Source organism: Pinus tabuliformis, chromosome 1_1 (assembly GCF_031772625.1).
Source record: "Pinus tabuliformis cultivar Carrire ecotype Pingquan chromosome 1_1, CPIR1, whole genome shotgun sequence".
Taxonomy (NCBI): Eukaryota; Viridiplantae; Streptophyta; class Pinopsida; order Pinales; family Pinaceae; genus Pinus; species Pinus tabuliformis.
In genome coordinates this window covers 600,805,152-600,949,330 of record NC_142297.1, presented here as the reverse complement: position 1 = coordinate 600,949,330, position 144,179 = coordinate 600,805,152, and the positions used below count along the sequence as shown (strand labels likewise).

The 144,179-nt window shown below is 38.7% G+C and overlaps 1 protein-coding gene across 1 annotated transcript; it reads right to left on the bottom strand.

The window, feature by feature from the left end:
• Positions 1–125,420: 125,420 nt before the first annotated feature.
• LOC149214711 (disease resistance protein RPV1-like) lies at positions 125,421–128,635 on the bottom strand. The gene is made up of 4 exons (XM_089389484.1): positions 128,151–128,635; positions 126,937–128,026; positions 126,548–126,829; positions 125,421–126,403 (listed from the first exon to the last, which is right to left on the bottom strand). The coding sequence occupies exons 1-4, from the start codon at positions 128,633–128,635 to the stop codon at positions 125,519–125,521; spliced, it is 2,742 nt and encodes a 913-aa protein (XP_089245610.1). The 3' UTR covers positions 125,421–125,518.
• Positions 128,636–144,179: the final 15,544 nt, after the last annotated feature.

Below are 144,179 nucleotides of genomic sequence, written 5' to 3'. Positions count from 1 at the left end.
AAATCAAAGTCACTTTGAATTTCCTTTCCTGCGAGGGATCACATCCACAAGTGATTAGTAAAATATAATCTACAATATATATTATGTTCAAGAAACTGACTGCAATCTACAGTGGAAACAAGACCTCAATTCTTATTCTAAATTTGAATATCTCAAGACAACATAAGAGATAAAAATGCATATGGCCTTAGCAGCTAGAAAACAATCACTCCATCATCACAAGACCACCTAGATTTCGGCACTTAATCTAAATAATGACACTAGTTGTAATGCTTAGTTGCATTAACACCGTGGAAAAGCAACAACAATGTTTCAAAGCACACTTACTAGAAAAGTTGTAACATTCTGAGAATATTTAATGATAGCATATGAACCTCATAGCTATGGTGGGGAAACCAGGGAACCCAAATATTGGAAGATATCTCATACCAAATCTGAGAAAAAATAAAAAAGGGAAAAAATCAAAATCTATAAATCAAGCAATGAATTGTTTACAAATCAAATACAATTCCTTTAACTAACAGTTAAATTGTGGTGATATATTTAAATATTTAGTAAGAGGGTAACTTCAAACCATGGAATATTACCTTTGTCATTATCGTCATCCCTCAATGACTGAGATTATAAATCAATACTTATGAAAAGATTGTAAGAAATTCTGTGAAATAGTAAAGTGTAACCTCTATTTTCAAGCAACAAAATCAAGACATTGTTACATCAAGAGCCATAATTGATACATAATCAATGAATCAAGTCCTTGTATGGCACAAGCTTGTTTCACAACCTCTATTTTCTCAATAAAAAATCAAGACATTGTATGTGGTTATTGCCAAAAGGAAACTGCGTTCTAATTTGGAAGAGGATCTTATCAAAAGACATGGATTTATTCAAAGCTACAAAGCCTAATGGGTTACTGAAAAATAAGTTGGAATATGGGATCATGATACTTAAATTGAAAAAATATGCTTTCTTTTTAGAAACATTACAGTTATACAATGTTTTTTGAAAGCATTAGAATTTGAAATTGGGCCTTTCTATCAAGACAAATTTTCATTAACATAATGTACTTTCCTACTTGAAACGTTGTAGATATCCAAGAAAAACTTGAAAAGCATAAGAGAACTTAGCATAATGTACTTTCTTTCCTTAACATTCTTAAAGAGTTGAAGTTCCCCAAGTCATCAGGTAACTTACAGAGGAAAGGACAGTTAGAAATAGTCCAATTCAGAACTGAAGATGTGTCATAAATACGAGGGGGCATCTCCTCCAAATCACAAAAGTGCTCTGGGTTAAAATCTAGGATTATTGGAAGCTTAATGCTCGACTGGTTGTTATTGAACCCAGACATTTTTCCATTCTTCACTAAAAGCTTAAAGATAGCTTCTCTAAGTTCTACATGACTTTACTATGCTCTTGAAGTGGGGGCACATGCAGGCTATCTAAGTGAATAGTCTTAAACTAAGTGAAGATAAGGCCGATAGATCATTCAGTGTGGATCTCTTTAACCCATAATTGAATACTATGTCTCTCTTGAACCCATAATTGAATACTATTAGGACTTTCAAATTTTTCATGGAACTCAAAAATGTTGGAAGAAAGTATTTGCTTCCAAAAAGAGTAAAACTAAAGCCTCTGCTTGAGGACAATTGATGTCACACCACTAATACTTCTCCATGGAATCTGTATAGGTAAACCACAAATGCAGAATTCCATTAGAATATTGTGTTTATTGAATACACAAATGAAATCATTGCATTTCTTTAAAATATCTTTTGAAATCAAAATTACCAAAATTACATATATAACCTAGTGGGTGTATGATAAAATTCACCCATGTCATTCACAGAAAACATGAGAAAAAACCTAATACTATATATAAAACCAAGAAAAATTCAAATTCATCACTTCTAGGGACCTCGTAACCACCCTGCCAATACACAAGTATGTTCCTATTTGCAGTTAGAAAAACTACCCAAATTACAATCTGTTTACTCCAGCATATGTTGGAAAGTATAGAAGGATAACCAGTGCAATCAATCCATTCCTTTTAGCCTTGGATTTGTTTCAGTTTAAAACATAAGTATACAAATATACTTGTCCAATGTCTATGCTTTAACCATTCACCTTGAGATGTTTTTACAATATAATTTCCTAAGTCTATTTAATATGTTCATTATCATAAAAACCAACCTATATCCATCTTAACTCCACATCTACCACTCTTAGGGGATGAAATCTATTTATGCCTCTGAGCACTTGGTAGACCCATAATTAAGATGGATCTAAGATGATAGAATTTCCCCTTTAAAGAGTCTACGCTCACATGAATACCATGGTATTACCATGGGTCAATACCATGGTTATCATAAACCTGGAGCTTAAAAATTACTATTAGTAATTTATAAAAATTAATAAAATTAATATTGCATTTTTATTTTATTTTTTATTTTAACCAAGCTAAAATGTTTAACATACATTAAATTACAACATCCATTTTTACTCTTGATCCACCAAGCCCCTAGAGGGATCAAAATTCTATGCTAGTTTGCATATCAGGATATTTGATATCTCTCGGGTGTTAGTAATCTAGAGTAAAGATGGATCTATGCTGGTTTAAATCCCCATTTAAATAGACTACATTCCAGGTGAATACCATGGGTCAATACCATGTGCCATTTTGGGTGAATACCATGGGTCAATACCATGTGCCAATTTTTATTTTTATTAATAATGTTTATTTGCATGGTATTAATAAAATCTATCCATGGTATTTGTCCCATAGTATTTTCCCATAGGTTTCAATAGAATGAGGTTATGGACTAAATATAAAAAAAGGTTTTTATTACCATACGTCTTTTTTATTTATATTTTTATTTATTTACCATACCTTTTGAGTAAGTATAAAAAAAAAAGACTTTTATTTATTTACCATACCATACCTCACTTTAACTTATATTTTTATATTGTTAACACCCTTGCATGTATATAAGGTGACTTAATGGAGTAAATATAAAAAATGTTTTATTATTTACCATACCTCTCATTTATTTATATTTTTATTAATTTACCATACCTCTTTTATAAATATGGTATTTGGCCCATAGGATTCACTTAAATAAAACCTATTCTTGAAAATGGGCGAATGGAAGTTGTAACTCCTAATTTCAAGGGCTAAATTATACCTTTTTTACCCTCTCCCTTAAAAATAAGGTGCTATTTGAGGTGATTTGTAAAATGTACTATGATACAAAATATTCGCCCACTAAAAATTTAAAACCCCTTAATTGGGTTTTAAGTTAAGATTATGGTAACTAGTAATATGATGTGTTTTAAGGGTTTTAGGCCAAGATTATGATAGAATGGATGAGTATTAACAAGTAATATGATGAGTTTTCAGGGTTTTAGGCCAAGATTATGGTAGAATAGATGAATATTAACAAGTAATATGATAAGTTCTAAGGGTTTTAGGCAAAGTTTATGGGTACAGGAGAATGGATGAGTGTAAAAAATTTAGTTTGAATTATAATAAATATTTTTTTCAATTTAATATTATTTTAGATATTAATATAAATGAATTATTTTATTTATGAATATTAAAAAATTTAATTTATAGAAATTTAGCAATTGCTTTTGTGCTTTCAAGACTCCCGAGGCTTTGAACGTTGCATTGTTGTTTAATTGTGAGGATTGACAACCGTCACCAAGCCCTCGTCACCGCATCATTAGTCATTCATGATAATGACAGTCATCACCCGCTACCCATCATCATTATCAAGAGGATGACAATTTTTTCTCACGTTGGGATTTATATTTCATCGAGAGGCATCTGGCTCATCAACAGGCATATGGGAGTTGGCATCAGAGAAGGGAACTCGTCCCTTGGAATAGGAATCTTGTGGACATGAAATAATTTCTGATATTAGTTTCAATTTCAGGTTTGGAAAAATGTACGGCCAACTGGAAATTAAAGGAATGTTACAACTAAATGACACAATTGTGAGCTAATCACTCATAGATCTTATTTTTAAAGCTTAGTTGCACCTAGCGGTGTCGGGGTGTCTATATTAATCTAAAGGGTATAAAAAAAGGAGATATTATGATTAAACAAAAATGAACCCAAAGTACAACATAGTGCCTAAGAAAAAGGAATTGAAATTAATAAATATTAATATTAACTTAAAAGTGAATGGTTAAAAAGGCAAATAATGAAAAACTAGAATGATTTATTTTATTTGATGTAAATATAATTTAATATTTATATTTATATAATATAATTTTAGAATATAAATATTAATTTAGATTTATTTTAATTTTAGATTTACCAAGTTTTTAGAGGAATCAAATCTCTTTTTAGTTTAAAAGTGATTTGTATCTCAAGAAATTTAATCTCTCGACACCTGATAGATCTAGAATTAAGATAAATCTAGCCTGATTTAATTATAAATTAATAATACAATTATAATTTTATGTTATTTTATTTTATTTTTATTTTTATGTAATTTGACCAAGTCAAAATGTTAAACAGTACATTACATTACAAAATCTCTACCATACTAGGTTGGAGAGCATTGACACAATTTAAAAAAAAAAAGATTAGATTAAGGGGTAGTTCAATTGGTGATCATAGTGTTATATGAAGTGTTATGTAAATTATGAGATTTAAGGTTTAAATCCTTCCTATTGGCCTATGTCTACCAAAGAGAGCATATGTAGGCACATAGAGGTGATCATAGTGTTATATGAAGTGTTATGTAAATTATGAGATTTAAAGTTTAAATCTTTTTATTGGCCTATGTCTAGGGAAGGGCCATATGTAGGCACATAAAAGTTATAGCACTGGTGGCCACCTAGAGGTTATAGTGGTAGGAATCAAAATTTTCCATATGTAAGCACATAAAAATTATAACAGTAGTGACCATTTAAAAATTATAATAATAACAATCAAAATCGACTCTATGTCACACTAATACAATTAACCTATGTCAACAAAAATAAATGTATGTGGACACCTAATTTTGTGGTGGCATCTGCAATTTCTTTGTATAAGTAGAAAATGGGGTTTTCAAGGAGGGAGTCCCTAACACCGACGAGCGAATTGGCAGTGCAGTGGAGAAGAGGTTGGCACCACCGATGACATTCGTACTTGTGCTGAGGCCCTTTATTTGTGATGATCTTAGGGGCTTCTGCTCTTCCACCATGTGGAGTTTGAGCTTGCACATGCTTTATGATTTCCCATAATACATAAAATTCAAATGCAGAGGCTTTTCAAATCACCATGAATGATTTTCTTGTTAGCTCCCCGTTAATGGCGGTGTAGAAGGTCAACGCTCCCCGTGTGTTTCATGGCATGTGCTTAAATCTAGCGATGTGTCTGTTTACTAATACCTGCGGGTTTTGGTGTAACGCAATTGTGTCTCCAACAAGTGGTATCAGAGCCAGATATTGGCTTCAAAGGGATTCTTTGATGCCAGGGGTTTATAGTGCCTGATGAGATCAATGCAACCTTTTTACAGATCTGGGTCTGGAAAATAATGGTGGAACAATCGTACGCGGAAGAACCTCGAGGAGAATGTGCGGAAGATAGTGCCGTAACTGCCAGGGATCGCAGTGCATTTGCAATATTTACCGGTTTGGAACATGCTGACGAATTGTTCGGGATTCATGCGGCTATTTAAAGAAGCTTGAGAGATACCTTTTGGTAATATTAAAATTCAAGGCTCATTTTGTTCGTAGCTTTTTTCGTAGGGAATCGATAAGGAATATTTCCTGTGTGTTCTATGCCGTGTTGAAAGATGGAGTAGGCGGGCGCTGCATGCAGGTCAGCAGAAGAAAATTGTTCATGCGGCTTCTAAAATTGTTCGTTTTCTGTTACGTGAGGCCACCGGTGCTGGAATCTACGAGGTTCTTGGGCTCGCAGTTGGAGCGGTTTGATAGAAGTTTTGAGAAAATCAAATTGAGAGAGGATGGATCAGAATTGCAACAGCAATAAACAAAAAAAAAATAAAAATTAATGAAGTCAAAATTATTGCATGTAAATGGGCATACTACTATAAGACCTGGTAAGGCATATGTACCCCTCGATGATCACCGGTAAAGTCTGGGTTAGACCTAGGTGATAGGGGGATGTCGGGTTAACAATACCCCAGGTAAAAACTCTGAGGGGGGTAAGAGCTAGAGTGAGCGGGATTGTCTCACTTAGCAGGTTTGGCTAGAGTTAGTCAAGGAACCCCAAGTCAAGTTTAAGGGGGGAATGTTAAGAAATTTACTGCATAACATAAATAATTACTGAGAGGAATATATATAAGAAAATAACCAGCAACAACCATAAACACATAAACACAAATGTTTATCTGGGAAAACCCCAAATCCGGGAAAAACCCAACCTAATAAGATCTCATTAGCATTGGCCAAAACCCTGGCCAATCCGACCAAGTGAGCCTTCACCACTCACCTCTAGGTCTTGCATTACAATGAAGTCCTTCCAGCCTTTTATAAGCTCCATTACATATAATACCACGGGCAGAATACTATGGGTGCACAATACCATGTGCCCCAAAACCATCATTGTTTAACCTGGTCAACTTTGACTTTATCCTGAGTCAAGTTTACCTAACATTTCTCTGCCAGAAAAACTTCAATATGCAAAACACGAATGATATTTAAAGCGAGAGGGTTCACAAGAGAAAGGGTTGTGCACACAACACCGCAAACAATCCACCGTGTATGAACAAAATACTCACTAAATAATTATCCGTCTAAGAAAGTCAAGATATGGCTACTTCCGTGAGCTTTGATGGTGAGAAATTATTCAAACTTTTTAATCTCATGGCATGTACTCATTGCCTCGACGAGATTTCCTTTTTCTAGTCATTCCAATCAATGGTTGGGCCACATTTAAGTAGAATGTTCAACAAAGTGATGTGGTTTGAGGTAGGATCTCGACCAAACGAAACCAACCAACCAAAAAAGGACCAATTTGCTAATAGAGAATAAAGGTGGATGGGTTGAAATGGACAAGGTTGAAAATATCATAAAATTATGTGCATATTTTATATTTTTAATTATCCATACGTGTAAATATTTCTTTTTAATTATTTTATAAAATTTATATGAAATATAAATCAAAATGATGTGTCATGGCTTATTTATGGATTAAATAAATCTTATTGTCATCACCAATCTATAACCAAATCTCTTTTTAATTATTTTATAAAATTTATATGAAATGTAAATCAAAATGATGTGTCATGGCTTATTTATGGGATTAAATAAATCTTATTGTCATCACCAATCTATAACCAAATCTCCAAGCCAGGTCAGGTGTAGTGTGCCTCTACCAACATAATGTTTCTTTTATCAAATAGATAAAAGAACACTTTGTTTTACACGGAGAGTCGATAAGTCAAATGTGGAAGCCTACACATAAGGAGATACGGGAAATTCACTAAAATAAAAATTAACAGGTTACTTTTTTATTTTCAATGTTGTTATAAAATATAGATTTTTGGCAAGTCAATAAGTCAAGTGTGGAAGTCTACACATAAGGAGATTAATTAATTTATTGTTATAAAAAGTAATATCCTCTCAATAAAATGTTAAATTTTTTTTGCATAAAAGTCAGCACTCAATGTTTCTCTATGGGATTTTTTTTTTCTTGAAAAGTCACTTTTTGTGATGGAATAATGGATACAAAATATGTGCAGTAGTAGCATTTCTAGGCATGTGATGACATACGACAACCTGTGTTTTGAGTGATTGGAAACTTTCATAGTGAATTATATTGTTAGAGATTTCCAGACTAACACTGTGTAGTGAGTGTGATCAATCCATTACACTCATTACATAGTGTTAGTCCGAAAATCTCTAACAACCTGTGTTTTAATTATTGGATGGATATACATGCCACCTATGATATGGCATGTGACAAAATATGACAACCTACATTTTAGTTATTGGATGGAAGTACATGGCACTGAATTTTTGGGGAAAGGGATGAATATTCGAAAAAGTTAAAGCGAAATATGTAACTTACTGCACACGAGTAAAGTGTTTAGGTAGAGTTATCCAAACTATACATTCACTAGACAAAATCCCTCCTTGCGTGGCATAAATTCCACAAGTATTTGCCCCTTTCTATTTCATTTCGTAGACATATATGGATTTTTTTTTTTTATTTTTTTTGACAATTTTTTTGATAGTTTTTTCTCTATTAACAATTATTATGGTTTATTAGGGGTTGCGAGCAAGTGTAGTGAGGATCGATTTAGTAATGGGCTCTATTCTTGGTTAGAGGGTCTTGTAAATCTTCTATTCATTCGGTGTATCTTTGCACCTTTATGTGCAATTGCTAATTTTAAATTTACCAGTCTAGATCCATCTTAACTCTGGATCTACCAAGCTCCGAGAGGGATCAAATCCCTTGAGATGCAAACATCTTTTAGAATGAAAATATATCTTGGTAGATCTAGAGTTAAGATTAATCTAGACTAGTTTAATTCCCTAATTTAAATAGGCTATATTCCACATGAATACTATGGGTCAATACCATGGGTTCTCATACCATGATTCAATACCATGAAGTTATCTTTATTTAAATCCTATTTTTTTATTAATTTTATTTTATGTTAATCGAGCAAAAATGTTTTCACGTAGTGTGGATGGTAAATTCACTATTGTACTTTAATTTAATTTTAATTTATAATTTTTTTTTTATATAATTTGATTAACAATGTTAAACAAAACAAGACATGGCATTACAACATCTCTATCATACTAAGCTAAAGTGCACATCTGGCAATAAAAAAATAAATTTTATAAAAAATATTTATCTAATCCTTTCTCATTTTCATACTTTGATTAAGAAAAAAAATAATTACTCGCACTTGGATGCCAACTAAACAATAGTGGATTTAGTTGATCTTTGAATTGAATTAATTGTTGCATTGGAAATGTGTGATTGTCCATGAATAAAGTTTCATTTTTCCTATTATTTTTGTATGTTGATAAAGAACACATGTATTGTGTACAAAGTATAAAAATTAGTCCATGGACAAGCATTCGCAAGGTCGCTGGTTGTCAGAAAATTAAGTTATGATAGGATTGCATAGAATATCCATACACTTTGTAGAGCCAAAGGCACAACCTTATCAAAATGCAGTTATTTTTAAATTCTCATTGATAAGGAAAAACTAAAATTGTAGCTAATCATAAATGACCAATGTATTGCATGTTGCTATTTGTTGTAGCTTTGTATAGAAAATATGATGGTATCCTTTTCACTTTTGACACTTTGTAGAGCCAAAGGCACAACATTATCAAAATGCAGTTATTTTTAAATTCTCATTGATAAGGAAAAACTGAAATTGTAGCTAATCATAAATGACCAATGTATTTCATGTTGCTATTTGTTGTAGCTTTGTATAGAAAATATGATGGTATCATTTTCACTTTTGGTGTGACAAAATGGAGGCTCAAACTCAATATGTGTGATTATGATTTCCCAATCATGTTCTCTTTGGCTCATATTGACATTCTGATTTTTATTAGTTATCAGGATATTTATTGATGCAAAATTATAACCCTTCAAGAATGTCCTGATGATGGATCCCTGTTGGGATTTGAAACGTTGATGAAAATGGTTATTACTGTGGGTTCTCCAGTTACTAAATTAAAAAATATATTGTTGTCATTTACTGCACTTCCTTTTTCCTTCTTATGTTCCTCTGGTATTTATGATTCACCATGGAATGATTTTATGGGCTCGTCGGACTGTGAAATGAAAAGTGAAATCGGTGGAATAACAATTGCTACTTTCTCTGAATGAATAAGTTGATCAGTTGTCCCAATCTCTTCGTCCTAGGTCGATGATTTCATCCTACATCGATTAATTTCATTGATATGTTCATCCTGATCGAGTATGATAATATCTATAGATTGGAGCACCCATACGAGGAAATACTTTGAAGGTTCGTAGGGTTCCCAACCCTATTTGGGAGCAATTACAGACTGGGGCACCAAATCAAGTCATGACGTTGGAGGACCGCCAAGTCCGCAACTGAGTCCAGGAGTGTCTATAGAGTGGAGCACATTTGCAAGTCAAGAAGTTGGAGGGCCACCGGGTTCGCAACTAAGTCTGGAAGAGTATGTAAAGTGGAGTACCTGCCCAAGTCAAGATGTTCCAAGTCCGTTAGATTCCCAACCAAGTCTGGAAGCATATGCATAGTGGAGCACCCACCCAAGTCGAGATACTGAAGGCCCACCAGGTTCCTGACCAAGTCTAAGAGTGTTTGCAAAATGGAGATCCCACCCAATTCAAGACGTTAGATGCTTGCAAGGTTCTCGACCAAGACTACAAGCATTTGCAAAGTGAAACACCTACCCAAGTCAAGATGTTGGATGTCTGCCAGGTTCCCTACCAAATCTAGGACCATTTGCATAAAAGATAACATGTCCAAGTCAAGACTTTGGGGGTCTTGGTAGGTTCCCCACCAAGTATGGGAGCATCTACTGTAACACCCTCCTCCCACATCTACGCAAGTAACTAGCCAACCAGGGTAAACATGAGACAAGAGGCTACTATGATTGGATTCAACCTCCTATGTGACCTTAACGAAGTGGAATCAATGGAAACATCACACACAAACATCCATCATCAGCTTCAAAATCCTCAGGATACAAGTCAGTCACTCAGACAGCTTGTCCTTGGGTCCCACTAATGTTCTGGACATCTTAGGCCTCAGTCGCTCCCATGATATGGGTAATAAAGTGTCCAGAAACCTAAATTTGCTTGCATAGGCTTTCTTTCCAGTTGCCAAAGACTAAAATTGCCAGTTATATGCCAACGACCCTGGGATTTAAGCTACCTTTTCAGGCCGAGAGCCCAGGTCACTGCCCAGAATGGAGTGATAGCTTAAAATTGGTAAAATTACAGGGAAATAATGATTCCAAAGCAATAAGTTGAACAATACCTTAACCAAACCCCTACTAGCCATGACAGACATTTCGTCAAACATATCCTCAACATGTAACCTACAGGTGTAAACAATAGAATTAAGTGTAGGGATCTCATACTTATCTGAGAATCACTATGAACCATTGTTCCCTCGTGTCATTTGTTGCATTATCATCTGTTAGGCCATAAATAAATTATCCATTCATTTACAAGTGAAAACATGTTGAGAGCCATACATAGATGTTGTCATAAAACATACATTTAACCAGCATAATAGGGATAGAAATATCATAAACATATCAGCCATAGAATCCACATATACATCAATACATTTACACATGAAAATCAAGTGAATGAAATTTTCATTAATGAATGCAATAAACCAACTCAAGATGGGACTACCCCATTCCACCCGACCATAGAATGGTTGAGCCAAATCTCTCTTCACCCATTCACCCTCGTGCCATATTCCAAACATGAATATGGGACTCAAACCAAAAGAACCAATAAGGGCATACCAAGGCTAAACCACCTCACCCTCATCAATAGAAACTAGGCTTTACCATAATCCATCATAGATCACTAGGCCAACACAATGAACAGATCATAACAAGATTTACCATGATCTCCACCCAATCATTAGGCCAAACAAGGATGGATGTTGTTAGGGTCCTATAATAATAGGATTCATAATTTTGAATTGGCTTTGGTTAGTCTTGTAATATTGTACATACTTTTGCTTTCTGCAAAATGTTTTCCATATTAAAAATTAAAAAATGAAAAGAGGGTATGTCCTAAAAGAATAATCAAAGGACAAAAAGAAAGAAAAAGTGAAAAAAGTGAAAAATATGAACCCCAAAAAGAAATAAAACAGATCATGAAAGTGTGCAAATTCAAATGCCACTACTTTTTACTTTACTTTGTAAAATAAGGTTGTGTGCAGCTTGTCAGAAATGCTACAATCCATGATGGCCAAATAGCTTAATCTTGACTTATTCATGCTTTAAATTTTATGTTGATAGATAGAGAATCAGCATCTAGCCAAACTGTTTAACCTTGGCAGATCAGTAGTTAGGTAGAGACTAAAAGTGAGCTCATTAGTTTAATCTGAGCCATTGGAAGTTATAAGGTTAGAATTAGATAGTTTGCTTGTCAAAAGAAAAGGAAATAAAGGGTCAGCAAGCTCAAATGCACCCAATAAAATGAAGAAAAAATGTTAGGATAAATAAAGGGTAGGTAGAAGAAAGGTTACAAATGCACAAGTTGCTAAGTCAAAGAGCACCTTTATCATGCTTAATCCTATGTTTCATGTGCAGGAGGATTCATGAGAAAGAAAGGATATTCACAAGCTGGTTTAACTAACTTCCCCTCATTTCACCCCCTATGCTTATTTGCTAATTTCCCCATTACCCCTTCATCACTTATAAATCCCTTTTTCCCCTCATTTTGACCCTTACCCCTTGGTTTCACACATTTCCCTAGTAATTACCTTTCAAAAATCATCCCCCTACCCAAAACCCCTTTTCCCTAGTGTGAAACCCATTCCCCATTGCAAATATTACCTTCCCCCTTTTTAATTTCCCTATTTCCCTTCAAAACCCACAAAAACCCCTTTATCCTAAGTTTTTCTCCCCCCGCTTTATCTAATTAAACCCCCATTTCATATTTCCCCGACAAACCTCTTTTAACCCACCAACCCTTGGTGCGGTTAAAAAACCCCGCCACATAACCCCTAGTCCCACTTTATTAATCCGTTGCTTATCCTGACCTTATTAGTTAATTAATTACATTTCTATGTAATTAAACCCCAGGCCCTGCAAATCCCTTTCCCAATTCCCTCCATGCATCTTAATCACGTGACAGTCATCCGATCTCCTACCCCAGATCCGACGGTGCGCATCCATATCGCATGGGTTCATTATTCTATCGATAATAGCCCAAGAGCATGCGAGATTCACGGTTTTGCCTGAGCCCTGTTCTGCTACGTGGTGGAACCAGTTGAGATCGCGTGCTCGCAAAAAATACCACCCACCCTCCAAAAGCAGTGCAATGGCTGAGAAAACCACCTCCCCTCCAAAGCTGAAAACTGCCCATTTTTCATTCTTAATTTCCGCGCCAAAATGTGACCGTTACCCGTTAAAAGGCCGGAAAAGCCCCAATTCACTCTTTTCGCTCATTTTTCACTGCAACTACTGCTTAGCCATTGCGACACCCTGAGACCTCTGTGAGCAAATTGACCACTGTCTGCCGCCTGAAGAAGCTCCAGACACCTAATTGAAGCAACCAATTCACAGTTGAAGCCACCGTACCCTCTACAATCGCCACTGAACCCAGTTTGCAAGCCAGACCATCGATTTCCAGGTATTCTTGGGAAAACCAAAACGGCCCTTCAATTTGAAAGCATACAGTCTAATTGGAAGCTTAATTAATCGAATTAATTAAAGAAAATTCCCTGAATTGAAAAGAAACCTATTTATGCCCCAAAACCCTTCTTTTGTGGGCTATAATTACCCTCTCACTGTACTAGAACTGCTAAACTCACTCCTAAAACCCCTCAAAGCCTAATTCATATATGTACACCCAATTATGGCTTCCCAAACCTCTTTGGACGTGATACCTCTACAAACCCCTCACTTGGACATTGACCACCTTGCATTAGCAGACAAAGATTTCCAAATAGAGGACACAGCCTCCCCTGCCTACCTTCTAAAGCTCCACTGCTTGAGTAAGGACAGATTCTTAAACCAGAACGATGACATCCAAATATTTGTTTCCAAAAGTACATCCATTCCCAAACATTATCCACTTTTGTCATGCTTGCTACATTCCTAGCCAAAGGGCCATTGTCACCCCTAACCAATAAGTATTGTTTACCATCATTGTAGAATCCATTAACCAAATGTTGCAGGTCCAACCAAGCCCTAATGAGACCCCATTGTCTATTTGAGAATTGTTGGACCTTTATACCAAGTTAGACCTACCCATAATAGCACAAATTTTCCAAACTTTCACCATTGAGGAATGTCATACTCCCATAGATAGTCCCCCTTATGCTGCCACTATTTTTTCTGAGAGATGCAGACAAATTATTACTATGCTCTCTTGCATCTTAGGATACACCACAGATGAGCACGTGGATGAGGTTGTCCTGGAATTCCTTTCCATCTTTAGCCCAGGCAAGCCTCTTGCTATTATTTACAACTATGCTCAGTTCATTGCAAGCAAGATGCAGGAACAGTTCACTAGATTACCTACTGAAAGAGTCTTCAAGTACTCTTCTGTATTATTTCATATGTTCTTGTATTATCAATCAGATAAATTCCCTATTAACATTCAGAAGTTGGATACCAAGGGAAATCAAAGATCAATTATTTATTGGACACCCTTGATCAAAAAGTACTCCACTACATTCACTTATAAGGACTTCATTGATTCATTTGTCCATCCAGTCATGAATATGCTAACCAGTAGCCCTCAGCCTAGAATCAACCAAGAGATCAAAAGGGTGTTATAGTTGGCCAAGAATAGTAAGGTGGGAGATTGGTATCTGTACCAGAACCACATAGAGATAAGAATTTATGGATGCCAACTTACCCCTTACAAACTACCCAAATACCTCCCCATGAGGATATTTGCACTAGAATATTTTAGGCAGATTATCAATTCTGATGAAGTCAACTTCCTAGCAACTAGGAAGAAAACTCAATTCAAAATGAAAAACCAATTGGGCCCCTTCATTTGTAGCACCAAGGAAGCTGGACCAGAGGCAGATAAGATTTTGCAACAAATGAAGTTCAAAAACAGTTTTATGTGGCAATATGACCCTCATGGAATCATAAATAAACTGAGGATCAAGGTCAAATTGGGACGTTTCATCCATCATCCTAGACCAGACATTGAGAGGTTTGCCAACCAATCAGAATGGTTGGAAAACACTCTAATTGACATGGATAGCATTGTAGTGGATGTAGAGAATACATTGATTAATGTAGAGAGACAGATTGATGAAAGTTCCTTCCTGCAGGTTCCAGAACTAGGAGAACCAATGAACATTCCTCCTGTTTTACAGACTCCTGCAAATGAGGAGAGAAACCCAAAGAGAAACAGGGAGGAGGGTTCCAGTTCTTCTATGGAAACCACTGATGAGCAGTTCGAGATCAGTTACAGGAAGAGGCCCAAGCTGAATCCTGTAACTGAATAGGAGGACACCATTGAATTAGTGGAAATAACTGACACTGATACAATGGTGGAAAGAAGCAAAGGTACAACAGCTTCAGGAGAAACACAACAGCCCTCAACATCTAACACTCAACTGATTGAGAGACAACTCAGTGTTGAGGTTTCTTCTTTCACCAGACCAGTAGATAAAGAAAAGGATATCAAGGATAGATACAAGGAGATCAAGTTGAGAAATGAGAAGTTGAAGGCTGAAACATATGCTCAATACTTCAAGCACACACCAGCAAATCAAAGCAGGTTGATGTCAGCTTTTGACATCAAAGCAGGAAAAATGCAGGTGTCCTTCATGCAGCCAACTGTCCAGCAGCCAAAGACATCAGCTGACTACAGAAAAATAGACTTTGAGGTGTTGGCCAGGGATTCTTTTGAAATCCCTGATGATGTGAACCACCTGACTTATGTCTTACATATTGGCCTCCCCTTCGAGGAGGTTTCCCATGGAATGATAGATTTGGGGTTTTATCCCCCACTTTGTTCCCCAATCATTCTTCCTCGACTATAATTTCTTGTTGCACTACCTCAAGCAACGTAGTAGGCCTCAAAATGTGCACCTTTTCCTTTATAATAGGATTCAATCCATACAAAAACTTGTTTACCTTGAGGGCTTCAGTATTTAGATGGGTAGCATATCCAAGCAACTCCATGAATCGTGCTTCATATTCAAGGATTGTCTTAGTTCCTTGCTTAAGATCATGGAACTCATTCAATTTCCTCTCCAAGTATTCAGTAGAAAGGTACTTTGCTCGAAATTCCTCTTCAAATTGTTCCCATGTCAAGGTAGACATGGAGTATCCCAATTGGGATTTTAAGTTCCTCCACCATAATATTGCACTCTCCTTAAGTTGGTATATAACCAACTATGCGTTTTGGTTGCTATAATAATTCCGCAACTCAAAACATAGGTGCATGTTTTCCAACCAAGCTTCTGCTACCTCCCCTTTTGTGGTACCCTTAAAGATAGGAAGCTTAACTTTTTCCAACTCTCTATGTACATCTCCATCAGATGGTATTTCTTGCCTCTCTAATTGAGATGAAGAACTAGGCACTGAAGGATTTCCCCAAACCCTACTAATCAATACTTCAATCATCTTTTGGAAAGATAACATCATATCCCTTACTTCCCTGATGGATATTTGCTCAGATTCTTTATCTTGCAGAGGTGGAGATGAGACTTCATTCCTCCTCCTTGATGTTCTCTCCATGATTACTTAACCTGACCAAGGAAAAATTTAGGTAAGTAAATAAATATTAGCAGGCAAGCCCTAGGCCCTAGAGTTTTAACCTGCTTTGATACCATATGTAAGGTCCCACCTTACCAACCATCAGTATTATACTAAGGTTGACTCAAAATGCTATTTAAGTTTAAGTTTTTAAGACGTAAAAGTTAATGCAAGGTTATATATCTATATTTTTAGTTTTAGATGGTATTATTTACACTACATACTAATTTCTACTAACTAACTAACCCATGGTAATATTAAACTTCTCATTAAGGCTACAGGGTCATGGTTCCTCAAGATCCAAAACTTACAACCATAAGTCTTAAAATCACATTTAAATGATAGAGTCTTTAGTGGGATAAACAATATCAATATTTACAAACCACAATTTCTAATAAGCTAATTGCTCATTCTATTGCAATTAAGAGTGTTTAAAAGTGACTAATTTGATTTTGTTCTAGATAATATACCTATGAATTCTTTGGTAAAACAAAGGGAAGAAAAACAAGATAATTCAACTTCTAAAGGAGTGGTTTCCAATTATTATGAATTCATATGTGAGCTAACAATTACAACATTTCACCTAACCAGTTTGCCTTCCATGGATTTTTACTTCAATGGAACCATCATGTTTATTCTTTAAGATATCTCCAAAAACACCTTGGTTGCAAATCCTAAATTTACTTAGTAATTTTTATAGACAATTCATAGATGTAATTAGCTACAACCATTAAAGCATTATGTCAAACAGTTTGCAAGCATGAAATGTACAGCCATTGAGGCATTTTGTGAAACACTTACAACCATAACCCTGAAGGCGATTTCACCAAAATTAACTAACATGAATCTAAGATTACATAATTTATTTTTCTTTGTTAGTAATGCCAAGAAGTGAACCTAATACATAAGTAGAACTATCATCCATCTTGATGGCTGCATATACAAAAATCTAGGCACATAATGACTATAAATATTTAAAAAATTTTACAAATAGCTCGCAGCGATGTAGTTACAACCATTGGGAATTTTGAACAACAGTTAACAGTCACAAAACAAGCTGCTAACTATTAAACTATCAAACAAGCAGTCACAAGTTTATTAAACTATCAATGTATTAACCATTGATACTTTAAAATAATAATTCCAAGTTTATATGACAGACTGATTTCATAAAAAGAGATTACCAGGTAAATCACAGCTACAAAAAAAGCAGCAAGACAAACCACCAGGCAACAACAACAAATCTGTAAAATATAGAAGATTACAGAACCGGATTCTGAAACTCTGTTTTTTGAAATCAAAGTTGGGGCGACATGGCCAAAAGGCACTGATACCCCATGAAGTTAAAATAAATCGAAACAGAAACGCCCAGAAATGCGATTATTTAAAACCACAACCAAAAACAAATTTATACTATCTCATTTATCCCTTTTGTGAAACATATACTCTGAAAACTTATCTACAGCTGTAAAAAGAGAAGAAAAACCCAAATTTATGCTATTAACATGTTTTCATAAAACTCATGGCAACCTGAATGCTTCAGCCATTAAGACATGATGTAAATCAACTTGCAATGAAACTGTACAAAAAAGACTTACATAAAATACACTACAATTATTGCAAAATTCCTTCAACATTTATTGTGCAGCATTTGATATACATCTAAGTTTCAGTCAACAACCAGATAAGCAAAACCATGTAATGAACTACAAAAAAAAACACAATATAATGTTGTCAACATACCTAGCAGTGAATTTATACAACTCAAAAAATGGGAGTATGCTCCATCTCCAATGAGAGTATGCTCCAGCTCCAATATCCTTACCAACTCATTGTGAACCACCCGGTTTTCCTCCCAACCATATCCAGGAAGAACTCCTCCCCTTGGAACCCCCGAGCTGCAAAAGCTCACAAGCAGTACCAAAAGACAACAGTAGAGAGATTTGCAAGGCAAACTAAGGAAGCAAATTTTCACTTCCTCTCAATACCACTCATGGCCAACCTCAATAGCTAGAGGTCTTAGGATTTTAACAATAACTTCATATTTATTATGGAAGCAATTGGCTACTCTCCATATCTCTCCCTCTCACTATTTTCCTCAAGTCTTTTCCACTCTTGACCTCCTAATCCCTAAGTGACAATACATGAGACTCATATATAGGAGGAGCAACCAGTTCTTGTCATAAAGGAGGAGTAATGTGCATGCATTGGATTCCATTTAGAGGAGTGTAACTTATGCCATTAAGAAGAGGTATGCATGCCTTAGTTAAGGAGAGTGTAACATATGCACTAAAGAGACCATAAGAGGAATATTTTATGACATATTTTTAATGAGTGAAAAGGAATATGACATTCTTTGATGAGTGCATAAAATAGAGTATAATGAATTATTTAAAAGAGAGAGAGAGAGAGAGAGTTACATAGAGCCATGAGAGTCATGAAGGAGATGTGTGAATTGATTGAGGAGATAAAATTGACTTGTAATTCCATTTTAATAATAATATCATAGTCTCGTAAAAGATATTAATAATACTGAGTATTCAATCAAGATTGAACTATTAGGATTGATTAATGATAAGTTAATTTGTTTTTCTTCAACTCTGCTTGGTTACCAATTTATGTAAAGTGATTTACTATTTTTGGAAAGTCGTGCTTGAGATGTTGGGCATGACTTTTTATTTTTAGAAAGTCATTCTAGAATTGTGAGGATGCAATTTTATTTAAGGAAATTCATCCATGAGTGGTATTTTTATTCTGGAGAATAGGGATTCCGCACCCCTATTTCATGCATCTCCGTGCCTTAATAGATTGAGGACTCCCGCTTTGATCTACTTCAAAGATCCAAGCTTCCACAACTTGATCTTTTTTAAATATTTAGGACTCCACGCCCTAAATATACAAGACTCCACGTATTTATCTTTCTTGGATTTAGGACTCCACGCCCTAATTTCCATGCCCTGTCATCTACTGTGCTTTGAAACTTTGTGTTTCTCCTTATGGTACTGATTGTGAGCTTTTACCCATCTGATGGTTCACCGATAAGGCCTTGTTCAAAGACTTGCACACATTACAATCTCATAGATCAAAGGAATCAAATGAATTTCATAATGAAATTTACTTAATCACATTTTACCTAGAATCGTGCATGGCTTCCATAGTCATTTTGGTTTTGAAGAAATGACTTCCACAGTCATTCATAATTGCACATCCTTGTTGGAAAATGACTAGGTACCCTACCACATCCTGCTTAGTACAATATTAGACATATATAATCACACAAATCATGTATCATCCATAAATCATAATTAACCATCTATTCCGCATAACCGTGATAATCCATGGGTATATGTGTCTCAATCTTGGATCACCATCCATGTCATACACCTGCTTCATAAATCAGATACAAACAGAAAAAACATATGTATAACATTTTACTTAACCAAAACCATCTAATACAGATAAACAATGATGCCACATATAAGAGGAAATATAACTATATAAAACATTGTTCCCCAATCCAGTGATCAATCTATCATACATAAACATAAAAGGAAATATAACTATGTATGTAAAAAATTATTCCTCAATCAAGTGATCAACCTATCATATATATATAACCCTTGATAAGAGTGACAAAACTATACTAAAAAAATAGGACAATACATACTCCCCCTCTTGGAGTCAACTTGGCCCGAAGTTTAACTAAACAAAAAAGGAAACTCAAGACGCATAGAAGATGCATCTTCCCAAGTGGCGGAACTAGGACTGTACGGGTCCCATTGGACCTTTACTTGGTCCACCATGCCATGTCTGAGCTATCGAGTGTGATGGTCCAAAATGGAAACTGACTCTGCCTTAAGAGTTCCTTCGTCCATTACATGTAATTGATGCCAATCTAAAATGTGAGAAGGATCATGAACATACTTACGTAGTACCGAAATATGAAATACATCATGCATACGATGAAAGACTGGTGGTAAAGCAAGACGATATGCCACATGTCCAACCCTTTAGATGATCTCAAAAATCCCAACAAATCGAGGAGAGAGCTTAGATCCTTTCCCAAACCTAATAGAACTTTTCTGAGGTTTTACTCGAAGAAAAACAAGTTCCCCTTCTTTAAAACTACGATCCACTCTATTCATATCAGTATAGCTCTTATGTCTATCCTGTGCCCACTTTAATCTTTGTCTTATATGACACACTTGTTCTTCCATTTCTTGAAGAATTTCAGGACCTACTGAGATTCTGTCCTCTAATCTATCCCAACTTAAAAGTGTTCTGCATGGTCTTCCATACAATAACTCATAAGGTGCCATATCAAGGGAGCATGATAACTGTTATTGTAAGCAAACTCTACTAGAGGAAGATAATCTTCCCACTTAGATTGTTGATCCATTACGTACATTCTAAGCATGTCCTCTGACACTTGATTTACTCTTTCAGTTTGGCCATCAGTCTCTGAATGATAAGCTGTACTGAAATTTAATTGTGTCTAAAGGGCTCCCTGGAAACTAGCCCAAAGTCTTCCTGTAAATATAGAGGCCCTATCTAATATGATTTTCTTAGGAAAACCATGAAGTCTAACCACCTCCTTGATAAATACTTGTGCTATTTCAGATGCTTTGTAAGTATCTCTAACAGATATAAAATGGGCACTCTTAGTAAGTTTATCTACCACCACCAAAATGGAGTTATGCCTTTTGGTTGTTTTAGGTAATTCAACAATAAAGTCCATAGATATTGCTTCCCATTTAGACTCAGGAATGTTATGCGGCTGCAACAATCCTACTGGATGACCATGTTATGCTTTAACTAGCTGACATTCCAAACATTTTCCACAAAATTTGCTACATCCTTCTTCATGCTTGCCCAAAAGAAAATTTGCTTTAAATCAGCATACATCTTTTGGACTCCCAGGTGAGCCATATATGTTGCACGGTGAGCTTCTTTCAAAATGAACTCACGAAGCCCATCTTGATCTGGAACTACAATCTTTTTCATGAATCTCACCATACCATCGTCATCATAAGAATACCCTTCTACCTTGTTTTTCTTAGCCCCCTCCCTAGAAAGAGAAACTTTAACTTCCTTGCACCATTCATCTACATCTTGTGCCCTCATGATGCACTCCCGTAAATCAATCTTCAATGGAATTACTGAAAATATTCGTGGTCTTCGACTGAGTGCATCGGCTACTTTGTTCAATGTACCCTTGATGTAAGTTATGTCAAAATCATATTCACTTAGGAGTTCTGACCACCTTCTTTGCCTAGCATTTAGACCACTTTGAGTAAATATATTTTCAATTCAAATTTTTTTCCCACCAGATAATGTCGCCAAAGTCGTAAGGCATGAACTATAGCTGCTAGTTCTAGATCATGGGTTGCATAGTTTTCCTCATGCGTCCTTAACTTCCTAGAGGCATATGCAATCACCCTACCATCTTGTGATAATACCGCACCCAATCCATCTTTTGACGCATCGGTACATACTATGAATGGTCTATCCATATCTGGAACCTCAAGTATCGGAGCTATAGTCAAACATTGTTTGAGCTTGGAAAATGCTTTCTCACACTCATTTGTCCAATTAAATAGTATTTCCTTCCTAAGCAATGAAGTGATAGGGATGGCTATTTTTAAAAACCCCCCCACAAATCTCCGATAATATCCTGCCATACTCATGAAGCTACGCACTTCATGCACATTAGAGGGTGTTGGCCATTCTGAAATTGCATCGATCTTTGCTGAGTCAACAACAATGCCTTCACTGGAGATAATGTGTCCAAGGTAATGGATTTTTGATTGGAAAAAAGAACATTTGGACATTTTTGCATAAAGTTTATTTTCTCTTAAGCATTGTAACACCAATCTCAGGTGTTGCTCATGCTCTTCCGGGGACTTTGAATAGATTAGGATGTCATCGAGGAACACTTGTACAAATTTGTCCAAGTAATTCCTAAATACACCATTCATCAGACTCATAAACACTCCTGGGGTATTAGATAACCCAAAAGGAACAACCACGAACTCATAATGACCAAAACGAGTTAGAAAAGCAGTTTTGGAAATATCCTCTTCTTTAACTCTAAGTTGATGATATCCAGATCAAAGATCGATCTTGGAGAATACGATGGCTCCCTTCATTTGATCAAATAGATCATCAATGCGAGGCAAAGGATATTGATTTCTAATAGTTACTCAATTCAATTGCATGTAGTCAACATAGAGCTGAAGGGATCCATCCTTTTTCCTTACAAATATCACTGGAGCTCCCCAAGGTGAAACACTAGGTCTAATCATACCCCTGTCCAATAACTCTTCAAGTTGTACTTACAACTCACGAAGTTCAACAATAGACATTCGATAGGGAGCTTTTGATATAGGTTCGGTACCAGCCTTTAGCTCTATGGAGAAGTCAATCTCCCGCTTTAGAGGTAAACCAGGAAACTCCTCTGGAAAGACATCGGAGAATTCTGAAAGGAAAGGATATTGTTCAAAGGATGAAAGCTCTCCCTCATTTAAAGTCATTACAGCATACATTTGACATCTTTTCCTAAGACTTCTCTTCATCTGCAAGAATAAGATAAGTCTTAAAGAAACAGGTCTCCTTTCCCCATGGATAACCATAGATTAGCCCTCATCACTCAAAAAATGAAGGGTTTTTCTTTGACAACTAAGCACAGCCCAGTGGGCTTCAAGCCAGTCCATCCCAATTACCACATCATAATGACCAAGTGGCGTCACATAAAGATTCACATTTGTGACACACACTCCCAAGTCTAAAGGGCACTCTTGCACTAAGCATTCAATCTTTTGAGATCACCCTAAGGCCATTGTAACCTGATCAAAATCATTTTGCTCTATCGTCACTAATTTACATTTCAATAAAGCATTAAGAGAAATAAAACTTTCAGTTGCACCAGGATCAATCAAAATACTAACAACCATACCATTTATATTACCTGATGCTTCAAGCACTGTAGACTGATGCTCGACCTAGAGATTTTGCACAACTACATGAATCCTATGGGCTCTACCCATATCTCTAACAGTGGCTTGTTCCTGCTCTGATTGTGCTTCATTCTTCTTTTCAGGGCAATCTCGCTCATAATGAGGTCCTCCACAAGTCCAACATCGATTAGTGGGAGTAGTTTTCATAAATTTGACCCTTTTATTAGGTGATTCTTGAGTGCAAGCATTACTTTGTTGAAGATGTTTCCTTGGGTTATTTCTTTGGTTCTTAAAAGTATAATTCCTTTGAAATCCCTGATGATGTGAACCACCTGACTTATGTCTTACATAGTAGCCTCCCCTTCGAGGAGGTTTCCCATGGAATGATAGATTTGGGGTTTTATCCCCCCCTTTGTTCCCTAATAATTCTTCCTCGGCTATTATTGCTTGTTGCACTACTTCATGCAACATAGTAGGCCTCAAAATGTGCACCTTTTCCTTTATAATAGGATTCAATCCATACAAAAACTTGTTTACCTTGAGGGCTTCAGTATTTAGATGGGTAGCATATCTAAGAAACTCCATGGATCGTGTTTTATATTCAAGGATTGTCTTAGTTCCTTGCTTAATATCATGGAACTCATTCAATTTCCTCTCCAAGTATTCAACAGAAAGGTACTTTTCTCGAAATTCCTCTTCAAATCGTTCCCATGTCAAGGTAGACATGGAGTATCCCAATTGGGATTCTAAGTTCCTCCACCTTAATAGTGCACTCTCCTTAAGTTGGTATATAGCCAACTTTGCCTTTTGGTTGCTAGAATAATTCCACAACTCAAAACATAGGTGCATGTTTTCCAACCAAGATTTTGCTACCTCCCCTTTGGTGGTACCCTTAAAGATAGGAAGCTTAACTTTTTCCAACTCTCTATGTACATCTCCATCAGATGGTATTTCTTGCCTCTCTAATTGAGATGAAGAACCAGGCACTGAAGGATTTCCCCCAACCCTAATAATCAAGACTTCAGTCATCTTTTGGAAAGATAACATCATATCCCTTACTTCCCTGATGGATATTTGCTCAGATTCTTTATCTTGCGGAGGTGGAGATGAGACTTCCTTCCTCCTCCTTGATGTTCTCTCCATGATTACTTAACCTGACCAAGGAAAAATTTAGGTAAGTAAATAAATATCAGCAGGCAAGCCCTAGGTCCTAGAGTTTTAACCTGCTCTGATACCATATGTTAGGTCCCACCTTAACAACCATCAGTATTATATTAAGGCTGAGTCAAAATGCTATTTAAGTTTAAGTTTTTAAGACGTAAAAGTTAATGCAAGGTTATATATCTATATTTTTAGTTTTAGATGGTATTATTTACACTACATACTAATTTCTACTAACTAACTAACCCATGGTAATATTAAACTTCTCATTAAGGCCACAGGGTCATGGTTCCTCAAGATCCAAAACTTACAACCATAAGTCTTAAAATCACATTTAAATGATAGAGTCTTTAGTGGAACAAATAATATCAATATTTACAAACCACAATTTCCAATAAGCTAATTGTTCATTCTATTGCAATTAAGAGTGTTTAAGAGTGACTAATTTGATTTTGTTCTAGATAATATGCCTATGAATTCTTTGGTAAAACAAAGGGAAGAAAAACAAGATAATTCAACTTCTAAAGGAGTGGTTTCCAATTATTATGAATTCATATGTGAGCTAACAATTACAACATTTCACCTAACCAATTTGCCTTCCATGGATTTTTACTTCAATGGAACCATCCTGCTTATTCTTTGAGATATCTCCAAAACACCTTGGTTGCAAATCCTAAATTTACTTAGTCATTTTTTAGACAATTCGTAGATGTAATTAGCTACAACCATTGAAGCATTATGTCAAACAGTTTGCAAGCATGAAATGTATAGCCCTTGAGGCATTTTTTCAAACACTTACAACCATAACCCTTAAGGCGATTTCACCAAAATTAACTAACATGAATCTAAGATTACATAATTTCTTTTTCTTTGTCAGTAATGCCAAGAAGTGAACCTAATACATAAGTAGAACTGTCGTGCATCTTGATGGCTGCATATACAAAAATTTAGGCACATAATGGCTATAAATATTTAAGAATTTTTACAAATAGCTCGCAGCGATGTAGCTACAGCCATTGGGAATTTTGAACAACGGTTAACAGTCACAAAACAAGCTGCTAACTATTAAACTATCAAACAAGTAGTCACAAGTTTATTAAACTATCAATGTATTAACCATTAATACTTTAAAATAATAATTCCAAGTTTATATAACAGACTGATTTCATAAAAAGAGATTACCAGGTAAATCACAGCTACAAAAAGAAGCAGCAAGACAAACCACCAGGCAACAGCAGCAAATCTGTAAAATATAGAAGATTACAAAACCGGATTCTGAAACTCTGTTTTTTGAAATCAACGTTGGGGCGACATGGCCATAAGGTACCGATACTCCCTGAAGTTAAAATAAATTGAGACAAAAATTCCCAGAAATGCGGTTATTTAAAACCACAACCAAAAACAAATTTATACTATCTCATTTATCCCTTTTGTCAAACATATATTCTGAAAACTTATCTACAGCTGTAAAAAGAGAAGGAAACCCCAAATTTGTGCTATTAACATGTTTTCATAAAACTCATGGCAGCCTGAATGCTTCAGCCATTAAGACATGATGTAAATCAACTTGCAATGAAACTATACAAAAAAATCTTACATAAAATACACTACAGTTATTGCAAAATTCCTTTAGCATTTATTGTGCAGCATTTGATATACATCTAAGTTTCAGTCAACAATCAGATAAGAAAAACCATGTAATGAACTACAAAAAGAAACACAATATAATGTTGCCAACATACCTAGCAGTGAATTTATACAACTCAAAAAATGGGAGTATGCTCCAGCTTCAATGAGAGTATGCTCCAGCTCCAATATCCTTGCCAACTCATTGTGAACCACCCAGTTTTCCTCCCAACCATATCCAGGAAGAACTCCTCCCCCTAGAACCCCCGAGCTGCAAAAGCTCACAAGCAGTACCAAAAGACAACAGTAGAGAGATTTGCAAGGCAAACTAAGGAAGCAAATTTTCACTTCCTCTCAATACCACTCATGGCCAACCTCAATAGCTAGAGGTCTTAGGATTTTAACAATAATTTCAGATTTATTATGGAAGCAATTGGCTACTCTCCATATCTCTCCCTCTCACTATTTTCCTCAAGTCTCTTCCACTCTTGGCCTCCTAATACCCAAGTGAGAATACATGAGACTCATATATAGGAGGAGCAACCAATTCTTGTCATAAAGGAGGAGTAATGTGCATGCATTGGATTCCATTTAGAGGAGTGTAACTTATGCCATTAAGGAGAGGTATGCTTGCCTTAGTTAAGGAGAGTGTAACATATGCATTAAGGAGATCGTAAGAGGAATATTTTATGACATATTTTTAATGAGTGAAAAGGAATATGCCATTCTTTGATGAGTGCATAAAATAGAGTATAATGAATTATTTAAGAGAGAGAGAGTCATGAAGGAGATGTGTGAATTGATTGAGGAGATAAAATTGACTTGTAATTCCTTTTTAATAATAATATCAGTCTCGTAAAAGATATTAATAATATTGAGTATTCAATCAGGATTGAACTATTAGGATTGATTAATGATAAGTTAATTCGTTTTTCTTCAACTCTGCTTGATTACCAATTTATGTAAAGTTATTTACTATTTTTGGAAAGTCGTGCTTGAGATGTTGGACATGACTTTCTATTTTTAGAAAGTCATTCCAGAATTGTAAGGATGAAATTTTATTTAAGGAAATTCATCCACGAGTGGTATTTTTATTCTGGAGAATAGGGATTCTGCACCCCTATTTCATGCATCTCTGTGCCTTAGTAGATTGAGGACTCCGCACCCTGATCTACTCCAAAGATCCAAGCTTCCACAACTTGATCTTTTTTAAATATTCAAGACTCCACACCCTAAATATACAAGACTCCACGTCTTTATCTTTCTTGGATTTAGGACTCCACACCCTAATTTCCATGCCCTCTCATCTACTATGCTTTGAAACTTTGTGTTTCTCCTTATGGTACCGATTGTGAGCTTTTCCCCATCTGATGGTTCGCTGGTAAGGCCTTGTTCAAAGACCTGCACACATTACAATCTCATAGATCAAAGGAATCAAATGAATTTCATAATGAAATTTACTTAATCACATTTTACCCAGAATGGTGCATGGCTTCCACAGTCATTTTGGTTTTGAAGAAATGACTTCCATAGTCATTCATAATTGAACATCCTTGTTGGAAAATGACCAGGTACCCTACCACATCCTGATTGGTACAATATAAGACATATATAATCACACAAATCATGTATCATCCATAAATCATAATTAACAATCTATTCCGCATAACTGTGAGAATCCATGGGTATATGTGTCTCAATCTTGGATCACCATCCATGTCATACACCTGCTTCATAAATTAGATACAAACAAAAAAAACATATGTATAACATTTTACTTAACCAAAACCATCTAATACAGATAATCAATGATGCCACATATAAGAGGAAATATAACTATATAAAACATTTTTCCCAATCCAGTGATCAATCTATCATACATAAACATAAAAGGAAATATAACTATGTATGTAAAACGTTATTCCTTAATCAAGTGATCAACCTATCATACATATATAACCCTTGATAGGAGTAACAAAACTATACTAAAAAAATAGGACACTAAATCTAAAGTTGAATGAATTAACTGGAAATTTATCTCAGAATTTGTTTAAGTACACTCTGTTTTGAACAGTTGATTATTTCCATGTTTTCTTCTGATATCCGGATCTGAGAATCCTTAATTGCTCTCCCATCCTAGTTGACCTCTTTCACTTTCTTCATAATCTGGCCTAAGGAACCCTTAATTTCTCCTTAGATCCGATTGAAAACCACTTCACCATCTAGCCTTGAGATCTGAAGTAACTCTGCTATCTTGCCTTGTAGACAATGTTTTTAGAACTTGATCCAGTCCTGTTTGCTTGACATTTGACCCCATAGCCCAATGGTAAAAGACACCTCTCTTTTCATCTAAGTAAGTGATCCCACCACCAAATCCAAATCAAAACCCAAGTACAATCATAACTAGCCTAAAATCAAATAACTAAACAAAGTTAAAACATAAAGAGAGAGCCCTCTTTGAGCATTAGGAAGGCTAGATCCTAATCTCCAAAGTAGCTTTGTGGTTACCTCCAATCATTTCTTTCTAATCAAATCCAGAGAAATATTGGAGTGATAACATATGCCACTGGATTTTACCACCTACACCATGAGGAATTTTCCTGTCTCCTAGTCCCTCAGGATTTACCGCAATCCAACCTGGAACACAATGCCCTAAACTGAAACCCACTCTCCAATATTTACCGCATATCCCAAGCCCGGGATTACTAGGCCCAACAGAGAGAAAACCACCTCTTGGCTTTAACGTATATCTTTCCATTCACCAACAAGGATTCCTAGGTCCACGAAGGCAACACAATCCTGGATTACCACAACCCACGGTCTGGCTCAGGGGTCACTAGGCCAGTGACTTTACCATGATCCACAGTCTGGTTCAGGGACCACTAGGCCATGTGCTCTATCATTCGGAGATCCACCCCACTCAACTTCGAATCCATCCGGAAATCCAACTCAACCAAAACATGAGAACCCCATCACACCATGGCTATTCAGAAATGGCAAGGCTATGATGAAAAACATTGTTACACCTGACAAAACTCATGCCATGATAAAAAAGAACCACATGCAATGCCATGCATGCCAAATATAACAAGGAAAATACACATGAAATTCGATACCTGCAATGAAGCCAGTTGTAGTTGCTTGATCCTACCTTTCCCTGCTTGATCTTTGCTTCCTCTTGCCTTCTTTTCCTTTCTTGCTCCAATGCCACAATTGCTCCAAGAAAACTCTAGGAGTCCAAGAGTGAGAGAGAGAGAAAGAATAATGAGAGAGCTCCAAAACACAACTGAAAAAAGGTTACCAACTGATCCTTAGAAGCCTTTTTATGAATGAGGCATCTATTTTCTTCATTTTCTATCATTTTCCTTCAATTTTATCCTCACATGAACTAGTACAAAATAGCTAATTAATTACTGAAAAACAACTAAAATTGTATATAAATGACCATTTTCAGTCGCTGACCAGTAGTGGATAATTTACAGTGTCTTATAACACAACCAATTTTTAGTCGTTTTTATCTATGTCATTAATTGGTTGTCTCGATTTTATCGTCTAGTAGTATATTTAGTCATTAATTGTCACAATTAATGACCAAATATACAAAAAAATATATTACTATATGATAATCCGAGAAAACCAATTAATGACCAAAATGTTGGTCATGTTATAAGATACTATAAATTAGCTACTAATAGTCATATATATGCAAATTTTAGTCATTGTTTCAAACCAATTAATGACCAAAGAAATATGACTACATTTTGGTCGTGTTATAAGATACTGTAAATTAGCTACTAATAGTCATATATATGCAAAATTTAGTCATCATTTGTAATCACAAATTTATCATTTGCAGTAGTCGATTATTTTTTTTTGGTAGTTCCATATTCATTATATTCATTAATTTAGTAGTTTATATTTATTTCATTTACTTTAATTAATAATCATTATGAATGACTAATTTAGTCATATATTCGTTTTATTTGTGTTCATCATTAATCAATATAAACTACTAATTTAGTAGTTTCAGATTGATTTTATGTGTTCATTATTAATCAACTTAAATTAATTAGTATGATTTAAAAAATGTCTTACAATGTGCATGTTCATCTAATATGAAAACGCAAAGTTGCATATGCCAATTACAATACTAAATAATATCAAGGACAACTATAAATGATTTCAACCACATAAATTATATTATATGAAATGTTAAAGTATTACAATATAAGTTTCCAACTTAACATTGGTTGGACTATAATTTACCCATGAAATTATATATCATCATTTCAAAACATTATCATTGTGTTGTCAAAGCATTGCAGGTGAATTCAACAACTCTGAAGACTTGACCATCAGTCTCTATGTGTGTTTCTTATTCGGGATATTGGCTCTAAGGGTATCACTAGACTAGTTCTCTTCTCTCTCTCTCTTTCCATTTGTCGCTCCAGTGCTATTATCTCCTCTTTCTTCAATTCCTGCTTCTTACCATCAATATTAAGTTCTTTTTTTTTGAAAATAAAGAAGATACAATACAAAGTGTAAGACATGAGAGACAATGAACACTAAATTATAAACTAAAGTAGGCTATAAACAGTTTATACGACATATTCCTGGACATCAGCAATGTTAAAGCCATTTTCCCCCATACAAGTAAGAAACTCGAATAAGTTTTTTTCAGTTGGGCAATAGTGGCCACTATAATGTGGTCAAATGCCCTGTATATAAAAAAAAACAAATAAAATGTCAGCATAAAAAAGAACACCCTAGTAACTTGGTATTAAACCTTCAAGGAAATCTTCAGCACAATCATGTCAACTAAGTTACATGCTAAAAATCTCAAGTTGTAGATAACTTGTGAAAACAAATAATCTGAGGTGTGATTTTTAATCCTTGTCATTTTATTCGCAACAAAATTTCATTTTATAATGCATGAATTTGGTCAAATATATAAACAACATGTGTTCAAATAACAACATGAAAGTAAAACTTTTCTAGTAGCCATGAAAGTCTTTTAACACAAACTAGCTACAAGGATTCCAATCAATATTGTGTAATACTAATTTCATCTTCAAGCTTTGGTTGTTGTTTAAATGGACACGATACCACGTATTTTCAATCTCATAGTTAAAAGACAAAACAAAATCAAAAGAAACGTCCAAAATACAATCAAACAATAAAAAGAGGATATCACGGAATGGACACTATAATTATAAAAATATGTTTACTTTTCCACTGATGTCGTGTTTGGCATTCCTAAAACATTTGTTTGCCCAAAATAATCATGAGGTGAAATAATCACAACATTAAAAACCATAAGAATCCCTACTAGAAACATTTCTAAAGTCAGTGGCTCGGGTGCCTAAAGCATCTCTAACAACAAATGAATCATATCCAATACATGCTCTGCATTGTCTCCCCATCCTTTTTCCAATCACATTTCCTATAACCTACCCACAACAAAGTCAAGTAACAATCAAACGAAGGCATTGACATTTTTTTTAATCTTTTATATCTATAAAATTTGAATCTGATTTGTTTTAGGAACATATTAATTCATATTTAAAGCGTTCTTGACATATGTGAATGTGTCAATCAAGTAGGACATCAAAAAAATCGACATCAATGAGGTCCTCAAACAATTTCTACAATATCAATATTTTTCTTATTGTGATATCTTGGGTAGAAAAAAAACATATCAGCAAAAGAAAAATCCATATATTACTTATGTTCAAAGTTTGTATATGGTGTATTCTTAGGCAACTTTTTAAGATGTTCCTCCACCTTTACCAAAGTGAACTATAGCTTGGTTAAAATTTGTATCCTTTCATTCAGCATCAATTTCTGCAAGATAAATGTCATACATTATTCTTTCCCGTTTCTCAACATGCTACACATGATAAATTGAAAGTCACATAAAACCAAGAGCAAACCATTTTCTAACCAAAAAGAACAAACAAACAGTGCCTCTAATAAAACTTCATTTTAATATCAGCAGATGAAAAGGGAGTGGACCATTTTTGCTGCTTGACTTTATCTTTTTTTGTTATGAAAGTGCTCGAGCTTCAAGAACCAACAAATGTGAGGGAAGTTATAAATGTGAAAAAAAAAATTATGTTGACCTTTGTAAACTTCTTCAAAATGATGTGAATGATGCCATATTTGGATGTGGTAAATCTCATAATAGGAAATGGCCACATTGGATGCAGAGATTAAATATAAAAACTTGTGGACGTGGCATGTATTCTAATAAATTACATTGTAATGACTACCATGGGTCTTCACGAGTTATATGTCCTCAGTATGTTAGTATGAAGGTGAAAAAGAGATGGCAACAATAAGTATGGGTGGTCCTAGTTTGTATGGTGGATATCTTCAAACCAAGGTCATCATCTTAATGAACTTAGGTTCTGACATGGTAAACCTGGATCTGGTCCTCACCCAATTTCATTCCATCATACTTTGTCAAGACTCAAGAGGACATAATGGTCCTTCAGCTTATAATAGGGTTTCTTTTGAGGTTATATATAAATCTTATAAAAAGAAAATGGATTTTTGGGCTCCAAGAGATATGGATAATTTAAATGATCACAATCATATGTTTTTTCCCAAGATTCAAATGTAGGGATACATTTTGTGGATTTTACTAATAGATAGAATGAAATAAGTAATCCATGAGGAGGATTTACTGGTCATTGTGATTAGGGAAATACTCAAAGATAATAAGACTCATGAATTATGATGTGATTTTCATTGAAGACTCTTCTCATAAACCTGTTATGGATCACAGAAGCCTTAATTCAACAAGACTATTTAGGTTCAAATAAAAGATGATGTTGATTCTTGTAGCTCCTCAATTGTTGGTAGTTTTTAAGGTATGAATTTCGGTTCTTCAAGGGTATGTTCCTTCAACTTAATTGCATCTACCTTGGTCCTATCACCCAAAAGCAAAACATAATCAACAAACAATAAATATGTTAGGTTTAGGGCTCTTCCTATTTGCATAGTTGTCAAGCTTATATTTCTTTTTTACTATGTTATAGCTTTGTTGAGACCACCTACTCTACAGTAAAAAATAGCAGAGGATCCATTAGTCATACCTACCCATGGTCTCTTGTAGGCATGATAGAAGAATAGGTTGAGCCATTAATTAGAATTGCAAATATATTGAGGAAAGACAATTCATTATCTAGTTAACCAAGTGCACATTGAACCCTATATGGATGAGTAGCCCTAAATAAAGCTAGATTTTTATATCATGTGCCTTGGAAATATAAACTCACTAACATTGTTTGTAATTTCTTGGTTTGAAGTTATAAATTTATTCTTGGGCTACTTATATTTCGTAATGGATTTGTTTCCCAAGAAGGATGCCAAATTGTTCTAAGGACATGGAATCAGCTTAGTGACTTTTGAACCTACATGTAATAATTTTTGCAATGATTTTGTAGATGCAATTACATAGTGATATGGGTCAGAAATCATCAAAAGTTTCATTCTTGCCTAATTTTGTGGATTAATGTAGAATATTAAACAAAATTAACACACATGAAAAAATACCAGAGACATAGAAATGGTGAAAAAGGCCTCAGCCTTATTTTATTCCTCTCATAATGCAATGTACAAATAATGATAATAGTACAAATAAATACATGAGGAAGTTTGTCTCAAGATAGTAGGTCTATCTTAGACACTATAGTTGAGCAAATATCTCAACCAAACACTAATCTAGGAGCCTAACTAGTCTCAACCAACTAGGCCTAAACTGACTCCTAACCATGAGGAACAAACTCAATCTAGAAAGGTAGAATTAAATCCAACTTTCTTGATTTTAATTAATTTAATTGTTTTGGACTTATAATTGTTTTCATCACATGAGAGTGAGGCTAACATTCCCCCCTCAATGATAAGTCCAAAATAAGAACTAGGAACCATCTTCCAAGTTCTCATGCTGAAACCGTTGATCCTCAAAAATGCTGCCTGAAAAACTGGAAAAGATGGATGCCGAAAAACTCCAATCTAAAGAGAAATTGAATCAGCTGCAAGTCTGATACATCTCTTGAAAACTCCATCAGGTGCTAAGCTGCAAAAGGATCCATATGTCCTTTTCTTTAAATCAACATCCTTTTTCCACTGACAAAATTTTGATGATGCCCACTAGCAAATTTGCTTGTCCACTAACAAAATATTGAGAACGCCCACTAGCGAATTTGTTGATGTTGAAACTACTCACTGTTGTTTGTTGAAAACTACTCACTGGTTGCTTTGAGGAAGATGATGACTTCCCACTGGCTACTTGATGTTACTACTTCTTGTTGATTTTGTCGAAAATTTTAGTATGACAACCTTCAATTCCATTATTATCATTTCCCCCCATTTGTAAGCTGAAAGGAGAGACAATCAACATTTGATTTTGGAACTGCCCCCCCTTGAGGTGTAGGAGATTTCACCATCTTCATTTTACTGTATAATTTGTCTTCATGTGAAACTAAATCCTTCGATAACACATAGACAACTATTTGACTGTAGATGACCACTTCCAAGGATCAATCCATGAGTAATTGATCTTCACTCTAGGTGGTTGATTTCTCTTGTAGCATCTTTCGGATGAATGATTTTTCTTGCCACAATGGTGACAAGGATGGAGGTCAAAGGATTTACTCTCCATATGGCCATTTCGTTTACAATGGTTACACTTAACCATATTCTAATCATTGTCGAGAAAACCAACACTTACAAACTGAACTGGCCTTGAAAAATTTGGAACAAGCAAAGTGTTTTATTTGTTGTATCCTAGGCCATGACAGTCTTTGTTGAAGGATATTTCTTCCCAAGGTCTGATCACTTTATTGGAAAGACTATCCTGTTGTTGTTCTTCATACTTGTTGCTTCTGCTAACATTCTCTCCTTGATTTATTAAACCTTCTATGTCACGCTCGACATCAATCACTAACAGTTCATGGATTTGACATGTTGCATCAAACTGATCAATTTTATCTTTGGTACTACTTGTTGCATCATTAAGTAGTACAACTGGTTGGTTGAGATCACTCATGTCACAACTTATATCAACCTGATTGATTAGTTCATTTGTGCACAACTTATATCAACTTGCTTGATTAGATCATCTGTGTTGTAACCTTCATTAATATGTTGAATAAGATCACTTGTATCACAACTTTCATTTGTTGTTGTGATGAGGTCTTTTGTGTCACAACTTGCATCTATCTTCTCTACACATTGTGCATCAAGTAAATCTTTCTTTTCACTTAACTTAATTTGAAGTGCATGAATGAGTTTTTCTTTCACTTTGAGCTCAATTTGAAAGTCTTTCATTGCTTCTAATGTACTGGTCATTTCATTGAATAAGGTTTGACTTTGCTTCAACTTCCATTCCAGTATTTCAATTTTGTTCTATAACTCATGATTGCAATCTTGCAAATCTTTAATCTCCAGTTCTGCACTTTGAAGACGTTTTCCTCCTTTACCCATTATGGGTTTTGACACGCTCGCTTGTACTCGCTCACTTGCTTGCTTGATTTTGCTTGATGGTTGCTTGTAACACTTGCGGGATTTGAAGATCTCGCTCACTTGAATTCTTGAACTTGTGTGCCTAATTTAGTTTATCAATGGAATGGTTGAACTCATGCTCGCTTGAACTTTGTGAATGTTTCAATCGGCTTGACGCTTACTTGAAATTTCTGTTAACAAATGAACACACACTCATTTGAATTTTGTACTAGGATGAGTGTGTCAAATACCATCGAAAATGCACCCAATGTTTACAATGACAAGTTCAAATGATATTGACTCACTTGAAGAGAATTGACTCACTTAATTGACTCAGTTGAGGAGAATTGACTTACTGTACCTCCTATAAATTCACAAGTTGGGTGTCGGTTTTGACCGGAAATGCACCTTTACAATTCAACTCAATTTCATTTGAATTTGTTTACAAGTTAACTTACAAATTATGATTTTTCAAGTTACACAATGACCAATTGTCGTTGAATGTTGATGTAGTCTTTTGAAATGCATGAGTTTGTAGTTGCATTAACTTGATTGCCTTGCATGAATTTGCTTGTTGATGTAGAATGTTGATGTTGCCAACTTTGATTATGTGTTGTAGTTGCGCAAATGCATGTGATTGTTTGTGCTTGATTGAATGCTCATTGCAGCTTCTTAATTTCAAGTGCTTTGATTAATGTGCTTGTTTCTTTCACTTTCTTTAGACTCCTTGTGTGTGTTAGCTAAGATAATTGTACTGTTAAAACTAGATACAAAACATGCATTTTCAATCACTACACAAGGTGTACCTAAGATCTCCTTATTCAATTTCAGGCGGATCTAGGACACATCAACACCACAAAAAATATTTTTTTATTAAATATTGAAATACATCAACCTTATATCTTTGAAACTTCTCAAAATTCCAAAACTCCTTGAAAATTTTCAAAACTGCTTGGAAGCAAATTGTCTTCAAAACTAACTCACCCACTTTCTTCAACAAAATATTAAAATGACCTCCTTAACAAATACACCTTATCACTCCATTAAAGGAAATAAGCCCTTACTTTATAAAAATCCCACTTGTCACTCCACACTAAAAAAATGCACACTTATCTCTCCACTTTTAAAATTGCACCTTCCTTTTACTTTAGAAACATAAACTAAATATGGGTCTCAAACCTTCCTTTCACTTTAGACACGTTTATTACAATGCTATACACTTTCTCACTCTATTTATAAACTTAAAAAAAATAATAATAATAATCTTTTAAATTCCCATTTAAAAGAATTTTAATGAGTCGCTTTAATAAAGTGAGTTAAAAATTGAATTCAGATTTATGGAGTTATTTGAAAAAATAACATGCATTCACAAAATTTGATCGAAAGCTACTGCCGCACATGAAATTCTTCACTGAAAGTGCTGCCTCTTTGACTGTTTACTGGAAATTCTTCGAAAGGATCAGGCACGTCCTCCATTACAACCAACATCGTCTTCATCATTTTCTGCGATTTTTAAATTCTTGCATATCAATGTAACTGTCTCCCTTGGGATTTGCTTCTTGCATATCGCTACAAGGTCTGTGCGCTACAAGCATCTTCAAACTTGACCGGTGTACCTCAGATCTTCAAGAATAGGTCCAAGTATCCGTTTATTGAATTGGATGCTGGAAGGTCAGGATAATTCCCATATTAAGAAACACAACCGCGAAATTCACACACCATTTCCTATGCAATCATTAAATTGTTCTTTTTATTTCCTCTAGCATTTTTCCACTAGTAATTGCACACGACTCCAAGCTCCATGCACAATGTGTCCATGCAACAACGTATTGAACTGGCCACATCATGCTACAATATCCTCACTCACATGCTATTTTGTTCATACACAGAGTTGCATACACCTCCGTGCTCTAGCATTCCTCCCACACGCAAAAGGAATTCACACAATAGGTTGCATGCTCCGTAGATCTTTTTAGCTCTAATACCACATGTAGAATATTAAACAAAATTAACAGACATGAAAAAATACCAGAGAAATAGAAATTGTGGAAAAGGCCTCAGCCTTACTGTATTCCTCTCATAATGCAATGTACAAATAATGATAATAGTACAAATAAATACATGAGGAAGTTCGTCTCAAGATAGTACGTCTATCTTGGACACTATGGTTGAGCAAATATCTCAACCAAACACTAATCTAGGAGCCTAACTAGTTGGAGAGAATCTCTCAACCAACTAGGCCTAAACTAACTCCTAACCATGAGGAACAAACTCAATCTAGAAATGTAGGATTAAATCCAACTTTCATGATTTTAATTAAATGAATTGTTTTGGACTTATAATTGTTTTCATCACATGGAGTGAGGCTAACAATTAAATCCTGAAGTGTTGAATTGAAAGCTCCCAAATCATGCCTATGTATTTTAATTTGTCAACATTTCTTATTTGGTATGTCTGAAGGAAGTCATAGAACCCCTAAAAGAATTATATTGTCCTGTTAAGTGGCTAAAGGTTCTTATCCTTTTGGAAACAATGCATAATTGTTTGTAATTATTCCTTTGATATTGGATCTATCAGTGCCTTATTACCCACCTCACCTACAAAACTGGGAAAATATGAAGTCATATTTAACTCTCTCTAAAATTTATTCTATTATCTTCTTTATAAATTCCCTAAAAATGGCCTGTTGATGAGAAAATTTCTCCTCGAGATGAGACACCTTCTCATGAGGAAAATTTTGTTGATAAACAACATATTGAGGCAATTGTTAATTATAATTATGAGATGTTCTAAGAGAAAAAAGCTCTGCTATTTAGTAAAGGCTATGCACGAATGTTAGTGATTTGGTACGAGGAAAGACATGGGCAGTGAGGGAATTGTGGAGATTCCCTACAACTCTTTTCTCAAATGTGACATGTGAGGATGTATGCTTATTAAACAACTATATTTGAGAACAAGCACCACTTTGAAGGCAAGATTGTTTTGGATATAGGCGTAGGAAGTGGTAATTTGGTAATCTAGTATGCACAAGCTTGTGCAAGGAAAGTTTATGTTGTTGAAGCAACCAAAATGTTAGAACATGTATGTCCACATGTAATAAAAAATGGTGCTAGCCACATTGTTGATGTAAATGAAGGATCTATGGAGGATGTCATGTTTCTTGAAAAGTTGATGTCAATTCCAAAGAAAAATAAATCCTAACTCGAATCCTCCATGTTAATGATGACTCTTACCAATAACATCATATGTTGTTAGACATGTTATGGAACGTCAAGTACATTTTAAGGCATAATATACAGAAAGAAAGCAGAAATGCATTTGTAAAAACCAAAATAGTTCATGAAAGACAAGATTCCAAACCAGAAATCTTCATTCCCATAAACATATGTTGACACCTAATCCTCAGCGATTGGGTGTACCCAGAATGTGAACAGTCATCAAGAAGATGAACTGATCAGTCACATTCATGTATATAAACAATAGTTACCTAATGAAATATATCAATCAGTTTTTTCTTCCAAGTCTGGAGTTACCCTGGCCTGACATGGTATCATAGCACAGGTCCCAGGTTCTAAAAATAGTCGTAACTCCCTCTGTCCTGAGCACTGCCACTGTCTCTGTCCATAACTGCGCTCTGTCCATAACGCTTGTCTCAGACCTGCTCCACTTGCGATTTAGCATTATTCATTGCCAGACCTGCTCCATCTATGATTTTCCATATAATACGCTGCTCAATTTTCCATATAATAAGTTGCGCTACTGATGGTGTCAGCTGCCTGAAGCTGACTCCAAAACCATTCTGTTGGGTGAATATTGTTGGTCCAGGCGCATTCTGGCCTGACACATACACATGCTGTTTGGTCACACTCCTGCCACAGGGACATAATCTCCAGTCTCTGCATACCAATGTATATCTTCCTGTGGGCCGTAATATTGTTCAACTGGTTTTTATCTTAGTTTCTTTTCACGGTCAAATGCCATTTCTCATGTTCAATTATTTTCCAGTGAAGCAAGTGGATTGAGAATGCAAAGAGTTATAGGATTCGTTCCATTATCGTTAACGTTCCCTGTTGGTGCTCAACGCATGCTTCTGTTAGCTCTGGCTCTCCATTCACCTTTTATACTTTCTTATTTGCTAACCTTTTGCTCTAGAATTCTCTCTATTTTTTGGGTCTTAAGGGCCATTTTGCTGAAGGCTGACAGTAACTGTAATACGGTTTTGTTCAAGTGAGATTCCATTCTGAAATTATTGCATTGTTTAAAATATAAATTTTGATGTCCAAACGTATATTTTCTCTCGCTTCTGCGCTCGTGCAAAAGTTGGATCAGGGATCAATGACAATGGAGGATTGATTGGTCTGCGAAGATGCCTGAAAACTTCTTTTACCTTTGAATGACCGAAGCTGGGACTCCACTGCGTGGGAATGTGAAAAGATTGATGCGTTGTTTTTGCTGATGAGCGGTGCTCCTCTTTGCTAAGATAATGGTGCTTGATTGATGCGTTGTTTTTATGATGCGTTGAAACATGGCTATCGTGCGATGTTTTTTTATTTGAGATAGAGTGTTGAATTAATGCATGTTGTTGTGGCTATATTAAAGCAGTGATTTATATGTGCGCTAAAGCTATGTGCTATATTGATCAGTATATATCTATATATATATATATATATATATATATATATGTGCGCTGTGGTTATATTAACCAGTATATATATATATATATTATGGTTTTCATTTGAATGAGTTATGAACTGAGTTTGTAGATATGGAATATAGTGGATACATTATCCTCGGAGGGATTTGAAGAAACAGTACTTAAAAGTATTTGAAATCTATTGCCTTTTTGAATACTACTTCACTGTATATCAGCAGAAGTTTTTTTTTATCAACAGAAGTTTTTTATCAGCAGAGACATTTTTTTACAGAATGCATTCAATCATCTCTATGGTAGGGATAGTTCTCACTGGCAAGGAGAACTATCCTGAATGGTCCCGGATGGTAAAACACACCCTCATCTACAATGATTTGTGGAAGGGAGTGTGTGTCGGAGAAGGAGACAATGACCCAGTACAGCCTACATCAGACAAAGAGCTCATCATTTGGGAAAACAAGAACAACAAAGCCTATGCATTAATCGCAGCATCTGTAAATGAAGAAGTAAGTCGCCATATTTCATCATATTCAACTACCTTTGAAGCTTTACAAAATCTTAAAGAACTTTATGACTCACATTCTGCACTTGAAGTTGTTCAGCTCATGATTAAACTCTTCACTCTTGAACTAAAAAATAATGATCCTCTTGCTCTTGCATCTGAAGTAAAATCCATAATGCATGATATCAAATCCACTAAGGTTGAGCTGGATATCCCTCTTATTGCTTTTCTCAAGGCACTCTATCCTACTTACTCCAATTATCTTGAGTCTTTACAAGCAAATGGAAATATTAAAGATATAACCTTTGACTCTCTTGTGAAAAAGTTTGCTGAAAGAGAGAAAGCCTTTGGAAAGAAGACAGTCCCTGAATCTTCTGAAGAGACTGTTTGCCTTGCTCATAAAGAAAAGCATCCTGCTCAAGATTCAACAAGAGGAAGAGGTGGATGAAGAGGAAGAGGAAGATACTTCAGAGGCAGGGGGGGCAGACATTCTCAAGAAGAAAAAGAAGATTTGCATTGGATTCGCTACAAACGAAATGGATCACATGATGCTTCTACATGCAAGCTACCATGGGACAAAATTGAGCAGAAAAGAAACCAGCAGAAAGGTAAAACTGATGATACAGACAAAGGTAAAGCACCTGAATCCGCTCACTATATTGAGGCACAATGTAACATTGGAGTAAATGAAGATTTGTTTAATGCTTCACTTGCTTCTTCGAAAAATGATTGGTTGCTTGATTCAGGAGCAACCTGTCATATGACTCATAGGAAAGATTTTTTTGAAGATTTCACTGACAATGTTGATGGAGCAGTATACTTTGCAGATCAGTCAAAAATCAAGCCATCAAGGCTTGGCACAATCAGGCTTAAACTGCCTGGTCTTCCAGACTTTCTTCTGGATCATGTTCTATATCTCCCACAACTCAAGAGAAACTTGTTGTCCTTGGTCCACATCCGCCAGCAAGGTCACTCCATTCATATGTTTGATGGCAAGCTTGAGGTAAGAAAAGCATCTAACCACTCACTTGTCATGAGGGGAATAGAAGAAGAAAGGCTTCTCAAACTGCAAGGAACCTCTGCTCATGCACAACATTTCTCATATATTTCTCATCATGAATAAGGTACACTTCCATCAAGTTTATTATGGCATGCTAGATTTGGACATTTAAACTATGACAGTCTCCGCTTATTGAAGAAAAATGGTGTTGCTGGTTTGCCTACAATTCCTAGAAAACATAAGCAATGTGATGCTTGCATTCTAGGAAAGCATAGCAAACAGCCTTTTCATGATTCACATTCAAGAACACATAGGAAGCTTGAACTCATTCATTCAGATTTATGTGTTCCAATGCCTGTTCCTTCTGCAAATGGAAATAAATATATCATGACATTTATTGATGATTACACCAGAATGTGTTGGGTTTATTTATTGAAGAACAAATCTGATGCTTTTCAAACATTCAAGAATTTTCATAAATGGATTGAAAATGATGCACAATCTCATATTGGGTCTATTCACACTGATAATGGAAAAGAATATACATCAAATGAATTTGACAACTATCTTCGCCAACATGGAATCAAACATCAAACAACTGTACCTTATAATCCCCAACAGAATGGTGTAGCAGAAAGAATGAATAGAACAATCTTGAATATGGTACGATCCATGCTTTTCTTCAAAAATGTAAAGATAATGTTTTGGGCTAATGTTGTTCTATGCGCTGCATATATAAAGAATAGATGTCCATCTAGTGCTATAAGAAACAAGACTCCTTATGAATTGTGGTATGGACATGTTCCTTCGGTAAAACATCTCAAGATCTTTGGTTCCACCTGTTATGCTTTAATACCGAAGGTACATAGAAACAAACTTGGTGCTAGAAGTCGTAAGTGTATCTTCCTGGGGTATTCAAACACCTCTAAAGCATACCGTCTCTATGATGAAGCAAATAAAAAGTTTGTTGTATCTAGAGATGTCATTTTTCTTGAATCATCCAAATCTGACAGTGTTGTTGAGTGGCAACTTGATCGCTTGGATAGATTCACAAAAACGAAATCATTTCAAGAGTTTGATAATCAGATTCCACATCTTGAAGGGGGGATTCCTATACTAGATCAACATGTGGAATCTTCTTCTGAAGAACAATCTCCCCTGCATGAAAATCCAACACCGGATGATCCTTTAAGTGATGTAATTGATAGAATTGGGAGACTCAATCTTGATTCAGTCCCAACTCAATCAACAGAGCAGCCTGGACCATCTCAGAAAGGTCCCCCAAAGTGGCTGACAAAGACACTTGAAAGTGTTCATCCTAATGAAATTGGAAAAACAGGAACCAGAAATTCAAACCGACAAAATGGAGGTGATGTAGATGACTCTAATTCACATGTTGATATGGATGTTACTTATGATTGTGAATTGAACTTGTCTACAGATTTTGAACCAACTTCCTTCAAAGAAGCTGCTTCTCATGATGAATGGAAAGAAGCGATGAAAAAGGAGTATGATGCCCTCATAAAGAATGGCACTTGGAAGCTGGTTGACCCTCCATTTGGAACCAAACCAATTGGCTGCAAGTGGGTCTACAAGAACAAGTACAAAGCTGATGGCTCACTTGACAAGCACAAAGCTAGGCTTGTGGCAAAAGGTTTTGCACAGAAGGAAGGGGTCGGTTATGAGGAAACTTTTGCCCCCACAGCAAAATGGGCCACCATCTGAACACTCTTTGCACTAGCTGCTCAGAATGGTTGGAAAGTCCATCAAATGGATGTAAAAACTGCATTCTTGAATGGAAATCTAAAAGAGAATGTTTTTATGTCCCAACCTGAAGGATTTGTTGTGAAAGGACATGAACATAAAGTATGCAAACTTGTGAAGTCCTTGTATGGCCTCAAACAAGCACCACGAGCCTGGTATGAAAAACTAACAGAGCATCTTCTGAAACTCAACTTCAATCATTTTGATCTTGATGATGCAACTTTATTTGTCAAGAAAGTTGGCAAAACAGTTGTATATCTTGTGGTATATGTAGATGATCTTTTAATGACAGGGAACAATGAAAGCTATATTGCATCCATAAAGAAAGAATTAGGAAAAAGTTTTGAAATGACTGATTTGGGCTATGTTCATTATTATCTTGGCATTGAAGTAACCCAACATCCAAAATCCATATTTCTTTCTCAAAATAAATACATTGGAGATTTGTTAAACAGATTTGGCATGACAGAGTGCAATCCTCTTTCTACTCCAATGGAACAAAACTTAAAGCTCACATCTATTGAAGGAAAGGAATTTGAGGATGCAACAAAGTATAGACAACTTGTAGGAAGTCTCATCTACCACAATACTACCAGACCAGACATTTCATTTGTTGTTGGAATCCTCTCCAGGTTTATGCAAAAGCCGTGTGAGGGACATTGGTCTGCTGCAAAAGGAGTTCTAAGGTACTTGAAGGGAACTCAAGACCTTGGAATCAAGTATACACAGGTGGACGACTTCAGCTTGATTCGATACTTTGATTCAGACTTCGATGGAGACAAAGAAACTGGGGTATCTACTTTAGGATATGCTATGAGTCTTGGATCAAGAACTGTCTCCTGGAGATCACGCAAACAATCAGTTCCAGCAGATTCCACAACATAAGCAGAATACGTGGCAACAGCTGAAGCAACGAAAGAAATTGTGTGGCTCAGGAAAATTGTTGAAGATTTGCAGGTAAAACAAGTACAATCAACTCCACTCATGATTGATAACACCTCTGCAATAAAGTTGGCCAAGAACCCAAAGTTCCATGATCGTACTAAGCACATCAATACTAAATATCATCTGATCCGACATCATGTTGAGGCCAAAACAATCCATCTCCGTCATTGTTCCACAAATGAGCAAATTGCAGACATCTTCACCAAAGCGCTTGGAAGAGAAAAGCTTGAAAGATTCAGAACGATGCTTGGACTCACCAACATCCCTTCAGATTAAGGGGGGGAATTGTTGACACCTAATCCTCAGCGGTTGGGTGTACCCGGAATGTGAACAATCATCAAGAAGAAGAACTGATCAGTCACATTCATGTATATAAACAATAGTTACCTAATGAAATATATCAATTAGTTTTTTCTACCAAGTCTAGAGTTACCCTGGCCTGACAACATATTCATTCCCATGGACAACCAGTTTCTTCATGATCTAAGCACACTTTAGAAGAAAATGAGAAAAAGAAAATCATATATATGGTATTGCTAGACTTTGTCAAAATTTATAAGAAAAATATCATCACTATCAAAACTATCAATTTTGAATACACTAAACTAGCAGAAAATAGTTTGAGGGATCTAGACTAAACTCAAAATTTAAGATGGAGAGAGTGTGTGATTCTTCTTAGCATGATAACTATTTGTGAGGTGTTTTCAATTTTATTCTTATTCCAATATTCACTTATTATTATTAGAGTGTATCTTCTTTAGTTCATCTAATAGCTATCAAAACAAAGAAACAAGAACACAATATGTTGGCATTATGCCAGGGCCAAAACCTCTCCCTCTTGGAGAGGAAAACCAGCAAAAAATTCTTCTTATTGAGATTCCAATTGACAAATACCAAGAAGATAGCCCTTGACCTACTAGGCCACTCCAAGACCAATACACCAATCCTATTCCTTGTCACTGATGAGATCATCATCATCATTACTATACCATGACTGCTCCTTTATCTAGATCACTGATGCACCATGACTGCTTCTTCATTTAGACCTTCATCATTATTGTGTCAATGCTACACCTTCATTGAGAACTTGATGTGCCACTACTTTTCCTTCACCAAGAATATTATAACATCAATGAGATCTCCACTTAGAGGTATATATATAGCTATACCAAAACCTTCATCTTTGTTAGGATCATGATTGTTATCATGCTCACAGAAATGTTGAGGACATGCTGTGTCTAGGATATATATAATACACTGAGATCCTTTCTCTATCAGTGATGTCGAGATTATGATTACATCTTTTTCTGTACTATGATTTTCACTGAGATTTTAGCCATGTTCTCCTTGCACCGAGGTCAACTGCAACTATACCAAAATTGTATTACAATGACCTGGTAACTAGGCCAAGATTGCAGTCAGATCACTGTACTTATCACCGAGATTCTATACCTTCTTGTAACCACATGATATTGTAGACCTGTCTAAGATTCTTGACTGTAATCATCATCGAGATTGTTCCTTCCTGCACCTCCGAAGTTATAGAGGAATCTAAAATTATGTCTTCTCTTTTTTTGTGCAGACCCTAACTGGGTATATATGGTGGTTTTCCCTTGTATTTGAGCTAACAAGTCCACCAAAGAGATGTGTCTCCATATGTGAGTTGACTTCATGATAATATTCATTTTGAGGCCGACTTAATTGTTCTCTTCATCGTTTTGCTTGTAGTCTTCTTCACCGGAGGACAGTGCTTGTCTTGGAGGGCTACTTGACACTAGGTTGACCCATATTCATGCTCAAGAAGAGATATTTAACATGACTTTGATCCTTTGAATTTCCTAGACATATGAATGAGGAAGAAACTCGTTCGAATAATATACAAAAATAATCTTTCTTTTTCTTGTCAAGTACAAAGATCAAAATTACATTTACAAATATGGAACCTAGTTACGCTTTTGTTCAACACCAAGCTCCCCAAGATGAAAAAATTACTTTTTATTAATCAGAATTACAAAGAAAAAGAATCCTTTTGACAAACCGAAATGCTCTTCTTCTCCCAATGAGATTTACATTAAGAGGTATCTTTACAAAAGTCTCCTCAAGAATCAAATAGGTCCACCTATGATTACAGTTTGAAAAACACTTCAAAAGAGTAGATCAGATCCTCCTTAACTCACACTCTCCAAATAGAGATGATTTGAAAACTAAGCTTGCTCACTGTTTAGGAGACAAGAGCCTTTGAAAATCTGAAATCCCAGCTCAAGAATGAGTAATGAATCTCTACAAGAGTGATGGCTTGAAACCAGTGAAGAACTTCCTACAATAACCAAAGATTAGTAGCTAAATAAATTCACACTGGATAATAAAGATTCCCTCAAAGAAAATTGTGTTTAGGTCAGCAGGTATATTGTATCCTCTTTAATATAGCTCAGAATTTCTCCAAGGATGTGACCTCAACTGCTTTTTATCTTTCAACAAAGTGATGACATTCATAGCAGAGATCATTCTAGTGAAACTTTCTTTTGTTAAATATGTTGAATATCAGCCTTACAAGATGCTCAAAATGTCAATGATTATTATTCCTACAAAACAGATATTAGAGCTTTATAAAATATTTTATATCAGTTATCTAGAGACTCTCACAGCCAGGGATGAAACAAGCTAGAGACACCCAGGAGAGAACCTGCTACCAACTCCAGAGATGAACTCAGACTTGAGTTAAGTTTTAATTAAATGTTAAGTTTTCAAGGCTTGAAATACTTTAGAATATTTTTGCAAATAATCAAGTGTTGGGTCCCTATAATACTAGTGATTACCCCATTACTATTGTAGTTATATCCCTTATTAATATTGTTGTGCCCCTATTACCCCCATATTGTTATTACTGTGCCCCATAGAATCCCTCTATTGTTATTTTTGTGGCTTTATATTATTATTGTTAGGTCAGCTGGATTATATTGTGACTCCTTAGACTCCTATATATAGAAAGGAGGTTTTGTCATTTGAATCATCCAAGAATTGTTCATTTATGCAATGTAAAGGAGGTTGCACCCTCGAAGAGGCTGAATTCTAAAGCGTTGATCTATCTTTTCTATCTTTTCTTGAGCTGGTTTCATAACATTTGGTATCAGAGCTTTGGATTCTAGGGTTTCGCTGCTCCAAACAGGTCATCGTGGAATTTTCGCTATAACTTTTTGTCTGTGTCGTTTCAGAAGTCTAAAAAAAAACCCATTTGATAATAAATCGCGCTGAACCTTGACTCCGAATTTTAGAGATTTTTGCGCTATATTTGCGGAGATATGATCTGAGGAAGTTGGTCTTTTTGCAGACTCCTGAATTACATTCCAAACAGGTGACCTGGGGAAAATCGTCATAACTTTCTCTTTGGGGATCAGATTGAAATTTCATAAGAAGGTACAAAAAGAGGACAGACTGTAGTTTCTTGTATGCATTTTTCAGGTCCAAAGGTCGAAAAAGTGACTCGTGGCACGTCGTACAAGTTCGCTCTACTGAACTAGTCTATAATCAAGGCACTGTGGGAGATTTCACATAACTCTTCCTTGGAAAATCCAATTTGGGTCAGACTTGTGGCATTGGAAATAGGACACAGAGGGATACTACAGGTCACAAATTCAGAACTAGATGATTGGAAGGTACAGAAATACATCAGAGGCAATATCAATCTCCTACAAAGTGAAAAAAGGTGTGTAGATTTTCTTAAATTTTTTCTTAAGCTTGGTTTGAAAATTTATTTTGAAGGAATTCAAAGGGCATAGTAGAGCATTATTATCAGTAACTGATGCCCCGAGGAAAGAAAATGCAAACACCTATTAAGGAACCTGAAAGCTCTAGCATGACTCATGAAGAAGAGGAAGAAATGCAACATGATATATCAAAATTACAAGACCAAGTGCAACAACTGTCCCTTACACAAAAAGGAACAGAATCTAAGATGGATGGTTTAAAGAAAGGTGTAGAAGCTAAGATGGACTATTTAAAGAAACGCGTAGAAGCTAAGATGATTGACGTGGAAGCTAATATGGATGATTTGAAGATAGATTTGAAGACAGACATGGACGAATTGAAGATAAATGTGAATAAGTTGCTACAAGAAATGGTCACTAAGGGTGAAAGGTTACTAAAGGAAACTCATGATGAGAATAAAAGAAATGTTAATCATGATTCCATAGATTCTAATGTTGGATTGAATACTCACCATATTCCAAAAATCGATATGAGGAAGTTTGATGGCAAGGATCCTGCCACATGGATATTACAGATGGAGCAATTCTTCGATCTCAATAATGTGAAAAACACACAAAAGGTACGTATGGCAACTTTATATTTGGAACCAAATCAGTTTGTATGGTATCAATGGCTTTGCTCTCGTAAACAATTTATCACTTGGGCAATTTTTACGGAAGAATTGATAGCACATTATGAGGATACAAAAAGCAACACTTTTTTTAGCCAATTGATAAGTCTCAAACAAAAGGGTTCAATAATGGAGCACATTGAGGAGTTCCAAAAATTGAACATAAGGGTAAAAGATATTCTAGAGAAGCATAGGATTGATGTGTTCATAGGGTCTTTAAAGGATAATATCCAACATGATGTTCGCCTTTGGGAACCTGATTCATTAGAGAAGGCATTCAGGTTAGCAAGAAAAATGGAAAGCAAAATTATGGCAACCAGGAAGCATACCACTCACAACTATAAAGACGGAAGTGTTGTTGCCCCTAGTCTTCCACAACCTATAAGGTTGACACCACAACAATTGGAAGAAAAAAGAGCAAAAGGGCTTTGTTACAGTTGTGATAGCAAATACACTAAAGGTCATAAGTGTGCTGAGAAGAAATTATTCTACATAGATTGTGAAGAGGAAGAAGAAAAGGAGCAAGAAAGGTCAAAAGAAGAGGATATACTCCAGGAACAAAGCCTAGATGAAGAAAAAATAAATCCGACCATATCTTGTAATGCATTGGTGGGAATTACCACTCCTCAAACCATCAAGATAGAAGGACAAATCAAGAAGAAAAAGGTAATAGTGTTGATTGATTCAGGAAGCACCCACAATTTTATTCATTGTAAGGTAGCAAAAGAATTGAATTGCTTCCTATATCCAGCACCAGAGTGTCAAGTGATGATTGCAAATGGAGGAACAATAAATTGCTCTGGAAAGTGCCATAATATCAAGCTATCCATGGGAGAATATGTATTGACTAGCCCAATGCTTTCCATTCCAATGGGAGGTGCTGATGTTGTACTAGGAGTCCAATGGCTACAATCCTTGGGTACAATAGCTTTTAATTTTCAAGAACTTTTCATGAAATTTTCTACAGAAGGAAAGGAAGTTGAATTAAGGGGTATTGCAGGGAAACCAGGAAAGATAATCAGCTCTAATGGTATGACAAAGCTTCTGAAAAAGGAGCAAAGAGGTGTAATTGCACAATTATGCTCGCTAGATGTTTCCACATCGGAATCATCTATTTCTCCAGATCTCCAAAAAGTCTTGGACAATCATTCCAAGGTATTTGAGACTCCCAAAGGTCTCCCACCTATGCGTGATCATGATCATGCTATTCATCTGATTCCAGGAAGTGTTCCTCCAAACATCAGGCCGTACAGATATCCCTATGTCCAAAAGAGTGAAATTGAACATATGGTTGCAGAAATGCTAGAGGCTGGTATAATTCAACCGAGTCAAAGTTCTTTCTCTGCTCCAGTAGTATTGGTGCACAAGAAGGATGGATCATGGTGCATGTGTCCGGATTATAGGGAGCTCAACAAGCTCACTATTAAAGATAAGTTCCCCATTCCTGTCATTGATGAATTACTGGATGAATTGCATGGATCAATTTACTTCACCAAGTTGGATCTTCGTTCAAGATATCATCAAATCAGAATGAAGAATGAAGACATTCCGAAAACAGCATTTAGAACTCATGAGGGTCATTATGAATTTTTGGTCATGCCTTTTGGCCTTACCAATGCACCTTCAACATTTCAAGGTTTGATGAATTCAATTTTCAAACCATTCCTTAGAAAATTTGTGTTAGTATTTTTTGATGATATACTAATCTACAGAAAGTCTTGGAAGGATCATGTTGACAGGGTGCTACAACTATTGAAGGAGAAACAATTATATGCAAAAAGATCCAAATGTTTCTTTGGAGTCCAGGAGGTGGAATATTTGGGTCATATTGTATCTCATGAAGGAGTTAAGGTAGACCCTAGCAAAATTAAAGCCATTAAGGAATGGAAAATCCCCACATCCATAAAGCATCTGCGAGGATTTCTCAGGTTGACAGGGTATTATCGCAAGTTTGTTAAGAATTATGGGAGAATAGCAGCACCTCTAACAACATTATTGAAGAAAGATGCATTTTCATGGACTCCGGAAGCAACAAAGGCCTTTGAACATATTAAAGAGGCAATGTGCCAAGCACCGATTTTAGCTACACCGGACTTCACAAAAACCTTTATTGTGGAATGTGATGCTTCAGGAAATGGAATTGGTGTTGTTCTAATGCAAGATGAAAGACCCATTGCTTTTGAAAGTCGTCCAATCAAAGGAAATTTTTTAAGCAAAGCTATTTATGAGAAGGAAATGTTGGCAATACTCCATGCACTTAAGAAATGGCGACCCTACCTAATGGGAAGACACTTCAAGGTAAAAACGGATCATGATAGCCTTAAATACTTTTTAGAACAAAGATTATCCTCTAAAGAGCAACAAAAGTGGGTCACAAAGATGTTGGGTTATGACTTTGAAATCATCTACAAAAAAGGGAAGCAAAATGTGGTGGCAGATGCACTCTCAAGAAAGGATGAGGATTTGGAAGCATTGTTGTGCGCCATTTCTATTATCCAACCAGATTGGATAAACGAAGCAAGGGAGGAATGGAAGAATGACGAAGAAGTGTGGGCACTTATTCGAAAGTTACAACAAGATTCCAGTACGTCTGATACATTTAGCTGGAAAAATGATTCGTTATGGTACAAAGATCGCTTATACCTTTGTAAGAATTCCCAGCTAAAACAAAAAATTCTTATGGAATTGCACACTTCTCCCTTAGGAGGGCACTCAGGATTTTTAAAAACTTACCACAGGGTGAAGAAAGAATTTTTTTGGGATGGCCTTAAATCAGATATTCAAAAGTTTGTGGCGGAATGTTTGGTTTACCAACAAAATAAAGTTGAAACAATTAAGACACCAGGTCTATTACAACCTTTATCCATTCCAAGCCAACGTTGGGAGGATTTTTCAATGGATTTTATCACAGGTTTACCCAAGTCTGAGGGAAAGAGTGTCATCATGGTGGTAGTTGATAGACTTACCAAGTATGCACACTTTTGTGCATTATCACATCCATTTAAAGCTAGTACAATTTCTACTACATTTATGGAAACAATTCAAAGCTACATGGAAACCCAAAGATTATTGTAAGTGACAGAGATCCCATTTTCACTGGAAATTTTTGGACAGAATTATTTTCTTGTCTTGGTACTCAGTTAGCTCATAGCTCATCTTATCATTCTCAATCTGATGGGCAAACTAAGATAGTAAATAAATGTTTGGAAGGATATCTTCATTTCTTTGTATCTGATAAACAGACACAATGGGTCAAATGGTTGCCTCTGGCTGAATGGTGGTATAACACTTCCTTCAATACAGCAACAAAAATGACCCCATTTATGGCATTTTATGGGTATCAACCACCATCCATCACATCATATTTAAGAGAAAATTCTAAGGTTTAGGCAGTGGAACATCACATCGAACATCAACAACAAGTCCTCCAACTCTTAAAGGATAACCTCGTGTTGGCACAGAATAGAATGAAACAACAGGCAGATCAACATCGCAGTGAAAGAAGTTTTGATGTAGGTGATTGGGTATTCCTACGGCTACAACCATATAAGAAAATGTCCCTCAAGCAAGCTAAGAATGATAATAAATTATCACCAAAGTATTATGGTCCGTACAAGGTGTTGCAAAAGATTGGTACTATGGCATACAAATTGGAGCTTCCTGCAGCTTCTCAATTGCACCTAGTTTTCCATGTTTCATGTTTAAAGAAAGTTATAGGTTACAAGCTCCCAGTTCAAACAATATTGCCAGAACTTGACGAGGAAAGAAAAATTATATTGGAACCAGAAGCAGTCACAGAAACAAGAACTCGACAACTACGAAATCATTCAATTTGAGAGTATCTTATCAAGTGGAAGAACTTATCCGTTGAAGATTCCACATGGGAGGATGAGAATTTTATGCAGAAGTATCCAGAACTACTCAAGCATTGAGGACAACACTTTTTTGAAGGAGAGGGGCATGTTGAGTCCCTATAATACTGGTGATTACACCATTATTATTGTAGTTATACCCCTTATTAATATTGTTGTGCCCCTATTACCCCCATATTGTTATTACTGTGCCCCATAGAATCCCTCTATTGTTATTTTTGTGGCTTTATATTATTATTGTTAGGTTGGCTGGATTATATTGTGACTCCTTAGACCCCTATATATAAAAAGAAGGTTTTGTCATTTGAATCATCCAAGAATTGCTCATTTATGTAATGTAAAGGAGGTTGCCCCCTCGAAGAGGCTGAATTCTAAGGTGTTGATCTATCTTTTCTATCTTTTCTTGAGCTGGTTTCATAACATCAAGTGACCTCAGACCTTAGAGGCCTCTCACAATAGGTAAAATAATGGTCTTTAGGCTCACAGTAAGGGTAAAAAAATAGTGTAGTTTCCTCTAAGAAATTACAATGTAAACCCAACTTCAAAACCTGACAATTGTTTGCCTTAAAATTACGATAGAAAGCCTTCTAAAAGTTTGGCCAATTTCTGCCAATAAAACAGGGTTGGTATATCAGATCCAATGCCAAAATCATATGTATAAATCCTCAAAAATATTGTTGAAAAACACCTGCAATGATCAAAGTTGGAAAGCAATGAAATATGGAAATGAAATGATGTCCTAGAGGCTGAAAAAGGTCTCAAAAAATATTCAAAGTGAGAAGACTGATGTTCAAACCCCTATGGATGTTAAAACAAATCCTCTGAGGTAAGTGACTATGACAGAAAAACCTTCAGACTATCAAAACTATCAATTTTGAATACATTAAACTCCTAACACATCATACTCAAAACATAGGACAGAAAGTACAAAGTTGAACTCTCAAACATGCAACCTACCATTCATTAAATCTAGAAAACCAATACACTACTAAAGCTCAAAAATACCTTGCTATTCACTAGCACATAATTCAATCTCACACTCGCAAAATTTACAAAAATATTCACCTCCACTCCCCCTTCTTTAAAGATAAGGAAGGCTAGATGAGGAGACACAAGTAGCCCATCCCTGTGGGCTCAAAAAGTAAAACCCCAACCTAATTCTATCTAGGGAAGTGTGCCCTCCTTTAACTAGCAGTTTCTCTAGCTCATACGCTTGAGCTAACTTTTAAAAAAAGCTCATTGAAAGGCCTATTTCTAAATCTGGAAGTCAAACTCCAAAAGAATAAAAGCATCTCTTATAAAATTGGAATGCTAAGTTTGGAACAGTAATTATAAAACTAGAAGTGGATGAGACTAATGCATGCATGCCGGAGGCATGCATGTGCCCTCTCAATCTTTCTCCTACATATCTACAGCGCATTATGCCAGAAAACTTAGTGAATTGCACCCTCATTCTCCTCATTTACACCCTCATCATGATTGTACAACAACATTGAATAGGAATCCATACTATGACACGGAATTTGTGCACTTATAAAAAGGATTTTGACCGCTTATGAACAATCCAATCTTAGAAGGAAACTGCCTAGTTTGGTGGCCCATGACACTTTCAAAATTTGGGCCAGTATTTCAACTAGTTGAACCCCAAGAAGTGTGCTTCTTGGGGTATTTCTAACCTAGGATATAGGCATGTTCTTCTAGTGAAATTTCAGGTTCAAAGTATTATTTATAATCTAGGGGAATATTCTTCTACTGAAATTTCAAGCTCAATGTATTTCTAAGTCAGTCATGATCTTTCCTTCTTTCAAAAATCTATGCATCTATGGTAGATAAAGGGAGAGTCAAAAGACTCATCTCCCATATCAGGAAAGGTCTCATACACCCTCACTTCTCCTAAAACCTTAAGTTTTACTTCCTCTTCACATCGAAGTAATATGGTCCTAAAAAGGTCTTCACTGCTTGAGCTACTGCTGCAAAGGGTTCAACCCAATAATATCGGGTTAGGATCTTCAAATCCATCTGAAATAAACAACCAAACCCCTAGTAAGACGAAGTTATGACCTTACCACCTGCTTGAAAGGATCAACTCAACTCAATAAGACTGGCACAACCAAGGCCTTAACTGACTCAAAGATTGACACTCCATTAGAAAGGGTAATCATGACCTTATTGGATTGACTTCCCTGAGAATATTTCAGGGGTTAATATTCACCATTTGGCTAGCTTTTACAAATTCATCCCAAAAATTTTTCCAATTCAAAACAAATATTGGCCCAAATGTCTATAATATCAAATTATTTTGCCAACATTTTTCTATAAAATAGATAGAATCTTTAAAATATTAATGAAAATTACAAAATCCTTGCCAAATATCAATACTTCACACTTTTAGAAACATAAAGATAAGCTAAAATTTATACACTTACGAGAAAATTATGATTCATTAAGAAATTGGCATGTGGTGATAGGAGACAGAGAAGCAAGTCTTTGTGATTGTTTCCTTTGTGAGAATGAAACATTGTTCGATGATGGTGTCACAGGTGACAGGAATTCAAAGCTCAGGGTATCAGAGCCAAGGGAAGATCCAAAATTTGCCCAATATTTTGGTACCATTCCTAATGGAATTTTTATACCTGCTGACTTAGAGATTTTCTAATACCATGAAAAACAAAATTTAGAGAATGGGAGGGACATTTTTCACTTTGAAAAACATAACAGCTAAAGCAGAAAATTTTCAGACCATCTAAACTATCAATTTTGAATACACTAAACTCCTAACACATCATACTAAAAATATAAGACCAACCTGCAACCTACCTTTCATTAAATCTAGAAAACCAGTACACTAATAAAGCTCAAAAAATACCCTGCTAGTCACTAGCACATAACTCAATCTCACACTCACAAAATTTGCAAAAATATTCACCTCCACCCCGCCTTCTTTATATAGGAGGAAGGCTAAATGAGGAGACAAAAGTAGCCCATTCCTTTCGGCACCAAAATTAAAACCCCAACCTAATTCTATCTAGGGAAGTGTGCCCTCCTTTAACTGGAAGTTTCTCTAGCTCATGTGCTTGAGCTAACCTTCAAAAAAAAAATCTCATTGAAAAACATATTTCTAAATCTGGAAGTAAAACTCCAAAAGAAGAAAAACATTTATTATAAAATTGGAATGCTAAATCTGGCACAGTAATTATAAAACTAGAAGTGGATGAGACTGATGCATGCATGCTCGAGGCATGCATGTGCCCTCTCAATCTTTCTCCTACATAACTGCAGTGCAATATGCCATACAACTTAATGAATTGCACCCTCATTCTCCTTAGATACACCCTCATCATGACTATTCAACAACCCTGCACAGGAATCCATACTACAACATGGAATTTGTGCACTTATAAAAAGGATTTTGACCACTTATGAGCAATGAACCAATCTTAGAAGGAAACTGCCTAGATTGGTGAGCCATGACACTTTCAAAACTTGGGCCAGTATTTCAACTAGTTGAACCCCAAGAAGTGTGCTTCCTGGGGTATTTCTAACCTAGGATATGGGCATGTTCTTCTACTAAAATTTCAGGCTCAAAGTATTTCTAAGTTAGCCATGATCTTTCATTCTTTCAAAAACCTATGCATCTATGGTAGATAAAGGGAGAGTCAAAAGACTCATCTCCCAAATCAGGAAAGGTCAAGAAAGTAACTATAGAAGATACACCCTCACTTCTCCTAAAACCTTAAGTTTTACTTCCTCTTCACATTGAACTAATAAGGTCCTAAAAAGGTATTCACTGCTTGAGATACTGCGGCAAAGGGTTCAACCTAGTAACATCGGGTTAGGATCTTCAAAGCCATCTAAAATAAAAAACCAAACCCCTAGTAAGATGGAGTTAAGACCTTACCACCTGCTTGAAAGGACCAACTCAACTCAATAAAACTAACACAACCAGGTCCTTAACTGACTTAAAGATTGACCCTCCATTGGAAAGGGTTAATCATGACCTTATTGGATTGACTTCCTTGTGAAAATTTTAGGGGTTAATATTCACCATTTGGCTAGGTTTTACAAATTCATCCCAAAAAATTAGCCATTTCAAAACAAATATTGGCCCAAATTTCTATAGTATCAAATTATTTTGCCTGCACTTTTCTATAAAAAAGACAGAATCTTTAAAATATTAATGAAAACTACAAAATCCTTGTAGAATATCAATACTTCACACTTTGAGAAACAGAAAGATAAGCTAAACTTTTACAATTTCAAGAAAATTATGATTCATTAAAAAAAATTCCCTCCTGCGCAAGGCCTTACCAAAGCTATGATCATGCAATCTGGTTTTGATTCCTTAGTCTGCCAAGATTTCAACATATTTCGTCCTGAAGTAGGAATGGGGAAATAGGACCAGCATTATCCATACCCAATGGAAGCTAAACTACTTCCTGATTAATTTGAAAAACTCTAGTTTCTGACAACAAAGAATGGTTATCGATTCAATGCAGATCGAACTTGAATTGTTGTCCCCAGGAACAAAAACTTGAAGTATTCTCAACCTTGATTGTGAAGTTGGGCTATTATTTTGATGTGACTAGTGAGGAGGCTGACCCATTACAGGTCTATTTTCTAATGGATCTTGACTACTTTGCAGCAAAGATGATGTCTCAGTGGAAGTATCTCTGATATTTCAAGACAAAATCCCTAATTACAGAAGAGAAGATGGATGGTTCTCTTTAGACTCCTACATTAAGAAAAATATCATTATCATAAATCCTTTATCTTTACATGTTAAGGAAAACACTAAAAAAGCAACAATGAAAAAAGAAAATGGGTAACAATTTGTCATCAAACTAATTAGATCAAAAAAGAGAGCAGGGAGAAAGGAAGCATACCCTTCTAGGAGGTTGTCTCTCCTTCTCACTCATAATATGTCTATCCACATGAGACAACGGTTCATGCATACGCCAATCACTGTTAGGAGTCTCTCTCTCTAAGCTTGACCACTTCTTTGGGTCACCAAGAAAAAAATCATCTTTCCTTGAGTTATCACTTCCTCTTCCATGATTTTCCAATCTTGGGCTCATATATTCCCATAAGTATTCTTCTTCCTCATAATTTCGCCAGCTTCTAGACACCATTCTATTTCCTATTATATCAATTTCCTGAGGTGGTTGTACAAGTGAAAGTAGTCCACACAGAGATCTCTCACCCCTGTAATTTCCATAAATGTCAAGGTCAAAGCACGAATTGTTAAAATAAATATCAAGCTTCACAATAGAGCACTTCATCATAAGAAATAGAGTAAGAAAAAAAACATTCAAATAATGCGGGAATGAAATTAGAATTCTTTCCTTAACTAATGTTAAATGGCATTGACAACCAATATTTTTTCCTGATGCAATTTAAATTAAACAAATTTCAGATAACAAAAATTGCAAGTGGCATCCAACAACAAGCCTTGTTAAGCATGACGTAAATGATCCCTATGTTACACCAAGTTCTGATGATGGGGAGCTGGGTTGACAACTTTTGGATGCATCTAGTAGTTACCCCTGGTTTCCAAGGGCGAAGAGGGCTCTCTCTCTCTCTCTCTCTCTCTCTCTCTCTCTCTCTCTCTCTCTCTCTCTCTCTCTCTCTCTCTCTCTCTCTCTCTCTCTCTCTCTCTCTCTCTCTCTCTCTCTCTCTCTCTCTCTCTCTCTCTCTCTCTCTCTCTCTCTCTCTCTCTCTCTCTCTCTCTCTCTCTCTCTCTCTCTCTCTCTCTCTCTCTCTCTCTCTCTCTCTCTCTCTCTCTCTCTCTCTCTCTCTCTCTCTCTCTCTCTCTCTCTCTCTCTCTCTCTCTCTCTCTCTCTCTCTCTCTCTCTCTCTCTCTCTCTCTCTCTCTCTCTCTCTCTCTCTCTCTCTCTCTCTCTCTCTCTCTCTCTCTCTCTCTCTCTCTCTCTCTCTCTCTCACATATTACTAATTGTCAATTGAGTCTAGCCCAAGTTGTTGCGATGGAAAATTATCATTCCCCCCACTTTTTATTCCCGTAAGTGACCTGTTGAGTTCATAATATGTATTGTTGTAACAACTTTGAGCCTTGTTGTTGACCTGGCTTTGGTCTCTAAGAAACATAGGGATTACCCTGCGGACCATGTTAGGAATGACGGTAAGTGCCCCAAGGTTTTGCCTAGGATATATTACCAAGAATATATATGTGTGTGTGTGTGTGTGTGTGTGTGTGTGTGTGTGTGTGTGTGTGTGTGTGTGTGTGTACGTATGTATGTATGTATATCCTTGGAATGAGGGAAGGTTTTACCTAGGATGTATTACCTGGAAAATAAATAAATAAAAATTACGCACGCGAGGAATTAAAGATGTAAAATTCTACATAAAAATGTTAAATACTAAAATTAGATCAAAGAAAATTTGTTGATATTCACAAGAGATAGAAAAATAATAGAACAGAACCAACACAAAATCCAAATTCCATAATAAAGAGGAACATACACTAGCACTTGGGCAGCACAACTCTTGAAGAAAAATTGCCAAGATGGATGCATCCTTAAAGAGAGAGTGAGCCCAAGAACAACAAAGATAGACAGAAATAAACACAAGTACAAGAGAGTGAAACACTTGACAGGTGCCATCAGGTAAAATACTTTATTAAGAATGAAAGGTAATGACATAAGGATTAATCCCAAATGAGGGTTGTGTATTTACAATTTCATGTTGCCCCAAAACACATGATTTACTACCACTTAGACTGCCCAGAAAATTGCTTGTTCATATAATGCATGTACATTTATGTTAATGAGTAGAAGATACACCTTCCTCCCCACGTGAACTAGAAATTTAACTGAAAACACATGCATGGCTCTAGAAAAATGAGTTGTAATGCAACATCATCTCGCAACATATTGCATAAGTCATCCTCAATATAGTGTTTTCATTGCTTGTTAAGTTTCATGATTACTTCATCAAATGTTACTGATTAGTTATGGGTTATTCCTCTTTCCAAACAAGGTAACCACATCCCGCTATTTATAGTTGAATGTTGTGTTTGGGTACATGTATATCCCTACATATATCCTGCCCTACACCTCCTAAGTACTAAAAAACCAACTCCACACCTAACTACGCATTTATTTTTATTTCATTAAATGCATGATCCACCCTTTGCTAGAAATATCACACCATGCATGGGTTAATTCACTGGAGATAAGACAAAACTATTCTAGGCACTGCAACCAACCTGTTAGCAATCTACAATAGGAACACATTGTACTCATTCAAAGAATAATACCTATGGCAGCTTCCACCAGTATATATAAATATGTATTATTCTAAGTATGCATAGGTCAACCCCACATAATGACCAAAGAAGTTGGCTGTAGAATAATGACAAAAAGGTCAGCTCCAAAATAATAACAAACAGGTCTAGCCCATCACACCATGGAAATTCAAGACCACCCTTTGATAAAGATACTTCAAGGTTTTCTTCGATTGACATAAATTTGACAAAGTAAATATTTTTGTTTGTGAGCCTTCAACCATCTTTCATTTGGGCAATTTTCCTCATTAAATCTAGACTACACATTTCTTTGTTTTTAGCCTTGTAAAAGTCTCTGTTGAAGGTAGTCTTCATAACTAAGTTTTAACACAGTAGAGATGCAATCCATTTTCAATAGGCATTTTTCAATAATCAAGAGCGCGTACTCCATTCAGTGCCTTAACAAGCATTTCAATTAGACATTTGATTGCCATGTGTGCTAGAAAGGTGCTTTTGTCTGCATTTTCTATAGTTGGTTGTGTGCCTACATCTATCAAACACATCTCTGAATATAGAACAATAATGCTTTTGGTTAAAATCAAGTAAAATGTTTCAAGCCGTAAATTTGAAATTGGTTGAACATAAACATCCAGGGGAATATTTTCCCACCCGGATTAGAACTCTTCCCATAGGTGTGGTATCAAAAAAGGCCATGGGCACCCTGAACAGTGAATATTGAATTGACCATTCCAGGGAAAAGGGCCTTTGAAGCTCGCAAGCTAAAAAAAACAACAAACTGAGCCCTTGCATAGATAAAAGCTCCACTACATAATGAAACATTTGCATATGTTCCTGTCAAAAAGAGCACCATCAATATTTGGATTTAGGATTGCTGATGCAAGCCAATAGTTTGATGATATTTGGACAATAGTAAAAGTTCATTTTGATAGTACAATGTAGAGGAAGAGTAATGCCCTTCCTACTACACGAATGCAATCACAATATGGTTGTCATATTACACCTCCCATTTCCTTCTCTTATTCTGCAATTAACTGTCCCATGTTTCAAGAAATATCTTCTACACTTTCTTCTCTAATCAGTGCATTTGCACTCTACATCCTCAGAAATTCTAATGGGCTCATAAGAGTTTGTTGAGATCAAAATGAAGCAGGATAACTTGTTAGGTAATCAGAAAATTGGTTAAGAAATATGGATATTCAATCTAAGGGAAAGGACTCCTAGAATCAGAAACTAACTACCAAACAAGCAGAGAGGACTAGAAAAGGAAGCTCCATATTGCTATAGGTGATATTATGACAGTTATATTCAAAGGTGAGGTGGAACCAACAATAAATGAGTACATTCAAATAATTCAAGTACAAAAATGTAAATATCTTCAATGCTCAGATCCATGTGTCCTGAAGGTATAAAGATCACTTTCAAGACACGACGTTGGGTAGAGTGATCCTTTGAATTTTGAAACTCCAGCCAATAGGGCTCCAGATTGAAAAAATATTATAAGCGGGACACGGATGAGGTACAAGAGACAATAGGCAGCAATAATATTATGAATCAACACTTCATATAGCAAAGGACCACACTATCTACAACTCTTTATGATGACATTAGCATATATATCCTTAAGGCAAGTTTGGGTGCCAAGTTTGAGTTCCAGATGGATCCCTAGGATCTTACTGAACCTCACTTGAAAAGAGAACATTTTGCGCCAACCATTTCACTGAGAAGGAAATCATGGAAAATTCATTCCCCCATTACAACAACAACACAAGTCTTAGATTTGGTTTATCTCTCATGCTGAAGGCTCACTGCAAATGCCCATCTAATCACATCACCCAAACTCCTTCAGATTAGAAAAGAATACTGGAGAGCCATTTTAAAACAATCATGAAAGGACAAAGAAATAGATTATCCAGACATCCTTTCATTGTCTTTGCCTACATGGTTTAGAAAAACCCTAATTATCGAAATGGTGCACCTGAGGCCTCCCAAGGCCATAACAAGAACCCTCCAAGTCCTCAACATAATAGCTCTAGCATTGAGTCATACATTGAGATGTCCCAACAGCTCTAGCTCTAAGTCAAAAGCTGAGATGTCCCAACTGGACAAAATTGAGAAACCATTGCATGAGATCCATAGACAATTGATGATTCAATGAGGCAAGTTCTATGCCACTTGAACAACGTTAGACAAATACCATCTCAAAGTCAAGATAAAACTATCACCAAATGGGGTGCCATCTAGACTACCCCAGGACAGATGAAGCATGACCACAATCCCTTAATAAATGGCATTAAGTGGTCAGGACAGATGGCATTGAGCAGGTTCAAGTTTGGGCATGCATTACATAGATTGATAATGATAATTTGTACCAAAGTCAAGGTAACAGTGCTCAAATAGATCAGAGGGAGATAAACATACATAGGAGGCCAAAGTAGATATTTTTATAGGATGATAAGGTCATTGGCACTGTATTCCATATATATGAACTAGCAGAGGCAATGTTTAACATATACATGTAAGCAGTTGACATACACTGACAAATAAAAATAATGATGTGTAAGGTCGTAGTTGAAAGGATCAAACTGCAACAAGAGATTTTGATGTCTATAGATTCCATACAACTACAGGTGTAGAATTTTGACAACAAGGTCACTCAACTCAAAAAATAAGTAGCTAATCGAGGCTTAAAAAGTCTCGAGAAGAGGATAAACTAATGAATGCTAGTGATGTCACAATATATGATTAGGCATGCACAGTATTTTATTTTTTTGATATACTTCTATTTCATAGTATAAATGATATCTAAACTAGTATAGTTATAATGGATAGAACAAACTCTGGTTATGAGAACAATTTGGAAGCTATTTATTTTAGTTTAGCATCTAAATTAAATAGATCAAAGTTCAGCTATAACAAAATTTCGGAAGCTATGTTCTCTTGGACCAAAAGACTTGTTTAGTTTCCCTAGTACAAGAGTAGTAGACACACATGTATTTTTTATCACCATTGGATTAATATACAATATCAAAAAGGAACTTGCACCCTTAAAAAATACAATAAATAAAAAATAGTCAAGATAAAATTCTATAAAATATACTCTTATACTGTGGATCAAGGGACCAATAGAAGAATAGAAGGCAGAGAAATAAGACCATCTCAAGAAGTAAGAAAATATGGCAAACTTGTCCACTTTTTTGCACATTTTGGTATGGATCATAGGCTCTCAAGTTATAAGCGCATATTCTTTAGCTTCCCATCATACCAGAACCCACATAGAGGATCACGCATTTTTTAGGGTACTACCTTCAGACAAGGGCACAACGAGAACGCTTGATACCATTTCATATCCAAATTCACCCCACCACATGAGATCTCAACAGAAAAATCGTCTCAGACCAGTCCCTGGGAGATGGACTAGGTCCTCCAAACCTCAGTAGTGTGCGAACTTCCCCAAACAACAATTTAGTGGACAGTCTGCACCTCCCACTGGCCCTTCATCAGGTCAACAAACTTTGTGGAGCTTTTTTCAGTGTTCTTCAGTCAACCTTGGATGTTAGGAGAGATGGGTCTGATCCTCAGACCCATTAGCCTCTGGATCTTCTCCGTCAGGGCATTCCATACATTATATCTTTTATGTTCCTGCATTGTACATTTTAAATTCATGCATTGTATTTTTTATAGGAGACTGTTTGGTTCTCCCACATTGTATGGACATCATTGTACTCAACAATCCCTTTGACCTACTTTGTGGTCATTAGTTGGACATAAATATAAATATCTTATCTTATCTTATTTTCCTGCAGTATCCCATTTTACTAGTGTTCCACTTTATCCTGTAAGTATCTAGCAATTGAAAATTAAGCACTTTAGTATTTTGGAAGGTTTTAAGGAGTGGACTAAGCCCTTCCTATTGCATTTTGCCTTCGAATACTCATCGATAGTACTATATATGCTTTCCTACAAGTTGACTCCAAAATTCTAACTGTCATGCTCTAATTGGGAAATAGATCCATTTAGCTCTGACCAAACAATTTTTTATCGAATTGATTAGTTTCTAACTTGCTATACATGTACCTCGAATGGATATTTATAGAGTTTTTCTAATGGTGTTATGTATAATACTATAATGTTATTTACTTGCATGGCTGGTTCTTTAATTGTTGACTATAATGTTAATATAATCCACGTTACAAAATCTATTGAAAGCACAGGTTGTAAGGTGAATAATTTGGTTTTGTTTCCAATAAAAAAGAAAATTAGATAAGTGACTTGGACATGTATAAGAGATATAATGGATCATGAGAACACAACTGGGATTTTCTGCAAGTAAAATTCATGAGTTGTGAACACAATTGTCTTTGAATCATTTGGAAACAATTACTGCACAACCATTCCAGATTGTTGTTCCTAATTCAAATTACAACTCAACTTCCCTGTTAATTCTCATACACATCCCTCCATTTTATTAAATTTGAATATATAATACACAAGTTTTTAATTCTATGAACCAAACTATAGAGCTACAAATCTGAAAACCATCTATACAGTTCTCAAAATAGTAGATTGTATAAACTCAAGATTCTGATTTGTATATTCAAAGGTATAGACACCACATAATACGAAAAATTAGAATACAGTAGAGAACTAAATCTGTAAAATATTGTTCTGGGAATAATGGACAACAAACAAAATGTGCAGGAACTCAATCACATAATTTTCCATTACTTGCAAAAAATAATTTTAAAGAAATTTTTCATAACCCTCACTGTTTCACTACTCTAGTGAAACACCCTGTCATTCTTTTATAGATAAATAAGGCTCTGGTTTACAAGGAAATTCCATCATTGTTGTGGTGCGCCTTCTCTACAAGATGCAAAAACACTAACTCTAGATACCTGGAAAGAGTGCACCCAACTTGCAAGAGAAGATTACCCATAATAGAGTGCTTCCTTACCTAGTAAAGTGTGCCCTAATCTAAATCTAACTACATTCTCTTCCATGCACTTTTCCTAGAGATGGAAACAGTGCCCAAAAGGCTGAAAAAGAACTGAAACGACACTTCTAACAATGGAATTCCAGTGCCTAACTAAACTCAAAGACATTCTAAATATGACTATGTCAAAGTTTGCAACAACACCTCACTCAAGATAGAATGGAACTGAGCATGTATGTATGCATTAGCCATAAGATTCCTACAAAAGTAATGTGCCTACTCTAGTGTGCATAATTAATTCACTTCAACCATCCATAGAAAACAATACAGCACAGTAACCAAGTGAACATAACCTATTGGATATGATGCATTGGATCCTAAAGTAGAATGCCTTCTGATCTATAGGCAAACCAACACATTGCTAAAGTCAAGGACCCTTCAAAGCTCAACCACCTTACTTTCTTTGCCTCCTTACCTGCCTTCGAAAAATGCAATAGCTAAAAAATTTCATCCGGGTTCTTCTATAGTTGATGACCAGTTTCAGACCTTGTTAGGCTTGCTACTGCATGTTACCGTGGACCCATGATAATGTGGAGCAAGTGGAATGGGCAGGTGCAAGTCCTATGTGAGCCACAACTACTTATTAGCCCAAATAGTTCTCAGAATTTGATAGTGTGCTATCAATAGTGTTCTCCCTATTTATGGATGCGAAAGAAAATAAAATCTGAGTCCAACCACCTATTCCTACTCATTAATACAGAGATATACACTTATTGGCCCAAAATTTATGTTGATTTCTTTTCTTTGTCCATGGTCTTGTTTGTCAATTTGATTCAACTTTGTTGAAAAGATCAGATGCAACTATTACTATAAAACATATCCATTATGCCAACTTCGTTGTAATACTTTGCCCAAAATTTGACAGGAGGTTATGGTGCCCTACTACTTTACAGTCCACTAAAAATGAGAAAGCAAAAAGGGGCATTCCTATACAGGTTTACTTGCCAATGGGATGTTGATTTAGTAGTGAGAAATCAATAGTTGGTTATGCCATAAGCCATACACCAAGTCTCCTATCGAGGGAAAGTCCTCCCATCACCATCTATGTAATTAGGATTGGATGAAAGTGCCACATGACTTTGATGGAATAACTCCCTCTATTTTTTTTGAGATCTTAGATAAATATAAGTTTGACCCTTTCCCAAAGGTTGTTGATTTCAAGGCAGCTTTCATAAGAACTTTAAAATCTAAAGCTCAGTTGACACAATAGAAACTTTAAAATACACAGTTTACTAGAAGTTTTCAATGACAATAGAAACTATAACCTAACGTACTACTCTAGTGGATAAATAGCCCAAATCTCCACTCAAGTACACCAATATTAAGATCTATGAAAATGGTACCCTGAAATCTAGACTTTTCTACAGAGTTGAAGCATAAACTTAAGAAAAATGGAGCAAAACCTTTATTGCGCATTATGCAACAAAGGAAAACAATATTTAGTGGTGCATGTATATCCTCACACACAACATTCTACCGAACGGATGGATGATGAGTCAGTCAAACGGGATGAGATCACCTAGATTAACTTTGTCATACATAACCATAATGGATACAGAACAACTGCAAGATCTACACTCCTTCAACTTTGTTGTTTACAAGGTTTACATAAGTTAGTGGAGTGATGGATTGTTGAATAGTAACTATGGGTCATTCATCTGCTCTTTCTTGTAGCTTTGCAAGCCAAGAGGAGATTTTCCCTAACATATGTAGGTTGGTCTAAGATTACTTCCCTAGATTTTGAAGAATGAAATAATACACATAATAACTGAGAAACCTATTCCCCAACAAAGTGATAATATTTCAAAGGAAAATGGAGTTTTCCAAAGCTTAGAAACTTTTATCAAAGCTATATCTCTCAAGCTATTGTTATAAATATACACAGATCCAAAAATTTATTCACATTCCTGTGCACTATGATCTTCTACATACAAAACCCTATAGAGGCTAAGATAACATAACACCAATGAAATGTAATCATACTCAATTTTTCAAAAGAGCCCATTAGGTCCGAGCATTGAACCTAGGAGCTCTGATACCACTTGTAACACACCATCACCCTTTGGCTTTTTTTAGGGGGGTCTTCCATAAGTGTTCAAGATGTTTCCTCACCTCTAATGTAGTGTCTTCTCTCACATGAGTTAAAATAACAATGCTTTCTGATCCTTTAGGGTTTGTCACAATCACAAGTTTTCTTACATCCTTTAGATCAAATATTATCCCTAGTATAATTGTGCACTACTTTAAGACCTAGTACTCCAGGACATGGAGATAAGGTGATGAAGAGTGTCAAGAGAAGGAGCAGGTCCAATGTGCTACCCATCTCTAAGATAATATGGTCAAAACAATGTATAAGAGGTCTCTCTCCTTCCCCTGTTTATATAAGAGGACAAGAAATCCAACGATGTAGGGTAAGGCTAAGCCTCTGCAAGCAACCCAATCTTGTACAAAATCGTATGCCCTCAATAAAAAAAAAAGGGTTGTATATTTCTAGGATAAATAAGGATAATATTAAATTACTAAGCATCAACAGACCCATCTCTGAGTAGCCATGACTCATGATAACCACTTTTCCTCACTCTAGATTCATTCTGTAATAGTCTTTTGTAGACAGTCTCTGAATTTCTTGCACATATTCCAGGGGAAACCATTATTTGTGATTGTTAAATATGTTTGATTAGCTCTTCCCGAAGAAGTGAATGGAAATTTGTAAAGAGACTCATTGCAATAGGAAAAGGTCCATTCTGAGTATTTTTCTTGGCAGCAAAAAGCCTGGAGGTGAAGCTATTTGTTAAGATATTCCCTTTTTGTATTCATTAGTATTGGACCATACCTTGAGTATGAGGCACCCATGTCTCTTTAAGGGAACTCATTTGTTTTCATGTTAAAAGAATGATGATTGGGGGCTCTTTGGAAAAGGGACCTAGAGTCATTACTACTCCAAGCATTTGGTTGGATTGTTATGGAACACAAGCACTTGATTTTCAACATCGTACAATTGGTGTCCTTGGCTAGGGATCAACTGTATGCATTTTGGAAGCCACTGAGGTAGCTTTAAGAAAACAAGTTTTGCATGTAGAGCACTTTTATCTCTCTGACTGTCAAGAATAAATTAGGCATTGTTTGCAACCCTCCCCTCAACATTAGGCAACCATTTTCCCTTAGAATTTGAGCATTCAGAATCCCCATCTATGGTTGGCCTCTCAAAGCTTATATCATTACTACTACATGAGCTAGATTTGGGATCATCATCATGAAAATTACTATTGTTACAACTCCAATCAATGTAGTATATTTCACCTAATATCTATAGCAGGAAACATGTTTATTAACCAAACATATATTATTCTGTTCAATTTTTCTTTACAATCTAGGTAAGAGAGGGAACAATGATTTGTTTTCTGTATCTTCACATTAGAATTAAGTTATCAGTGCCTTTCACATAGCACATGTTCCAGTGGTGCTATAATCTTGGTAATGCAATCTAGTGTTAATATGATGCAAACAATCAACAAAGAGAAAAATTGCTACCCCTAACTTTATCAGCCCCGCCGCAATTCATCAACTATTGAGAAGTCAATTCTACGATTGATAAAAACCTCTAAACTAACTGGGAAACCAAGCTTGAAATGAATGCTCGTTTGTTCATTTATGTAATTCTTCTAGTTACGATGCAATTTCTGGCACTAGTTCCTCGTGTTTGAAATTGAACGCATAAAACTTCCAACCCAGCTAACCCCAACAGAGTCCAAAATATAAAACAACATACTGAGAAAACTTAATCCCATTGGAGCCTGGTTGGGTAGTAAACTAGAGTCTCAATTTAAAGCTAAAGTGGGGTGTTTCATATCTACAAAATGCGGTCTACAGAAAATTGATTTCGATCTTTTGATAGTTGTTGGCCCTTAGTCCTGAAAGTGGACTGGAGGAGAGCCAATGGAAACTTGAAAAAGGGATCGATACATTAAACGCCAATGCTATTGGCAAGGAGGTATATGTGCCCATATTTGTTAATCTCAGTCCACACTGTGTCAGCTACACTCTAGTCTGAGTGTTCATCACCATCCAACAAGTGCACAACAAGATGCTTTTCAATGCCAAGGATCGAGTCGTGGCTACAATTCAGCATTTCTTCTAAGCAACCCAAGGGCCAACATGTAGTTAATACCTCCAATTGTGCATCTTGTGACTATCATCACATTGGGTTGCTCTTCCATGGAGAGAAAAGATTCAGGTCTGGTTTTTTAGTGCTATGTAGATTTGAATCGCAATCCAGGGAGGAGTTTGTTATCCCCTTACTACTCTTCATTGATGCCCTCAAATGGTGTTACTGATAGCTGGATCTGGTGTATAAAAATTCCTAATAGAGTTAACAAGGCCTTGATTCACTATTGAGATTGACAGAGTGTTCAATTATTTACCAGAATTCCATTCTTGTTGTGCTTTGCCTTGTTCAAATGGCATGCTCAAAAGAGATGCAACCAGATTGAAACCCTGCATGCAAATTGTGGAATACATATTCCTCACATCTGGAATATAAATCAATGGAAGTATGTGTTATTTAGTGCAGTGCCTCATGGTGTGTTTTGGGAAGAACCTCTAAGAGAAAAATAAGCCAAAAAACATGAATCCTAACAAGGTTCCCTACCCATTAATAATTAGAGATTTGATCCTAGAAATAACATTAAATGAAAGAGTGCAAGAGGAAGAATTCACTAAAAAAATATTCTTGTTAAACCATAAAAAACGGCTATTTGTCTAACTCAACATTCATTGTTTATTGTAAAGTTGGTCTTTATAATCAATCTATTTTCAATATTCAAAGAAGACATTGAACGATGATAGAAGATTGAAACAAAAGTTGTTTCTACTTACCATGTTAGAGTTTAAAGTGGTGCCCTTGCATATAATCAGTGACTGAAGAATTTCCATTGCGCCATTCCCAACATTTGTGTTCATGATTACTATTGTTCCTCTCCCCAACCATTCAAACTCTGTTCCCAGGAATTCATGATAATTGGTTAGAAAGTGACACTAAACTTGTATTATAAACTTGTAAATGCAACTCGAAGTAGATATTATAAATCATAACAAAGGAGAACTATCAAATCTTCTGGGTTCCTTCAATCCAAAGACCATAAAGGAACGAGATGACCACCAAGACTATTGAACCTTAAAGAATCATTTTGCGTTGAAGCAAAAAACCAAATAACATTGGATGTGGAGGTGAAATCCTTAGGATAAATGTGCAAGTCACTCTCCTTTATAAGATTAGACTAGGCAAAGAATTGAACAATGTACAGTTTATGGCACTTGTATAGTACCTAAAACTCTGTTTAGACAAATAAATTTAAAAAGTGTAGGTCTATAGAATTCAATATTTGGAAAGAAAAATTATTATAAGTGAAATGTTTGCTTGTTGAGGCAAAAACATTCAAATGTATTTTTTATTTGTTGTGATGTTGGGTTGTTCCATCTTTGAGGAAGAACGACTTTTCACTATGATCTTGCAAGTTCGACTTTTAAACTGTCAGGATCTCTAGAAATATTATTCTGGCCATGTGCTTTTCCAATGTCCTCCATTTCCCCCTTTTGTCACCTCACAAAGGAAGTGCACCCATGAGGTCAGTCTATACCCCTACTTCACATCCAAATAATTCTTTACCATTTTCAATTTATAAAACAAATGACGACAAAACTGCTGCAGTAAATTCATTTACAAGGATGATCATGACACCGAGTCTCGAACATAGAAACCTTTTCCTATATCATTAATTTTTAGTGCAAGAAAACAAACGAAGGAGAAATGGTTTGATTCTTCACAGTACCTGAACAAGACCTAACTACGAACAAAGTGTGTTCAAGAGCTAATCTGCCATTTCTCCACCTGTGCCATCACCTCTCTCAATGTGTGGACTGGATTTAAATGCGATGCATTCCTCCTAAAAATTTTGTCGAATTATACCTATAGCTCATCAATTATCCTTGACCATTTTCCGTACCAAATTTATTCAAACCAGATCAAATACAGATCATGTCAAGCACAAGAAAACCAAAACAGCAGTTTCCCCAACACTGAATCCGGTCAAAGCATTTTCATTAGTTTCACCAAACACCCTGAAACAACAACAGAAAGAAGCAAAAACCCTAGGCACATCTCATTAAATTCACTGCATCTTCATTTTCCCCTTGCTCCAAAGATTAATAAACATTTTAGAGCTAGCACGCTTATGCTTTCTCTATGCATTGACTCAATTTCATATTTCAACTACATGGTGCCTAAATATGAAAAAGTTTTATTTTGTAAAAAATCATTTTAAAATAATATTTTAAAATGTTTAATTAACAGAATGAATATATATGTAATGTAATTGGAAACCTTCATTATATAGTATTTTTTTTTATATTACAAGGTATAATGTCATAAAGGTAAAGAATTTGGATGTCAAACATATTATAATAGTTGAAATTGGGAATATTTTTTTTCTATAGTAGTTTATATCTTTTTTAACTCAAGATCTACTAAGTGCTAAGAAGGATCTAATTTCTTGAGGTATAAATTTTATTTAGAGTGAAAAGAGATTTGATCCTTCTAAATATTTAGTAAATCTAGAGTTAAGATGGATCTAAGCTAAGATGGATCAAAATTATTTAGTAATGCATAAAATTTCTAGTAACTTGTTAACAAAAACAAAATTTACATCAGGTACCAGATTAATTTTTAAATTTTGTTGTTGATAAGCCCTTCTTGTCCTCTCATCCTTTCTTCGCACATTAAGGTCTAGGAGAATAGATAAACCTCCATGTATCTTATGCTTTTGAGCATGATGATATTCTAGTTTTTTAAGTAATCAAACATTTTTTTTAAATTTTTTTGGTAACTAGGTAATGGTTAGGCTGGGGTCAGCCTACTTATTGGTTGTAAGAAGACCGGTACACCCAGAATGGGATGCTTATCACCAAGATTGTGCAAGGCTTTAGTCAAGCCTGGACACCGTTGGGAAGTTTAATTCCCCCAAAGTGGCTTCCACTCCTCTGCCCCTCCCCATGATGCTTAAAATTGTGACCAAGCAGGGACTAAACCCCATGTAAACCTACTGGTCTATACCACTTGTTAGTTCGTCATATTTTTATTCTTGGACTATAATAGTCATTTACATTAATCATTTTTAATTTTTAATTATGTCGCTTATTATCTAGTCATATATTTTAGTCCTGGACTAAATTAGTCATTTAAGTTAGTCGTTTTTAGTTGAGTCACTTAATATCTAGTCATATATCTTATACCTAGACTAAATTAGTCATTTAAGTTAGTCATTTTTGGTTTAGTCACTTAAAATTGCTCAAATTTAATAGTAATTCACTTGAAATAATTGTGGTGACTAACTTTTTTAGTCGCGTAGTCACTAATCTCCCATTTTGTCATAGTGATGCAACCTGTGACCTTTCACCTCCCTTTTCTCCTAATTTCCATTATTTTCATAAACAAATGTGCCAAAAATGCCATATTGTCATTCCAAAGCCTTAGCCATTGCCTTTGCCAATTTCCTTAGCCATAAACAATCAAATGAAAACCCACTAGGATGTCTTGCCCAATATTCAACTTGGAATAAGTGTCCCATCTATCATGGTTATTATTTTTTCCTTTATTAACTTGTATTACATGGAATTTCACCAAAGTTGTTACGAACCCTCCCCCTTGGGGAACACCATCCTCGGTGTTATACCACACCAAGACCTTAGCAAAACTGTTGAAAAGAAAACATACTACCCATGGAACCTTATAACATAGCTCGATGCAATATTTACAATGATCACCCTGCTGAAATAAAACCATCAAGACAACATAATAACACGACATTGTAATAACATGACACCCACACTACTAGTTGGAGCTTTATAACTTAGCTCATGGAAGTATTTACATCTTTATACATATGTGCATATAGAAAAATCATCAAAACATATACCAAAATCACACCAAAACATTAAGCCAAAACTGCTTTGCCTGAACCAGCAAACAAGGAAGGATACATAGCCCACATCTAATCCACCATCTCCCATGTAGCTTCATTGGGCCCAAAGTGCTTCCATTGCACTTTAACTTGCTTGATTGCTTAGTTCTTGAGCATGAACACCTTTTTTTTCAATAGACACTAAAGCTATGGCTGGAATTCTCCATTCGGTTCCATCTACAATACAGACCAGTCAATCACATGATCAACATCCTTAACATACTTCTTAAGCAAAGATACATGGAAAAAATCATGGACTTTCACTATTGGAGGCAGTGCAAGGTTATAGGCTACTGGCCCAATCCTCTCAATGATACTGAAGGGTCTACAAAACTATGGTGTCAGCTTGGCACATGATCCAATCTGCAAGGATCTCTTCTTTGGTTTGATGCGCAAGTACACCTATTCCCCGACTTGAAACTCCTTGAACAACCTGTTCCTATCTGCATAACTCTTCTGCCTATCCTATGTTGCCTTTAGATTCTTCTTGATCACCTGCATTTCCCATTCCATGTCTACCAACATATTTGGTCCAATCAATACCCTGCTAATCGGATCACTCCAACTGATAGGAGTGTTATAACTCTACCCATACAATGCCTCAAAAGGACTCATCCTCAATGAACCCTATTAATTGTTGTTGTATGCGAACTCTACCAAAGGAAGATACTCCACCCACTTTAATTGTTGGTGCATCACATACATCCTCAACACGTCCTCCAATATCCAGTTGACCCTCTCTATCTATCCATCTGCCTGCAAATGATAAGCTGTATTGAAGGCAAACTCTATGCCCAAACCTAAAAATAACTCCTTCCAAAACTTGGAAGTGAACTTTTCATCCCTGTCTGACACAATCCTCTTTGGAACACCATGCAATCTAACCACATCTCTGATGAATACTTATGCTACATCGCTAGCTGAGAATGTATACTTCACTGGAATGAAGTGTGCAACCTTCGTCAACCTATCCATAATAACCATGATGGAATCATGTTGTCTCACTATCTTCGGAAAAATTGTAATGAAGTCCATGGAAATGACCTCCCATTTACACTCTGGAATTGTAATCAGTTGTAGAAGTCCATATTGATGTTTACATTCTGCTTTCACTCCCTGATAATCAAAACATCTAGCCATGAACTCTACTACATCTCTCTTCAGATTCATCCAATAATAGAATTTTTTTAGCTGTAGTCAATGTCTTTTGATAACCTGGGTGACCTGAATAAGGTTCTGCATGAAACTCTCTCAATATCACCTTCTTGAGCTCACTGTTATCTAACACATATATCCTGTCTCTGAATCTAATGAATCCATTCGTTGTAAGACAATAATCCATACCCTATACACATGCACCTATACCTATACCTGCACATGTACCTGTATGTGTACTACCACTTGTACCTCTACCAATACCCTATTGCAACCCATGCACAATCTCCATATACCTGACATCATGATGACTTTCCTGCAAGATCCTATCCTATAGATTTGTCCCATATGAGCTCATATCTGCTAAGTGATTTACCTGTACCCCCCTGCTGAGAGCATATGCCACCCTGTTCTCTTTACCTTTGATGTACCTAATCTTGAAATCAAGCTCACTGATCGCGGCCAACCATCTAGCCTGCCTGGAGTTCAGATTTAGTTGGTCAAACAAATACCTCAACCCAATGTTGTCACCCATAAGTCCAAACCTCCTGCCAAGAAGATAGCGCTTCTACATATTCAATGCATGTATGATCGCTACTAACTCAAGATCATGTGTTGGGTAGTTCCACTGGTGCTCATTTAGTTTTCGGTACTCATAACACATCACCTATCCATCCTACATAAGAAATACACCAAATCCTCTCTAGCAAGCATCTGTGCATACCACAAACTCTTTGTCCGGATATGAAATCTATAGCACTAATGCATGTGTCAATAACTGCTTAAGCTGCTCAAAGTTAGCCATACACTCCTCTGTCCATTCAAACTTCTTACCTTTCCTCTGTAGTGATGTGATAGGATAAGAAATCTACGAGAACTTCTTGATTAACCTCCTATAATATCCTGCAAGACCCATGAAAGATCTCACCTCATCCACACTCTTAGGAGCTACCCACTCCATTATGGCCCTTATCTTCTCGGAATCTACTACAAAGCCTTCCTTGGAGACAACATTCCCCAAGTAGTGCACCAAAGTCTAAAAGAAATTGCACTTGCTAATCTTAGCATACAACTTATTCTCTCTCAACAACCTCAACACTGCTGCTAAATACTCGGCCTGCTCTTCCTCATTTTTAGAATATACCAGTATATCATCAATGAACACAATAAAAAACTTATCCAAATATGGACGCAACACACTATTAATCAAGCACATAAATGTGCTAGAGCATTAGTTAAGACAAATGGAATGACAACAGACTTGTAATGCGTCCTGAACGTAGTCTAGTAAATGTCATCCTCTTTTATGTGTACCTGACGGTATCCCGATCTCAAGTCGATCTTGGAGAACATTTTTGCTTCCTTCAACTGATCGAACAAGTCATCAATCCTCAACAAAGGGTACCTGCTCTTGATAGTCACTTTGTTCAACTGCCTGCAGTCAATGCATAATCTGATAGTACCATCTTTCTTCCTTACAAACAATACCGGTGCGCCCCATGGTGATACACTTGGCCTAATGTATCCCTTGTCCAAAATTTCCTTCAATTGCAACTTCAACTCAACCAACTCAAATGTGCTCATCTTGTAAGGTTATTTTGATGCTAGAGCTACCCCAAGCACTAACTCAATAGAAATTTATACCTCCTTGTGAAGTGGCAACTATGTAATGTCCTCAAGAATTACATCCTTGAACTATTGTAAAACTAGGTACTTTCTCAACACATCCATATCCCCAACTTCCTTACCCTTATCACTAGAAATGTGCACTGTGAATAACTTACACCCTTTCCTATGGCTACGCTTTTCTTGCATAGTTGTCACCATCCTAACTGATGTGGCTTTCTTCTTGCCTTGCAAGACTCTTGGTTCCCCATTGTCATCAACACACTCAATGGCTTTGTCATAACAGTCTACCTTGGTTCTATGAAGATAAAACTAATCCATTCCCAACAACATACTATATGATCCAAATGGTAATACATTTAGATGTGTTGCAGTAGGTATACCATTCAAATAAAATGCACAAGCTCTTACCTAATGATGAACTCGCTTCTTTGTACCTGTAGCCAACTGCACTAACCAAGACTCTGCATGCAAGTCCTTACTCAAACCACAATTATGCACTAAGTCAGGACTAACATAGCTATAATTAGATCTAGGGTCATTCAAAATAGAAATAAATTGATCAAAAATCTTACCATCCATCTCAATGATAGATGCGTGCTTTTCTTCCTACCTGTTGTCAACTGTTGTATAGATACGTGGAATACTCTGACCAACATCCCCAACAATTTCGGCCTCCTATGCACTGTATATCTTAGGCCTACCATCCTAATTTTGTGGACAATATCTCTTAATTTGTTCCTTGCTACATGTCATATATTCCAACCAACCAGTGACCTCACCTCTGTGCTTTTGTTGTTGTGATCCGTGTCCATGTCTAGTTGCATTAAACTTATTTTTCGGTGCCACATTCTCTTTCTCATCTGCATGCGATGGCCTTGTCCTCTTAGGCTACCATTTACCTTTGCCTTTGTCTTTTCCCTTCCATCCTTGCTGAGATTCATTCTTACGATTTGACTGTTCATAGCAATGCTTCAATTTCCTAATAAATTCCTCAAGTGACCGAGGCTCATCATACTCAATCCAATCTCTAAATGCTAATGGAAAACCACTAAAAAATCACTGAACTTTAGCCTTCTCATTAGTAAGATACGATACATACCTCAATAGCTCCAGAAACTTGGTCGTGTACTCTTCATCTGCCACTAATCTCATCTTTAGCTCATAGAATTCTTTGGCCTTACTTTTGTAGTACCTCTCTGACAAGTACTTCTTCCTGAAAAGCCTCTTGAACTCCCGCCAACTCAATTCTTCTGTCATGATGTCTCTAACCCGCTTAACATCTTCCCACCAAATGCTTGTTTTACCTTTCCAGCCGAAGATCACTTCTTTGGCCTTCATGTTATCTTTGTACTCATGAAACTCAAAGAATTTGTTCATCCCAATTATCCAAGCCTTTGCATCTTCCGGCTCCTTCACATATCCATCAAAAGTAGGTGGTTTTTCTCTCTTAAATTCATTTGGTAAGTATCCCCTATCATTCCTCTTATAAGGATGATAGTGATGACAATCATGATGTTTATCAGAACCAGAACTAGAATAGTACATGTACTCATCGCCCCTTTTATCTAGAGTGTCCAATAATCTTCCATCTCTCACTGTATCAAATCTATCTAACCTTTGTCTACCAGGAGACCTACTGCCATATTCCCCATTAGTTTTATCCTCATGTCCATGGATGATCTAAAGTAACCCTTATCACTGCAAGTCTGACAAACTTTGAATATGTATAGCATTGACCTATGTTTGTTTCCTTTGTGCCTGTATGCTCTGGTCATTATCTTCCTTACAACTCCTTATCTCTTTGTTCAAGCTTCTCAGTGTATCTGCCAAATCAGAAGTGTCCTCCACACCAAGACGCTCATCTGATGCATAGGGGGATTCTATGCAGTCTACCACCTTGCTAGCCATTTGATCTTTTTCGTACAATGCATAATATGTCAGATAAAACAAATCAGAATAAATCAACACACCTTAGCATAATTCAGGGAGGATACCTCGTATGTTAGATCAACAAATCAGCATGATACATGTATAACATAATCATAACATCATATAGCCGTATAACAAGTAAGTGCATTAACACATAAATATCATTCTAGCTAGGGTCTAGTCATCAATGCAAAACCATATCAACAATGCATGTTATGACCTCATGCATGACAACAACCATTACTTCATTGTACACATTGCCACATGCAACCATCAACATGCATAGGCAATGCATAATCAACTACACATATGCATAATCCATTTAGTGGAGCATAAGCAATCAATTCTTGTAATCAACCTACAAGGCTAACACATGTAATCAAAACATTCAAGAATGCACCTGACATACAAGGATAAAAGTAGGTGACATACAATCAACATGTAAGCGACATCTAACAATATGTAACCATTCATATACTCATGACGATGCATTCCACAAAATAAAACATCAAATTCTCCATGAAAACCTTACTTTGACCATAATCAATCATCAAGAAAATATAACAAGCACATGGAATGTAAGTGTAAGAGACATACATGCAATTGGCATGCATACATGACCAATGCACACCGCTCATCCAGTCTGAGGGGTGAACCATGCTCCGATACCACTCTGTAACACCCTCTTCCCACATTTACCCAAGTAACTAGCCAATTGGAGTAAACATGAGACGAGAGGCTACTATGATTGGATTTGACCTCCTATGTGACCTTAAGGAAGTGGAATCAACGAAAACATCACACATAGTCATCCAACATCAGCTTTAGAATCCTCAGGAGACAAGTCATCCACTCAGATAAGTTATCACTAGGTCCCACTACTATTATGGACATCTTAGGCCTCAGTCGCTCCCATGCTATGGGAAAAAGAGTGTTGAGAAACCCAAAATCGCTCACACAGGCTTGCCTACTAGCGACTAGAGACTAAAATTGTTAGTTCTGTGCCAGCGAACATGGGATTTAAGCCACTTTTTCAGGCCCAGAGCCTAGGTCACTACCCAAAATGGAGTGATAGCTTAAAATCATTAAAAGTATAGGGAAAAAATGATGCCAAAGTGTTACACTAAAAAATGTCATCTTGACTACTCACAGTTAGTATGGCTCAAATCAACAGTCATGCTACCCTCTTAGGCAAGTCTCATGCCTCTGTTATCCATCTCAAACTCAAAGAAGAGAGAAAGTCTTGTAAAAACTATGTTTATCTCTGGGGTCGCAGGTTCTCTCTAGCCTTACCTGCGGGGACGCTGACCATGTTCACAAAATCTGCGTCCATGGACGCTCTGTATGTTAAGGGACAGGTGCGTCCCTCTGTAAAAGGCAAAATGCGCGAGTTTTATCTTGAAAAAGTTACTTGTGGTTACTTCTAGAACATTCTAGAGGTCGGTTTGATGAAATGGATGCGCCTCCAGTTGGTTCATGTATCTCTATTAAGGGGGAACTTATCCCATCAATAAGGGAGCTATCCCACCCAAAGAGGGGGATGATCCCATTGATAGTGGACCTGAATAACCTCTTTACAGCACTATAAATAAAGGCATTGAGCCAGAAGGAGAAGAGGTTGGAGCTATACATTTTCTTTGGGTAAATGCTGCAGGATTTAGGTCTTCCATTAGAGCCTTTGTGAGGAGAGATTGTCTTCACTTGATTCTACTTGGGAGAGGGTGAGCTTTGTCAAAGTAGAGGAAAACCCTTGATGGACCCTGGGAGGAACTTGCACAACACCAAGGCCAGGTTGTAAGAGTTTCTTTGTTTCGTTATTAATACAAACTGGTTTATTTTTCTCAATAGCTTGTGTTAATGAGTTATTTCATGTGTTCCTTGGTCTGCATGTTGAATATATGTTTTATTATATGAAATGCAAGTGCTTGGTAATTGTTTGATTGTTTGTGGTTGCAGGAATTGACTTGAAGGAGGAGCTCATCCGGATCGTCAAGAACGGACTTCAACAACAGCGTTTTGGAATAAGGTAAGCCTAAACACTTGTAGTTTTCATGTTGTAAAAGGTGTATTTAGAGAAAGATCACTCCATTTTGTCTTGTTTGTCATTAGAATGTCTTAGACTTCTAGGAAGGTCAGTCGTGTCCGCACCCTTGACAGATTCCGTGTGACAAATTGGCGACTCCACTGGGGAATCCATTAATGAGAGAGTCTTTTCCTTTATATGAACTTTGCTTTGAGAAAATCATTTTTATTTTCTGGTTTTTGACTGTGAGAATTAGTATTTGGGTGGCTTAGCTTTAGATTTAGTTAGATTTGGTTTTTCTTCATTTTTCCAGAAGGACGCACCCTCTGAGTACTGCACAGTGCGTCTTTGGACGCGCTGTTGCCGTCTGCACAGAGCGGGGCCGCACCTGTGACAACGGGTTGCCTGCGTCTTCCTGTAAACTTTAAGAAAAATCCATTTTTGCTTTAAATTGCTTTTAGATTTTGTTTTTCCTTAGTGTTTTCTGCCCAGATCCTTTAGTACCTTGTCAAGAATTTCCACCTGAACTAGTTTTGTGAGCTTTGAGTGTTTTAGTGGTTTTCAACGAAGTTTAGACCTAGGGTTTGATTTTTGGAAAGGCTTTGTAGTGACTTTGATAGTAGAAAGTTGTCCAGCCTTAGATCTCTCTGGTTAGTCAACCTTCTTAGAAGTCGGGCCTGTCGTAAAGTCTCCTTTTGTGAGCAACTTGCCATTTGAGTTGTTTTGGGTCAAATTTCGATTTGCTTGTTTATAAAGTATTGATTTCCATTTTACAAAAAGAACAAAAAGATTAGAATTTTGTTTTGACTAGTTTTTGGTTCTGCAATAAGCTAGTCCTTGATTTGATTGTGATCAAGTAAAACACCTTAGAAATAATCATTGTTAGTTTTGGCCTCGTTAAGATTGCTTAGAATAAATTTGCCTTTAGTTTGCTTATGAGTGGATTTTCTTAGATTTTAAGAGTTGTTAAGATTGATTTTTGGTTATATTAGATTTATTTGCTTTATTAAAAGAAAAATACAAAAACATCTTCTTTAAAAGTCTTGTTTCAAGTAGCTTTTTGTTTTTGAAAGAAGAAAAGAGTTTTTTCGTGCATGTAAAGAGAGGTTATGTTTTTATGCTTGGAAAAGAAAAACGAATTGTTTCTTTGATTGTCTTCAATTAAGAAGTTGCTTTTATAAAGATTGCATTCTCTCAACTTTTTAGTTAAGCAATTCATCGAAAAAGTAAAGTAGTGGATAAATCATTCTAGGTGCATTTTGTAGTGGTTTCGAGTCGAGTCAACACACCACTGGTTTCACTTCCATCACCTTTTGACTTAAGAAACAACCTTAAAAGTAACGCTTAAATTAAAATCAATCTAGTAATCTTTATTTTTCTAGGGCTCTGAAGCACCAACATAGCTTAGGCTAGGGTCTTGGAGTAGGTGAGTACTTAACTCTCCAAGACTACAAAACCAAACAGATAGTCTATCTTGAGTAGAACAAATCCAATTGTTTCAGTTACATTCTGGGAAAGCTCCTCTTAAAGGAGAAGCACGAGCTCGTGTCCGAACCAGTGAGGGGATCATTCCTCCCTCGTTGGGAACGACGCCAGGCAGTACGTATTACAAACGGTAAACCTCGGATTAACCATTGTCGAGGAGCCAGGGGTCACTTATCGGTAAACCTTGGATTGTTGTCAAGGAGCCGGTAAGGGGATTGGAGCTTGCTACTCTGCCCTTGCGTGCTGTCGGAGTTTAGACTGTTCCCCCAGGTGTAATTGTTGTGATTGGTAACCTTAGTGGCCATAATATCTAGGATTCTACCCAAGGTGACGGTGGAGGGAAGGTCCCACTGTACCTGGAGCAGACGTCGGTTATACTCACTTGGATTTTCTGGGGGGTTCGCTTCACTTCGAGACGGTTAAAGTGGAGGAACTTGGTCCAGTCTATTCATTAAGCAGGTTGCCGGGGTAACTGTTCCACCCACCATTTCTGTACTGAATCCTGCGAGGTTGGGCCTAATCACCAACTAGCGCTTTTGGTCCGGAAGACTACTGTTTGTGTGTGGTTTGACGCTCTAGATTATTTAGGCGTGTGCTTCAAATTTGTTTGGTTCTTTAGAAGACTTTAGGTGGTTTGATTTGAAATTTTTTACTTTGTTTTCGTGTGTTGTAGTTAAAATCTTTAATTGTGGCGGAATTACCGAGACAGTCCCGTAGACTTCGGGGCAAGTCTCCTGAGATTGTTACCGGAATAGATTTGTTAAGAAAACTCCGTAAATCGCGGGGTGAATCTCCTGAAGACATTCCGGGTCATTTAGAAGGGTTAAAGGTCCTTGTAACTCCTCCTAGTGGCAGTAGAGTAGGATCACCTGAAGAAGGAGAATTTTCCTTGGTAGTCCATCCAGATTACCAAAGTTTAGAAACAGGTTACAATCCCGAAGCTGTTACAGTTTCCGAGCTTGCTGGTAGTTTTTCATCTGCCAGTGAAACAGGCGAAGAACCTGAAATTTCCGAACCTGTTACTCCAACTCCTAGTGTTCCTGATTCACCAAGAATAGAAAGAATTATCACCGAAAATCTTCCTGTTGGATTAATTGCTATAGAAGAACTTGTTCCAGAGGAAGAAATAGGCGTTTCTGATTCTGAAGATCTAATTACCCTTGATCTAAGGGAGCGTGAATCCATCTTTTACAGTCCTCCTAGAAGTGAATCTTGGTACCTTGCATTAACCAATTTTTTAGACAACTCAGTAGGTTTTTCTACACCTCGTACTCCTATTCCACCTAGAGGAATTCATTCTCCTGTAAATATGTCTGGTCAGTCATCTGTGTTTTCACAAAGTCCTGAATCATTTTTACATGGCGGTCCTTCTGTTCCTACTGGGTATCAATCACTTTCTGGTACCTTTGCGGGAGCATCTCCTCAACCCATTGATCATGGGTTATTAGTTGGAAACAGTGGTAATGTACCATTGAGTATAGGTGACGTTTATATGATGTCAGGTTCAACTCCCATTAACCAACCTCAAGGTGGCCAATTACCGCCTGGGGGGCAACCTTCGTTAATGCCTGGGGGGCAACCTCAAGGTACTTCATTCGTGACTGGGGGGCAACCTCAAGGGTATCAACCCCAAGGGTATCAACCCCAGCCTCAATATGTACCCCAAAGTCAACCTCAGTATCAATATCAACCTCAAGGATGGCAACCTCAAGGATGGCAACCCCAAGGGTATCAACCCCAAGGGTATCAACCTCAAGGATACCAACCTCAAGGTCAAGGTCAACCCCAGTATTCGTATTTACCTCAAGGTTATCAACCTACGGGTCAATACCCTGGTCAAGGTTATCAACCACCTCAAGGGCAATCATATGGGACTGCACCTTACAGTTATCAACCCTATCCTCAATACGGCTATGGATCTCAGTATCCTCAACCTGTTACGAGTCAATACCCTGGAATGTTAACATGGGATCCGTCACAGGGTCAACAGATGTCGCAACCAAGTATACAGTCGGTACCTCAAGCAGGACAACCTGCAGTTCCTGGTCCACCCCAGCAACCGCAACCTGTCCAGTCAAGTGTTCAGACCCCTGTAACTTCTGTAGTTACTCAGCCGCCAATTGCACCTGGTACTCCACCTCACACGGCTGCAGCAACTACCGCTTCATCTACCATGCTTACTTCTGGAGTATCGGCAGCTCCGGTTTCTACTGTCCCTGTAACCACTCCTCAGACATCTGTACCGTTGTCTGGACCCACGGTTCAAACCACAGTCCAGATGCCTGCAGGCCAACCTGGTACAAGTACGGTTGTTACTACTCAACCTCAATTTGTTCAACCTCCGTACCAGGGACAGTATCAACCTGGGCAAGCTGCCCAACAACCGGTTTACCAGTATCAACCGTATCCTGGGTACACTTATCAACAACCTCAGCAACCCCAGTACGGTCCGGTTAATCCTGGTTTTCCAGGAGGATATAATATCCCAAATGCGACTCCTGTTCCTAGTTATCCTGGATATCCTCCTCCTGGGGCTGGTATTGTGACTCAGAGTTTTAGAGATCCTAACCGGCAGTTACCGTTTATTGCGACTTTAGATTTACCCGACTTGACGCGCCTAACGAACGATCCAATTCAATATCTTCAGTTCTGGCCGCCAATGCCAAATAAGTTGCCCAGCGATATACCCAAGTTCGAAGGTAAGTCTGGAGAGGATCCGTCTAATCACGTGATGACTTACCACCTCTGGTGTGCATCAAATTCCATCTCAGATGATTCCATCCGCTTACGTCTTTTCCAGCGTACACTCATTGGTCTCGCAGCCAAGTGGTACATTGAGTTACCACGGGCCTCTTTTTACAACTTTAGCCAGTTAGCTACCTCGTTCTTAACTCATTTTCAGTTACCAGTCAGATACGATAATGGTACAGAATTATTAACTTCGCTAAAACAATCGACATCCACGTACATTTCTGATCACATCCATGAGTGGAGACGTCGAAGGAGATTAGTGAAAGTTTTTATCCCGGACCAAATCTTAGCTGAATGGTTTGTCAAATCATTATTACCAAGAATTACTGAAGATGTAGCTAAGGCCGGAGTAGTTACTGAGGAGCAAGTCATTGCTCAGGCACAATACCTTGACTTAGTTTACACTCAGTCGGGTACGTTACACGAGAAAATTCCGGATCTTCCAAAGTCAAACCAAATCGCTGCTGCTCCTTCGGGATCTCATGCCGCTGATGGTATGATTGGTATCGTGACTACGAAGAGTAAGAAGAAGTCTTCCAAGGCCTCCAATACTCCAATTATCACTTTGCCTGATTCTCCGACAGGAGAGTCTTCTCCTCCTGAACTTACCGCCGACATTCACGCTGTAGAGTCATCTACGGCCAAATCAAAAAACGGTGGAAAGAAGAAAGGAAAGAAGAAGGCTAAAGCAGACAAGGCTCCAAAGGAGAAAACGGAAAAGTCGGAAACCAATGACGAAAAGCGCAAACCTCGATATCCTTGTCTTATTTGTGAAGAAGATCATTTTACGAGAGACTGCCCTCATCGGGCCGAGGTAGTGAAAATAGTCAAAGGTTCTCCCACTCCTGCTGTGTTAAAAAATCCATTTCCAGAGCAGGAGAATAAGATGATAGGTTCTTCTTCGAATGCCAGTGAAGAACCCATTTTGATGATGTCTCATGTCAGGATTGCGACTCGATCGCAAGATTATGGTAGTAAGGCTCCTGTTGATGGTAAGGAAGCAGAATCTTCTCACTCTAACCCATCAACCTCAGCTCCTGGTTCCGATCCACTACAGATCGAAAAACCTAACCCAGACTTAGTGATTAAGCCGCCCGCCAAGGGTGTACTTCGAAGGTCTGCTTTCAATCCACATGCGAGAGCAGCCCAGAATTACAACATTGTTGAAGACTTAGCTGTTTCACCTTCAGCAATGTCGGCACTCGAAGTGCTGCAATCATGTCCAGCGCAACGAAAATTGCTTTTGTCGGCTATTGGAGCTGTCGATGTTCAGGACCCGAACCTAATGATCTTTGATCTAGAAAGTAGTACACCGCGTCTCCCCCATCAAATGGCTTTCCAAATTCCAGTGATAGTCAAAAACAGGCCTATTCATCGGACTGTGATTGATGAGGGAGCTTCTACGTGTATTATGTCGATTCAATGTTGGAGATCGCTTGGTTCTCCTTCGTTGAACCAATCCCCCACCATCCTTAAGGCCTTTGATGGCCGTGGGTTCCGTCCGTTTGGTATTCTACAAGAATTGCCTATAGGGGTCGAAGGTAAAACCGTTAGTCTGGATGTGGAAGTGGTTGATGCCCCTCTAGACTACAACCTTCTTTTGGGTCGAAGTTGGTCATATGCTATGACAGCGGTCGTTTCATCGGTCTTCAGAGTCATTAAGTTTCCACATAACGGTAAGATCGTGACTATTGATCAGCTGACATACTTTTCATCCGACCCAACCTCTTCAGAAACTATCCAGCATGTTGGTAAAACGACAATCCCTTATAGGGACATTGGTGTAGGTTTAGTTAAGGATTCCGGTTTACTGGGAACTTTTCCTCTCCCTCCACTCAATGCAGACCCTTCGTTTGCAACAATTCATATGATCACGTCAGAAAACATTATTTATGATGATCCTTGGTATGTTCCATCTGACTCTGAGCTAGACTCACTCGGTGATGTTATGCCGTTGAGTCCGTATGAGATTGCTTATGAAGCTCTTATGTCTTTTACCGACTTTCATTCAACCGAAGCCGACCAAATGAATGTGGTCAGTGAAGAGTCACTTTTCACCTCACCCTTAGAACGGATAACGTTTCCCGAAGAAGTGTCATCTGACGAACAACTTCGCGAAATCCTAAGTGTAGATGATCTACCATGGGAAGATCTCCATCACAGATCTTCGTTTTTACCTAAGGATGATGCATTTGAAAATGATTTTTCATCTATCTTTACCGCTGAATATGTCAAAGACGCTCAGGATCCAACGAAACATTCTGATTCAGAGCTGAATTTAGGGAATATTTCTCGTACTATTCCCATTGATATTTCAGTGAAACCCGGAATCGAGGAGAACATTCATATAGGTGCCGCATGTACTGAAGAAGAAATCCAAACTTACAAGGCCCTATTCCAAGAATTCCGCGACGTGTTTGCCTGGTCTTACGAGGAAATGCCGGGAATTGATCCTGCCATTGTTGTTCATGAAATAAAACCTACCCGGATGCTAAACCCATTCGGCAACGGTTGCGTCAGATTCACCCTCGAAAAGCGGCTGCGATTAAAGCAGAAGTCGAAAAGCTGTTGAAAGCAGGTTTCATTTATCCGATCCCGTTAACGGATTGGGTATCGAATATTGTTCCCGTCAATAAAAAACAAGGAACAATAAGAATCTGTATCGACTATAGGGATATCAATCGAGCTTGTCCAAAAGACAACTATCCTACGCCTTATATCGATCAAATTATTGATGATTGTGCCGGAAGTGAGATGTTTTCCTTCATGGATGGTTTCTCAGGCTATAATCAAATCAATATTCTACCTGCCGATCAACCAAAAACGGCATTCATTTGTCCATGGGGGACATTTGCTTATTGCAAATTACCTTTTGGACTTAAGAATGCCGGGCCACTTTTCAACGGGCGATGTCTTATGCATTTCATGACATCAAGCACATTGTGCAACCCTATCTCGATGATTTGCCTGCTCATTCTTTACGTCGAGCTGATCACCTTGTCCACCTACGAGCAATCTTTATGAGGTGTAGGCATTATCGAATTCGGTTGAATCCCCACAAGTGTGTTTTCTGTATAGAAACAGGTCGATTGCTGGGATTTGTTGTTTCAAAAGCCGGCATTCGCGTCGATCCCTCGAAAGTCGAGGCTATCATCAAATTGCCTCCTCCTTCGAGTTTGCGCCAACTCCAAAGTTTGCAAGGGAAAGCGAACTTTTTACGCCGATTCATCCCAAACTACGCCGAGGTCACTAAAGGTTTTACACGGTTGTTGAAACAGAACGCACAATTCTTTTGGGACGAGATTGCCCAACAATCTTTTGATGCATTAAAACACGCGTTGACCCATGCACCGTTATTGCATCCTCCCAACTACAACCAGGACTACTTCTTATACCTCGCAGCTTCGCATTCCACCATTGGAATGGTGTTAGTTCAAGAAGATGAATTCAAAGCAGAGCATGTGATATATTATCTTAGTAGAACCTTAAATCCCACTGAGTTAAAATATTCGCATGTGGAGAAATTGGCCCTGGCAGCCGTTCAAGCTGTCCAGCGTTTTCGTCACTACATTCTTCTCCGCAAGACTACAGTTATTTCGGATTGCAACCCTATGATTTATATTTTGACAAAACAACTGCTAGGGGGCAAGTACTCTAAATGGATTGTTATCCTGCAAGAGTTCGACTTGGAGTTCGAGAAGTCCAAGTCTAAGAAATCTTTAGTTTTTGCGGAATTGATGTGTGATTTCCCGAGTGCTGACACAGAGACTGTGGCAGAGGAGTCCATTGCGGACGAATCTTTGTTTCTTATTAGCACTTTAGATCCGTGGTATGGGGATATAATCATCTATCTCCAAACCCAAACCTTTCGGCCTGAAGCTTCCAAGGAAGACCGTCGAAAAATTCGGTTTTGATCCCAGCAATACAGAATTATTGGAGATACACTTTATCGCCGGGGGGCAGACTTAGTTTTTCAACGTTGTTTAACTCACGAAGAGGCTGAGAGAGTTTTGAATGATTGTCACTCTGGAGCATGTGGCGGTCATATGTGTTGGCATTATGATTCAGGTGTTGTCCTTGATGGCAAACCCATTCAGGTGATAAATCAAGAAGGACGCAGGAAATATGTTCAGCGCGTGCGTCCCCGCAGGTATACCATACAGAACCCGCGTCCAGGGACGCAGGCCAGCCGTTCAGGAGGTGCGTCCGCCCAGTGCACACATTTCAAGGCAAAGAAAAGCACGTGGGGGTTTCTTGTGTGGTATCTAGCCGACGGTTTTGTGTTTCTATGGTGTCGGCTCGTGGTTTTGTTCCATGTTTTGGGGAGAAGCTTGCCTATATAAAGCAAAGGAGTTCATTTGGATTATGCATCATCTTGGTTGAATATCTTTTGGTGAGATCTAGTCCAGATCTATGAGGGCGAATCTTCTAATGGACTGTGATCTCTATGGCGCATGATCAGATCTGTGGATCTGAGTGTTTGGGTTGGTTCTGAAGTCCTCATATCTTTTATATCTGAAGGGACGCAGGTTCAGTGAAGGGAAAGTGCGCCGAGACGCAGTACAGTAAAGGCTCAGGTGCGTCTCTGAGGCAAAGGACGCGGCGCGACTGTGTTATTGGGTGCGTCTCTGAAGCAAAAGACGCGGCGCGATAGTGTTTCTGGGTGCGCCGGTCGCAGCAAAGCATAGAGGAACAGTGCGTCGGCACGCAGAACAGTGGAAGGTAGACTGCGTCCAGTCGCAGGTCACAGAAAGAAAATATGCGTCCCTGTCTTAAGATGATCTGTTGACTGTATATTTCTGTTCATAAGGTGTTCTGGGTTATTTCTGTAATTACTGATCTGATATCTGTAGTGGACTGTATCTGTTGTATACTTGTTGATCATTTGATTCTTCATGAAAAGAAGTAGGGGGTTGTAGCTCCCTTCCAGGAGAGACTGGAAAACGAGAGAGAGTTGTAGCTCTCTGCAGGTTGCAGCCTGCGTGCTGGTAAAGGACTGCACCAGTACAAAATCATTGTAAAAAGAATTTCTTGAAAGAAGATAGAGACATATTGCAGCAGGTGGTTTTCTCCCGCATTGGGTTTCCACCTTACATCTTGTGTTCTTTGGTGTGACTGTCTATTTTCTTTATTCATGCTCATTATTTTATGGTACTGATATGCAAGAATAATTCAAAAGATCAAATAAGGAAGATTTGGTAAATTGCTTGATAATACTGATTCACCCCCCTCTCAGTATTATTTCCAACAATTGGTATCAGAGCAGGTCCTTCAGAAAAGCTTGATCGCTTGAAGGTAGATCGTTCATCATGAGCAACTACGAGAGAGAAGCATCAATCAGGCCACCAGTTTTTGATGGGACAAACTTCAATTATTGGAAGGTAAGAGTTACTGCATATCTTCAATCTCTTGGTACTGAAGTTTGGGACATTGTAGAAACAGGCTATGCTTTTCCTTCAGCTACTCCTACAGATCCAGCTGAGAAAAAGAAGTATGAAACAAATGCAAAAGCAGTCAGTACTCTATTAGGAAGTATATCCCAAACAGAATTCATGAAGGTAATGCACTTCAAATCAGCAAAAGAAATATGGGACAAAATGATCACAAGCTATGAAGGAGATGAACAGGTAAAACAAGCCAAACTTCAAACTCTCAGAATTCAATATGAGACTCTCAAGATGTATAATGATGAAAGTGTGGCTAATTATTTTCTTCGGGTAGATGAGATTGTAAATTGTATGAAAAATTTGGGTGAAGAAGTAAAGGAGTCTCTAGTAGTTCAAAAGATTCTAAGATCATTATCCTCCAAGTTTGAATCCAAAGTATCTGCAATAGAAGAAAAAGAAAATCTCCGTGTTCTTACTATGTCTCAGCTACATGGAATTCTAACTGCTTATGAAATGAGAAAGGGAGGACCATCAGACAGAAGGGAGGCTGCTTTTAAAGCATCAGGCAAAGAAGATTACTATGAAGCAAGCCATGATCCAGAAGAAGAGGAAGAAGAATCAAATTTTGTCAGAAATCTTCAAAGAGGTTCTGGAAGGTTCAGAGGTAAGCTACCTTTCAAATGCTTTGCTTGTGGAAGAGTAGGTCATTATGCTGCAAAATGCTCTTATAAGGATAAAGGAAAGGAACCAGTTAGATGGAACAAGAAACAAAGCGCAAATAAGAAAAGCTACTACACCCATGAAGATAGTGATGGCTTATCAAACAGTGATGAAGATGAACAAGGTAATAAATATAGGTTGTTAATGGCATTTGAAGATGATGATTATGAGGATGCTGTAGATGTGGATAACCTTTATGATGAAATTACTAGACTCAAGAGATGCATAGAAGAAAAGAACATGATTATTGATACTCTACAATTCCAAATTGATGAAAAGGAAAAACATCTTGAAAAATTAGAAGGTGAAATTGTTGGTCTTAGAAAAGAAATTGAGAAAACAAAAACTATTAATCTCAAGTTTGTCAAAGGATCTGAAACTTTGGATGAGATTATCAGTGTGCAGCGGTCTCCACTAAATAAGACAGGTTTGGGCTATAATGGAGAAACTTCTCAAGCATCCACTTCAAAAAGTTATCTTGATGCAGCAAGAAGAAATGAGCAAGAGCACAAGGAAGATCATCAGGTAAAGCAGGGACAAATGTCAAGCAGAAACTATCAGGGGCAATCCAGCTTAAGGGTGAACAAAAGCCACAACCAGCCACAGGTAAAATCTTCTCAATTTGGTTCAAGAATAGATGAAAATAGAAATTACAATCAGTTGGCTGGTAGATCCAATAATCGCAGAAGCTTCTTCAATGGACAATGCTTTTCTTGCCATAACTTTGGTCACAAAGCAGCTCAATGTGTTGCGTATAAAACAATCATGACTAGGGAAGCTCAAAAACAAAGAAGTATGACAGGGATTACAAAAAGGACCTATAACAACTTTTCAGCTCTTGAAAATGAAGTTGAATGTTCTATTTGCAATAATTTTGGACATAAAGACTTTGAATGCAGAAGCAGGTTTCCGGAAAGAAAGGTACAAGAGCAGAAAAAGGAACAAGCCTCAGGCGCCAAAACATGGAGAATAAAGGAACCTCAAACAGAAAGATGTGGGATAGCATTTTATGCAGAAGGACAAGAAAATCTATGGTACATTGACAGTGGATGTTCGAAGCATATGACAGGTGATAAAGAAAAACTTGAGTCTTATTCTAATTTAGAAAAGGGAAAGAAAGTCTCTTTTGGAAATGATACTCCTGCAACTATAAAAGGAAAAGGTATTGCTCCTTTAAAAGAAGATGTTAAGGCTGGAAATGTTTTGTTTGTTGATGGATTGAAGCATAATCTACTAAGTGTCAGCCAGATGTGTGATCAAAGAACCGAGGTTATATTCAGATCAAATGGATGCCTTGTTCGTGATCTTGATACAGGTAAAACAGTTCTCAAAGGAAAGAGAACTCCAAATAATCTATACATATTTGATGAAGGACAACAACAATGCTATCTAAGCAAGAATGAAGAGCACTGGTTATGGCATCGAAGGTTGGGACATCTAAGCTTCTCACAAATAAGGAAAGCTTGCAAATATCAGGCAGTTCGCGATCTTCCAGATATCAAAATTCCTGACAACACCATATGCAGATCATGTCAGTTTGGAAAACAAACCAGAACTAACTTTCCAGAGAAAGAAGGATCAGCCAGCATGCCTCTTGAGCTAGTACATACAGATGTATGTGGACCATTCAGAAAAAGAACACCTAGAGGAGAGGAATACTTGATATTATTTATTGACGATTTCTCCAGGTTTGTTTGGTTAGGACTTATGAAGCACAAAGATGAAGCATTCGAAAAATTCAAAACCTTCAAAGCCTTGGCTGAAAATGAATCAGGTCACAAAATTAAGTGCCTCAGATCTGACAGAGGTGGGGAATTTACTTCAAATGAATTTTTCGATTTCTGTGATGAACATGGGATAAGGAGAGAATTCTCTACAGCTAGAACGCCTCAGCAAAATGGAGTTGTTGAAAGAATGAACAGAACAATCCAACAAATGGCTCGTGCTATGCTTGATGAATCAGGAACCCCCGCAACCTTCTGGGGTGAGGCTGCACATACTGCGGTTATTATTCTCAACAAGACAAATGTCCGGGTGAACAGCACTCAAACCCCTCATGAGCTCTGGAGTGGTAAAACTCCTTCGGTAAAGCACTTCAAAATCTTTGGGAGCAAATGCTATATCAAGAATACTGAGGAGCAGCTTGGCAAACTTGATCCTAGAGCAGATGAAGGCATTCTTCTTGGCTATTCTCCACATAGCAAAGCATACAAATGCTACAATAAAAGACTTGGCAGAATTGTTGACAGCATTGATGTAGTGGTTGATGAAAAGGGATATATTCCTAGGCAAATACATCGTGAAGACATCGAAGAAGATGAGAGCTACCCTCAAAGACAGAATGATGAAGAAGAAGAACCTCAAGAAGAATCTCAAGAAGAACCTCACGAAGAAGCAGAAGAACAGACAAGAATAGAAGAAAAGACTCCATCCAGATATGTTCAGAAGAACCATCCAGAATCTCAGATCATGGGACAAAAAGAAGCAGGTATACAAACTAGAAGAACAGTTGCAGAAGCTTCAAGCTATTTGGCATTACTTTCCTCCACCGAACCACAAAATGTGAAAGAGGCATGCAAAGATGAATGTTGGGTGAAAGCAATGGATGAAGAACTTGAGCAAATCGAAAAGAACAACACTTGGGAGCTGGTTCCTAGACCAAAAGATAAGAATGTTATTGGAACAAAATGGGTCTTCAAAAATAAATTGAATGAAAATGGAGAAGTAATTAGAAACAAAGCCAGACTCGTTTGTAAAGGGTATGCGCAGCAAGAAGGAATAGACTTTGAAGAAACTTTTGCTCCTGTTGCAAGACTTGAGGCCATCCGAATGTTCCTTGCTCTCTCAAGTTTTCAGAACTTCAAAGTATTTCAAATGGATGTGAAATCAGCCTTTTTGAATGGAGACTTGGAAGAAGAAGTGTACATTGAACAGCCAGATGGGTTCATTCTTGGAAATGATCCAAATCTTGTATGCCGATTGAAAAAGGCTCTCTATGGTCTCAAACAAGCTCCAAGGGCTTGGTACTACCGGTTGGACAAATATCTTCATCAACAAGGTTTCTTAAAAGGTTCAGCAGATAGCAATCTGTATATAAAAGTTGAAAATGACAAATTGCTAATACTTGTTGTGTATGTAGATGACATTATTTTTGGCAGCAATGAAGAAGCTATGAGTCAAAGCTTTGCCTCAGTCATGCAGAAAGAATTTGAAATGTCCTTGCTAGGAGAACTGACATATTTCCTTGGTTTGCAAATCCAACAGAAGGAAGGAGGAATCTTTTTATCTCAAACCAAGTATCTCAAGCAGATTTTGAAGAAATATGGCATGGAAGATGCAAAACCAGTATGTACACCCATGGTCACAGGATGTAGTCTCAGTGCAAATGATGAATCTGCAGCAGTACATCAACCAACCTACAGATCTATGATTGGAAGTTTACTATATTTGACAGGTACCCGACCAGACATCATGCATGCAGTTGGAATAGTTGGAAGATTTCAGGCAAATCCAAAGGAGACTCATCTTCAAGCAGTGAAGAGAATTTTCAAATATCTTCAAGGGACTCAAAATTATGGCTTATGGTATCCTAGAGATACAGATCTCACTCTTCATGCTTATACAGATGCAGATTGGGCCGGAAGCGTGGATGACAGGAAAAGCACAAGTGGTGGTGCATTCTTTATGGGCTCCAGACTGGTATCTTGGTTCAGCAAGAAACAGAGTTCAATTGCCTTGTCTACAGCTGAAGCGGAATATGTTGCTGCTGCATCTTGTTGCACCCAACTTCTTTGGATGATGCAGACTTTGCAGGATTATCAAATCACTTGTACACCTCCTATTCCTATCTTATGTGACAACACAAGTGCAATCAGCATCTCAAAGAATCCGGTTATGCATTCAAAAACAAGCACATACCAATCAAGTACCATTTTCTCCGGGAACAAGTACTTGAACAGAAGGTCAAGTTGGAGTATGTTCCTTCTAAGGAACAAGTTGCTGATATTTTCACCAAACCGTTGCCCAGGGACACTTTTGAATACCTCAGGCAAAAGCTGGGGGTTGTTGATGCATCATCTTACTGTTGATCATCTTCCTATTGGTGGTATAGGCTCAGGGGGAGCACATAATGCATTGTTGGCATTATGGAGAAGGAGATCTTGGAAATAGCTGCAATATGTCTCTATCTCCTTCATGATGGATTTCTGGTTACAAATCTGGAGATGCATGAGCATAGGGGGAGCATACCCTTTGCCCTTGATGTCAAAGGGGGAGAATGAAGCTGAAGATTATGTGGTTGCCATCAAGTCCAAAGGGGGAGATTGTTGGCATTATGATTCAGGTGTTGTCCTTGATGGCAAACCCATTCAGGTGATAAATCAAGAAGGACGCAGGAAATATGTTCAGCAAGTGCGTCCCCGCAGGTATACCATACAGAACCCGCGTCCAGGGACGCAGGCCAGCCGTTCAGGAGGTGCGTCCGCCCAGTGCACACATTTCAAGGCAGAGAAAAGCACGTGGGGGTTTCTTGTGTGGTATCTAGCCGACGGTTTTGTGTTTCTATGGTGTCGGCTCGTGGTTTTGTTCCATGTTTTGGGGAGAAGCTTGCCTATATAAAGCAAAGGAGTTCATTTGGATTATGCATCATCTTGGTTGAATATCTTTTGGTGAGATCTAGTCCAGATCTATGAGGGCGAATCTTCTAATGGACTGTGATCTCTATGGCGCATGATCAGATCTGTGGATCTGAGTGTTTGGGTTGGTTCTGAAGTCCTCATATCTTTTATATCTGAAGGGACGCAGGTTCAGTGAAGGGAAAGTGCGCCGGGACGCAGTACAGTAAAGGCTCAGGTGCGTCTCTGAGGCAAAGGACGCGGCGCGACTGTGTTATTGGGTGCGTCTCTGAAGCAAAAGACGCGGCGCGATAGTGTTTCTGGGTGCGCCGGTCGCAGCAAAGCATAGAGGAACAGTGCGTCGGCACGCAGAACAGTGGAAGGTAGACTGCGTCCAGTCGCAGGTCACAGAAAGAAAATATGCGTCCCTGTCTTAAGATGATCTGTTGACTGTATATTTCTGTTCATAAGGTGTTCTGGGTTATTTCTGTAATTACTGATCTGATATCTGTAGTGGACTGTATCTGTTGTATACTTGTTGATCATTTGATTCTTCATGAAAAGAAGTAGGGGGTTGTAGCTCCCTTCCAGGAGAGACTGGAAAACGAGAGAGAATTGTAGCTCTCTGCAGGTTGCAGCCTGCGTGCTGGTAAAGGACTGCACCAGTACAAAATCATTGTAAAAAAAATTTCTTGAAAGAAGATAGAGACATATTGCAGCAGGTGGTTTTCTCCCGCATTGGGTTTCCACCTTACATCTTGTGTTCTTTGGTGTGACTGTCTATTTTCTTTATTCATGCTCATTATTTTATGGTACTGATATGCAAGAATAATTCAAAAGATCAAATAAGGAAGATTTGGTAAATTGCTTGATAATACTGATTCACCCCCCTCTCAGTATTATTTCCAACAATATGTCTGGGTATGCCACAGCTCAGAAGGTGTTGCGCGCTGGCTATTTCTGGCCGTCTATGTTTAAAGATTGTATCCTTGCTGTCAGAACATGCCACAACTGTCAAGTGTTTGATCGAAAGATGCGCGCTCCACCTGCTCCTCTCCACCCTATAATTGCCGCTGGTCCATTCGCCAAATGGGGCATTGACTTTATTACTTGTAACCCTCACTCGGCCGGGGGGCATGCGTATATCATCCTCGCGGTTGATTATTTTACAAAATGGGCCGAGGCGATGCCTACATTCGACGCAAGCGGCAAGACAGCTGCAGTTTTCGTATTCAATCATATCATAACTAGGTTTGGTGTCCCACAAGCAATCATTACTGACCATGGGAGCCATTTTCGAAACATCATGATGACTGAGCTTACAAGCCAGCTTGGTTTGCGCCACGATAGCTCTACTCCTTATTATCCGCAAGCCAACGGTTTGGTTGAGTCAATCAACAAAGTTCTAGTCATCATGATTCGACGGATCATTGGTATCCATCGAACGAATTGGCATAACATGTTATTTTCGGCGCTATGGGCATATCGAACTTCAGTGAAAAATTCAACAGGTTTCACCCCTTTCCAGCTAGTTTATGGCTTAGAAGCTGTGTTACCTATTGAATGCGAAATCCCATCACTTCAAATGGCTGTCGAATTACTTCCAGCTACTTCCGAAGAGGAGAAACGGTTATTATACTTGGCTAAATTAGATGAGACTCGACGTGACGCTACTTTAGCTATCGAGACTCACGCGAAACGAATGAAAGCTCAGTACGATAAAAATGTAACCCCTCGAAGTTTTTCGGAAGGAGACCTAGTACTATTATATGATCAAGCTAACGATAAGCTAGGTGCCGGAAAATTCGTTCCCATGTGGCATGGGCCCTACATTGTAAAGCGAAAGCTAGCAAAAGGGGCTTATGAGTTAGTTGATTTTGATGGGGACTCTTTGGGTAAACCCAGAAATGGACTTTACCTAAAGAGGTATTATGCTTAAAATGATGGGTATGGAGAAATTTTTAGATAGGTTAGAGTTCCTTTCTAGCTAGCAAGTGTGTTAGTTTAGTCAGTGTGCTTAGCTTAGCAAGTGTGGTTTTTCGTCATTATTCTGGCTTATCTTGGTTTTACTCTTGATATTGTAGATGTCGACGCCTCTCCAAACATACATTGGATTTGCTGATGGTGCTTGTCGTAATACACGGAATATCTCTTCCGCAGCTTGGGTTATCTATTCGCCCTCTGACGAGTTAGTTTCTATGCATGGGGTAAGCCTCGGTCAAACAACGAATAACATTGCAGAATACAGTGCAGTGGTTGAATTATTATCCGAATCTATTTCATTTGGAATTCGACGTTTGATAGTGAGGTTAGATTCTGAACTTGTTGTATTACAGCTTAATAGAGTTTATGCCATTAGAAATCCTGTGTTATTAAGGTTGTTTTTGAGAGTGCGTCTCTTGGAACGTGAATTTGATTACATTGAATATCAACATATTCCAAGGTCTTTGAATACATTAGCAGATGCAATTGCTTCTCGAATGTTGGACAGACATTTACGATAATCATGCAAGTAAATTTAAAAACATTTCATCACATATGTTAAACAAGATAAGCCGGTAATAGTGATATATATAGATAGAAGTGTGTCAAAAAATATATACATCGTCTTCGATCATAGGTTTAAAACACCTTATGATCGGCAAAATGATAGTACAAAAAGTCAAAAATGTCACATGTGACTACAAAAGTGACTAGTCAATCACTGGTGGTGCTCTCTGTACGACACCACTGCGCGGGCTACCTTACGCAAAAATCTCCTAAACGGTCCAGGGACCGCGACTACGAAGCGCTGAAGCCTGATAGGAATGTCGTCCATAGTAGTCTCAGGTATATCTGCCGTGAGACGCTCTAGATCATGCTCCAACTCAGCTAGTACTTCTGCTGTCGCATCCTGTGGGGCCGGTACCGGTGCAGCTGGATGTAGTCTATCATAAGGCCGGAGGTTGGCTGGACGCTGTGGACCAACATCTGCATTTTGAAAAAGTTTACTATTAGTTTTGAGACGATATATATAAAAAATACAAAAAATACATAATTAGAAAACTTGTGAAAATAAAAGTACCTCTGTCGTCCCATTGTTCTCCCTGTGGAAGAACCATGTCCGGATCACCTCTGAAATCCATTCCGGCATACGGAAAGTCCTGTATCACAAAAAGCTGGCCCTCTAACCAGTCAAAATAACTATCTGAGAATCGAACTACTGTCGCGCCCTCGTCAGGATGCCGGGCCATCACCGCAACCCATCGTATCAGCTTTGGCTGCCGAGGACCCAAGATATCAACAGTGAGTTGCTGAGGGATCAGCATTGGAATTCTCTCCAAGGCAAAGCTCACGACTATAGGCCCATATCCAAAAGTCTTTAGTCGTCCGTTCTTTGCCTTGGTCAGTTGGCTCTTCATATGAGCCGACACAGCTTCACACCAGTTGAAAATGGTGCCTTGGTAACAGTCAATTGCCATCCGCATTTGGGATCCGGAAGCAATGTGTAAAGCGGCCGCGCCGCAAATTCTGGTAACCGTGAACGCTATGACTTTGAGTTCCGGTAGAGTGATGTGTTTTATCTCTATGCCTTTTGAATGGTGAGCCCCACGTGTGCACCAATCCTCGCGGAGACTATCAAGGGATTGGCCACCCGGCCTAGTCCCCGCAAGACTGAGTTGCTCACCTCTGTTTGGCAAGCCAGTGAGAAAGTATACATCCGAGGGCTCTATCTCGAGCTGGTGCCCTCCTATGTAAAAGCATTGTTCTTGTACGTTCCATCGCTCAACCAGCCATTCCAAGAATCTTACCTGGCCCCTCATGCCCGGTATGGTCCAATATTTGTATAATCCGCATGCTCTTAGGGCATCCAGGGAAGGTTGATGATTTATTGCAGCTTCATCTTCCTCTACATGCTCTCTTTCTCTCCAGTCTAACATGATTAATGCCCTGCATATCAAAAATAGCAATTAGAAATTGATTTGGGAATTTTTGGTGGTTTTTTGAGAGAGTTGGGGTTTTGAAATGCGCGTTTCTCGGAGGACGCACCCCGGCTTTGTAGCACAGGGCGCCCGGACGCAGCTGGCCTGAAGGCGGGCTGCGTCTTCCGACCGTTTTCCCGTATGAGAAAAAGTCGGGGGACGCAGGTCACCCGAAGGGCACCTGCGTCCGCCGAGAGGCGCATTCCAAAACCAAAACCCCCCCAAAAAATGAAACTAAGACCTAAAAATTGATTCTAAACGGATAGAAATGCAGAGTAGGATGTGTAAAATACCTGGATGAAACGGCGTTCGATTCCGACGGTCAGATTTTCCGCAGCGACCACGGGAAGTTTCTTGTCAAAAGCTCCTTTTTCAACCTCAACAGTGAAACGGTAAAAATGACATGGTAAAAGGTCTTTTTATAGGTTTTTTGGATGAATTAGTTCATTTTTTACCATGAAAAGATGTTTTTGAATGTATTTTTGCCTATTTTAAACAGGTATGAGTAATGTGTTGCTTTTGTGCAGGACAAAGGGATTTCGAGGGAAATTGTAATTTTTCACAAACAAAAATATCAGAGTCATCTTTTAAGCCCTTTTCTGACTCCTAAAACATGAAAAGATCGCCGAGTGTTTCTTTTTCACTCGTTAAAACGGAATTAAAAGACGGTCCCCTTTTAGCTCTTTTCTGACCGCAAAATCAGGAAAAGATTGCCGGGTTTTTGTCGTTTCGAACTCGATAAGGAAATAAAACGACGTGTCCTTGATCGCTTTTTACTTTTCAGGTCAACGACACTATTATGAAAGTACTCCTTGGTCGCAAGATCAAGCGGTTCCCCCAGGTATTATTTTATACTTTTTCGGGCTTGAGGGACACAAATATACGAAAAAGTTCAACGTGGAGTCTCCTTTAGTTTTTTCAGACTCTCTAAAATTGAAAAACGCCGAGTTTCTCCTATACTGGGCTCGTTAAAACTTTTACAGTAGAGGACCTGTTCAATTACAAACAGGAACGAACCACTCCTTCCTAGGGTTCGAATTTAAACTAGGTTGGACTCGTCCGAAGGATGAGCTTATAATCAAGCATATGTTATCCTCCTCAAGCTTGTTAAAAATAAAGAGGTACTTGCCAGAAATGGTGGGGGAAAAGAGAGAAGAATGAACCTGTTTGTCACCTTTTGTCTCAGAAGAAACTTTATTACCACTCTTGAACACGACACTTTTCATTCACCTGGGTTGGGAAATCTTTTACCTCACAGTTGACCAAATCACTTTGAAAGTCTTTAGCCGGGTTTCGGGGATTAACTTTGAGATTATTCGTCACCAAGCCATCTGTTGTGTCGTTATGTGTTCAAGAGGTCTGCAAGCAAAACTTTCATCTGCAAAATACTTGTCATCCATTTGACCATCCCTGAGTCAGTCCTTACAGCAACATTTCTTCAACTTGAACAATGATTTCGTGTTGCGGGCTTGCCTGCAACGGGTCGCTTTCTATCGACATCGACACATTATCTAGAAATATGACTTAGGAATCGACAGTACCTTGAAGTCTGCATGCATCAATGGCAGGTTTCTCGCCTTTGACGTCAGTTTACATCATTGACTTTCGATCAAAGGATTCCGTGAAGTGTTCGACATCAAAACATCTATTCACATTTCACGGGTTGTGCTTGGTACTTTGAGAACCATTGACATTACTGGTGGTCTCTCTCATACTTGTTAACAGTTTACATCATTGACTGGTAATCAAGTAGTTTCTACCATGTTCGACATCGAATCATTTAATCACATGGCTAGAATCGTACCAATTCGGGAAGTAGAAGTGAAGACCCTGGATCTAGTTTCTACCATCCAGGCTGCGAGGAGTTTTGTATTCATTATCTATGTAGACTAATCATAAACAGATGGCTGCGTCCATACTGTGTCTACAAAAGTCTATTAAAATGATGTACTACAAGATCATTCCTGTATCAGAATAGTTAGTCCATTAGTTAAAGTTTTGAATCTGAGTATGGGAATGCCTACCTCAGTGATGATATAATCTTATCCATGTATTTTGTGTTGAAAATTGCAGGTTCCAACCAGGCCATCCACAAGACAATCCTTGAAATGATAAAGCGCTTCACCCTTCCTAGAATTACAAAACCCTATTCTATTCCAGGCTTCGCACTTTAGGGGGCAATCTGTTACACTAAAAAATGTCACCTTGACTACTCACAGTTAGTATGGCTCAAATCAACAGTCATGCTACCCTCTTAGGCAAGTCTCATGCCTCTGTTATCCATCTCAAACTCAAAGAAGAGAGAAAGTCTTGTAAAAACTATGTTTATCTCTGGGGTCGCAGGTTCTCTCTAGCCTTACCTGCGGGGACGCTGACCATGTTCACAAAATCTGCGTCCATGGACGCTCTGTATGTTAAGGGACAGGTGCGTCCCTCTGTAAAAGGCAAAATGCGCGAGTTTTATCTTGAAAAAGTTACTTGTGGTTACTTCTAGAACATTCTAGACCTGGTTACTTCTAGAACATTCTAGAGGTCGGTTTGATGAAATGGATGCGCCTCCAGTTGGTTCATGTATCTCTATTAAGGGGGAACTTATCCCATCAATAAGGGAGCTATCCCACCCAAAGAGGGGGATGATCCCATTGATAGTGGACCTGAATAACCTCTTTACAGCACTATAAATAAAGGCATTGAGCCAGAAGGAGAAGAGGTTGGAGCTATACATTTTCTTTGGGTAAATGCTGCAGGATTTAGGTCTTCCATTAGAGCCTTTGTGAGGAGAGATTGTCTTCACTTGATTCTACTTGGGAGAGGGTGAGCTTTGTCAAAGTAGAGGAAAACCCTTGATGGACCCTGGGAGGAACTTGCACAACGCCAAGGCCAGGTTGTAAGAGTTTCTTTGTTTCGTTATTAATACAAACTGGTTTATTTTTATCAATAGCTTGTGTTAATGAGTTATTTCATGTGTTCCTTGGTCTGCATGTTGAATATATGTTTTATTATATGAAATGCAAGTGCTTGGTAATTGTTTGATTGTTTGTGGTTGCAGGAATTGACTTGAAGGAGGAGCTCATCCGGATCGTCAAGAACGGACTTCAACAACAGCGTTTTGGAATAAGGTAAGCCTAAACACTTGTAGTTTTCATGTTGTAAAAGGTGTATTTAGAGAAAGATCACTCCATTTTGTCTTGTTTGTCATTAGAATGTCTTAGACTTCTAGGAAGGTCAGTCGTGTCCGCACCCTTGACAGATTCCGTGTGACACAAAGAAATAATTTGAACAAGACCTTAACCAGACCCCTACTAGCTATGACAGGAATTTCGCCAAACATATCATCAACATGTAACCTACAAGTGTAAACAACAGAATTAAGTGTGTGGATCTCATACTTATCTGAGAATCACTATGAACCATTGTTCCCTCATGTCATTTGTTGAATTATCATCTATTAGGCCTTAGATACATTATCCATTCATTTACAAGTAAAAGCATGTTGAGAGCCATACATAGCTGCTGTCGTAAAACATACATATACCCAACATAATAGGGACAAAAATATCATAAACATATCAACCATAGAGTCCACATATACATCAGTACATTTACACATGAAAATCAAGGGAATGAATTTTTCATTAATGAATGCAATAAACCAACCGAAGACGGGCCTACCACGATCCACCCGACCATAGAATGGTTCCAAGCATGAATATGGGAATCAAACTAAAATAACCAACTAGGTCATACCGAGGCTAAACCACCTCACCCTCATCAATAGAAACCAGGCTTTACTGTAATGCATTTTGTATCACTATGCCAGCACAATGAACACATCATAATAGGCTTTACCGTGAACTCCACTTGGTCACTAGGCCAAACAAGCATGGATGCCATCGAATTTATCCACCTACATCGTGAGGAATTTTCTTGTCTCCTAGCCTCCCAAGCTTTACTGCAATCCAAACTCGGCTTTCTAGGCCCTAAATCGAGACCCACTCTCCAAGCTTTACCACATATCCCAAACCCAGGATTACTAGGCCCAACAGAGAGAAAACCACCTCTTGGCTTCACCGTATATCCTGCCATTCACCAGAAAGGATTCCTAGACCCACCGAGGCAACATAATCATGACTTTATCGCAACCCACAGTCTGGCTCAGGGGTCACTAGGCCAGTGGATTTACCGTGATCTACAGTTGTTATAGACATTTTTGTGCCTTACATCATGAAGCATGAAATGTCAATAATCTAAGGGATCCAAAGTCCCTAAACATGTTGTTCCTACCCCTAGAGGAACAAGGTCAGCAAACCATAGCTCTTCAAATTAGTTCTCCACTGAAAAACACTCAAAAACAGGTCAATTCTGGATCATGTCAACTGCTCCACTGAGCATCTGCGCTGAATGTCAACTGCTCCATGGTCTACCTGCGCTGAATGTCAACTTCAACAAAGGATACCTGCACTGAGCGAGTTTGGACATGTGGAGGAATCTTTCCTCAATGTGTCAGTGCCCAGGAAGCTTCCAAAATGACACTTGGATCAAAGGATTCGCCTAATGATGAGTAAGAGGTTCTAAAACTCCAAGTGGAAGATAGGATCTCCAAGTGGACTCAAGAACTAAAGAACAACTGGAGTTGAAGAGGACACTAGTCACACATCAAGCTGACTCATCTTCACTCCAAAACTCTATATAAGGATCTCATCCCATGGGATCTGAAGGCCGGAATTTTGTGCAAAGAATTGCTGTTGGTTTACAGTTGGAACTATTGGGTGATTGCTTGAAGGAGGTGAAGAGGAGATTTCTTTCCGTCGGGAAGGTGATGCTGGATTGGGCCTCTTATGGTTGTATCACCACCTGAACCTTACTTTCTTCCATTAATAAAGCATTTGAGGTTCTTCTATTCGCATGTGTTTCAATGATGTATTGTTTTACTTGCGTATTTGATTTATTCTAATCCTTGAATCAATTATGAATGCATGCTTCTTGTAGTTTCCCTTTCTCGTCTTGTTTGCAGGATCTTGGTGTAGCTGGGCCCGTGAGAAGACAAGGAGCTGGGAGCAAGCAGCAAGGAGAGAAGATTGGATCAACCATTCACGAAAGACATCAGTGAGTGGATCTCTTTCTTTCCTCTTTTGCATCTCATAAAGAAGTAATCTTAGATAGCTTTGCTTTGATTGTTGCTAAGGATCTATCACCCTTAGAGTGGGATAGGGTCATTCCGTATTGGATACTTTTCCCAACAACAGACTGGCGACTCCACTGGGGATCGTATCTTGTTGGTAGCTTGTGTTTCTTGCTATTCATTTCCTAAACAAAGGGAGTACCGAATCGAATTGCATTTGAATCCTTCGAATGCAAAGTAGAGGGCAGCTACTCTAGCTCAGTTCTGGGCATGTTTATGATTTGAAGAGCTGATCCACAATGACTCTATATAGCTCTTTGTGATAGTCTTCACCTTTCTATTAATCATCCTCTAGTGTGTACTTGATTGATAGCCTCTGATTTGGCCTAAAACAGTTGATTTTTGAGCAATCTGTGACCCGGAACCAGAGAGAAACGAGAGTTTTCTCTTCAGCGCCACTGCAGTAAAGGCAGTCTGCGTTTCAACGCAGGTCCCGAAGGGGCTACCTGCGCTGAATGTCAAACTGATAGTGCAGAGCCTGCGCTGAACCAGTTTTGCATTGTGCAACTGGGGTTCCCTGCCTTCTGTTGCCCAGTTTTCAGTATTGTTTTTGCAGCCTGTTATCAACCTGTGTACCTATCTGAAACTACCTTTCTTTGCCATCATTCCGCCTCGGTTGTATGAAGAAATTGCGATTGTTCTTGTTGTATTTCTTACTTCATTTACAGTTTCCCATAATGAAAGTGAACTAGTCTTGCTGTGGCCTCTTAGATCTAGACCTGTGATAAAGTGTCGTTTTGATCCTAAGAGTTAGTTTATTTGCTGTTCATAGCTGATTGAGCATTTACTTTCATCATATGGTTCGAATTTGAGTATTTCTAGTGTCGAAACGAGTGAATCTTAAGGTGTTCTTTTGATTTTGGACAAAAGCTTGTTTGCTTTCACTTGAAATTGAATTCGAAATTATACAACAGCTTTCTTTTTGTAATACATCAACATTAAGAAAGAAGAAAAGAAATACCTGCATTGTGCATGAGCATTTTGACAGTTTGCATGTCGATTTAGGAAAAGTGCATTAGTGTGTGCTCTATGATCTGTGTGAAAAGTTGATGTCTTTCTTTTCCCTCAGTAGTTAAGATTTTCATAAGTTGAAAGAATTGAAAAAGCTTGCTTATCATTCTTAGACTGCATTTAGGAGTTGTACCATACATCACGTGGTGATCCATAAAGGCAAACTGCTAAGCAAGATCAACCTAAAATGAATTGAATTTACATAACAACACATTGAAACATAACGAAACACATAGAGGTCTAAGCTAGAGACGTGTTCCGGCGTCGTTAAACGTGATATCTTAGCATCGAGTGGTTGGGTGATTCCTCCACGGTGAAGCGATAAGTATTAATACGGACTTGTGCTCCCACGTACCGTCGCATATATATTGGGAGACCCCTATAGGAATAAAGCCTTTATCCATAGGAAACCATGTCGACTGCCCTACTGATCGCGATGCAGTGAACACAACATTCACGAAGATCGACCACTCGTACTGTAAAACGTATTCTGTGGTTTCACGAAAGGTTTGGCACACCCTCTGCCTAAAACTCCAGAGTAGTTTCTTTTGGCCTTTTTCAAACTCTATAACTGAAAAAGTCCATCCGATCATTTGTCACTTCGGGCTCGTTAAAACATCGAAGGAGACTAGAGTCATCTTTAGCTTTTTCTCGACTCTTAAAAAGTGAAAAAGCAAGTTGTGTCTTAAAAGCGTCTAAAATTAATTCAATTCGAAAACACATTTTACCCTGTGTACTTTTGGTCGATCGAGTAATCCGCAATCGTGGAAGAAAGTCAATCGAAACCCCGTCGTTCGCGGAGGCTTACGAGTCAACCGTCTTTGTCTCCAGAATCGAAAACAGTACGGGCAAAGCGAACTCGTTTAATCGGTTCAAAATCTCCTATCAAAGTTAGAACAAGTGTTCCGACAACATCTGAGGTTTCGGTTACTCCAAACATTTCTGGGAACCCTGCCTCTATTGAAGAAGTTCAACAGCCCCAGAAGGACAGTAGCACTGATCCCAGTCTGAGAGCAAATACTTGTGTTACTGAATCAGTTCCATCTGTAACCGGTTCAGAGAGTCTTGCTCCTCAAACAGTTGTCGCTGTCGAAACAACCCCTTCTTCGGCACCAGAAATATTTTACGGACCTGACGGTCTTCCTCTTCCACCTGGTCTGATTGCAATAGAGGAAATTGTAGAAGATCCGCAAGCAACTACTCCGACCCATTTTGGAGTAGGGGTCACTCTATTTCCTTCTACATCAGAAGCTAGCCTATCACCAGGGGAAGTTCCTGTAGAATCGCTAGGCAATCTATTGGATAGACTCAAAATGTCTGAACAACTGTCAACATCTAGGACTGTGTCAAATGACACAGCGACGACAGAACCCCCTGCCGCCACTCCGACAATGTTTGCCGGCATACCATCAGTCCCAACCAGCTCCCAATAGCTGGAAGGAGCCCCTTCAGGGGCTATAACGACAATGTGGTCTATTCATGTTTGTTCTTCCGGGATAATACCCAGTAACTCTTATGTTGGAACTCAACAAATTGATCCTTTTGGAGGTCAGTTTGGGCAATCCGGTCCTCAAGGTTTAGTAATTCCTTTCAGTTCCGGATCACCACCGTATGGGGGGCAGTATGCCTTTTCGTTACCCCCTCCGGGAGGTTACCCATACGGGAGTTCACAACCGTATTCAGGTTATACTGGAATAACTACAAGTGGTTGGGTACCTATGCTACCCCAGCAACCAAGAGTTGTGTATTCTATGCAACAATGTGTACCTGTGACGAACATCCCGACAACACCAGCGATTGTAACCGTGTCGCAAGTTCAAACGATGCCTGTTGTATGTCAACCTCAGATTTCTCAGGTTGTAATGCAACAGCCCTTTGACCCTGCGACTCAACAACAACCGCCAACTAGCGGGGCGACAAAAGTACAAATGGGTACCATTACCCCCCATCTTGGTCCAGCGGTTAGCATAGCACAACAGCACATGGCTTCACAACCATGGTTGGTGCAGTACCAGCAACCGCAATTCCAGCAAGTGTACCAAGGTTCTGAGCAGCAGATTTTTGCGAACAGTAGACAACCGTATATACAACACGGTCAGAACCAATCACTTTACAGTGGGGTAGTCCACCAACCGTATCAATCATACCAACATCAATTACATTATGCTGGTATGCAAAGACCAACTGCTCAGGCGATTCCATCGTATCTTGGATATGCTTCGCCTAATCTGAGTCAACAGTTACCGTTCGTGGCAACTCTAGAGTTACCCGATTTACATCGGTTGACGAACGATCCGATTGCTTATGCCCCTTGGTGGCCAGCGATTCCTCACAAGCTTCCTTCAGACATTCCTAAATTCAATGGAAATCCAGGTGAAGACCCGTCGAATCACGTGATGACTTTTCATCTGTGATGTTCATCGAATACTCTAAACGATGATTCGATAAGACTTCACCTCTTCCAGAGGACATTGACAGGTCCAGCGGCTAAATGGTATATTGAATTGCCAAGAGCCTCCTTCGACAATTTCAGCTCCTTAGCCACGACTTTCTTAACCCATTTTCAATTACCAATAAGGTATGAAACGGGAACCGAAATATTAACCAACTTCAAACAGACGACAGCTACTCACATATCTGATCATATACATGAGTGGCGTCGTCGTCGTAGGATGGTGAAGACATACGTTCCCGATCAGCGATTAGCTGAATGGTTTATAAAGTCATTACTTCCGGCTATAACGGAAGATGTGGCCAAGGGCGGAGTCGTAACAGAGGAGCAAGTCATTGCTCGTGCTCAATATTTAGACTTAGTATATACTCAGTCTGGCACGCTTTACGACAAAATACCCGATGCCCCTAGACCTGAATTTTCAATTCCTCCCCCTCCTAAATTGAATATTGACTCTCATGCCGGAGATGGTGTGATTGGCACTGCAAGCGCGAAATCGAAAAAGGCTTCATCCCAGAAAGCCCGTAAGACTTCAGACCAAAATGCAAATGAAGAGATTCTTGCTTCGGAAGTAAATGCCATATCAGCTGATAAAGGCAAAGAAACCAATCAACCAGGAAGCAAGAAGAAGCAAAACAAAGGGAAGAAGAAGAAACAGGATGATCCGTCGCCTGAAAAAACTTCTTCAAACCCTCCTGGGAAAGGGAAACAGAAATGGCCGTGTCAGATATGTGATGATGAATCTCATCGGACACAAGATTGTCCATTCAAAGCTGAACTCAAGAGATTCTTTAAGAGTCCAAAGACCTCAGCAGTATTGACTGATCCGTTTCCCAACCCAGGTCAAAATCTGGTTGATAGTGGAAATGCTTCCCCGTCGCAAGTGCTAATGTTATCGATCTCTAAGCAACAGAATGATGCTTTGATTTCAACAAGGAACAAAGATTACGGGAATCCGCAACTGTCAAACGAAAAAGGTAAAGATCAACCAAGTAGTTCGACAACAACTTCGACAAAAGTTGTCCAACCCATAATGCCAGAATTAACAATAAAACCACCTAAGGGAGTAGTACACAAGTCGACCTTTAATCCTCGCGCCAGAGCGGCGCAGCATTATAACATAGTAGAAGATTTGGCCCAATCGCCATCCGCTATGTCGACTCTAGAGGTACTACAAAATTGTCCGTCCCAAAGGCAGGCGTTGTTATCGGCGATTGGGGGGGTTGATCCTAAGGATTCCAATCTTGTATCCTTTGATCACAAAGGATATGACCCTCAGTTACCAACTCAACTAGCTTTCCTTATTCAAGTGAAAGCCCTCAACAAAACTGTTCACCGAACGATTATTGATGAGGGGGCATCTACATGTATTATGTCAATGAGTTGCTGGAAAACATTAGGGTCGCCAACCTTGTCAAGATCTTCGACAACACTAAAAGCATTCGACGGTAGGACATATACCCCTTACGGTATCCTAAATAACTTGAAGATTGAACTAGGTGGAAAAACAGTAGAAATTGATGTTGAAGTCATAGATGGGAATCTTGATTACAACATCCTACTGGGAAGACCATGGATATATGCCATCGCAGCTGTAGTGTCGACTTATTTTAGGAAGATCGCATTCCCGTTTGAAGGAGGGATTACGGTCGTCGACCAACAGAACTTCCTCCCTAATGGTTCACAAGTTACAGGAAGCATTCCCATGATCCATGAGAACGACCATTCAATTCAAGATATCGGAGTAGGCCTGTTGAAGGACCCCACAATGATGGGAACTTTCTCGCTACCAAATCCTATATACATAGGAAATATACCGTTTGTAGCAACCTGCAACATGATATCTTCCACGAAGGTCGCAAAAGACAAAGTCAACATGGATCGTACAATGGTTTTGCCCCCAAGCCCAATCGAAATATTGTAGCAATCAATGTTTCAGGCATGGGAGGCGAGCCCAAATCAACGCTCGTCAAGCGTTTGGGTAGATAGGTCTAGAGAATATGGTACCCCTTTGGATCCCTGGTCACGAGTGCATGGAAGTGACGAAGGAATCCTGCAATCAATGTTGATTGAGGGGGCACCATGGAATGATAACCACCATCGTTCCCTTCCTCCGGAAGATACTCAGGATGACCTTTATCACCCTTCAGTATTTGAATTCCTAACAAATACTGTAAATACGGTGGATTCCGAGCGAAACCTATCCAATATTGAAGAGACTATAGCTATAAATATCTCGACCAAAACAGATGTTGTAGAGAATATTTATGTCGGCAAAGGTTGTTCCCCTTCAGAACTGGATATATATAAAGCTCTTTTCCGCGAATTCAGAGATGTCTTTGCTTGGTCATATGATGAAATGCCAGGCATTGACTCGAGTATCGTTGAACATGAAATTAAGATGTATCCTGATGTCAAACGAGTAAGACAACGGCTTCGGCAGGTGCACCCCAAGAAAGCCGCTACCATTAAGGCAGAAGTTGAAAAACTTCTCCATGTTGGTTTCATCTACCCGGTTCCTCTAACTGATTGGGTATCGAATATTGTCCCTATTATGAAAAAACAAGGAACAATAAGAGTGTGCGTTGATTATAGGGATGTAAATCAAGCTTGTCCAAAAGACAACTACCCTACACCCTTCATCGACCAGATAATTGATGAATGCGCCGGATGTTAAATCTTTTCATTTATGGATGGATTTTCCGGGTATAATCAAATAAATATCCGCCCACAGGACCAGTCAAAGACTGCATTTATTTGTCCGTGGGCCACATTCGCTTATCGAAAATTACCCTTTGGTTTAAAGAACGCAGGGGCAACGTTTCAGAGAGCAATGAATTATGCTTTCCATGACATCAAGAACATCGTTCAACCTTATCTCGACGATCTTCCGGCTCATTCGCAAAAGCGGACTGATCATCCGCAGCATTTAAGAGCAATATTTCTACGTTGCCGACACTACAAGATAAGACTCAACCCACACAAATGTGTGTTTTGCGTCAGTTCTGGTCGTTTACTTGGCTTTATAGTCTCCAAGGATGGGATTCGTCTCGACCCTTACAAGGTGCAGGCAATCATTAATTTGCCTCCACCTTCGAATTTGCTTCAGATTCAGAAACTCCAAGGGAAAGCAAACTTTCTGAGGAGGTTCATTCCAAATTACGCAGAACTTGCTAAAGGTTATACCCGTCTCTTGAAAAAGGATGTACCTTTCGTCTGGGACCAAGTTGCGCAAGCTTCCTTTGATGCTCTGAAAGATTCTCTAGTAAAAGCATCATTAATGTACACCCCAGACTATCAAAGAGACTTTAACCTGTATCTGGCTGCAGCAGATACGACCATTGCGATGGTTTTAGTTCAAGAAGTCGATGGAATTGAACACCCTATATATTATTTAAGTAAAAACTTAAATGATACAGAGAGTAAATATTCTCACGTTGAAAAGCTAGCACTTGCTGCTGTTCAAGCGATACAAAGATTTCGGCATTATGTCCTCTTTCGGAAGACTACCGTATTATCAGATTGCAACCCCATGACTTATATACTGTCGCGACAGTTGCTTGGGGGCAAATATTCAAAATGGATAGCTATCCTTCAAGAGTTTGATCTGGAATTTGTGAAATCCAAATCAAAGAAAGCTTTAGTTTTCGCAGAATTATTATGCGATTTCCCATCGTCGTCCAACGATGAAACATCCAAAGAATCTATCGTGGACGAAAGTTTGTTTCTGATATCAGCAAATGATGAGTGGTATGGAGATATAATAGTTTATCTCCAGACCCATAAGTTTCGGCCAAACACCTCCCACTCGGAACAAAAACGCATTCGATACCAAGCAAAAGACTACATGATCGTCGGTGATACGCTTTACCGTCGTGGTGTCGATACGGTTCTGAGAAGGTGTCTCACCCATGAGGAGGCCGAAAAATCCCTGAATGAATGTCATTCAGGCACCTGTGGGGGGCATCAATCTGGATATGCTACAGCACAAAAAATCTTACGAGCAGGATACTTCTGGCCAACCATGTTCAAAGATTGCATAACTGCAGTTAGAAGTTGCCATGCTTGTCAGATTTTTGATAGCAAAACCAGAAGACCCCCCGCTCCTTTACAGCCAATAATCGTTGTGGGGCCTTTCGCCAAATGGGGCATCGATTTCATGCAATGTAACCCCACCTCGACCGGGGGGCATGGGTATATTATAGTCGCAGTTGACTATTTTACCAAATGGGCCGAGGCGATGCCTACATTGGATAATACTGGTGAAACAGCTGCCCTATTCTTTTTTAATCATGTAGTCGCCAGGTTCGGCGTACCACAGGCCATAGTCACAGATCATGGATCGCATTTTCGCAATCACATGATGGTTGAATTAACTGCCAAACTAGGATTGTCTCACGACAGCTCTACTCCGTACTATCCGCAAGCTAACGGACAAGTTGAAGCAATCAACAAAGTCCTGAAGCACATGCTGCAAAGGATGGTTGGGGTTCACAAAAGAAGATGGCATTTAATCCTGTACTCGGCTTTGTGGGCCTACCGAACGTCGGTAAGAAATGCGACCGGGTTCACACCGTTCCAACTGGTGTATGGCCTGGAAGCAATCCTACCAATCCAGTGTGAAATTTCGTCTCTTAAACTCGCAATTGATCTCCTCCCCGGAACTTCGGAAGAAGAGGCTCGTTTCTTGGAATTAATCCAGTTGGATGAAACCCGTCGTGATGCCGCATTGGCTAACGAAGCCCATAAGAAACGAGTCAAGGCGCAGTTCGACAAAAATGTCAAACCCCGTGTCTTCTCAGAAGGTGATTTGGTCTTGCTTTATGACCAAGAATCCGATAAATTGGGAGCTGGGAAATTCAAGTCTTTATGGATGGGCCCCTATATTGTTAAGAGAGTATTAGCAAAAGGAGCCTACGAGTTGGTGGATTATGACGGAATTCCACTGGCGCAACCCCGCAACGGGTTGTACCTTAAGCGTTACTATGCCTAATAGTAACCTGTATGCTTTTGTTACATTTTTGTTTTCGCTAAAGCGTTTGTTTCGGTTTAAGTAATCCACTTTTTACACTTATTGCAGATGTCAAATCCATTGGAACCATGGGTTGGATATGCCGACGGAGCGAGTCGTAGTTCGAGGAACCTATCCTCTGCAGCATGGGCCATTTTTGATCCAAGCGGCGAGTTAGTGAGTTTCAGGGGGTATGTATTGGTCAATCAACGAATAACATCGCTGAGTATAGCGCGTTGATAGAACTCCTCTCTGATGCCATCACCCGTGGCATACGCCGACTAGTTGTCAGGCTAGACTCACAACTCGTAGTACTACAGCTCAATGGTACCTACTCTGTCCGAAATCCAGCTATTTATCGCAAGTTCCTAAGAGTTAAAATCTTGGAAAGACAGTTTGATTTCATTCAATATCAACACATTTCCAGAAACTTAAACACATTAACCGACTCATTAGCAAACTATGTGTTAGATAGACATTTGCAAAATTGATAAAAAGTGAAGCATTGTCAATGTTTCAATCATGGATCACATAAAAACTGAAATAAACCCCGAAAATCAAAAATATATAGCTGTTTACGGTTTACATATAATGTTCTGTAACCAAGACAAAATCGGTCATATGACCCCAAAACTCAAAAATGGCTGGGGGGCACCCTAGCCTAGTGATGCTCATGATAGCAAGTCACGGCCTGTGCAATCATGCGCAAGAGACGAGTCCATCGTCTGGGAACACCAGTGGTATGTCGCTGCAACCGTAGAGGTAACTCGTCGATCCGTACATCCGGAATCCCAAGAGTAAGACCCTCGACCTGTTCCTGCACAGCTGTGAGAGTCTCGGCCAAGTCAAGGTCGCGGAGAATAGCTCTCCCAGGAGCCTCCCCTGCTGGGGCAGCGACTGGAGCTCTCGGGCGAACTACTGGACGGACAGGACCAACATCTGCATGCACACATGAGTTTGATTAGAGTCTTGACAGAATAAAGCACAAGGACATTATAAATGAAAACAGTAAACAGTGATATGGTCAAAAATTTTACCAATATCGCCCCACTGCTCGCCATCCGGTAGCACCAAATCCGGATCACCTCGGAAATCCATGCCAACATATGGATACTCGGAAAAGGCCATGTCCTGCCGCTCGAACCACCTAAAGAAGGTATCAGTGAAAGTAATCTGAGATTGACCAGCATGTCTAGACATGTGGTCAACCCACCTCTACATGCGTGGCTCAGTAGGAGAAGACAAGTCGAGTGCAACATACTGAGGCTGCATCAGTGGTATCTTCTCCAAAGCGAAGGCAGTCAGAACTGAACCGAAACCAAAGTTCTTCAGTTTCCCGTCCTTTACTTTGGTCAACTGGCTTTTCATCTGAACCAGTACTGCATCACACCAGTTAAACACTTTCGGCTGAAGACACTCCAGGGCGTGCTGCACATAAGACCTGTTGGCAACATGAGGGGATGCACTACCGGCCATCCTACAAATCGTGTACAGTATGGACCTGAGAGACCTGTCAGTGACCTCACGGATAGTAACCTTGCCGTCTCTGCTCGGCTGGGACCCTTCCCTACAATACTGACGGACATAGTCTCTCACGGAATCACTCCCTCGGGCCGAACCGGACAAAGAAATGGGGGCACCCCGCCTTGACAACCCAGTCAAGAAGTAAATGTCCACTATGGTCAAGGGGATGGACTTGCCCCTAATCTGGAACACTTGGTTAACAGGATCCCAAGCATCAAGCATGTACTGCAGTAGAAGTATCTGTGCCCTCATGCTAGAGATACGGAAGAATTTTAGCAGGCCACAGTTCCGCAGCGCGTTCACCGTGACAGGATCATGGAGGGCAATCATGTCCTCCTCTTCGTGCTCTCGTTCTCGCCATGTAAGGGTCATTTTTCTCCAATAAACTCTGCAAAACAAACAAGAGAAGGAGTAAGATCCAAGATTTGATGAGAAACTGGCAAAATTTTCATAAAAAATTGTGCAGCAGAATGCTTTTCTACGCCCAACGCAGGTAGCCAAGTGTCCCACCTGCGTTGAGGGTCAAGCTGCCTTTAAGCAGCATGACCTTCAACGCAAGTTTCGAATGGGACACCTTCGTTGATGGCAGAGCGCCCTAATGGAACCCCAGGGGCTCATGGGGGCAAGAAAACAGGCACAAAACTGAAAAATGAAACCATGAAAAGAGAGAGCTAGGGTTTAGCTCCTACCTGGTCCAAACAGCACTAAGAATCGTCCACAGAATCTCCCGAAATCAGCTGGTGAAAAATCAAAAGGAAGAGGCACCTCCAGAGCTCCAACAAGCCAAATGCAAATGAAATGGTAAAATGAGAGGTAAAAACACCTTTTAATTGCTTTTTACGTAGTTCAAAGTGAAATATTAGAGTTTTTACCTCATGTTATTCGTTTCTAACAAGTTTGTTGCAGCAATTGATGATACAGTACTATCTCTGAAAAGCTGGTCATGGTAAAATATAAAGTTGACCTTATCAAACGAGCAGTTTTGGCACGAGTTCATGCTCGTTGAAAAATAAACGCACCTGTGAGCAAGCTTCCCCCCAGAGTTCAAGCTCATTCAAAAAAAATGAACCGGTAAATAACCATCTGAGACCGTAAATTCATCAGCCATAAAAGCCTTGGTCGTGTTTGCACCGTCGCCTCCACTTTTCATTTGGCCGATCATTCACATCCACTTGATTGTTTACCTATTTTGAGGAACAGCTGCGAAGAGTGATTTCACCTAGCCATCCTCGTGACATTGCCGTGATTGGAAAATTCCAACCTGTACCTGGAATCTGCTGCTATCCCTGTTTATCACTCGTTCCTCAAAATACGAGTCTTCTTTGAGCTCTTTTCACTGACTCGTAAAATATGAAAAGTTTGCCGAGTTTTGGCCTTCCATCTTGTTAAAAGGACTGGAAGAGCTATCCCTCCTCTAGATTTTAATCTTTTTGGACCTGAGGGATTATTGCACAAAAAGATCGAGCGCTTGTCTAGTTCGGCTCGATAAAACTATCGAACATTCATCCCTTCTGTATTGTTTTATACTTTTTCGGACTTAAGGGATTAGATGACGAAAAGGACCTCTGGAGTTGACTTTATGTACCTTTTTAGACTCTCTAAAAATGAAAAGGACCGAGTTGTCTTTGTCGCTAGACTCGTTAAACACATTAAATAGCGACAAACTTGTCTTTAGACGAGAACGAGTTTCCCTATCGCTAGGCTCGTTAAAACATAGAGATGGGCTTACCCGAAGGGCAGGTTATAGAACAAGCATATGTTATCCTCCTCAAGCTTGACAAAAATAAAGAGGTACTGGTCAGAAATGACTGGGGAAAAATTGGGAGAATCTCAAAGCTTAATGGTAGCAAGTCGCTCTTGAACATGACACTTTTGCCTCCGTACCACATCGGGTTGGGTTGTTTCATTCACCGGTCTCATCACCATGGTCTCGCCATACCATCCACATTTGGGGTAATGCTACCGATCCATCACATCAGTGTCGTTATATGTTCAAGAGATGTCGTTCAGGAAAACTCAGTCGTGTCCCATCCACTGCCATACATCATCTTTCATCCTTTCATGACCGCCACCCTGAATCATATTTCACAGATCATTTTCACCTTCATCACAATCATTAGCTCCGTTCCGTGTCACTGATGTGGGATTCATTAAGGCCCTCCTTTGACGGATCGCTTCTTGTCGACATCAACTCATTATCCAAGAAGTTGATCTAGGAACAACCCCCCAGTACTTTGAAGCTTGCATGCCTCAATGGCAAGTTTCTCACTTCCGGTGACAGGTATACATCAATGACCTTCGACCAGGAGATTTTGCGTGGTGTTCGACACCAAGTCCTATATTCACACCACGTAAATTGTACTGCAGTGCCTTGAGGGTCATCATCATTATCGGTGATTCCTCTCGCGCTTGTTAACAATTTACATTATTGGCTGGTAATCAAGCGATGTCTTTCCATGTTCGACTCCAAGAAATTCTCACATGGATCGACTTGTACTTAGAGTGAAGATCGGACGAGTTTGAAGACCCCGGATCTAGTTTCATCCATCCGGGCTGCGATATACATTCAGGAAATAAAAACATTGACATGTGCAGCAGATGATCATCCTACTCAAAGGATGATAATTTCAGCAGAGAATTATCAGTCTACCATCAGACGATCGTCTGTTTTATGTACAGAAAATGTATTTATAAAGCTGAGCATGGGAAATGCCCGCCTCAGCTAGATCATGAAAGCAGTATGAAAAATAATGTATTGTATTGTATCTCATTACAGGTCACTTCCCGGCGATTGAATGAACTTCGGATCCTCCTGATAAAGCATTTCACCCGATAAACGACCTCATACTTTAGGGGGCAACTGTTATAGACATTTTTGTGCCTTACAGCATGAAGCATGAAATGTCAATAATCTAAGGGATCCAAAGTCCCTAAACATGTTGTTCCTACTCCTAGAGGAACAAGGTCAGCAAACCACAGCTCTTCAAATCAGTTCTCCACTGAAAAACACTCAAAAACAGGTCAATTCTGGATCATGTCAACTGCTCCACTGAGCATCTGCGCTGAATGTCAACTGCTCCATGGTCTACCTGCGCTGAATGTCAACTTCAACAAAGGCTACCTGTGCTAAGCGAGTTTGGACATGTGGAGGAATCTTTCCTCAATGTGTCAGTGCCCAGGAAGCTTCCAAAATGACACTTGGATCAAAGGATTCACCTAATGATGAGTAAGAGGTTCTAAAACTCCAAGTGGAAGATAGGATCTCCAAGTGGACTCAAGAACTAAAGAGCAACTGGAGTTGAAGAGGACACTAGTCACACATCAAGCTGACTCATCTTCACTCCAAAACTCTATATAAGGATCTCATCCCATGGGATCTGAAGGCCGGAATTTTGTGCAAAGAATTGCTGTTGGTTTACAGTTGGAACTATTGGGTGATTGCTTGAAGGAGGTGAAGAGGAGATTTCTTTCCGTCGGGAAGGTGATGCTGGATTGGGCCTCTTATGGTTGTATCACCACCTGAACCTTACTTTCTTCCATTAATAAAGCATTTGAGGTTCTTCTATTCGCATGTGTTTCAATGATGTATTGTTTTACTTGCGTATTTGATTTATTCTAATCCTTGAATCAATTATGAATGCATGCTTCTTGTAGTTTCCCTTTCTCGTCTTGTTTGCAGGATCTTGGTGTAGCTGGGCCCGTGAGAAGACAAGGAGCTGGGAGCAAGCAGCAAGGAGAGAAGATTGGATCAACCATTCGCGAAAGACATCAGTGAGTGGATCTCTTTCTTTCCTCTTTTGCATCTCATAAAGAAGTAATCTTAGATAGCTTTGCTTTGATTGTTGCTAAGGATCTATCACCCTTAGAGTGGGATAGGGTCATTCCGTATTGGATACTTTTCCCAACAACAACAGTCTGGTTCAAGGACCACTAGGCCATGTGCTATATCATTCAGAGATCCACCCCACTCAACTTCGAATCCATCCAGTAATCCAACTCAACCAAAACATGAGAACCCCATCACACCATGGCTATTCGGAAATGGCAAGGCTAGGCTGAAAAACACTGTTACACCTGACAAAAGCCATGCCATGATAGAAAAGAACCACATGCAATGTCATGCATGCCAAGTATAGCAAGAAAAATACACATGCAAGTCGATACCTGTAATGAAGCCTGTTGTAGTTGCTTGATCTTGCCTTTCCCTGCGTAATCTTTGCTTCCTCTTGCCTTCTTTTCCTTTCTTGCTCCAATGCCAAAATTGCTCCAAGAAAACTCTAAGTGTCCAAGAGTGAGAGAGAGAGAATAATGAGAAAGCTCCAAAACTCAACTAACAAAAAGTTACCAACTAATTCTCATAAGCCTTTTTATGAATGAGGCCTTTATTTTCTTCATTTTCCATTATTTTCTTTCAATTTCCTCCTCACATGCAACATGTGACCTTTCACCTCCATTTTCTCCTAATTTCCATTATTTTCATAAATAAATGTGCCAAAAATGCCATTTTCCCTTTCCAAATCCTTAGCCATTGCCTTTGCCAATTTCCTTAGCCATAAACAATCAAATGAACATCCACTAGGATGCCTTGCCCAACATTCAACTTGGAATAAGTGTCCCATCAACCATGTTTAGTATTTTTTCCTTTATTAACTTTTATTACATGGAATTTTCACCACGACTGTTACATCTACAAAGTGGAGTTCCCATCCAATTCAAGTGTTTGGAGGCATGTCAGGATCTAGGAGAATTTTCAAAGTGGAGCACCAACCCAATTGAAGATGTTGGAGGCATGTCAGGATCTAGACTGTATGGGAGCGTCTATAGAGTGGAGCACATGCCCAAGTCAAGACGTTGAAGACATTGGAGACATTGGAGGCCTGTCAAGTTCTAGAATAAGTTTGGGATCGTCTACAGAGTGGATGACATGCCCAAGCCAAGACTTTGAAGGCCCATCAGGTCCCCCATGAAGTCATTGCATGTTTTTTATATTTGAAGTTGTCTTATAGTTTATTTGTTCTAGATATAAGGTACACATTGGAAGTTCTATGGTTATGGCCATATCCAATTCAAATCATTTGTGCTTATATGCATGGTTACATGTCAAATTCCAATATGGAGCACATTACATTGAATATGCCTTCAAACTTTTTAATTGTGAATATTGTCTAAAGCCTTTTCACCAACTTTGGGGTCATTTTGTTTCCGTTGAAGGTGTTCTTCAAATAAGTAGTATAAGCCTCTTTATATTGAAATTCAAAGTACTCACTTCAAATAGGGCCAATGACCTTTGTCTTTAGGAGCCTATTATCTTATTTAATCCAATTGAGTGATACATTGAAATCAGGTGATATGATTTTTCAAAGTAGGCTTGATGGCTTGTTCCATCTTTCAAAATGGCATGATCACATCTTCAAAGAGGCTCAATATAGAGGGCCAAGTTTTCAAAAGCATTTAATGAGCAATATTTCAAAACAACCAAATGACCTATTTCCTTGTGTCAAGGAGAGATTTTGAAAGCATCTAACGAGGGATCTTTCAAAATGACTTGGTGGTCCATTTCCTCCATCATGATGATATTTATAGAGCACCTAATACATGATCTTTTGAAATAGTGTGATGGTTTATTTCGTTGCATTTTGTAGACCTTTAGAAAATGCCCAATGGATGATTTTTCAAAAATGGCCTCATGGTCCTTTTCTTCACATCTCTTTCAAAAGTGTTTGATGGACAATCTTTCAAATGACCTAGTGACCTTTCATTAAGGGAATTTTGAGGTCTAAAATGGACCTCCTAAGAAAAATGTACAACCAAAATAAACTTTATAACAACCAATAGGATTCAATATAATGATGTCAACCATGAGGGATGATTCACCATTTTGGAGTAAAAAATAAAAGGATTAAAAAATAATAAAACTATTTTTTTCAACTTATTTCCCTAAGGTTTTTCTCAAATTTTGAGCGGGAGTACTCGTTGGATGCAAAATTTAATTCCTCATCCAAGAAGTACCCAAGTTGCATACTTTTGATGGACCTTGCTACACAAAAAATGAGAAATACATGAACAATCGTGATTGCAATCATGTTTTTAATGTATTTCTCATTTTTTGTGTAGCAGAGTCTATCGAAAGTATGGAACATGGGTACTCCTTAAATGAGGAATCAAATTATGCATCCAACGAGTGTTTCTCCTCAAAATTTTAGTAAACCCCTAGGGATATAAGTCGAAAATACGAGTTGAAAAAACAATTTTATTTTTATTTTTATTTTTTCTAATATTTGATGATGTAATCTAATATTATTTTATTAATTTTACTATTATTTTATAATTTCCTTAGGAGGTCCATTTTATACCTCAAAATTCCCGTAGCGTTCCTTACATTGGGTTGATCTTTCAAATATCCTTACAGGAAATATTTTAAAATAGCTCAATGACATATTTCCTTCCATTAGGCAAATATTTCGAAAGTGCCCAATTAGTGATCCTTAAAAATAACCCAATGACCTATTTCCTTTCTATCCAAAGCAACTTTCAAAAGAGTTCTTTGGATCAATCATTCAAAGGGAGGAGTCACAACTTTGTGTTATTGAAGTAATACCTCAAATGGGCCCAATGTGAGCATGACAAGGGAGTTGTGCGTAAACTCTGACCCACATATTGTGATTTAATTTGAATTGAAATGAGTATAGAAACCCAAAAAATCAAGTCTACAGAGAAGTGGAATTTTTTTACTATTACTCAAATGTGGTCATGAAGAGAGATGGTTACATGGAAATTTTGTAACATTGTAAAGTTGGAAATATATATATATATGTGTGTGTGTGTGTGTGTGTGTGTGTGTATTCAATTTAGTTTCAAAAGACAAATTGTTATCCTCTCCACTAAGCTCAAATCTTACTTGCAGTCGATCACTCCTAATGAGTCAATTGTTTTTTAAAAACTCTTTTTGAGTTGTGAGTAATATCTCTCTCACTTACAAGTGGGTATATATATATATATATATATATATAGATATATAGATATATATATATATATATATATATATATATATATATATATATATATATATATATGAAAAATTACATGTAGTTTCTATTCTACAAAGACTGAAGATGCCACTTGTTATCACTCAAGAAAAAATAGTTTAAATTTTGAACATCAATTTTTTAAATTTGTCAAAGGGTTGGTGTCAGTTTTGGGCCTAGTCTTTTCATCTTGTTTTAAAGTCTTGTTAGTATGTCAAATGAGGTCAATTCTCTGTTTTAGTCCATCACTGGTCTCACACTGCACCTAAGCTCCATATGTCAATCCTATTTCAAAGTCCATAGCGCAGAAACCTCGGTCAAGGTGATTTCGTAGCGCAAAACACCGATTTTGCACTAACTGCGCTACGAAATCGGGAATTCATGCTGATCCATAACAAATCTCATGCCAGCTGTCATATTTTCTACAAGAAGTTTACGGGGATAGCATGTGCAAGGTCTTACATGTCGGTCTTGACGTGTGTTCTGTAGCCTTCAAATTTGATTCTTGCCTGTACTATTCAAATCGGGATTTCCATCCAAAACCAAATCTGAAAATTCTCTATTAAGACCGAAACTTCTGATTCTGGTTTCGATTTGTGATCAATCTGGCAGTATGACTTCTGGGAAGAACGGGCTCTTGCCACCTTCCTTTGTTTCTAATTTGCAAAATGTCTTGAAGAACAGAAAGATAGAAAAACCCCCAGAAGAAGATAATTCCAAATCCGAAGGAAGTAAATGTGGTAAAGGTGCTTCAGCTTGAAACGGCTGCAGGTGCTGCTATAAGTTTTTGTTCGTGCAATTGGTGTCAATGTTCCAAGATCACACTTTCCTCCAATGAAGGCAACTTCAGATTTACTACTTGTGCAGTCTATTTTGTATAAATTAATCATGGTTGTTGATTTCAATGTTAAAGCTGTTCAACAGGCATTACTTAAAATGCTAGAAGGAACAGTTGTACATGTTCCAGAAAAGGGAGCTCGCAAACATCCTTGTGGTGATCATATTCAGATCGATACAAAGGATATTCCCTTTATATGTGGCAGGGCTTTCGTGGATCTAGAGAAAACGATTTCTGAGAGACGGCAAGATTCTTCTATTGGCTTTGGAGCGCCTGTACGAGCTAATATGAGGGCTGGTGGCCTGATAAATGCTATGGTGACGTCATCCTTGCTAGAGTCGGTTGAGAATAGTGATCTTATTGCATATGGCTTAATACCAGAGTTCATTGGACGATTTCTTGTGCTTGTTAGCCTCTCAGCATTGACTGAAGACCAACTTGTTCAGGTGCTCATGGAGCCTAAAAATGCACTAGGAAAGCAATACAAGAAAATGTTTGAGATGAACAATGTGAAGTTACATTTCACTGAGGATGCCCTTAGGCAGATTGCACAGAAGGCAATGGTCAAGAGTACTGGAGCCCGTGGTTTGCGTTCTATCCTCGAGATCATTTTGACAGATGCCATGTTTGAGATTCCGGATGCAAAAACAGGGCTGGATTTATTTGCCTATGTTAGCAGAACTGCCGATAGAAATGCTTGCTTGTGCTCGTATTGGTGCTGTTCATTCGGTTGTATTTGCTGGATTTTCAGCAGAGTCCCTTGCTCAACGAATTGTAGACCGCAAACCTAAAGCACTGCTAACTTGTAATGTTGTCCGCCAGGGTGCTAAAGTTATTAATCTGAAAGAAATAGTAGACTCTGCACAGGTGGAATCATCTAAAAATGGAGTTTCTGTAGGTGTTTGTTTGACATATGCAAATGAGTTTGCATTAAATAAAGAAAACACACCATGGAAGAAAGGAAGAGATATCTGGTGGCAGGATACAATTCCAAAATACATGACCGAATGTGAAGTTGAATGGCTTGATGCAGAAGATCCACTGTTCCTTTTATATACAAGAGGTAGTACAGGGAAACCAAAAAACTGCATCAGGCTTGCGTGCCTTAGCTCGTCTTGTGAACTTGACAATTCTGGATCTGAAGATGTGCTCAGGGATTCATGGTGGATTGGTGCATCCAAAAGGGCTTACAAACTTGAAGGAGCTGCAAATTTCTCGAAGTCTTGTTGCTTTGACATATCTCAACATAAAGTCATGCTGTAGATAATGCATTAGACTGTGGTTTGGTGAATACACAGCAGTTTCGTAGCGCGCTACGAAACTGCTGAAAATAATGCCCAACGCACAGCAGTTTCGTAGCGCGCCATGAAACTACTGTAGCTACATAATTAAAACTCAGTCAACCAGTTTTGAGGGACCGAAGAGAAATTTTTGAGAAAGGAATCTTTTCAAAGGATCATATAACATGTGCCAACATTCAACAAAGGAAGAAACAGGTGGCAGAAGCTTATATTCGAACCCTAAACTTTTTTGTTATAAAGTGACCACAATTACTATGGTTCAAGATATGTCAGACAGCTTGGAGAGGGTCTTGTCTTCACACATGGAAAGCGTTGACAGCACATCAAGGACGTGGCATTCTGATATATTTTTGCATAATCAAAGAAGAGCGGCATGGCTCATTACCTTCGAATATCATTCAGGAAAACTGAAGGCAGATAAACAGGGGCAGTTTCCTACCTTTCAAGGGCAATGGAGAAGATGTGACATTAAGGGCAAGCAGGCAGCTACAAACACCTACCTCAGCCAAAAATAAAAAGACCACTTGTCAAAGAGTGAGAATGATTGTAATTAAGGCTATTATTAGCATGATATGGAGTTAGACTCCTATTTGACTTAGATCTCTTAAAAAGTCTAGTTAGCAGTTTGTTACATTTAATAGGTAGTTAGAATTTGAATAGGTGTCATATCAAGCAGAATTGGAGTTCCCCTCGGGCTGGAGGAGGAAGCTCAGTCTTGTAAAGAATTCTATATATAGCAGGAACAACAATGTACTCAGGAGGAGGAAATTCTCAAAGAAAGAGAGAACTTTGTGTTATTGTATGTGACAGTATGTTTTCAGGATAATATAAGGAGTTGATTTCACTACTCAGGTTTCAGCAAGGGTTTTTTAATGTTCGATTTTCTTCATGGTCTCTTTCCTATACTTGCAGTAGTACAGATACATGTTACTTAGAACTCGTTTGAAGATGCTCTAATTTCCTTCATATATTTGTGGATTGTGTTCCTACACTATATCTCTGTTCTACTTCTATGTGAAAGAACTCTATGCCATGACTTCCATGTGAATTTAATCTCATTGTTGTACTGAAACACACCTTGACTCCATGGCCCAATGAATAGTTTCTAATTGTGTTTCCACCACTCACATTTTACCTTTGTTTCACAAGAGTTAGCCATCTTGATCATAATCGAAAACCTTTAATCCTTTGAGAGAGCCCTCTCAGGTTGGGGAGGCTAAACCTCAGCCAAAAGTAGGTTTGAAACAGTGACTTGAAGTCTTCTTGGTCTGCAGCCTTCCAGGGCCTGATTTTGAGATAACACCATACATGAAAATCTAGCTCTCACTAACTTAGTTGTTAAATATAAAATCATTGTTTGTTAAATACTTTTCAATATAATACAACATATGCATAATGAATTTATTTTTCCAAATAGATATAAATGCACCATCAATATTACTAATTGAGACATTTTTATCTCTTGCAAGTGGTTCGATCAACTTCTCCCCATAAAATTTGAACTAGTATTTAATAAAAACTAAGGCCCACACAATCTAATTAATCTACACCTCATAAATATCTAATAAATTAATTACATATACATATATAAATACATATAAAATTTAAACTTACACCAATTTTAATAGATTGAAAATACCATACTTAATATAAACTACACAAAATTTTTAATTAAAAAATTAAAAAAAAACTTTATATAATGTTATAAAGCTTTCTATATTATTTAGACCATTAATAATGAAAAATATAAATATACATTAAAAAAATAATTAAAAATTAAAATAAACTTAAAATACACATAAATTCTACATATCGAAGAATTTTGTCTTTATACATTTGGTAGATGTATATATTAAAAATGTAAATTTGTTAAAATGATAAGTACTTAAATATAAATTGAGATCTTCAAAGATTGAAAATTAAAATATAAATATAAATTTTTATTTAAATTTTTTAAAATAATAAAGAGTTTAGAGTTATAGAGATAAAGAATTAAAAAATAAAGAAAATCTTTAGAGTTAAAAATATATTTTTTTGATATTTTTAGTTAAAGTTATTAATAAGTAATTGAAAAAATATTAGATAAATTTTTAATAATAAATTCATTTTTTTTGGTAGAATTAAATATCAATCTAATAAATTTATAAATATAGTAACACTAATAAATTTTAATGTAATTTTTTTAAATTTAATTTAATTCAATTTAACAAAAAAATTTCAGAATGTTAATTTACATTAAATTTTACCGAGATAATTTAATAACTTAAAATAATGATATTTTGTAACCTTAAAATGTGAATTTTGTGATTTATGATTAATACAAAAAAATTCCAAAAAAATCACTTATCAGATTTTATGTGGACCTTTGAATCACTTATCATAAAATGAACCATCTTAACATTAACAAATGAAATATTTGAAAACAATCTTAATTTGAAGCGCAGCCGGGCAACCCCTTCTTCCGTTTCCACCGCCCGTTCAAGTCAAGACATCGAGGCCGGACAGCTTCCTCACTGAGTCTGGGAGTCTCTGCAGACTGGAGCAAAGCCTCAAGTCAAGACATTTGAGGCCCGACAGGTTCCCCACTGAGTCTGGGAGTGTCTGCAGACTCCAGCACCCTTCCAAGTCAAGACTTTGGAGGCCCGACAGGCTCCCCACTGAGTCTGGGAGTGTCTGCAGACTACAGCACCCTTCCAAGTGAAGACTTTGGAGGCCCGACAGGTTCCCCACTGAGTCTGGGAGTGTCTGCAGACTGTTGCACCTTTTCAAGTGAAGACTTTGGAGGCCCGACAGGTTCCCCACTGAGTCTGGGAGTGTCCGCAGACGGTTGCAGCAGCTCAAGTGAAGACTTTGGAGGCCCGACAGGTTCCCCACTGAGTCTGGGAGTGTCTGCAGACTGTTGCACCTTTTCAAGTGAAGACTTTGGAGGCCCGACAGGTTCCCCACTGAGTCTGGGAGTGTCCGCAGACTGTTGCAGCAGCTCAAGTGAAGACTTTGGAGGCCCGACAGGTTCCCCACTGAGTCTGGAAGTGTCTGCAGACTGTTGCAGTAGCTCAAGTAAAGACTTTGGAGGCCCGACAGGTTCCCCACTGAGTCTGGGAGTGTCTGCAGATTGTTGCAGTAGCTCAAGTGAAGACTTTGGAGGCCCGACAGGTTCCCCACTGAGTCTGGGAGTGTCTGCAGACTGGAGCAAAAGCTCAAGTGAAGACTTTGGAGGCCCGACAGGTTCCCAATCGACTCTGGTAGCGTCTGCAGCTGCTCGCACGACAGAAGAACTTTTTCAAGATGCTTCAGTTTTCCAATGGAGTTTGGAACCTTTGAAAGGGGAGCATCAATATGCAACTCCTTCAACTGCAGAGGTGCCTGCAATGTTCACATGCATTATTAAAGTGAGTTTGAGCCTCTACAGCATTTTCGCATTGTGTCATACGATAACAACACGCTAGTACAACAATTCATACACTATTAAAAAAGGTAAATAGATCTGTTAAGAAAACAAATGACTACCTGAAATTCATGTTGCCAGAGTGTTTTCAGTTGATACCCCTGTATATGTAACACACTTAAATTATTTAATGGAATCGAGGGAGCTAAAGAGGACTTCAGACAGTGCTTCCAGCGCAGATATTTTAATGGAATCGAGGGAGCTAAAGAGGACTTCGGACAGTTCTTCCAGTGCAGATATACAAGCGGCGGTAACTGTTCACTGCTGAATATTCGTTCAACAGAGTCACTTTCAGTCCCAAACAGCTGCAACATGCTTCGGTTGTACCTTCTTATTCCACGCACCTGAATTGTTCACCCCCAGCTGTTAGTTTTAAGATTTAAAAATTGACAGACAATTTTGATAACACGAAGCTATTTTGAAAGTCCGTCGAAAGCTTCAGAATACTTACAAATGATGGACGAGCCATATTCTCTGTGAAGTGCCAAAGACGACGGGGATGTTCTAGACCTTCAGCTATATCTCTGCCTAGGTCTCGAAGGTGGTCGTGCATTCTGAGACAGTTTTCACCGTCCACCTCCACGAGGCATCTGTTTTCCAGCTTCCGAAGACCCAGCAACCCTTCCCAGTTGGATCCATCCCATACTCTTATAGCGGCATCCCTGTCTTTCCCTATAAAGAAACAGGCGATATCTAAAAATATTTGCTTTTCCTCCTCATCTAGAGCATCATAGCTAATTCTAAGTGTGCTCCGTATGTCTTCCTGAAGTACTTTGGAGGTTTTGCGCAATTGCGCATTCCAATGCTTCAAGTCATCTTCTCCACGAAGAAGCGCCCCAAGCACTTTAAGCGACAGGGGCAAACCATTGCAGACATTCAAAAACTTCTTAACCACTTTTTCAAATCCTACAACAGGACGGGGTTGACCGAAGGCATGCCAGCAAAAGAGCTCTTGCGATTGCTCTACATTGAGACCTTTCAGTGTGTAAATGGATGACTCATCAATACCGAAGTTTCTAAGCACATCCTTATTACGAGATGTAATTAAAATTAAGCTACCTACATCAATAGTATCTATAACTGGTGCACATAATGCATTCAGATGATCAATATTATCAATATCATCTAAAATGATAAGAGACCGTTGAGAATCTCTTTTGAGCCTCTCTTTGAGCATCCCTGTGCCTTCAGCGACGCTATTTATTTGTGCATCGAATTGAATCAGCTCCTTAAGAAGGCTACTCTGCAGGGAAGGTAAATATCCGGATCTGACATCAAATAAGAAGCAAGATCGACTGTAATTTGATCTCTCTCTCTCTCGGTTGAAGAATTGTTTAGCCAGGGTAGTTTTCCCGACCCCGCCAAAACCTACAATTCCCAAAATTGTAGCCTTCTCGCTTTGCCGCTGCAGTGACAATGTTCTGTCCACATCTTTAATTTTTTCATCGAGGCCAGTAGGATATTTGGCGACGTCGAGAGGCGGTTTGCGAGCCTTTTTCACAACCTGTTGGACGACCTCCTGGACGAGCTGCGACTCTTCCCTGAACAATATTCAAATCACAGTTAATCGACTAACGAGAAATATCTAAATAAATAATCTGTTATATACTTATGAAGCCAGCAAAGTACAAAACTCAAATAATAGGGAGAGTTGGAGGGTCTTACTTGTCCTTCAGCTCAAAACCGACTATATTCGCCACAGCAGAAAGAGTATTCCTCCATTTTTTTATGGTCTCGGGGCCGTGTCGTCGTTCGAGCTTGCCAAGATGTCGAGCATATTCGCCGCTCGCCCACCGAACTTCTGCGGGCTCGACTTTGTAGAAAACCGGAATTATTGTTGACCCCGACTTCAACATCTGTTCCCTCATCAGTACGAGTTCATCGAGACACCATTTAGATTGAGCATAATTTGGAGAGAATATCGCTATGTGAACAGTGGCTGTTCGAATAGCCCCTTCGATTTGGGTATCCAACTCCTCTCCTCTTTGCAGTTCTTCCTGGTCCAGAAAAACTGATAATCCGAGTTTTTTAAGGCGATTGTAGATATCTTTAGCGAGTCCTTCCTTCACATCAGGACCGCGGTGATTTAGAAACACTTGATACACATAGCTGTTGGTATTGCCCTGGGAGGTAAAGTTAACGTTTTCCATTGGATACAGAATAACAGAAAGTGCGCTGAGCCTCAATATTTGCGTCTGAAAGATTCAGGAGGGCAAGGAACTTACCAGCTGCACCTTTGCTATTATTGCCTGTGTATCAACACCCCAATGGTTGGGCACAGGACTGAAAACAAAACAGCTTTGGAATGTGGTTGATTACTGAGCTTCTCATTTCCTTGAGTAAACCAAGTGGCGATATATATTGAAGTTTAATCGTAATCTGAACGGTGGAATTTGGAAGCATGAAGTTTCGGGCCAATTTTCCTTTCAATTTCGTCACAGCAAGCATCAAGTTTCCTGGCAATTTCCCCTTCGTCGTGTCACAGCGTTATTGACCATTGCCATCTATCAGTTCCTGTACGCGTAAAGCATTTGGAAGGCCTGCGTTCATTTCCTTGCTTTACCAAAGATGTGATTCCTTGAGTTGGGACCCAATCGTTTATGCAAACCAGCTTGCATCCACCAACCCATGATATGATTCTTTGTGATGAGACGTTAAGTCTCCGACCAAAACAGGTGGCATCCACCGACATAAAAGGCAAGTGCGTGGTAATTTCATGGTGTACCCATTCCGCATTTTACGCGTGTAATTTCATGGTGTACACATTCCGCATTTTACGCGTTCCTTGGCGCAACCAAAGATAAGATTCCTGCAGTTGGGACCCAAAAAGCTGGGACCCAAAAAGCAAGTGCGTGGTAATTTCGTGGTGTAGCCATTCCGCATTTTACGCGTTTCTCCGTCGACCAAATGCTTTGGATAGACCATTCATCTCTTTTGACTGCGACGACATATTTTGTGTTCGATTCACTGTCCACGACAGTTGGCGGTTGATGTTATCCCATTCTCTTAATGGAAACCATTGGCATAGCCGGACTTAAATTTTCTATTTCCATAGACAACACTAACCATGGATTTCAAATAAATGTTAAGACAACTTCACATCCTTCACTGCTTTAATCAATCATTAAATTGTTAATTTTTTTTTAACTTAATGGTCTTACCAGCATAATTGTCGGATAAATTTCATTTCCAATATTTATAAAAAAAAAATAAAAAATTATTAGATATACATCGTGTTGAATTTGATTTAATATTTTAAATATTATATATATATATATATATATATTTCTATTATTTAAGTTTAGATATACTATTGTTTTTAGGTTTGATATAATTTTATGATATATAATTATAGTTTGGATATATTTTAATAATTGGTATTTATATAACTAACACAATCACATTAATATATATGGAGAAGTTTCGTAAAAAAGTATGGGGAAAAGAGCTGGGTAGAAAGAAGAAATATTACATTGAGGAATTCAACTCTACATGTGATTTACAAGAAAAAGAGTTTATTGGAGCTAGCATTTCGTGGAGGGCAAAGGTTCTTGCTCAATTAAGGACCAACTTACTCGGGTTGTGGAATCAGAAAAACATTTCATTTTGGAATGTGATGCATTCAAAGATATTAGAGAAAGTTATGATAACATGTTTGGCATTGTCTTTTTAGCGAGGGGATTGTTGGAAGGTTGGGTCAGCTCATCATCAATTTGAATCGGAAAAGGATTGAATTGTAAAAAGCCAAAAACAGGGATCTAATGGCCTCATAGACTACTTTTAGTCTCATGGACCTTAAAATATCATTTCATTTTATATTAATTACATCCACAACCGCATTATTAAATTTGGTTGATATATGCAAATAAGTGTATATCATATCACATTAATAATTATTAGATGTATGGTAAGGATTTAACATTAATACTAATTATTATATAATTATATAAGTAATAATTAGGTTTTATAATATTAAAATATTGAATTTTAATATTAAAGTTTTAGTAATGAGTTTAGTATTAAGGTTTTAGTATAGGGTTTTAATATAAGTAAGTATAAGTTAAGTGTTCAACTAAGTGAGTAAGTTTTCAATTAACATTGAAACCTAATATTATAAACCTTATATATTAATATTATAATCTTGTTGATGTTGTTGGACCTGCCAACATGTGAAGGGATCTCTTGGGTAAGAAGTCCCAACTAGGCCTCAAAAGGTTTGGAGTAGGAGTCCTAGTAGTGGGTAGTACGATATTGTCTTGAGTGTGGTTGCACGCAAAGGTAAGTAAGATGTCCTTGTTGGAAGCAAAGGTGTGTCCTTGCACCAAATCAAGGAATGTGCATGAAAGGCTCTAACACACAGAAGGGGAGAAGAGTGCGCCCCTTAGAAGCATGTGATAGCACACAACTTGAAAGGGAACACACGAGCTGAAAGACATCATGATATGGAAAGTAGGATAGCTGACAATCCAAAGTGATGAGTTATACCAACAAGACGCTTCGATAAGATTCATATAAACACATACGGAATAGTCCATACATACATGCGTAAATTACAACTACATACATCGTTAGAGTAACCAGGATAGCCGAACTACAATAACAATATATGCATGAAATGCGTTGGATCTGTTATATTAAAAGAGTGAAAGATCCAATCATACATACAACCATGACAACCACTAGCCCCAATAGTGGAACTTTAAATTCACTAATGTCTGCTCCTCCAAAGAGATGTACTCGCTCTGCACTGTGGAGAAGCCAAGGCTCGTTACAATACACTCCAAGCTTTATCTAAGTTATACATATCAGAATATTAGCTCCTAAAAGGCCATAGAATGAGTTATGAGGTTCTATATATAGCAAAGGGTGGGGTGCCCCTTCACATTCCCCTTTGTGACTCTTAGCCTACCCTCATGACTCTTCAACTTACACATGACTGTTTACATTCTACTATTGACACTTGGTCTTTCACTTTACAACATGTTTACAATACAATCTGCACATGTACCCATGTGAGACAAAAATGGCCTTGAGTAAGCCATGCAAAACATCACTAAGACTCACACAGCTGTGGGAATACTAGCTCGTCGACATCCTCTTGGTGATCGATGGTGGTGAACTGATGCCAAGCTTGGTAGTTTGTTATGGTGTCTGTGTACTCTGTGGTGACATCCTTCTAAAAGCGAACTCTTGCCTCTATTGCATCCGGGTACACTAATTTGGCACCTCTTTCGAACTTGTCATATAGCATGCGCATCATGGCCTTGAGTGCAACCGGACTAGCGACATACTGGTGCATTTTTTTCGCGCTCATCTGCAAATTTGCATTGGTGGCTATGCGCATCAACTGCTAGAAGTACATGTCCATCTCCAGTCAGACTTGCTTCTTTGCTTTCGCATCGGTGAGTGTGTCAATGGATGAGATCACATGGGTGCGCATAATGACATCCATGCTCTTGAAAACTCGTGCATGTGAAGCCTATAAGCTGGTGATGAGCTATGGGAGTTCCTCATAGTTCTGTATCTGACTCTAGATGTGTGCCTTCAACTCCACTGCCTTTGGCTACATCATCTTTGGCCAAGTACAATGAAGCTCCCTTATACCTCATTGTCCATATCCCCATGTCATCGAAAACAATGTGTATGTCTATCAGGATGCGTGCTCTCCTAGCATAGTGCTGCTACCAACCATTAAGATGGACAATTGACTTATGAACGGTGACGAACTTGAAGTACAACTTCCGCATGATTATCTTGAGAAACGATACATCATCAAGTATTTCTTTCTTCAACTTGCTCTGGCAGATGTCGTAGCTTGCTTTTCTTTCTTCTTGGCTGCTTGCAACTCCTTAGCCATGCGCTCGTTCTCAGCTATTAAGAATCTCACACTTAATCTAGTGGCTTTGGCATATGTCTTTATAGCATCAGCCAATGTAGCTGGATATTTGCACACATCAGACACGATCACTCATTCCTGAAAATGCGCAGGAGATACATGGACATTCGGAGTGGGCATTTTGTGTGACTACACAACTCTGTGTTGTGACTCGTCGAATGATATGTTGCACACGTCTACTTCCGGATTGTCTTCGAGGATTTCAGTGTCTCTTTGATCACTTGGGACTTGCTCTGCTCCCGGATCTGGTGAAGCCAGTGGAGCGACCTCTTGGTCCTTGGGCATGAGGTCTGTATCCTAATCTTGCTTTGGCTGAACCACATATGTGTCCATCTATTCTAACATATGTTCAATCTCTTAAACAAAGTCCTGCTCCTGCGACTTCTCACCCTATTTGCAATCTGCCAGTTGTTTTGATGAATGAATACCCTGTATTGGCTCAGTTTCATCAATGTGTGCATGTTGCACCTCCTGTTGTTCCTGTTCATGTTGTGCTTCCTTTTCTCTTCTATGCAACTCTTGTTCTTCCCTTAGTTGTTGCTTCAAATCCTGCAACTTCTTCTCTTCCAACTCGTCATATAGCATGCGCATCATGGTCTTGAGTGCAACCAAACCAGCGACACACTGGTGCATAGTGTCTACGCTCATCTACAAATCCACACTAGTGGCTATGCACATCAATTGCTCGAAGTACATGTCCAGCTCCAATCAGACTTGGTTCTTCGCTTTTGCCTCGGTGAGTGTGTCAAAGGATGGGATCGCATGGGTGTGCACAATGACATCCATGCTCCTGAACACTCATGCATGTGAAGCCTGTAAGCTGGTGATGAGCTGTGGGAGTTCCTCATAGTTTTGTATCTGACTCTAGATGTGTGCCTTCAACTCCATTGCATTTGTCTTCATCATCTTTGGCAAGAACAATGGGGCTCCCTTGTACCTCATTGTCCATATCTACATGTGATCAACAATAGTGTGTATGTCTGTCAAAATGCGTGCTCTCCTAGCACAATGCTGCTACGAACCATTAAGATGGACAACTAAATTATGCAAGGTGATGAACTTGAAGTACAACTTTTGCATGATTGTCATGAGAGACAATACATCTTCAAGTATAGCTTTCTTCAACTCTACTCTGGTGGATGTTGTAGCTTGCTTTTCTTTCTTCTTGGTCGCTTGCAACTCCTTAACCATGCGCTCGTTCTCAGCTATCAAGAATCTCACAATTTAGCTAGTGGCTTTGGCATATTCCTTTGTAGCATCAGCCAATGCAGATGGATGTTTGCGCACATCAAACATGATCACTCATTCCTGAAAATGCGCAGGAGATACATGGACATTTGGAGTGGGCACTCTGTGCGACTGCACAACTTTGTGTTGTGACTCGACGAATGATATGTTGTGAACATCTACTTACGAATTGTCCTCAAGGATTTCAGTGTCTCCTTGATCACTTAGGACTTGCTCTGCTCCTGAATCTGGTGAAGCTGGTGGATTGACCTCTTGGTCCTTGGGAACGATGTCCATATCCTGATCTTTCTCTGGTTAAACCACATCCGTGTCCATCTATTCCAACATCTGTACAATCTCCTAAAAAAAGTCCTGCTCCTGTGACTTCCCACCCCTTTTGCTATTTCTCAGTTGTTTTAATGAATGAATAACCTATATTCGCACAATTTCATCAATGTGTGCATGTTGCGCCTCCTATTGTTCTTGTTCCTGTTGTGTTTCCTTCTCTATTTTGCGTAGCTCTTGTTCTTCGCTTAGTTGTTTCTTCAACTCCTACAACTTCCTCTTTTCTTCCTCCAATTTTTGCTTCTCCCTCTGTATTTATGAAATCCTTCTGTTGCACCGTTGGCTTGTTGGGCCTTGACCCAGGTTTGGAGTGATTTATCCAAACAAATCCCAGTACTACTGGCCCTTTCGGCAATAGTCTGCAAAGCACAGACTGAGGTCTCACCCAAAGTAGTATGGGAGAGTGCAAGAACTAGGTTTCCACACCCTGGAGATGTCTGATGAGTTCAAGTGGTCTGCAGTTCAACCCTGCGTGCACGTCGCTACGCGCACTTTCCCGTACCTCGCAACCTAAGATGTTTCCTTCGCGCAGCCCTACTCAGGGTCGAACACTGTTATTACCCCAGTCCTTACTAGTATTCCAATGTTAGTTGATCATTTTAGCCTACTTGTGTGCTTTAAGTTATACTTAACAACATAAATCGTTCAACAGGTGCGCGCAGTAAATAACCAGTATATTTGTAATTTACATAAAACATGCATTAACCCCATAAAAAATACACAGAAGTAAGATAAAAATTATCTTTATTAATCTCTTTTTCGGTTACAAACTCGACTTCGCCCTATGCACTCAGCTGCACGGGCCCGCACATTCAGCTGCGAACTACTAGGCCTCTGCGCACTCAGCTGTAGAGCCTTCTCCTACTCTATGACTCAAAGACACACTTAGTCACTTAGACTCTTTCTTCTCTCTACTACTCCGCTATCTCCATTGCCTTCTTTTACACTTAGAGCCTCGCTCTATTTATACAATCCCATGGTCCACGGACCATGGGCAGGCCGACATTACATTACAAAACTAGGGCAGACAACCCTGTGACTCTATCATACATTTTGCGCTCCACACCCGCAATTCCTGTAGTCTTTACAATAATATCGAGTCAAAACTTGGGCTTTGAGCCCCAAAACATGCCTTGGGGGGATTCCATGCCTAATAGACCCCCAACACAAACATCATGACTCGCCCTCGAGTCACTCTGTCGCCGCGGCGATCTTTGCACGGAGTCCTTCCAACTATTCTCGAACTATGTTGAGGTCAGCAGCGCACTGAGATGCTGCTTGTTAGATCTGTTGCATCCGCCGTTCTGAGACCTCTATGTCTGGAGTGCTTCTCTGCATCAATGTATACATCCCCTGTATATATACGCGAGCTTTCCTTCGATGGCTGTCGTGATAGTGAAAGCCTCGTCGATCCAAGGCTGGACATGCGCTTTTAGAACTACCTCCTTATGTCGAGCTGCGTCCACCTACTCCTTTAGTGCCTTAGCCCACTGCATCCTCGCAAGACGCTGGGTGAGGACCACTGTCTGCGTAGTTCCTCAGACACTGTCATATTGCTATTAGAGTTCTCGCGCTTCTATTTCCAAGTGCTAGGTGTTGGGGTCCTCTTGCAGAGTCGTGAGAACCTCAAGTGCTTCTTCCAACATGCTGGTGTAGTCTTGCATAACACTTCCCATTCCTCCAATCCTGCTGAGATAGCGCCAGCATGCTATTCTCTAACTTCCAGGGGAGCGGATGGTTGTGCCTTTAACCGCAACTCGGCGATCTAAAGATTCAGCTCCAACTGAACCTTGGTCGCTTCTTCCCTGGCCTCATGTACTCCTGTCACTAACCTATGGATCCGCACCTCCACTAGTAGATCTGCTGAGATGGCCAACTCCAGGACACTTTGGCAAGTGTCTTCTACCACCTACACCAAGTGTTGATATTATGACACCAATTCGTCGTGCTGCAAGCTGACTTGTTCCATGTTTATCTTTTTCTCGCTGAGGACTTGGATCGCCCGACTCTCCCTAGCTCGCAGCTCTGCCGTTATCCCCTCTTGTAACAGATATAGTGTCTCACATGGAAGGGCAGCCAGATTAAGGCCAAGGCCTTTCATTATGCTAATCGAAAATCTATCGGCCTCTTTTGCTATCACTAGGGCCCCTTCAGGCAACACTATTGTGTTTGCCATCCGTGCACGCAACATCTGCTCTGCTGCTGAGGATCCTGCTACGAGGTGGGTTGAAAGGGTACCCACCTGAGGGGGATGCACCTGTAACTCCTACAACTACGCTCTAAGGGCCCCCAACACAGTGTGGTGCTCCTGCATAAAATCCTAAAGGGCCTCATTGGTGACATCGCGCACCGTCTTGCTGATGTCATGCAGATCACCCTCAGTTAGGGTGATCGGGTCAATGGCCAATTTCGAGGCCTTGACCTTCTTCCTTGACCCTACTGGTTCTATCGTGTATGGGCGCTTCAACTGTGTGGGCATGGTCCTTGGCTCTGCGCTCACTTCTATTGTTTCTGCTTCCTCTGCCTCTTGCCCCTGTGAGGGCATTTTTTGGCCCTCGTCCGCCTTTGCAATTGCTTCCTCTGCCTCCTGTGCTGCTACTACTACTTCTGCAGCCTTTTCTGCTCGGTGGCTTTCTGTGCCGCTTCCCGCGCTGCCCGTACCTCAGCTGCTGTTGTTTCCTTCTGCCTTTTATCGGCCAATTGTGTGACGCGCATCTTGGCATCGTCCTTCTTCTTTTGCGTTGCTACCCTCTTGAGTTCTGCAAGATCTGGGGCACACCATTCGGGGCCCATGCCTCCAAGACAGTGAAAATGGCGTTGTCAGTGGCTACAAAAGGTAACTTCATCCACTGCTTTTCCAAATCCTTGTGTGCCCTGATAAAGATGTTGTGCATATCAGCCTTAAAGTTTGCAAAAATCTGCAAACTGTTGTACACCGTGGGTGACAAGCGCGACTTCTAGTTGATCCACATTCAGATGTTCATCTCCATGAGCACCCAAAAGATCTTGCTGTCGCGTATCCTTTTCACATCCTTCATGGCCTAGAGCGAAGCGTACTTCGGGGCCTTCGATAATTCTCTATCAATTATGGGGAATTGACTATCCTCCGGCAATTCCCCCACTACGAGCACTATGGATAGCAACAACCATGCATATTGGAAGGTTTTACCCTACTCCTGGGCTTCGCGACAATGTTCCAAAAATTTTGTGCAGAGGAATTCGAACCAGATAAACTAGACCCCCTCTACGCACTGCTTGGTTAGTGCGATCACTGGTGCAAGTACCTCGTCTACGTGGCACTTTCACATAACTTTGTCAGCTAGGATTTTGGTTGCCACACATACCGCTTTGTCCTTGATGCTAGAGATGGAGTAGCCCCTCTTCTTCTTCTCCAGCTTGTACTTCGTCTTCATGGCCTCCGCAAGGGCCAAATCACTACCCTTTCTTTCCAATATGGTCACGGGGTCCTTTTCTTTGTAGGGGAGCCGGGAAACGCGGTGAATTAGGTCTTCCATGATGGCGATAGGCTCCTCCAGCCATAGATACCCATCATGCACTAGGCAGAGCAGCTTCCTAATGACGAAAATGCTTATTGGCGCACGGTGGAAATGCAGCAACCATAGTAAGTTCAACAACCCGACCTTTTCCACTCCGCGCAGCCACTTCCGCGGCTCTAACGTTGTCACCATCCCTACGGTGTTTTGCTTCATGAGGTTCCCGGTCTCATGGTGAGGGAACTTCTCACGGTCAGCGAGGTCCCAATCTTCAAACTTCATGGTTGGCACACGACCCAAGTGCGTGCCTTCAAACACAATGCCGTCTGGGAGGAGCGGGATCTGGAGTGAACTCTTAGTTTCATCCAGATCCTTGGGAACTTTTGCCTTCCCTTTCCGCTAGGTAGTTCGTGAAGACTGGACAATGGCCCTTGTCATGTCCCTGGACTTTGCACTTTATGCAGCATACCTCCTCGTGTGCTTCTGGGCGAGCTGGCTGTCTTGTTTCAGGCTCTGCATCTCAAGACACAAGTTCTTCAACTATGCATGGATCTGTTGGACTCCCAAATTAGGATCTTATATCATGGTCTCGTGCAGTCTCATTGCATTCTCCAAGGCCTCAGCCTGAGTTGATAGCTTTTGTTGTGATAACGCGTTCCTTAGATGCAGTGTTAGCGACGCTACAAACCATGTGTGGTGTTTCCCATCCGTCAAGGTCATGTTGGATTCACGAATCATACACTTCAGTCTCTAATCTAGCTCCCAGGGGGTTTCACCTGGAAGCATCGCGATTTCCTATATCTGATAATCAACTGTGTCTTTGATTTTGGCCTGCTAAATTCTTTGTTTAGCGCAGCTTGGATATCCGCGATTACTGCGTTTGGATTGTCATTGGAATGCTTAATGTACCACATCAGCGCACGATCTTGCAAAGCGTTGGTCAGTGTTGCCTTCTTTATATTATCATTCGTGACTCCTTGCACTTCCCATACAACCTTTACCACAAACCAAAATTGGTCTGGGTCTTCATTCCCTACTCCTTTGAAAACCACAACTTTATTTCTCTCACCATATTGAACTGTGGTGGTGGTGAAGGTGGTGTGGGTGAAGATGGGGGTGAGGATGGTGAAATTGGTGGTGGTGTGGGTAGGGGTGGTATGTGCGGAATTCGTTGTTTTATCAGATTGATCGCACTTCTTGGTGAAACTTTCACGAGCTCCAACTCGCTTTCCCATGGAGGTGAAATCAAGGGACTAGTCTTTAAGTCTTCGCTACCTTCGTTTCTATAGATCCTCCCCCTTCGCGTAGCCCCAAACATCAATTTATTTTCATAACCCACCTTTCACACAGTAGCATTTTAATCCAAGTGTTCAAAGATTTAATGTACTTACCTCGCGGTCCTTTGAGGAAGCGTCATTCCGCCTCACTCTAGCTAACTGATGTATCTACAGCGAACTCGGTCATAAACCCTCCTATAATTCGATCGAGCCAATGGTCCACAGTGTGCACGATCTTACCTCCTAATGCTTCTAGTCTGTGCACCAACTCTGGAGTCCACACAATAGGTTTGTTGAGCCTACACCTTCCTTGATTGTCTGCTAGCTTCGCGATCCACTCATGCAACTCAGAGGGGAAAGATGCAAATAATTTTTTGTGAATTTCCGCATATAAGTAGTGCTCTAACCACTGTTCCTTCGATACTCGCAGATTCCTATTTTCCTGCACCGCGAACTTGTGAATCTTTCTGTCCAGCCACTCTTCAATTTCTTTCTTTGTCAGATTCCATTGAACGACATCAGACATCTCTTATGCAGATCCTATTCCTAACAATGGAACCATGTGTTGGCTTGTTGGGCCCTGACCCAGGTTCAAAGCTGATTTAGCCAAACAAATCCTGGTACTACTAGCCCTTTCGACAACATTCTGTGGAGCGCAGACTGAGATCTCACCCGAAGTAGTATGGGAGGGTGCTAGAACCAGGTTTCTTTACCTTGGAGATGTCTGATCAGTTCAAGTGGTCTGTGGTTCGACCCTGCGCGCACGTCGCTACACACAATTTCTCGTACCTCACGGCATAAGATGTTGCCTTCGCGCAGCCCTACTCAAGGGTCGAACGTTGTTATTACCCCAGTCCTTACTAGTATTCCAATGTTAGTTGATTATTTTAGCCTACTTGTGTGCTTTAGATTATACTTAACAACATAAATCGTTCATACAGGTGCACGCAGTAAATAACCAATATATTTTCACCTACACAAAACATGCATTAACCCAAGAACAAATACATAGAATTATGATAAAACTTCTCTTTATTAATCTCTTCTTTGGTTACAGATTCGACTCTACCCTACGCACTCAGTTGCAGGGTTCCGCACACTTAGCTGCGGACTACTAAGCCTTTGCACACTCAGCTGCAAAGCCTTCTCCTCCTCTACAACCCAAAGACACATTTAGTCACTTAGACTTTTTCTTCTCTCTACTACTCTGCTATCTCCATTGCCTTCTTTTACATTTAGAGCCTCGCTCTATTTATACAATCCCATGGTCCGCGGACCATGGGCAGGCTGACATTACATTACAAAACTAGGGCGTACAACCCTGTGACTCTATCATATATTTCGCGGACCATGGGCAGGCCGATATTACATTACAAAACTAGGTCATACAACCCTGTGACTCTATCATATATTTCACGCTCCACGCCCACAATTCGTGAAGTCTTTACAATAATATTGGATCAAAACTTGGGAATTGAGCCCCAAAACATGCCTTGGGGGGATTCCATGCCCAACATGCACTGTCACATCTTTGCCTCAATCTCCAAATTTTCTCCTAATACAAGTGGATATGCTTTGAACTTGCAGCTTTGCTTCGCCTTTGCAATGTCGACAACCTTTCTCTTGCCTTTGTCTTGCACAATTCTGGTGCCCTCTGTTGTTGCTGATGTTACTGCCCTCTAAGATGTTGTTGCCTTGTGCACTACTAACCATTCTACAGCCACTCTGACTGGTTCATTGAGCCTTGAAGAGTTATAGCAGTATCTCCTTGGGTCTCCCTTAGGCTAATGGAATGCCCTGTGGATCCATGGATGATACACTCTTGCACAATAGTCTTCCACTAAGCAATGCGAGTCATATGGATTGAGACTTATGGTGTCGAAGGTGAACTTCTTGAATTCCTCCATCTCAACCTCAGCATGCTTGAGATTCTAGATCTCATACAACATGATCTACAAAGGAAGATCGGACCAATATGTCTTCTTCTTCATGTGTAGTTTTGCTGACAACCCTCTCGAGATGTGGTATGCAACCTCTTGCATGGCCAACTTTTCCATGGAAAACTTCGGTAAAACATGTGGAGCCTTCTCCGCGATGTACATCTGGATGAAGGTGCTAAGGGGTGAGGCATACTAATCTATTATGTTAACCAATGCCTCCATCGTTGCCTGTGACATGCAAGGCAGATCCTACTCAAAGATCATCCTATACACTGGGGTGATGAAGTGGTCTAATAGCTATAGTATAACTCCACAGAAGCTGCACTCGGAGGACAACCTACAATAGGTGTGCACAGAGGTTTCTGAAGGTGTCCATGTCAAACCCAAGCCAGAGAATTGATAATGGGCATCAAGAATTTAGGCAAACATAAATACCTTTGCTTTCTGACACTTGGGTGGATTCTAGGCATCTATTACTTGCCCCTTCAGTTGGAGAGCCAACATCTCAGACCAATTGAAAGGTCTTGCTTCATTCTCCAGTTGATCCAACACAATCACCCAAATTTGTGGGAACGTCTATGTACTTTCTTGGTCGTATAAGAAACATGAAAAGATGACCAAGAACTGATAAGCCTTTCGTAGTATATTTGTCTTGTATACCTGGTTGGGTGTTATCCTAAACTTAGATGGATATCTCACCCAACTCTTCAAGATGTCTCTTGAGTTTACAATGTTGTTGGGATTGGTGAAGGGTGCATCCATTGTGTTCACTGGCAAACAGAAAGTGATACATCTCTTGAAAGTTCTCTTCCCTGAAGATAGCAAGTTTTTTTTCACTGGCACTGCTCAACACCATTGCCTCTGGATCATTTTGCGATACAATCCAATGGATAATGACTGCGCATGGAAATGCGGGATACCACATGTAACCCGATACAAGCCAGACTTGTGTATGTTGACATAGACTCTGCGGTCCTCCAAATTCTCCTCAAAGGTGCATGAAAATATGTCATTGATGTCCTGCCATTTGATCTTGATCTCCTTGTCTATGAACAACTTAGTGTCTTCCTAGATGGGCAAGCTCATAGACACTTGCTCGACCACATCTCTAGTTGTGCTCTCAACCATGTCCTTTGACCCTTCTCTCTTGGAAGCCATTGTACTTGTATTGCTGAGAGACCAATGAACACCTGTGATACCTGGAGATAGAGAAACACTCATGGCAAGCAAACTGTCGTGAAAACCAAAAGTAACTTGAGGGCTAACATGCAACACACCTGGGTGACTGACTGGAAAATTTGCACAATTTTTTCTAGGAGGATGTGTGACTAACTACCAGGAATGTGTTGAGCATAGTCCCAACTGTTAGTGAGTTGACTGACTTCTGAAACTACGAAGAGCACAATCCAACTTGGCCTACTGATGACTGGAACTATGCAATGCACAGTTTTAGTCAGCATGACTGCAACCTAGGAAAATTGCATTGTGTAATTCTGGGAGCAACTTGAAGCACTAGCTCTCAGAATTGTGTAGAGAACATCCTAGCATGCCAATGTGAGGCAGGCTCTGCATAATTTCTGGGAGCACGCAGTGCAAGCCGGGAAAGGCAAGGTCCGGGCCCAGGCAACTCAAACCTACCTATGGGCAACTGAAAATAGTAAGGACTGAATGCATGTGCGAAGTTGGGTGAAAGAATGAGCGAATGAACATGCATGCAATCAATGAGTATGGGAAAACAATGAGGTGTGTGAAGCGAGTCACCGCAACAACGACCATAAGTGTAGAAACAACGTTATGCATGTGACAATAAGGAAATGCAATGAAAAACTTGAAAAAATGCTTATACAAACTAACATGCATTAAAACGACAGCAAGCATTCAAAAAAACCAAGCAAACAAGACTCTCACAAACCGAAATACAAAAAGTGACAGAAAAGTAGCAAAAGATAGGAAAAGTAGACTAACCCGGAAAAAGGTGCAATAAGTGTGTCAAAGGTTCCTAAATGCATTGGGAATGCTAGAGCTCGAAGATCGAAGTGAATAATGAGTTTTAAAGCATCAAATAAATAGTTTTGACAAGATCGAGGCTTATGACATGCATGCCATAATTCTAGGAAAAAGTGACACTTTGCGGGAGGTTTCTAAAATGACTTTTGCATGTAACCTCCAGCTCTTAAAAATAGATCCCTAAAATCTAAGGATGCTTTTTTCTTTTTTAGGAAAAAGCTACCCATGCATGCAAGGCAAGTGTTATAACCATATTTTCCACTCCATTATAGTGAGAGAAACCCAATATCAACTTACCTCGATTGTTTGGCTTTAATGCATCCCCTTTTCACCTTTTCTTTTACTTATGTGAGATTTATCCCATGTTAAAAGGGTTAAATTGCATAATTAAGCAATTTCTCATAATTATTTTGCCAAAATATTATAATTATGATATAATATTTATTTAACTGAGAAAAATCTCAGAATTGTGCAAAAGGTTTCTAGAGTTTGTCATTCCCAAGGAGATCAAATTGACCCACTTGTGTATGAGTTGGCTAGGGGCCCATTATTGTAGAAGTTTCCTAACTTCTCAATCCCCTAGGTGTCTAGATACATTCTCCTGGAGGATGGAATGAGCCTTTATAATCTCACCAAGAGGGAATAAGGGGGACGACCAAAAATAACAGTGCGAGAGCTCTGCCGCCTTGGGAGAGGAGGCCATACTGCAAGTTGGAGGAGAGGATTTTATTTGTGTTGATGGTATACATTTGATGTAGTTCCATTTATATGGTTAATAAAAATTTGTGTTCTCTTCCTTACATGAATTTTTGTTTAGCATATTATATGATAGTATCTATTGCTTTTGATCTAATAATATTCTGAGGAAGATCAACTATTTTCCTTGTTTAGTTGTGTTTGTGTGCATGGATAAAGATCTCGTGCATACATGTTGGATCGCTCAAGTGGAGCGCAAGATCTGCATCAAACTCAAAACCCTTCCTCGACATGCGAGGATTCCATGTGTGATCTCTTATCTATAACATAGATATGACTGCTTGATGCATGCATGACCATTTGGATTGAGGGGCCATTATTAGATCATGTTAGCCATTATATTTGTTGTCTGGTGATGTTAATTGGGCATGAGATCACAAAGAAATAGCTCCTTGCAGATCTAGCTGCAACAGAACTGGTGCTTTCAATGAGAGCATTTATATTTTTCCTTCTTTGTTTGAGATCTCCTCTTCTTCTTTATGTTTCTTGGTTTTCTCTTGTTCCCATTGAGTTCTCTATAATCATTTGGATTCATTTTGATCTCCTTTCATTTTACTTGCTTTAGATCTAAGTTGATGTTAGATCTAGAGTTTTATTTTTGTTTTTTTATATGAGGGAATAACAAATCCGAGAATTGAAATCAAATTCTTGAATGTTCTATATGTAATTTGATTTAAATAACCATGGATCTGAACTCCTCTTATATTTTTATCCCCCTAAAAATAATCACAAAAAACGGACTCCGTATGAGG

Bases quoted from the DNA above. Each gene is read 5' to 3' on its own strand.
- LOC149214711 (XM_089389484.1), bottom strand. From the start codon at position 128,635: ATGGAAAACGTTAACTTTACCTCCCAGGGCAATACCAACAGCTATGTG. The intron at 126,830-126,936 runs GTAAGTATTCTG...TGAACAATTCAG, and splicing joins ATATGGCTCGTCCATCATTT to GTGCGTGGAATAAGAAGGTA. The intron at 126,404-126,547 runs GTAGTCATTTGT...TGAACATTGCAG, and splicing joins TCTGGCAACATGAATTTCAG to GCACCTCTGCAGTTGAAGGA.